The sequence below is a fragment of the Schistocerca americana genome, chromosome 1, assembly GCF_021461395.2.
Source record: "Schistocerca americana isolate TAMUIC-IGC-003095 chromosome 1, iqSchAmer2.1, whole genome shotgun sequence".
Lineage (NCBI taxonomy): Eukaryota > Metazoa > Arthropoda > Insecta > Orthoptera > Acrididae > Schistocerca > Schistocerca americana.
Genome location: NC_060119.1, coordinates 863,622,960 through 863,762,231, shown reverse-complemented (window position 1 = coordinate 863,762,231; position 139,272 = coordinate 863,622,960). Strand labels below are relative to the sequence as shown.

The 139,272-nt window shown below is 42.6% G+C and overlaps 1 long non-coding RNA gene across 1 annotated transcript; it reads right to left on the bottom strand.

Moving 5' to 3' along the window:
- Positions 1 to 17,850: 17,850 nt before the first annotated feature.
- LOC124613866 lies at positions 17,851 to 137,674 on the bottom strand. Its single transcript, XR_006979643.1, has 3 exons — positions 137,629 to 137,674; positions 22,171 to 22,301; positions 17,851 to 17,921 (listed from the first exon to the last, which is right to left on the bottom strand). It is a non-coding gene; the product is annotated as an uncharacterized LOC124613866 (long non-coding RNA).
- Between the last annotated feature and the right edge of the window lie 1,598 nt (positions 137,675 to 139,272).

Below are 139,272 nucleotides of genomic sequence, written 5' to 3'. Positions count from 1 at the left end.
AATACATGGCATTTTGTCTTCGTCTCCGTGTTGTTTGTGGCCGTATTGTTATGCACCCGTTTTGTTATGCGCTCTAGTATTAATAAATCTGCAATTGCATGCACAGTGCATATCTGTAGTGCCGGTGGTAATGTGGTGTTTCTTAAGCCACTTGCCGTTGCGTTAGTGCTAAACGTATGTAAAGTAAAGGGACAGTACGCCCAGAAATTTCGTGCAGAATCGCTACGCGATAGTAAAGACTGGCTAGAAAGAATTGAAAGCGATGACACAAGAGCATATTGTTAAATTTCACCGTAATATTTTGTTAGCACGTTCTGCTGCAATAATAATCTGTAGTGGCGTAAATAAAAAGAACACAAGACAGCGGCAGCACCATTGTCAACAAACAAAAATACTTTTCAAAACCGTGAAAGAGTTTTCAGATGTGAATCAAGCTGAGGGTTCCCTTGGCATTATTTGTTTCCACCCGTTGTCCGATCATGTCATCTCATCACTTAACTGATTTGTCCAAGAGTAAATTCACTGACAATAGACTGCCAGGAAACTTAAAATAACTAGAACAAAATGTAGTGCAGCTATAGAACATGTAATAAGGAGGTATTTTGTGAAAAATTTGCGGTAAGATATTGGTGACAGCATGTATATCATTATAATTAATGAATCAACAGACATTAGTGTAACTAAATTTTTTGGAATATCGTACCGTAACGATAATATATTACAGTGCTGCAACCAATGCGATCGTTACAACATTTTTAAAATTAGCTGATATTGAACATTAGAATGCACAGTCTAGTGTAACAGAAAATAAAGACACGCCTCAAGAATTGAAATTAGATCTAAACAAACTGCAGGGTATAGGCACAGACACTACGAATATAATTGTAAGTGTTCACAATGGCGTCAATCAAATTTTGGAAAGTATAATTCTGGATTTGATTGTTATAAAATGTGTATGTCATTCAGTTCAACTTGCTACTTCTGCTGCAAGTGAGACGCTCCAGGAAATCTGGACTTCTTAGTTAGGGAAACATATAATTGGTTTTTGCATTCTTCAACTAGCAAACTCTTGAATAGTGATATTTATCAGACTGTCAAAGGAGCAGAAGCCCCTTAAAATTCCATGCGCGTGTGATATGTTATAGTTGCTCGTAGAGCTACAAGAACTACAGACCAGCGGTTAGAGCTTAGAACGTACATTGAAATAACGCGAATCAAAGACAACTGTTGCACTAAAGAGATGCTTTATTCAGTGTTTCCTAATGAGTCCAATTATGCGTATTTAAATATTTTTCAAAACAATTCTTTCAAATTTGCATCTGGTTAATAACATTGAACCCCAACACAGAGGATCCGTGTAAGTTGTTAAATAACCACGTTGTGCTAATAGAATCATTAATAAAAAAGTTTTTGTCCCTGCATATCATGCAAAGAAAATTAAAATCTGACTTTGAAAACCGCTTAGATCCCAAAACATATCTAGGATATTAGTTGTAAAATAAGATTAATGTATTGAGAAAATCTGAATTACACCCAGAACAAGAATATGTCCTATGTCGGAGATGCATCCACTTTGTGTACCAATTAATAATTCAGTTGTTGCAAACTTTCAGACAACATTGACATTTTTAGGAGAATTTCACTTCTTTCAGTGTCTGAAGCTCTTCGTGTCGTTAAGAGGCATTGATTCCTCTCCTTGAATTGTGTAATATTGATCCTGGCACAATAACAAAATCTGATTTTCAATGACAAAATTCAGCTCTTGTCAAATGGTCCGAAACAGACGCTGTTAATTTCTGGAGTGAACTGCTTCAACATACAGATGCAAATGACGTCAACCCATTTCACCAATTTGCAACTTTTGCACTGTCACGACTAATGTTACCATGGTCGAATGCAGAAGTGGAAAGAATTTTTAGCCAGATGAAGCCACCCACCCCAGATGTGTTGCGTGGTGTCTGACAAAGGTCATCGGAGTGTCAGAGTTGACACTTATCATTTATCACGATCCCATGAGAGGCTGGTTTAACAAGGACTATAATTGCGTCGCCCGCGAGTGTCGGAGGCCGCACGCACCAAGCGAATGGCAGGCGGTGCAGCGAGCAGCTGTGTTGTGTGTCTCACCCTCTTTCGGCAGTCGCCTGACACAAGACGCCGAGCGCGTACTCCGCGCCGCCTTCGAGGTGGGCGGACGTGCTTTGCGTCAAATGTGCCACCGAAAACGGCGATTGCGTGTGTTGGGAGAAGAGGCGAATGCTTATGCTGTTGGTCATTGTGGTCTTGCTCGTTTAGTGAAAATATTATGACATCTTGTAGATAGGTATAACAGAAAGGCAAACTGAACACTATGCTGCCAATAAATCTTTGACTTGTCTGTGTCAGGTCTTTTAGTCCATATGGCAGCCAAGACGTGAGAAAAATCATGCAAGTTTGGAACGGGGTAGCTGTCAATGACCATAAGTATGGGCATTGAGGTAGCAGTAGTCACCACATAGATGCAAAGTACGAGGTGCATTCAAGTTCTAAGGCCTCCGATTTTTTTTCTCCGGACTGGAAAGAGATAGAAACATGTTCATTGTTTTAAAATGAGGCCGCGTTCATTGGCAATACGTCCCAGAGATGGCAGCACCGTTCGGCAGATGGAATTTTACCGCCAGCGGCGAGAATGACAACTGTTTTAAACACTTAAAATGGCGACGTTTTCCTTACTTGAACAGCGTGCAATCATTCGTTTTCTGAATTTGCGTGCTGTGAAACCAATTGAAATTCATTGACAGTTGAAGGAGACATGTGGTGATGGAGTTATGGATGTGTCGAAAGTGCGTTCGTGGGTGCGACAGCTTAATGAAGGCAGAACATCGTGTGACAACAAACCGAAACAACCTCGGGCTCGCACAAGCCGGTCTGACGACATGATCGAGAAAGTGGAGAGGATTGTTTTGGGGGATCGCCGAATGACTGTTGAACAGATCGCCTCCAAAGTTGGCATTTCTGTGGGTTCTGTGCACACAATCCTGCATGACGACCTGAAAATGCGAAAAGTGTCATCCAGGTGGGTGCCATGAATGTTGACGGACGGCCACATGGCTGCCCGTGTGGCATGTTGCGAAGCAATGTTGACGCGCAACGACAGCATGAATGGGACTTTCTTTTCGTCGGTTGTGACAATGGATGAGGCGTGGATGCCATTTTTCAATCCAGAAACAAAGCGCCAGTCAGCTCAATGGAAGCACACAGATTCACCGCCTCCAAAAAAATTTCAGGTAACCGCCAGTGCTGAAAAAATGATGGTGTCTATGTTCTGGGACAACGAGGGCGTAATCCTTACCCATTGCGTTCCAAAGGGCACTACGGTAACAGGTGCATCCTACGAAAATGTTTTGAAAAACGAATTCCTTCCTGCACTGCAACAAAAACGTCCGGGAAGGGCTGCACGTGTGCTGTTTCACCAAGACAACGCACCCGCACATCGAGCTAACGTTACGCAACAGTTTCTTCATGATAACAACTTTGAAGTGATTCCTCATGCTCCCTACTCACCTGACCTGGCTCCTAGTGACTTTTGGCTTTTTCCAACAATGAAAGACACTCTCCGTGGCCGCACATTCACCAGCCGTGCTGCTATTGCCTCAGCGATTTTCCAGTGGTCAAAACAGACTCCTAAAGAAGCCTTTGCCGCTGCCATGGAATCATGGCGTCAGCGTTGTGAAAAATGTGTACGTCTGCAGGGCGATTACGTCGAGAAGTAACGCCAGTTTCATCAGTTTTGGGTGAGTAGCTAATTAGAAAAAATATCGGAGGCCTTAGAACTTGAATGCATCTCGTACCATTCTCTTTAGGATCTAGTTTAATTGGAGAGACCTGAGCACTGTCCGATGGCCTGACTATGCCAGCTCATAGGAGTTCATACACCACAGCCTTAGCTGCTTTAAGTTTGTAGGGAGCTAGATGATGGAGGGTGGCAATGAACAGGGGGACCTGGTGTGGTTGTAATATGGTGGGCTCTACTGTTCTGCATGACACAGATTGTATGTGGTCTAATGGGGGAGCGTCGAGTGAGTCCTTGCGGCGGGCCATGACACGATTTGTGATTCACTGCTGCTGTTAACATCACATGGCATTGTCTCAGAACAATTCACTGACACAAGAGGTGTCCCTAGTAGCAGTGCCACGGTAGTGTTCGGTGTCTGGATGATGATGGTCATCGAGGGGCTGTTGAGCTGCTTGTAGTCATGTGGTGGTGTCTTCAGTTCATTTCTGTAGTTGTCGCTGGTGAGATGTGTGACCTCATTGTAAAGATGTAAAGATGTGTACTCGTCTAAAGTGTTGCTGGTTGGAAAGTGCTTCACTTTGGAACTTCAGGTCAACTGGTGTGTCAAGTGGCAGCAGTGTGACAGAGGGCGTTATAGTGCCAGCAGGTAGTGTATTGATAACCTCACCACAGATGGGCTGCTCGCCATCCCATCGTAATACAAGGTTGCAATTTAAATCCAGCAGTAGTTGGTAGTGCCAGCTCCCACAACTGGTCAACTGTCTCTGCCACTGGGAATGTCCAGCATATTTGCGTATCTGAGGCCGAGCATGAGATGTGTAGTTCCAGCAACTGTGATTACAGTGTCATTGGCCGCATGCGACAGCATAGTAGGTGGAAAGCAGGCAGTAGTTGCTCACATTAGACCCAGTATCAACGAGGTAGTACGTGTGCACGTGCCTGTCACGGATGAATAGTCATGAACCATCTGCCCGTTTGGACACAGCATTGGTGCTGTTTTGTTGTGGTATGTAGAGGTGTTGTGATAATGCAGAGTGGCCTGGTGCACCTGTGTCAGGTCGCCATTCTAGTTTGGGTAGGAGCAAGGTCGTCTGCAGCACTGTGCGTCCTGCCCAACGCCCAAAACTAGTGTGAAACCGTAAGTAGCATTGCTTTACGATGAGTGTGGAAGCCGGCGCTGCACTGAGTCAGTGCGGCATATATTTATGGACCGAGTTGGGGCAGTGACCAGCTGGGTGGGCAATAACTTTCGCTGATAATGTATGCAGGTGTTGTCCACCACAGCCATGAAAGGTGCGTAGCGTGGTAGACGCGGGTGGCACAGCGCAGTTCGGGGCAGACCTGTCATTATCAGGTGGTCCCGGCAGCACAGAATATATGAGCACCTTGGCTGGGATTGTGCGAAATTGTTCTCGACGCACACATAGTGGGCATCGACTAAAGCATAATGGCAGTTTTAGGAGCGCATGATCAGGCAGGAGCACTGTGTCAATTAGAACTCTCAGGCAGCGCCAGGTCGAAGACGGCTTGCTATTGCCCTGAGTAGTCTCACTGACAACAGGTTGTAACTGCAGGTCAGGCATGCATGTTAGTCATTGTAGCAGAAGTGTCTTGGCAGTTTTGAATTTGTGAGAAGCCGTAACGTCAAAAAGCAAGTCACTAACAAGGTCCACACTGCCTCCAAGGTGGTTAAGGAGAGTGGTGAACATCTCGTTGCCCCCAATGATGTCACTGGTTGATATAAAACACGTGCTGAGGGCAAGCCACATCATGGGAGAGTCTGCACAAAACAACAGTACTTTCAGATGGTGATGGATGGTATGATGGCCGTCAGTGGTATTATTGTAGGGTATCATCATGAGGTGGGTGTGGCATGGCACAGGAGACATGGGAGACATAGGTGCACCAGAGCATGAGACAAGAACGAAATGTGGCTCAATGTACGTAGGTCTGTGATGAGGCAAGTAATGTTGCAGAATGGTTGCTGTTGGCATCCCACATCGATGTGCATAGAACTCAGGTCACTGTGTGAAGAATGGCTGCACGTGTGAGTGGAGCTCTGGGCCTTACGTGCTAGGTACAACTCTTCCAATGTCAGATGTCTGAGACAACGAAAAATGTATGCAAGAACGTGCATGAGGCCCTGGCACCATACAGAAGGAAGGCATGGTCTATTTATTGTCCAGCAGCACAGTCTGTCTCATGGAGTTCATGCGGATGTGCAGTCATTTGAAACACAGCTGACATGGGTGTGATGTCACTCAAACTGGGAGACAGCGGTATCTGACCTTGCTAAGGTGAGGTCGTGAAAAATGCATTCTTGGAGACCGTAGTTGGTTTTGGTTCTGGGTGCAGTTGATGCATATAGGAAGCACTGTTCTGGATGTGAAGCGAGTCAGTTGTGATGCCCAGTGCAGCTGGTATGACTGGGATATGAGTGATGTCATAGTCTGTCTCGTAGAACACACGTTTAGTCACAATGGTCAGAACTGGATTTTGAAAATCAGAATCCATAGTTACTGAAAGATGATGTAAACCTTGATCTTGTGGTCCACTGGCAGATGGATGATGAAACAGAATGGTAGAATGGTATGGCCATTGTTGTTCAAATGTAACAGTACTTTGGGAGGAACCTGTATGGTTCAGGTCATCAGTGTGAATGCCATAACACTCATAATCACTAGCACTGTCTTGTGTCTAGTTTGAAGGCACTTAGATTAACATTTTTTTTACGCATAGGCAGCGATTGTTTATTTTGATTCTCTGCAGCACTTTTGTCTGAAGTACCAGGAATAGATACACTTGGTGTCAAATGTGGAATATTTATCACAAAGTAAATTCATCACTCATTGTGGCACATTTTGGTGCTTGACATCAGCATCAACATGAGGTTGGTCCAAAGATATGGCAAACAATGAAAACATTGTCATTAGGCATTGTGGTATTGTCCAAGCCCTGGTGGATATTTAGCAATTTTGCACATGGTATGTTCATAGGATTCACAAGCAAGTGCTGAGAGATGTCGTCGACATTGCTGAAAAAACAGTGAGGTTGTACCATTTGTAATGGTAGCATTCTTGATGGTGTAACTGACATGGTAGATTTTGGACTTAACAGCAAAATAGTAGTGCAGCATGGAAATTCAGAGTCACCAATGTGGGAAGCGGGGTACTGGAGGTGTGACAGCAGAATAGTGACACACCATAGAGATACAATTTCCACACTACTTATTACTAAGCACAGCATACATAACTTGTGGAATTGTTATAAGCGTCCAGAGCATGCTAAACTCCCCTTGCTTCCTGGGGCAGCAATCTTCCTTTTGTCCAGTCAGAGATGTTACACCGCCACACGTGCAATAGTAAATGTACTAGCAAATAAATGTAAAGAGTGGAAGATTCTTAATAAAACCATAAAACCTTTACAATATTTTAGTTTATCAGTACAACATAATATTCTTAAAGCTTATTTCAGCAGACTTAATATTTATTTTAAAATGTGAAAGTTAAACACTCTCTCTCTCTCTCTCTCTCTCTCTCTCTCTCTCTCTCCCCCCCCCCCCCCCCCCTCTCTCTCTCTCTCTCTCTCTCTCTCTCTCTCTCTCTCTCTCTCTCTCTCTCACACACACACACACACACACACACACACACACACACACACACACACACACACACACAAACTCATACAGAAATCCAAATTCAACCTTCCATGGCCGAAGCTTTTGAAATTAGTGTGCAATGACGCCATTGTGTCACCATTTATGCTATAGATGCTGTCACCAAACATTAGGGTTCGTTTGATACACCATTTTGATTTGTTTTGTTATTTAATTGTATTCCACTTTGTTTTCTATATATTCCCATTGTTTCATTTTTATTCATAGTACATCATTTTGATTTTTGATGATGTACTGGGGAATGTTAAAACACTTATAGTGTTGGAGATTTAGCTATTAATGACTGTCTATCTTCTGAATTATGTGAAGCTTCCTCTTTCTGCCACAATAAATTTAATCCTATGTCCATTGTCCCGATTTCTGTTTATGATCTGTTTGAGTGAAAATGGGATTCAAAATCTTATTAAACTCTCTAGCTGCTTACATTATTTACGACTATTTCAGTGACCTATAAAATACAATGGTTACTAGCTTGTTTGTTTCCAGATCCACTGTTGTGGCGTGGTTTTCAAAAATCTACCCAATGCAATACTGAGGACTTAAGATAGCCATAAATGTACAAATGCATAATTTTACTGTGAGAAAAGATGGAAGTAATGTGGTTAAAAGGGGGTTTATGAGAGTTGTTATGGTGAAGTAACAGAGTAAAGTGAATTAGTTTCAAGCTTTCAAATCATAGTCAGTGTGTAAAAGACATTGATAGGCCCAAGGCTGGAAACTGCAAAGTACAATTAAACCAATAATCAAGTGAAGTGAGAAAAGATAACACTGAAAAGTGACAAAAGTTGAAGGAAGTAAGACACAAAAAGAGGGCTTCGGTTGCAAACATGCCACCAAATTTTGCAAAAGCAAGTACCTTCACTGATAAAAGTAGATGTGACATTTCACATTATATAACTGTAACAAAGACTACTCAGATGATTGTGAGTTTAACAGACAGTTATGGCAGAAAACATTCTAGGTTGACTGAGAGATAAATAAAAATGCTGAAGTGACTACTGTAGCAAAACCTGGAGTGGTCACTAAAACTCTACACAATTAAAAAGAATTAGGGGAACACGTGAATCAGCAACCAGTATGATAATTTATTTTGATACAAGCCAGTACCTTTGATCTTATTGCATGGCTCGAGATCTTCACTTTCAATGTATGCAACAATATCATTCACCATCTAATCACTGTGTTGTACATTACAGTGGAAGGTGACCCATCAGATGGAAGTGAGTACTGGCGTTCATTATTTTCTAGTGAGGTACACAGATGGCAGTTGTCATTTGTGGACATTGTATTCAACCAAGCAAATGCAATGCAACATCTTAATGCAATCCAGTTTGCAAGGGTGATCTGTTTGATCCAATAAGCATGAACTTTCCATCGTATTGCTGCAGATGCCAGTGTCTCTCCATCTGTTATCTGCACGTTGTGGACATGCTACAGGGAGACACATCAGTACACAAGTTGAGTCAAAAATGTCCCCAATGAATTACAACCCCACATGAAGACCAATTTCTGATCATCTTGGCCTTGTGGTGTCACAAAGATATGACCAGAACACTGCAAGACGATCTCAGAAGGGGCACTGGAGCTGCAGTGTACAATAAGACTGTAATGAACTGGCTACAACAAAGGACTGTATGACCCAGACATACTATCTGAGTAACCCATTGACATGACAAAATCTTGCAGCTCACATTCAGTTCTGCTGTTTCTATGTCAACTGGCAACGTCATCACTGGTGAAACGTGTTATTCACAGAAGAATCCAGATATTCTCTATGCAAGGGATGGCTGTGTTCTGTGTGGAGAGTGGTACCTCCCAAATGTTGTCCAGGGAATCGACAGATTTCCAAGGATTTGTGATAATGTGGGGAGGCTTCAGTCTTGACAGCCATGTAGATCTTGTTGAAGTCCATGGTCATCTTACTATCAGACAGTACATCAAACAGATCCTGTTGGACACTGTGGTGGATGGTGCACATGGCAAAATTCCTGAATTCCTTCTAATGCCAGGGACCATGCGATGGGCATCAATATGGACATCTTACAAAGCCTAGACATTTAAATAATGGAATGGCCAGTGGTGAGTCCCAACCGAAACCTCTTTGTGCATATGTGGGATATATTTGACAAATATACCTGCCCCACCACAGACTCTCCAAGAACTCATGGGCTTTCAAGAACAATGGTAACTGTAGACTTATACTGTTATGGAGTGATAAATCTCGCGGAATGCATACACACTATTTTAGTTCTCAGAATCATGATGAGCACCCAGGATGTTGGGATAAGAGATGTTAACACTTCTGTTTTCGCCACCCATTGGACATTTCATTTCTTTTTATGTAAACAATCAAGGATGTAATGATGTTTTGTGTTGTACTTAATTTGTAAAACATTTGTTAATATACTTAGTCCTCGTTTATTGGTCAATGGAGTATGGCAGACACCCAGAGTCTTATTCCCTCTTTTGAGCAGTGTAGATGTTGGCCTTGAAAAATAATATCTTAGAAAAATGACTATCATTTCTATAAAGAGTTTGAATGATGTTGCAAAAAATGAAACAGATATTTGCTTCAAATTTCTGCAGAATTTTTCAGAACAGAAACAAATAAAAAATCCAATAGTTGATAATGCAATTCACAGGTATAATTTTCAATAGAAAAGCAAACATTAAAATTAAGATACTGTGTTCTGGGTACAATAGATTCACTGACTGGATATAAGTGAGCTGCCCACAATCTGCACACCAAACAAGTAACACACTTAATCTAAGATGTTAGGAAGTTTCTGTACAACTTTTTCAGTGAAACATTTAAAGGAAGGCTCAAGAAGACTAAAACTATCTATGGAAACAATGGCTTGAATAATAAAAAGAATGTACATCCTTTTTTCAGGTAAAAGTCAGAGACTCAATAGGTAATAAATCTTCAGCCTGTAGACATGGTGCTAAAAGCAACATTCAAAAGAGATTAAGTTTACAGTCAATAAACAGTAAAAATAAATCTGTTACTGTAATGCAAATGAACATTCATTCCATTGTGAACAAAATATCAGAATTCTAACATTTTTGCAATGCTTGATGTTGTATGTGTGAGAACACTGGCTGTCAGAAGATCAGACAGACTTTTTTGGACTTCATGGTTATTCTATTGGAGACATTATGTGCAGGAGTAAAAGAAAGGATGGAGGTGCTGGAATATTTGTTACTGATATTGTAATATTTTCTACTAATATGAGCAGGATGGATTTCTACTCTTCTCACAGAGGTGGTGTTGAGTGGCAGACAGGCACATTGGGAAAAAGGCTGCGCACACACACACACACACACACACACACACACACGAGTTACTTATGGATGCTGCAACGGGGTCGAAAATAAGTGTGCTTGAAGAGTTCACACGAATTTGCATATACAAATGTTCGTTAAAAAATGTTAGTGAAAATTTTGGCTCTCATGTAAGTCTTGGGGGAGATTTCCACAATTGGTGCATTAGTACACTGTTCCACATCCATGCATTAGTTATAGTTTTTGAATTAATCGTCACTCAGACGTGAGTACAGTGTATGCTAGGGAACAAAATTAGGCAATTATTATAGCAAAATCATTTTTCACTACACAATTCAATTAAGTTCATATCTTCACTATTTATTGGTGTCATCCTTTTCTTTCACACAATGAAATTAGCACTGCTGAGGCAGTTTACAGTTTTACTTCAATAATAATTTGACTCTGAAACCCCAATAGCAGTAATGTAGGCTGCTGTAATCAAAAGTTACTCAATCAACTCGAACAGAACCACAAGTCCCACTGTCCTCTTTGTTCTAGCAGTTTTGGCGCGAAATCACAGATTGCCACATGTTCACTTACGCCGATGTATACCACATAATTTGTACTCACACAAATAATCGTTGCATTTCCAGTTCACCAAATATATGCATGCACATTTGCACTATTAAACAATACTCTTTGTTGAGATAAATTGGCGTGACAAATTTTTTTATTCAAACGACCACATGGGCCACCCACAAGTGGGGCTCGCTCACTGCTCACTGGCCAATTCCCTCATCCACACGCTCACTGACTGCCGAACGACTGACTCCCGGCCAAGATGGCCGCTCGCTTATATAGGCTCGTATGTGTACCCCCGCTGGCTATGCAAGTACCAATCTCACCAGTTAAGGTTACAAATTTTGACACATACATCCCTCAACAAAAATGAGTACACAATCAGAACCATGCTAAAAAGTACATCTTATTTACTATGTTACATTAATTTCTAGGATTGTTCTATTGCCCGTAAATCATGTTTTAGTTTTTTGCAAAATTTCCCCACATAGCACAAATTTGTTTGTTTACATCTGTGCTGCAAAGTTTTGACATAGAACTGCATATAGCACTCTTTTTAGATGTAATCTATATCAATCTACACACTGCACTGCTCAAAATCTTCACATCTATAATAATTAATTATGGGTGATAAATGTTAATAATAATTTGCAAACAATGAAAACTATTGAAAGTTAAGTGTATAGTTTAAAATACCTGTGATGCCACTCAAAATATTATATAGTGCCGTTCTTTACGCCATGAATTTTCTACTGAATTTCATAAACAATTTCCCATCAAACTTTGTTTATTGCTTTTTATGAGCTTAATTATTTATGAATCTTAACATATGACTATGGCACTCGATCCATTATGATGCGACATTTTTAATTTTTCAGTATTCATGATATTAAACAATTTCCAAGTTACTATAACTATTGCATCTCATGACTTAAAATAAAGATCGATCTTTCAGAAGGTGGATATTGCTGACCACAATCCACTGCCACATCTTTCCTCACCATAAGTTACATGGTTTTCACGAAATGCACAAAAAACCAAACAATGCCCCAAGCTGCGGGCCACGTGGCCCCCCGGTGGTGGAGGCATTCCACTGACTAGTTGCAAATCTCGCACGGGTGCGCCACGTGCTTCCGTGAGTGGCATGTCATGTCACGCGCTCACTCTCCACAAAGCAATCCTTGCATACTAGACCTATTCATGTAGGGGGTTTGTATCGTCATAATGCTAAGACGCCACTGCAAATCAATCTGAAGGGAGCAGTCTTCACTGGAATGTCGCAGTCTTCACTGGAATGTCAGAGGGGCTACATACAGTAGAGACTTGAGGCAGGGAGGGGCAGGGATAGTAGATAAGGGTATGAGGGAAGATCCTAATACTGACAGTGGCTGCTAGATGCAGCATCAGGAGACAGGTTACTGGGGAGACAAGCTACTGGAGATCTGTTTATGGACAAGGCGTGAAGATTATTTCATTCTGTGTACGCCACAGTGAGATCATTGGAATGTTTGGAAAGGCACTGCTTGTCACTACAGAGGCAGTTACACAATGAAAAAGGGTAGTTAAGCTGTATAGAAGGAACACTTTGGTTTGGAATTGGTGGCAGCCGTTGGAGATACTATTTGTGTTAAGTAGATTTGCTGTGGACAGAAGTACTTATGTAGCCATCCTCAAGCTGCAGTTTAACATCAAGGAATGTGGCTTGTTGGGCTGAAGATGACCAGGTGAAGTGAATGGAGGATAAGGTGTTGAGATTGTGGAGAAATATAGATAGAGTGTCCTCATCCTCACTTCAGATCATGAAGATGTCATCAAAGAATCTGAACCAGGTTGTGACGAAGCAAGCTGGGATACTTTTACTTCCCCTCTTGTTTTGCCATGTGCCTCCTTAAAATTCATTTTTTCATTTTTGAATTAATTATCTTTCACAAATGTGAGTATAATCTGCATTTTCATAAAAGAGAAAGATTGGCCCTCAGTTTTAAGCAATACAACACCAGATCTAATTTTGTGCTTAGTTTTATGTATGTAATTTATTTTCTAATTTATTTTGATTATGCCTAGTTGTATCTTTTGTTATAGGGTGAATCAGTGATTGTTTCATAACTTAAATTCTATTGTTGATGTATAAACAAATACACTACTAGCCATTAAAATTGCTACACCAAGAAGAAATGCCGATGATAAACGGGTATTCATTGGACAAATATATTATACTAGAACTGACATGTGAATACATTTTCACGCAATTTGGGTGCATAGATTCTGAGAAATCAGTACTCAGAACAACCATCTCTGGCCGTAATAACGGCATTGATACGCCTGGGCATTGAGTCAAACAGAGCTTGGATGGCGTGTACAGATACAGCTGCCCATGCAGCTTCAACACAATACCACAGTTCATCAAGAGTAGTGACTGGCGTATTGTGACGAGCCAGTTGCTCGGCCACCATTGACCAGGCGTTTTCAATTGGTGAGAGATCTGGAGAATGTGCTGACTGGGGCAGCAGTCGAAGATTTTCTGTATTCAGAAAGGCCTGTACAGGACCTGCAACATGCGGCCGTGCATTATCCTGCTGAAATGTAGGGTTTCGCAGGGATCAAATGAAGGGTAGAGCCACAAGTCATACCACATCTGAAATGTAATGTCCACTGTTCAAAGTGCCGTCAGTGCGAACAAGAGGTGACTGAGACGTGTAACCAATGGCACCCCATACCATCACGACGGGTGATACACCAGTATGGCGATGATGAATACACGCTTCCAATGTGCATTTACCGCGATGTCGCCAAACACAGATGTGACCATCATGATGCTGTAAACAGAACCTGGACACATCTGAAAAAATGTCGTTTTGCCATTCATGCACCCAGGTTCGTCATTGAGTACACCATCGCAGGCGCTCCTGTCTGTGATGCAGCATCAAGGGTAACCGCAGCCATGGCCTCCGAGCTGATAGTCCATGCTGCTGCAAACATCATTGAACTGTTCGTGCAGATGGTTGTTGTCTTGCAAACGTCCCCATCTGTTGACCCAGTGATTGAGATGTGGCTGCACAATCCGTTACAGCCATGTGGATAAGATGCCTGTCATTTTGACTGCTAGTGATACGAGGCCATTGGGATCCAGCACAATGTTCCGTATTACGCTCCTGAACTCACTGATTCCATATTCTGCTAACAGTCATTGGATCTCGACCAACGTGAGCAGCAATGTTGCGATACGATAAACCGCAATCACGATAGGCTACAATCCGACCTTTATCAAAGTCGGAAACGTGATGGTACGCATTTCTCCTCCTTACACGAGGCATCACAACAACGTTTCACCAGGCAACACCGGTCAACTGCTGTTTGTGTATGAGAAATCGGTTAGAAACTTTCCTCATGTCAGCAGGTTGTAGGTGTCACCATCGGTGCCAACCCTGTGTGAATGCTCTGAAAAGCCAATCATTTGCATATCACAGCATCTTCTTCCTGTCAGTTAAATTTTGCATCTGTAGCATGTCATCTTCGTGGTGTAGCAATTTTAATGGTCAGTAGTGTATAAATTTTACCTGCTATATATCTCCCAAAATCCATTAACCTGACAATTCTGGTTGCCCCATTGTAGCTAGTTACTGTGCTCCCACTGACAGAATCTCCACTTTTGTCGATCACTATCATCAACCAACTGCCCTTAGCCTAGCCTCTCATTTTAAAGATATGAATCATTTCCTTCATAGACATTTGATGATCCCTACCCCCTTTATTACCTGTATCCTTATTCATTACCATTGCTGTCAACTCCCTACATACCAATATCCTTTCAGCTCTAAGCCCACACCTCATTCCTAATAGAACTTACCAGCTATATTCTCACAAACAACTATTCCCCTCGGAGGGAAAGATACGCTATCCAGTCGCACTAGTTCAACTATCAAAAGCCTAAATATGGTCCCCAGTGATAGATATATACTTGTGTTGATCCACTGTGCCTTCCAAAATGACCAGATGACCCAGGGAAAGCCACAAAAATCTTCCTCAGACCCCTCTAGCCAGGACCCTTCTAATGATTATTGCAGGGTGTTTGCCTCCAGATGTTCCATGCTGTGCACACCAATGGGCATCTGTTTGATGGAGTACAAAATGTGATTCACCTGAAAAGGCCACCTGTCACCACTCAGTGGATGTTCAGTTGCTGTATTAGCATGCAAATTCCAGCCTTTGTCACCAATGAACAGCAGTCAGCATAGGTGCATGAACCAGGTGTCTGCTGTGGAGGCCACTAAGCAGGAACATTTAATTGAACGGTCATTGAGGAGACACTGTTCATAGCTCCTTGGTTCATCTGGTTGGTCAGTTGCTCAACAATTCTATATCTATTCTCCCACACACATCTCAATACCCATCATTCATCCCTGTCATCTATGGCCCATGGTGCATCACAGTTAGCTCAGTGCTAGTTTTCGAGCAGCACCATTTTGTCATCTACTGTATACTTTAACCACAGCAGCACACAAACAGTTTATGAACTTAGCCATTTTGGAAATGCTTCCACCCTTAGCCCAAAATCCAATCATCAAACCGTTTTGGATGTCAGATAAATGTTTTGGATGTCAGATAAATTGCTCTGTTTCCATGACAATCACTGCACTGTTTTCCAGCACCCATGACACACTTTTCATATCCTCTTCTGCTAGTGCTGCACCTACCATCTGTGAGTGGTTATCACATATTGACATCAAACACACACGTATGCGGTGGTCACATTAATGGTTGGTTGGTTGTTTTGGGGAAGGAGACCAGACAGCGAAGTCATCGGTCTCATCGGATTATGGAAGGACGGGGAAGGAAGTCGGCCGTGCCCTTTGAAAGGAACCATCCCGGCATTTTCCTGGAGTGATTTAGGGAAATCACGGAAAACCTAAATCAGGATGGCCGGACGCGGGATTGAACCGTCGTCCTCCCGAATGCGAGTCCAGTGTCTAACCACTGCGCCACCTCGCTCGGTGGTCACATTAATGTTACTGGACTGTGTATATAAACAAACCAGCAGCACCCACATGGTACTATCCTATGCTAACCTGTTTATGGGCCATTTAGACTGAAGAAACCATTCATAAGCTCACAAACCTCATACCTCATGTCTGGTTCAGGTTTATGGATCATATCTTCATGATCTGGACCAAAACACTGTATACTCACTCCTCCACAACCTCAACAGCTTCTCTGCCATCCACTTCATCTGGTCCTCCTCAGCTCAATGTGCCACCTTCCTCAACATTGACCTCCCCGTCTCTCATGGATCCATCCACATCTCTGCCGATATCATGCCCAAAAATCCCCAACAGTACACCTGCATTTTGACAGCTGTCACCACTTCTACACCAAAAATTCACTCCCATTTAGCGTGGCCACCTATGGATGGTGTATCTGCAGTGACAAGAATTCTCTTGTCCAAAGAGGGCATTCTACTGCTCACCCAACCTGCACAACATCTGGAACCATCTATATGTAGCTCCCACTCCCATCTCCTTGATGAAAGGGTCACATTCCTGTTGCCACTCAGTGGCACAACAGAGAAATCCTTTGCACCTGTGATCCTCCTACCCTCAGTCTGTGTAACCTCACTGCACTCACACCCTCTACCAATAGTCTCTTTTTCCTCTGTCTTGTCACCTCTCACAGTCCACACTTCCACATCATCACCATTGTGTGCGTTCCACATCATCATTATCACATGCTGCAGGAGCTAATATAGTAATTTGTATTAGCTATATTCACAGTATGTGTGATCATGAATACACGTGATTTAAAAATTAACAGTCTCATTTATGGCAGATCATACTGTTCATTAAGAGCTGTAATATATATCATGGGGAAATCTGACTGTCAGAGATAAAATTTGACACTATTATGAAAAGGATAGATTGATACTCACTATACAGCACAGATGCTAAGTAACAGTTAGGACAATAAAGAAAATGTCAAACATGTTCCTTTTTGGCATCTGAAACACTTGCTACTTTTTGACCATTGTTCTACAATATTCATAACCATCCTTTGCAGTAATTAATAATTTTATTTTTTGAAAAAAAGCAGGATTATAATACAGAGATGGAAACACTCTGTATGAAGACTTTTAGGTTTTAATGTTAGTACAGAAAGATATGAGCTACGTGTGCACATTCTAGTTTGATAGTTATCATAGCTTATTAATTGTCTCTTGCATAATAAAGTGGGGTTTAAGAACATATTAAGATTATCTTCACTAGTACTCTTACAATTAATGCATTAAATTGTAATATAATTATTATTCATACTGCTATAATGTTTCATAAATTTAAGTCATGTAATTGTACTTAAGTTACATTAAGCATGCATCTTTGAGTTCTTTCTACCTCTTGAGACTCGGGGGACTCCATGAAATATGATTCATGTAATGTAATAGAATGTAACTCGAGACAGCAGATACTATAAAATGGACATTCACATATTCATCATACTGTTTGTAACTATTTTACATGAGCAGAAAATCCAACATTCAGAATTAAAAACATGAACTTTTCACATACCTTTCCAGTGCACAGTCTAGTTGCTGCACAGATGAGCTCTTTTGTTAAATTGGAAGGTTCTCAGTGTTTGCTGAAATTTGAGGAAATGAAATTCTGGTTAAACTTCCTTGTGTGCCTTTGATGTTAAAATGTGATTTCAGGGAGTTGATGACAACAGAAAATCAGTATGATATATCTACACAGATATCTCTGTGCCACTTACTAGAACAGCTATTACTTAAGTACATTGAGAACTGTGAACAAATAAACTGTGAATAGTGACACAAATTTCTTGAGTTAACATTCATTTTTCTGTGTATACGATTTCCGCTTAATATCGTTCCCATTATTGTTTCTTCAGTTCAGACACAGGGATCCACCAAGGTGTCATGATGGTTAGGGCACTCGACTTACATCCTTGTGGGATTTCATTATATGTAGATATTAATAAAATAATTTTGGTATGAGTAGGTAATTGTTTGGGTTTTTATGCTGGTATATTTTCATCAGAAGCTCAAAGTATACCTGTCATCAGCAGCCAGCATTGTTTCTTATCATTAGCTTCCATTAACAGGCAGACTGATGCTGTTCTTGCAGACAAGGGTGTATTGATATGGATGTTACTTCCAGATAGAAATTTTCACTTTCATGAAGAATATATATTGTACTGAAAGTTACTGACAAACCCTTGCCTTCTGTATGTAATGCTATTCCAACTAAGGTACCCATGAAAACATCACAGCTCCACTCAGTCAGAAGTCCTGCTCTTCTTTCCAGTCTCTCCAGAGACTTTCCAACATTCCTTACCAGAATAACACCTATGGAAAGAGCGACGTAGTGGAGGGCAGCTTATATGGAACCTGGAGTTTATTCTCAGAAGACTGTCATCTAAATTAATCAGATTCATGAAAATTCTAGAGAATTCATTCATTGTGTTTTGTAGATACCATTAGGAAGGAAAACCTCAAACGATATGCAGTGGCGACGGACGGAGGGTCCTGGTGTGGTTGTAATATGATGGACTCTAATGTCCCACTCGGCACAGTTTGTATGTGGTCTAATGGGGAAGAGTGGAGTGAGTCCAGGAGGTGGGCATGAAGTGACTCACTGTCGCTGTTAACGTCACACATCATTATCTCAGGAGCCCACTCAAGTGGGAATTGTGATGCTTCACTTATGTGAGAAGTGTCTCTAGTATCGGTGCCACGCCAGTGATCAGTGTTGAGATGACAAAGGTCATTGAGGTGATATTGAGCTGTTTGTAATTATTTGGTGGCATCCTCGATTCATCTCCATCAACTGGCTGATACTAGTGTGTACTTTAGTGGACCTGTCACACCAGACACTCCCCGCCCCATCACCTCCTACGCACTTGTTAGTTAATTTCCAAGTGCACGTGAGTCTCCATGATTTTCTGCCTGATGACATATCCATCATATTATGTGATACCAAGCTCGTGATTACCGCTGCCTACATGGGACAGGCAGCTGGATGCAAGCACCGTCACACAGTTTCATGCATGCCACCCCTTTCTCAACAGCAAATGCATTGCAGTACTCAACTCACATTTTTCATCGGTCAGTACACTCACTATCACCTCCCTGACTTACACCATCACAGCCCCCAGAACACCTCTTTTGAATGCAACAATGCAAGTCAACACCAACATCCCTCCCTCTTCAAATACCACTGCGAGTCACAAACAATTAAAGTTGCTTCCAAGACTATGCCCTGCTGGCAACCCATTAATCGCACCACAAACATTGCGCTTGTGGCATAGCCTCCACCTCCAGCACAACTTGCTGACTACGATGTATCTGCCATCGCATCCATCATCAGATATCCATCTACATCACTTCTGACAGGCAACGCCCCACCACAGCCTCTCCTCACTTGCTCCACACTATGGGAAGGGGCTGTGTGGTGGCGTAACATCTCTGACTGGAGAAAAGGAACATCGCTACCCAGAAGGCAAGGAGAGTTTAGTTTGCTGTGGATGCTTCTAACGATTAAATGAGTTATGTATATCGTGCTTAGCAATAAATATTGAGGAAACTGTATTTTTTATGCTGTCACACCTCCGGTACCCCACCTCCCACTGTGGTGAAGCTGAACTTCCATGTCGTGCCGCCATCTTGCTGCTAAGTTGAAAATCTGCCCTCTATTTTCAGAATAAATTGCTTTAACTTTCGTAAAACTTCTGAATTAAGTCAGTCATTTAAGGAAAGAGGCCCCAGTTTCTTTTAACGTTGTCACCATTGCTTTTCATTTTAATATAAAAATAATTTTGAAAAATACGTAAAAATCTGCCAACCATATGCATAGATTTTCTATATACCTTGACCAGGTTTCGTCACCTCTAAGGGTGACTTCATCAGAATGTAAGGTAATTACCTAAAATGAATATGTCAGATTAAATATCTTATCTAATAAAAGCTTACATTAATGTAAACGAGTGTAAACTAAAAAGTACTTACATGAAGAACGTATCGTCAAAGATGTACAGTGATTTAAGAGCTGATTTGCTCAAGTCATACATTAAAATATAAGACATAATGTTCTTCAAAAAGTCAAACATTAAAACATAAGTAACACCAGTGTGGTGTGAGGAGACTGACTTTGTGGCAACTAGTCACGCTGCCAAGTAAACGTAATGTAGGGCGCGCCACAAGCGGGCCACTGGTAATGTGAGCAAAACAATTTTGTATATTACACATTTTCTGAAGTAAATCATACGTATAGACAATATAGCTTTTAACAAAAATTAATTTTATAAATTATTGAGTAACATTTATAAATGAGCTTCAGATGGGATGAAATAGTACGAAGTTCGCTATGTTTTATGTAGCACAGGTAGAACCAGAGTTAAATATGACTGGAATTACATACGTAATGAAGAACATCAGTTCATTATATGACGCAAAATTTTAAAAGAAAGCTTGCATAACTAGGGCACAGAGGTCATCTGGTGTGTTAGTAATGAGCGTAACTTAACAGAGGTAAAATAACGTTTCTGAAAAGGAGGAGAGAACCTGGATTATAAGTATCATAAAACTGAGAGCACTGGTTTAAAAGCATTAAAGAAATTTCTATTTTTCAACTGTACTTGTTCATTCAACGTGTCATCTTTATTTGGTGTGTGCCTGAAAATTTCAAGTTCTTCCAAGACATCAAGTTTTCTCCCTTTCTTTTCTCTATGCAGAATTGTCATTTCACTAAAAATAATTCAAAACCCGAAACTGCCTTTTATATTGATTGCATGTAAAACAATTAAATCCCAATTAATGGGTGGTGATGCTGAAATATGTTGAAGATGAACCTTGCTCACAGAGACCTTCAAATCCAAAAACCAATAAAAACATTGAATGTGTGCATGTTCTTGTGAGATCAGAACAGTGTTTAACAATAAGCAATGACTGACCTGTTAAACTTAAAAATTTTCGCCATAAATCAAATTTTGACCAATTTTTGCACATGCAAAAGTTTGTTACAAAACTGTGCTGAATAACCTCATAACTGAGCAGAAGGGGAATCGACGAAACATGGGCACTGATCTTGAGAGGACTGCCAATGACGACAAACGATTCAGTCATTTGATCACAGGTGATGAATCCTGGATATTTGGCTAAGATCCTGAGACAAAGTAGCAAAGTGAGGAGTGGCACACTGGGACATATCCTTGATTGAAATAATCTCAAATGAGCAAATTGAACACTAAAACAATGTTGATTTGCTTTTTCAATATTAGGTGTACTATGCGTAAAGAGTTTATCCCTCCTGTCCAAACTGTCAATCAAGTGTTTTATGAAGATGTCCTCGAAAGGCTCAAGAAAGGGGTGAACTAAGTGAGAATGGACATTGGAGACGAAGTGGATTCTGCATCATGACAATGCCCCATGTCACACAGCCACTTCTATCACGGAATTTTTTATCTCAAAAGACATCCCTGTTGTTCCACAGCCCCCATATTCACATGATCTGACTCAATGTGACTTCTTTCTTTTCCTGAAACTGAAAAATGTTTTAAAAGGACATAATTTTGGAACTCTAGAGAACATTCAAAAGAATGTGATCGACATTTTAAAGGCCCTACCAGTTGAGGCATTTCAGTGCTGCTACCAAGACTTGGAACAATGAATCTGCCAGTGTATTGCTGTTGAACAGAACTACTTTGAAGTAATGTGTAATGTCATCAAAAATTGTGTGATTGAATTTGTGATGCAAACTGTCCATGTGCCCTTACTGTAATTGCATGATAACTTTTATTAATATCTTTCTCCAAAATGCCTTCATCACAGGTGAATCACTGAAATTTAAATTGAAATGTTTACGTCACTTACCAATTGAAATATCCATCTAGTCACAGAACAGTGTCACTTCTTTCTGTCACAAGTCCTCTGCAAGACAGTCAATGTCCTGAAGTACCAGATGAAGGGCTGTTCTGGGACCTTCAGTATGTGACACTGATCACCTATATAATGAAATAAACTGTTGGAATTATATCAATCGATAATATTATTTACACTGTTATAAAAACATTTAAAGTTTCATCATTCATTATTACATTGACAATATTGTTTTAAAAGTGTATGTTGGTTCCAAGGAGCAGAAAACTCTGAAAATAAATTTTTGATACATAATAACTGTAAAAAACAGTTTCACTCACATTTTTTTCAATTAACTGCTTCTTAACTTCTAGAGTAATAGCACCATGTTATGACAAATACTATGAATTGTTCACATAAATTTATATCATTTGACGAAACTATTGTAAATGTTGTAACAGCTATGTTGAAATTAAAATCGAAAACAAAACATGAAAATACGTGAAAGGAATGTGATATTGCCACCTATATCTTAGTTACATCAACACTCATCTTTTGATGTTCTCTGAGACACAGTGTTAAGCAGCACAATGACACCATTGCATAGAGATAATATCGACAGCTGTCCCATATAAAAACTTACTGAAAATGGTATTTTAATACTGTCAGAGAGTTATGTTCTTTCTGTTGATCCCATGTTTTTTGTTGAACTTATGTCTGGAAGGATGTCACACACTAAGGACAAGAATGCAACAACTATTTACAGGACAAACCGCCAGCCATTAAAGAAAATAATTTAGTAGCACAACAAGATTTTGGGTATCAATGTTAGATTGTGGAGAGGAAGTTGTTCATGGTGACATTCTTGCAAGAAATATCCTGACTTCGTTAGTGTAAATACAGAGTTAGAGGTCCACTTTTGATGACCTCTTACATCATCACTGGCAGAAAATATTGTTTTAATAGGAATCTGTACAAGCAGTTTTGGAAGAACAGTGATTATATCCTAAATTAGTATGTGGCATGTAATACTGAGAGGTTTCAGAGGAAAACAGCAAACTGCTCATATCTATATCATCATTGGTAGCACAGGTGTATATCCTCCTCACCTCCTCTGTGTCATCATGTTGGTATTCATTGGCCAATTCTAAGCTGATTATTGGGTATCAGATGAACCTCTAGTAGCAACAACATTCAGTTGCTCCTGACAGTGACAGTGGGGGAAGTTGGCAGTAGCTCAAGTTTTTACAAAAATGTTGTACCTGAGAAATACCAAGAATAACTACTTTACCAGCCCACTTGCAGCTGGTTTGAAGCTAGCTTCAGTTTCCTAAATGTGACAATGAATCTGGTAAATGCAAAAGGAAGGAGTGCCAACCATAAGAAATCAAATCCAACAATAAGTATGCCTTGTTTCCACAGTGAAGTACACTGAGCTCTATAGTTAATAAAAGACACAATATGATTGACACTTAATTAAGAAACACAATTTGGAACCCAAAACTACTCTTGAATTCCTTATATGAAATTTCTGAAAGATATCTAGATCCAGGCATTGCAATTAGCGCATTATGTACTGCTATTTAATATAAGGTCCATCTATTATGCAAAACACTCTCCAGTGTTTTCCACAACAGGCAAACCTTATATTCACACATTCATTTATACTTGTTCCATAGATAATGAATATGACATTTCATGATGATATGGAACATGTCACTTTAATGTAAGTTTTCTTTACACAAAATAATTAATTTTTTTAAAATTTTTTTTACTGCTGCTACTTCATATATAAAAATTCATCTGTTGAGTAGAAGGAGTTGTCATTCAGAAATTCTTTTAATTTACTTTTGAATGTTGATTGGTTATCTGTCAGAGTGTTATTTGGCAAATGACTAAAGATTTTTGTGGCAGCATAATTCACCCCTTTCTGTACCAAAGTGAGATTTAATCCAGAATAATGAAGATCATCATTCCTTCTAGTGTTGTAGCTATGCATTTGCTGTTATTTTTTAGTTGCAGTGGGTTATTAATAACAAATTTCAAAGTGGGTTGATGTATTGTGAAGGTACTGTGAATATAAAAATAAATATCTGCAATGTGATCTTGGGTGGGCTTGAGCAGAACAATAATTCTGATTACACACTTTTGTGCAATGAATACTTTCTCTCTTAAAGGTGAATTGCCCCAAAATATGATGCCAAATGAAATCAGTGAATGAAAATACGCACAGTAGGCTGATTTACTGATCTGTTTATAATAAAAATTTCCAATAACCCTAATAGCGTAAGTAGCAGAACCTAACTGTTTCAGCAGATCGTCGATGTAATAATTTTAACTGCACACATGACAACTGCAAGAACTGCACATCCAAATGATGAATATTACATACTATGAAGGAAGGCTGTAACAAAATTAATATTCGCTGTCACAATATCACACCTGTTCCATCCATACTACTGTCCTCCTTCAGTTTTGTGTGAAAAAATATGCCAGATTAGCAAGCAGTTTTCACATTAAATTTGAGAGCAGAGAGCAGACAAATGGAAAGAGTACACTGAAGGCCTCCACAAAAGGAAGGAACCATCTCATAACATGATAGGAGAAGAAAGGGGAGTCAATATGGAAGACATAGGGAATTCAGTGTTAGAGTTGGAGTTTAACAGAGCCCTGGAAGACTCATAATTAAATAAGGCAGAATGAACAGATGACATTCCTTTGGAATTTTAAAAATCATTGGGGAAAGTGGACGCCAACAAATGACAGTTCAGGTTGGTGTTTAGAATTTATGAGACTGGAGTTATACCATTAGACTATAAGAAAAATATCATCCATTGACTGCTGAAGATAGTTAAGTGTGAGAACTATTGCAGAAGTAGCATAACAGCTCATGCACCCATGTTGTTGACAACAATAATATACATAAGAATGGAAAATTGAAGTTTAGTTAGATGGCAGCCTGTTCAATATGCAGCAGGATTTTAGAACATATAGAGTTCGAACATTATGAATTTCCTCGAAGAAAATGGTCTTTTGATGCACAGCCAACATGCATTTAGAAAACATCATTCCTGTAAAACACAACAAGCTCTTTACTCGCATGAAGCATTGAGTTCTACTGACAAGGGATTTAAGATTGATTCCATATTTCGGGATTTCAGCGGCTTTTGACACTGTACCACAGAAGCGGCTTATGGAATATCATCTCAGTTATGTGACTCTACTCATGAGTTCTTGTCAGAGAGGGCACAGTTTGTAGTAATTGACGGAAAGTCATCAAGTAAAACAGAGGTGATTTCTGGCGTTCCCCAAGTTAGTGTTATAGGCCCTCTGCTGTTCCTTATCTATATAAATTATTTGGAGACAATCGGAGCAGCCAGAATGAGATTTTCACTCTGCAGCGGAGTGTGTGCTGATATGAACCTTCCTGGCAGATTAAAACTGTGTGCCCGACCGAGACTCGAACTTGGGACCTTTGCCTTTCACGGGCAAGTGCTCTACCAACTGAGCTACCGAAGCACGACTCACGCCCGGTCTCACAGCTTTACTTCTGCCAGGATCTCGTCTCCTACCTTCCAAACTTTACAGAAGCTCTCCTGCGAACCTTGCAGAACTAGCACTCCTGAAAGAAAGGATATTGCGGAGACATGGCTTAGCCACAGCCAGGGGGAAACATTTATGATTATGAACAACTTAAATTGGAAGGAACACATAGAAAATGTTGTGGGAAAGGCTAACTAAAGACTGTATTTTATTGACAGGACACTTAGAACTTGTAACAGATCTAGTAAAGAACTGCCTACACTACTGTTGTCCACCCTCTTTTAGAATGCTGCCGCATGGTGTGGGATCCTTACCAGATAGGATTGGATCAAAGAAGTGCAGCATGTTTCGTATTATTTCAAAATAGGGGAGAGAGCGTCACTGAAATGATATAGGATTTGGGCTGGACCTCTACAGAAAAAACAGAAATTCCACATGCAACAAATGGGAAGAAATCTTCATCAACCAATCCAAATAAAAGGTTGTTGGGCAGAAGAAATGCTGATCTTCCTCCACATCTCAACGATTTTTTATGTGTGGGCCTGAAGAAGAAGAAGTGATAACAGTAGGTAGTGTCAAGTGCCTCCTCCCTCCTGCCTCAAGACAGACCCCAGTGGATTCTCAGTCAGGTAACAGCAGCACTAATAGAATGAAAAGGCAAGAGGAAGGCATCTCTTTGGGAAATTCAGAAAGGCTGGTGTTGGTGGGAAGGATCCATATGGCACAGGCTGTGGAGCAGTCATTGAGTTGAGGGATATCATGTTTGGCAGCGTGTTCAGCAACAGGGTGGTCCACTTGTTTTTTGGCCACAGTTTGTCGGTGGCCATTCGTATGGACAGACAGCTTGTTGGTTGTCATGCCTACATAGAATGCAGCATAGTGGTTGCAGCTTAGCTTGTAAATCACTTGACTGGTTGCACAGGTAGCCTTGCCTTTGATGGTATAGGTGATGTTAGTGACCTGCCTTGCCATCTATAGTAAGTCATAGTTTAGTAACATACTACTGTAGGGACTGTAAAGACAAAGGTGGAGTAGCAATTTATGTTAAGGATAGTATAGCATACAAAGCTATAGATATTAAGAAACACTGTGTGGAATAACAATTTGAGGTACGTGCAACAGAAATAATAACTCAATTCTACACAATAATAGTGTTGGCTGTCTACAGGGCACCTTCAGGTGACATAAAAACTTTTCTACATATAATGGAACTCCTGCTGTCGGGGTTACTAGCAAAAGCAAAGGATATTGTAGTTTTAGGTGATTTCAGTATAAAATTTATGACAGAAAATAAGAATAAAATTGACTCTGAGATTGTGATAACCTTATGTAAACTTCCCAACAAGAAGTACATCTAAGTCCCAAACTATGATAGATAACATTTTTTTAGATGTAAGTAGACATAATTATACTGTTAGGCAGGTTATAAGTGGGCTATCAGATCATGATGGACAAATTCTCACTCTTTATGATGTTAATCTGTTCAAAAAACAGTTTCCTCAATGGAAATTCATGAGTAATGAACGAAGAGGCAAAAAAAACTTTCAACAATAGATTGCAGCAAATGGATTGGTCTTTAGTATGTAGCCTTGATAATGTTTATACATAATTTAACTGTTTTATAAATGAATTCTGTGCTCATTTTGAAGAAATATTTCCAAAGAAATGGGTCAGCAACAGTGCTTCCAATTCTGTAAGTAAGCCTTGGATTACAAAAGCTATAAAACAGTCATGTAAAACCAAAAGGGAAACTTATGCTGCAATAAGCTTATCTAAAGATGTAGAAAAATGGGAACACTATAGCTTATACTGTAATATTTTAAAGGAACTAATATAGAAATCAAAAGCCCTTCATTATGAGAAGAAAATAGATAATTCTAACAATAAAATAAAAACAATTTGGAGCATTGTGAAAAAAGAAACAAGAAGATTTACAACAAGCAAAGAAGATGTAAATAAAATCAGATATGAAGGTAACTTAGTAGATAACCCCAAAAGTGTGGTTGAGATTTTTAATAAACACTTCTTATCAGTAACTCAACAGATTGGTTGCAAGTCCAATGTTGATGAAGCTGGAACTCTTTGTCAGGCTGTATATTCAAACACAATTTCAGAAATGTAGCTTAATCCTGTCACTGTAGATGAAATTCAAAAAATCATCATGTCTCTAAAGAGTAAGAACTCTGCAGGGGTTGATAATATTTCTAGTAATTTATTGAAATATTCTTGTGTGTGAATAAGGGACATTCTGTCATATTTTCAATGCTTCCCTTCAGAAAGGTGTTGTTCCTGTTCCCAGTAGACTTAAGTATGCCATTGTGAAGCCCCTGTACAAAAAGTGTGATAAAACTGAACTAACTTTGACCTATCTCTTTGGTGACCGCTTTCTCTAAAATTCTAGAGAAGCTAATACATGTAAGAATTACTGATCATCTCATGAAGAATGGAGTTCTCAGCAAGAGCCAATTTGGCTTTCAAAAGGGCCGTTCAACAGAAGACGCAATCTGCGCACTTGCAAATGAAGTCCTAGAAACCCTTAATGAAAAAATGCTAGCATTTGGTGTCTTCTGTGATTTGTTTAAAGCGTTTAACTGTGTTGATCACCAGATTCTCTTGCAAAAAGCAAAATTAGTAGGAATAAGTGATATTGCAGGCAATTGGCTTCAGTCATATCTCCAAGGCAGAAAACAAAAAGTTGTCTTGAATGGCTCAGATGTAGTATGTGATGTGTCCTCACATCCTGAATGGAGTTCCATTACATGTGGAGTGCCTCAGGTCTCGATTACTGGGTCACTATTATTCCTGATTTTTATAAATGATCTACCATCATGTACAAGCCTGCTGTGTAAATTTACATTATTTGCTGATGATACTACAATTTTTTTGAGCAGTAGAACAGATAGTAATCTTGAGGAATCCATTAATCACATACTCTCAGATGTGGTTAACTGCTTCAAGGTGAATGGTCTCTCATCAAATTCCAGTAAGACCTGCTTTATTCAGTTCTGTACAAAAACAGAAAAAGAGAGAGATAAGTGTGACATGTGATAATCAGCCAATAGAAAGAATGGAAACAACAAAATTTCTTGGAGTGCACATTGACAAGAAAATGAACTGGTCTTCACATATTATAGATCTCTGTAAGAGGCTTAGCTCTGCTATGTATGCTTTATGGGTTGTCACTACATGTGTTGAACCTAACACTGGAAAAGTGGCATACTATTGCTATTTTCACTCACTCATTGAATATGGCATTATTTTTTGGGGCAACCAGTCATTAGCAAGGAAAGTGTTCATTGCTCAGACATATGTCTGCTGGTGTGGATGGATATGTGTGTGTGTGTGTGTGTGTGTGTGTGCTGGTGTCTGTATATGTGTGGATGGAGATGTGTGTGTGTGTGCGAGTGTATACCCGTCCTTTTTTCCCCCTAAGGTAAGTCTTTCCGCTCCCGGGATTGGAATGACTCCTTACCCTCTCCCTTAAAACCCACTTCCTTTCGTCTTTCCCTCTCCTTCCCTCTTTCCTGATGAGGCAACAGTTTGTTGCGAAAGCTTGAATTTTGTGTGTATGTATGTGTCTGTTTGTGTTTCTATCGACCTGCCAGTGCTTTCGTATGGTAAGGCACATCATCTTTGTTTTTAAATATATTTTTCCTGTGTGGAATGTTTCCCTCTATTATATTTTTATATAATTATGTACTCAAATGTCTGTATGTGCTATAAGATTATCACATTGTATTTGTAAAAAACTGACTCATTTCACGTCCTTGTGAACCCAGCACAGTTGGACCTATGGAACACGAAATAAAATAAAATCAAATCATAAAGTAAACTTGTTATATACTTTTGCACCAGACTATAAAACTCCATTCTGAACCCTAGAGAGGGTTGCATAGTCTATATGGAAATTAGTTTTACTTCTAACATTCCACTGGTCAGTTGTCAAGTTCATCCCAAATCCACTCCTGTTGTTAACCACAAATACCATTAGGTAATATATGTGTTGATATGTAAGTATAAGAACCCCTAGCTTTTGGAAGAGGTTACTGTAAGCCATGGAATTATCATATTTACACAATATTCTAATTGCACACTTCTGAAGAATAAATACTCTTTCACCTTAGCTGAAATGCCCCAGATGATTGTAGCACAGGCCAGAATTGAGTGAAAGTAAGCAAAGTGTGTTAGCAGTTGCATCTACAGGTCAAAATAGCAAGAGAGTTTTATGAGTGCAAAGCAGGCAGAACTTAAATTTTTGGTTATTTTATCCACGTGACTGTGTCACTTCACTTTATTATTCATGTGGATACCCACGAAATTTGTGCATGGTGCCTCATCCAGTGTATGCCGATTGGTCTCTACTTCTGATATGGTACATGTGAATATTATTTTGTTTTTGTTTTGAACTGCATAAAATGAGTCTTTGTAAGATTAAGGGTTAAGCTTTTGGCTGTGAACTACTTGCAAGCCTCTTCCATTATTCTCTAGCTAATGTCTGGTATGGATTTGTTTGTGCCCTTTATCAATAAACAAGGGTTGGACAAATATATGGGAACATTGTGAGAAATGTATGCTTGAATATAAATGTGTTAGCCAAACTTGCAGGTTGCACTGTTGTATTTGACCATAAATGGCCCCTGTACAATATCCTTAATACGTTTCAAGTGTCAGTCATGGTCAGAACAGTGTTTTGTGTATGTGTGTCTGCATTGTGTCATGGTGAAGTGCATGGAAACATATGAAAATTTTTGTGGGTGCTTCCATAACCAAGGGTTCTGAAGTACTTGGTGTTTCAAGTATCGAAGATTTATACCACATACAGGCAAAGCAGAAAAACATCATCCACTAAGCCACAACATGGATGAAAGTGTGTATTGAATGATCATGGTGGATGGAAATGAACAAGATTGTGATGAAAAATACGGGATCGGCAGCTTTCATTTTGGAACTCAGTGTCACACTTGCAAACCTGTCAGTATTAGAACAACACAAAGGAACTTCCACAAGTAGGGAACTTCAAAGTGAACTAGAATGTCAAAACCACTCATGTTCATAACATGAAAATGTGGTACCGAAGCCATAAAACCTGGACTGTGGAGTAACAGAAGAAGGTCATTTTGTCATATGAGTCTTGTTTCATACTATTAATAATGTCTGACCAAGTTTACAGCCAAAGAGTGAAACATGACAGGGGTTTGATGATGATATGGGCCATCATAACACAATATTCCAGGGGCCTGCCAAGATTACATGACCATTTTGGCTGATCAGGTCCATCACAGGGTACAATGTTCATTGTGATGCTGTGTTCCAAGATAACAGGGCCCCATTTGCATAATCTAGGATTGGTTTTATGAGCATGAGGATAAATTATCATCCTCCCATGGCCACCACAGTCACCAGATCTCAATATTGTTGAGCATTTGTGGTCTACTTTGGAGAGAAGGATGCATGATCCCCATGCGTCTCCATTATTGTTACCTGAACTCGTCACTGTTTTGCACGAATAATGATGTAAAGTTCCCTTGAAAACCATACACGACCTGTATTTATCCATTCCAAGATGACTGGAAGTTGTTTAGAGTGCCAAAGGATTTCCTACACCATATTAGGCATGGTAATGTGTTGTGTTTCCATATTCTTATCCACATCCTGTACTTGTGCCATTGGGAAACTTTACAGTTTTTGAAAGAATACTCCACTAACCCTAGTAAATTATATACACAGAGCAAAAACTGTACCAGGCCAAGCACCAAACCTTGTATCACACTATATTTAACACTTCTCCACACCAAATTTAATCTTATTCCTGTCATATCATTTGTTAATGTGACCCTCTATGTCCCAATTTTTAAGATGTCTCCATCCCTGCATTGGAAAGACTTTAATGCCACTCCAGCAACATTTTATGACCTAAACAGCCAAAGGCTCACTGAAAAGCCAACGGCGTAAATTTTGTTGTTTGGTTCTTCTAGAACTCTGTATGTGAGATCATATACTGCATTCTTCATTGAGAAGCCTTTATGGAAGCCAAACTGAGTTGTTAAAAAGTTATTCTCAGAAAAATGGTTCAATACTCTGTTGTAAGTTACTTTTTCAACAAATTTTGTGTAGGTGGAAAGGGGGAAATAGTCTATAATTAGAGGTCAGTTGCTTATCTCCAGTTTGGTATACTGATCCATTAACTGATTTCTAAGTTGACTCAAGCGTGTGCTACCAAAATATCATAGAATTTCAACACATTGGCTGTGATATCAGCACAGCCAGAAGATTGACCCAATGATGTTCGCAATCACTCTGAGAGATGACTTGGCAAAACATGTGTCTAGTGGTGAAGTGTGCATTTCCAGTGTAAATAAGTTTATTGGATATGCTTTCAACAGACTATTATTTTTATGAGTTACTTTCACAAAAAAATCATTGAATTTAGTAGCCCATGATCTTAATTTCATATTATCTGTCATCATTTGCCTTCCAACATTATTCATTTTATGCCTAATAATGCTTCAAATTGTTCTTGTCTTGTTTTTAGAATTTTGAATTTTTTGCATAATGCATTATTTTTTCTTTTAAATCACACATTGAAGAGTTTTGCAGTGCTGTGTTTAGTGCCTTTTTAACTCTTGATTAGAGCTAGTCCTTTGGAAGGCACATGATATTTTGATCCCAGATGTTTGTCACCCTCTTTCTTGGCTTACACAGTAAATGTCCCTGAGCCATTGTAGAGAAAAATGACATTCATAGTCTTGTAAGAATATTTTCAGGAAAGAATGACATTTCTGGTCTACTGTCTATTCTTTGCAAACTTCTTTCAATTTTCCACACTGTAAACTTTCTCTATTTGGAGTAACTGAGTCAGTATTTACAATGCCATGAAATATTTCTTTTCCATTCCCAGTTAAACCTGACTGATGGAGGTACTTTACTGCTCTCCTAACAAAGATATTTTTTCCCCTTAATTTAAACCTAAATCTAGTCACACACATCCTGTTTACGCAGTATATGTCAAAATCTATACAAGGACCCTACTTCACTTACATTCAATAGTCAGTTGATACTGTATTTTATGGGCTATGAGACACACTTTTTTCTTTAAAAAATTGCCTCCAAAATTCAGGTGCATCGTACTCAAAATTAATATAAAAATGTCCAGAGTTTGATTTAAAATTCTTGCCATTTTAAAAAATGGCCATATATTCAATGCCACAGTAAACCAGTCTGTACCTGGCAACATTGGTTTTACCTGGTAGCAGCAGTACATCACTGTGACGAACATGATTTGCAGGTATTCACAAGGTTGCTGACACTGTCTCCCTCCCAGCCCACGATCACAAATCCAGAACACTGTCTAGCCTATGATGCATCATTGGATTCTATGATGCCAGTGAACTTGAATTGGAAGCATTTCATGTTGTCGGTAATAGTACAATATTTTTAAGCACTGTATCAAATTTCGTAATGGAAAAATATAAAAGGTATTCATATGATGCGGGCCATAAATTGAAAGTAATAGCATATGGAGAATAACATGGAAATAGATCAGCTGAGTGGCATTTTGGCACTCCACCAACAGGAAAAACCAATTTCAATTGGTAGGCTACTAAAAAGGGACTGGAAAAAATGAGGAAGACTAAATCTGTAAGTAGAGGACTGAATGCTAAATGGTCAAAACTAGAAGATGACATATTGAAATGGATACAGGGACACTGTCAAAACGCCATTGGAATCAATACAAAAATGATTCAAATACACATTTATTAGCTAGCACTATCGTGGAACTTAACAGAATTTAAGGACATAGTTGGTTGGTTCTACAGGTTTATGAAGGTTCATGGACTTATCATGTGAACCAAAACCAAAATATCTTAGAAAATTCCACTAGAGTATGAATGGAAAATACTATTTAACATCAAAAGAGAACCAGTGTGTAACTAAGCCAAATAGTGAATATGGATGAAACTCCTCTGACATTTTATGTGCTGAGTAATAGAACTGTTGCCATGGAAGGTGTTAAAACTGTAACTATAAAAGTAAGTGGACATGAAAAAAATTGCACTACACTGTTGTCCTTTTTTGTTGTGCTGATGGTACTAAACTTAATCCAATGAACACTTTCAATAATAAAAAATGCCAAAACATTCTGAAATACCACCAGGTGTTGTTTTTCATGTACGTGACAAGGGCTGGATGGATAGGGTTGGTATGAAATTATAGATTAACAGAGTGTGGAAGAGAAGGATTGGTGCTTTATTGAAGAAGGGTTCTCTTCTTGTGCTACATCAGTTTAGTAGCCATTTGAAAAATTCTGTAAAAGATAAACTGAAACAGGAAAATATAGAGCTTGTGTTATTCTGGGAGGACTTGCAGCTGAGAAGGAAAAGCAGTCCTGTAACATAGGAATACAGCGTTAGTAGTGTGCTGCTTGACACAGTCACATCAATTAAATATCTGGGTATAATGCTGCAGGCTGGATGCACTCTGGCCTTGTGAGACAAACTGAGGAGCTACTTGACTGAGAAGTAGCGGCTCTGGTCTTGTAAACTGACATACAGCCGGGAGAGTGGTGTGCTGACCACATGCCCCTCCACATCTGCATCCATTGATGCCTGTGGGTACCGTTGGGCCTTCATGGCCTGTCAGGGTGTAGTTTAGTTTAGTAATGCTGCAAAGCAATATGAAATGAGCATGTAAGGATGATAGTGGTGAACGTGGATACTAGACTTCATTTTATTTGGAGAATTTTGGGAAAACGTAGCTCATCCATAAAGGGGATGGCATACAGAATGGTAGTGCATCCCATTCTTGAGCACTTTTCTGGTGTTTGGGATCCCCACCAGGTTGGATTAAAGGAGGACATTGAGGCAACTCAGAGGTGTGCTGCTAGGTTTGTTACCATCGGGTTCGATCAGCAGTCAAGTATTATGGACATGCTTCACGAACACAAATGGGAATCCTTGAAGGGAAGATGCCGTTTTTTTCGTGGGGCACTATCATAGAAATTTTGAGAACTGGTATCTGAGCCTGACAGCAGAACGGTTCCACTAACGTCAACATACATTTCGCTTAAGGACCACAAAGATAAGATGCGAGGAATTAGGGCTCGTACAGAGGCCTTTAGACTGTCGTTCTTCCCTCGCTCCATTTGCGAGTGGAACAGGAGAGGAAGTCACTAAAGGTGGTACGTGGTATCCTCTGCCATGAACCATTTGAAAGCTTTTTTGAAAGACAATCCCACATTCTTCCCCCACCTCAGGAATTAGTCATCTTGCTTGGGCTTTTACTCATTTTACCAGCAGAACTGGTTCCATTCGCCACACAAGCGACTTACATGGCGTCCTCCTCCTGCCCCCCCCCCCCCCCTTGCCCCCCTCCCGCACTCTTTTCCCTCATACATTCCAACTGCGTCAGTTTTAACTACCATTTGTGATTTATGCTCTATACAAATCTTGTGCTTGGGCGACACTGGCATCCTTCTCAGCTTGGTACCCCAAGCAGCCACTGTAAACTGTGACACGTCCTGTACGGAAATGTTACAGACATGGAGTTTCTGATGTTTCTGACATCCCGTCCAGTTTGCCGCCCCAAATGTCAGGCTGTTTCATTTGGGCCTTAAACCGGCTCTCTTTACCAATGTCGTAAATATACGTATTCCACTCTGTAGCTGATCTTTGTTTACCAATGTTGCAAATGTAATTATTACACCATGTAGCAGACAAAACGTAACATTCACACTTTTCCGGCACTGGGACGGGGTTCAATTACAGAAAGCAGCACCAATTTTAAACTTAAATGCTCACCGGTGGTAGAGCCAGATGAAAATATTTGCACTAAAATGTGAGCCACATGAGATTAATTTTTCTATTAAGATTATAATAAAAGTTTTGTATATACATGTGTTGTTGTGTTCTTCAGTCCTGAGACTGGTTTGATGCAGCTCTCCATGCTACTCTATCCTGTGCAAGCCTCTTCATCTCCCAGTACCTACTGCAACCTACATCTTTCTGAATCTGCTTAGTGTATTCATCTCTTGGTCTCCCTCTACGATTTTTACCCTCCACGCTGCCCTCCAATACTAAATTGGTGATCCCTTGATGCCTCAGAACATGTCCTATCAACCGATCCCTTCTTCTGGTCAAGTTGTGCCACAAACTTCTCTTCTCCCCAATCCTATTCAATACTTCATCATTAGTTATGTGATCTACCCATCTAATCTTCAGCATTCTTCTGTAGCACCACATTTCGAAAGCTTCTATTCTCTTCTTGTCCAAACTATTTATCGTCCATTTTTCACTTCCATACATGGCTACACTCCATACAAATACTTTCAGAAGTGACTTCCTGACACTTAAATCTATACTCGATGTTAACAAATTTCTCTTCTTCAGAAACGCTTTCCTTGCCATTGCCAGTCTACATTTTATATCCTCTCTACTTCGACCATCATCAGTTATTTTGCTCCCCAAATAGCAAAACTCCTTTACTACTTTAAGTGTCTCATTTCCTAATCTAATTCCCTCAGCATCACCCGACTTAATTTGACTACATTCCATTATCCTCGTTTTGGTTTTGTTGATGTTCATCTTATATCCTCCTTTCAAGACACTGTCCATTCCTTTCAACTGATCTTCCAAGTCCTTTGCTGTCTCTGACAGAATTACAATGTCATTGGCGAACCTTAAGGTTTTTATTTCTTCTCCATGGATTTTAATACCTACTCTGAATTTTTCTTTTGTTGCCTTTACTGCTTGCTCAATATACAGATTGAATAACATCAGGGAGAGGCTACAACCCTGTCTTACTCCCTTCCCAACCACTGCTTCCCTTTCATGCCCCTCGACTCTTGTAACTGCCTTCTGGTTTCTGTACAAATTGTAAATAGCCTCTCGCTCCCTATATTTTACCCCTGCCACCTTTAGAATTTGAAAGAGAGTATTCCAGTCAACATTGTCAAAAGCTTTCTCTAAGTCTACAAATGCTAGAAACGTAGGTTTGCCTTTCCTTAATCTATTTTCTAAGATAAGTCATAAGGTCAGTATTGCTTCACGTGTTCCAACATTTCTACGGAATCCAAACTGATCTTCCCTGAGGTCGGAAACCAGTTTTTCCATTCGTCTGTAAGGAATTCGCGTTAGTATTTTGCAGCTGCGACTGATAGTTCGGTAATTTTCACATCTGTCAACACCTGCTTTCTTTGGGGTTTGAATTATTATATTCTTCTTGAAGTATGAGGGATGTAGCCTGTCTCATACATCTTGCTTACCAGATGGTAGAGTTTTGTCAGGGCTGGCTCTCCCAAGGCTGTCAGTAGTTCTAATGGAATGTTGTCTACTCCCGGGGCCTTGTTTCGACTTAGGTCTTTCAGTGCTCTGTCAAATACTTCACGCAGTATCATATCTCCCATTTCATCTTCATCTACATGCTCTTCCATTTCCATAATATTGTCCTCAAGAACATTGCCCCTGTATAGACCCTCTATATACTCCTTCCACCTTTCTGCTTTCCCTTCTTTGCTTAGAACTGGGTTTCCATCTGAGCTCTTGATATTCATACAAGTCATTCTCTTATCTCCAAAGGTCTCTTTAATTTTCCTGTAGGCAGTATCTATCTTACCTCTAGTGAGATAAGCCTCTACATCCTTACATTTGTCCTCTAGCCATCCCTGCTTAGCCATTTTGCACTTCCTGTCGATCTCATTTTTGAGACGTTTGTATTCCTTTTTGCCTGCTTCATTTACTGCATTTTTATATTTTCTCCTTTCATCAATTAAATTCAATATTTCTTCTGTTACCCAAGGATTTCTACTATCCCCCGCCTTTTTACCTACTTGATACTCTGCTGCCTTCACTACTTCGTCCCTCAGAGCTACCCATTCTTCTTCTACTGTATTTCTTTCCCCCATTACTGTCAATTGTTCCCTTATGCTCTCCCTGAAACTCTGTACAACCTCTGGTTCTTTCAGTTTATCCAGGTCCCATCTCCTTAAATTCCCACCTTTTTGCAGTTTCTTCAGTTTTAATCTACAGGTCATAACCAATAGATTGTGGTCAGAGTCCACATGTGCCCCTGGAAATGTCTTACAATTTAAAACCTGGTTCCTAAATCTCTGTCTTACCATTATATAATCTATCTGATACCTTTTAGTATCTCCAGGGTTCTTCCATGTATACAACCTTCTTTCATGATTCTTAAACCAAGTGTTAGCTATGATTATGTTGTGCTCTGTGCAAAATTCTACCAGGCGGCTTCCTCTTTCATTTCTTAGCCTCAATCCATATTCACCTACTACGTTTCCTTCTCTCCCTTTTCCTACACTCGAATTCCAGTCACCCATGACTATTAAATTTTCGTCTCCCTTCACTATCTGAATAATTTCTTTTATTTCATCATACATTTCTTCAATTTCTTCGTCATATGCAGAGCTAGTTGGCATATAAACTTGTACTACTGTAGTAGGTGTGGGCTTCGTATCTATCTTGGCCACAATAATGCGTTCACTATGCTGTTTGTAATAGCTTACCCGCATTCCTATTTTCCTATTCATTATTAAACCTACTCCTGCATTACCCCTATTTGATTTTGTGTTTATAGCCCCATAGTCACCTGACCAGAAGTCTTCTTCCTCTTGCCACCGAACTTCACTAATTCCCACTATATCTAACTTTAACCTATCCACTTCCCTTTTTAAATTTTCTAACCTACCTGTCCGATTAAGGGATCTGACATTCCACGCTCCAATCCATAGAACGCCAGTTTTCTTTCTCCTGATAACGACATCCTCTTGAGTAGTCCCCCCCCCCCCCCCCCCCGGAGATCCGAATGGGGGACTATTTTATCTCCGGAATATTTTACCCAAGAGGACGCCATCATCATATAACCATACAGTAAAGCTGCATGCCCTCGGGAAAAATTACGGCTGTAGTTTCCCCTTGCTTTCAGCCGTTCGCAGTACCAGCACAGCAAGGCCGTTTTGGTTATTGTTACAAGGCAAGATCAGTCAATCATCCAGACTGTTGCCCTTGCAACCACTGAAAAGGCTGCTGCCCCTCTTCAGGAACCACACGTTTGTCTGGCCTCTCAACAGATACCCCTCCGTTGTGGTTGCACCTACGGTACGGCTATCTGTATCGCTGAGGCACGCAAGCCTCCCCACCAACGGCAAGGTCCATGGTTCATGGGGGGGGGGGGGGGTGTATATACATGGGGTGGATCATAATTAAGAGAAAAATGACGCGCATGAAAGTACACGATAACAGATGCTAAAACGTTCCAGCTAACACGAGTCGACGAACGAGCAATTTGCATGATAACTCTGAGTGTGTGTTTATGAACTGCCACTGTCTTCAGAGTGAAATTTTCTGCTGAGTAGTATAAATGTTTATGAAATGTAAACCGAGCGAGGTGGCACAGTGGTTAGACACTGGACTCGCATTCGGGAGGACGATGGTTCAATCCCGCGTCCGGCCATCCTGATTTAGGTTTTCCGTGATTTCCCTAAATTGCTCCAGGCAAATGCCGGGATGGTTCCTTTCAAAGGGCACGGCCGACTTCCTTCCCCATCCTTCCCTAATCGGCTGAGACCGATGACCTCGCTGTCTGGTCTCCTTCCCCAAAACAACCAACCAACCATGAAATGTAAACTCGATTAAGTCCTCAGCTAATTGCGCTCCAATGCGATACCTTGCGCAACGTTGGAGGATGCGGTACAAGCGTGATGGGGCACTGGAACATACTGTTACTGATGTTATGACATCTGACTTGCCAGTATGGTGTAAAGTGGACAGGTCGAGTAGGGCCTGTACTTTGGCCTCCAAGGCACCAGACCTCAGTCCTCTGGAGTTTACTATCTGGGATCATTTCAAAAGTTGTGGCAAACATATTTAACACCGTGCATAATGGTTTTATGGACGCTCTGTTTTAATATTTATCGCAATCTGCATAAAGCAAGAAGACTGTAGGTTTAGTTTTTAGCAGCAATAAATAGTAAGTAGTCCATATTCCAGGGGAAGAAGCCCGGCTGTCCCCTCCTCTCGCTGTACCTCGGGCAGGCGGTAACAGGTGTGTGCTGGCCTCGCTTCGAAGCCAGCAGCAGCGCCCGCAAAAACAAACACGAGAGTCCGTAATTGACGCTGAGGACTCTGACTCTCCCTGCTTTTTTCAGCACGCCATCCAGCTGGCAAACACTGCTAACTTACCTCTCCCCCTTCACGCTACAGACCCTTAGACAAACATGCTTAGAAGGGGAAACACACGAAAGTACTTTTTCTTTTTTTCTCTTTCAGAATTTCGCCCATTTTGAATGTTTGGCGTGGCTTATGGCCGAACAATAAGTCCTGTCGGGCGCTGTTCGTCTAGGGCCTGTTCCAAGCATCAGTTCACACAGTGAACACCAAACGTGGTGCAAATGTATAGGGGCCACCGGAAAGTTTCCATTTGAGGGCACTGCTACAGAGTAATTGCAATACAGCGCGACTCCAACGCGGGTGTATAAGCACCGACATGTAGGCAAAAGTAGTAGTGTGGTATTTGTGTCTTTCCGAGGTGCATGCGATAAATGCCGAAACGTGAACTTGTAATGAACACAGCCCCATCGGATCCTCTGCCCAATGCCATCTAAACCATAGTCCTAAGCAAATCTGCTTACGTAAATTACATACTTCTTATATGTGGATGTTCATAGAGATTTACGACTGCTAAACTCACTTTTTCCGTAAATTTATTTTTCTATTTGTATTTCGGTATGCTATCAGCTATCGATATGAAACTATTAAAATTATTATTCACAATTTTACAATAAAAGTGTGTTATCTGAAAAGAAGTCTGCATTAAGTAAGATAGTTTTTATTCTTCAGTGTTATGTTGAAACAAAATATCTCTCTCCATTTATAATTTGATTAATTTTATCATCGATAGTGAAATCGATTTTATAAAATAATGGATGTTTCTATTTTTCATATTTCCAAAATTTGCAAAACTTTGTTATCAATAACTAGACCCATAAGTCTTATTTTCAGAAAACAATACATATATTAAAAATGGTTAACAATTTCAATAACAATAGTTACCTTAATGCTCACTTGATTTACTAGCTGTTCTAGAAAGTACTGGAAGTTGGATTCGTAGTGTATGAAGTATTTTTTGGCGCCGAGCCCGTCAGGATTATATTAGACTTCATCAAGTGGAACTAGCATTTTTAGAGCTGGGTTCGGACATTTTGTTTTGGCGAAAGTCTTGGACAGTAGGAACAAGGTACATTTGAGAATGAGATTTTCAATCTGCAGCGGAGTGTGCGCTGATATGAAACTTCCTGGCAGATTAAAACTGTGTGTCGGACCGAGACTCGAACTCGGGACCTTTGCCTTTCGCGGGCAAGTGCTCTACCATATGAGCTACCCAAGCACGACTCACGCCCCGTGCTCACAACTTCACTTCTGTCACTTCTCGTCCTTGAAACTTCCTGGCATATTAAAACTGTGTGCCGGACCGAGACTCGAACTCGGGACCTTTGCCTTTCGCGGGCAACTGCTCTACCATATGAGCTACCCAAGCACGACTCACGCCCCGTCCTCACAACTTCACTTCTGTCACTTCTCGTCCTTGAAACTTCCTGGCATATTAAAACTGTGTGCCGGACCGAGACTCGAACTCGGGACCTTTGCCTTTCGCGGGCAAGTGCTCTACCATATGAGCTACCCAAGCACGACTCACGCCCCGTCCTCACAACTTCACTTCTGTCACTTCTCGTCCTTGAAACTTCCTGGCATATTAAAACTGTGTGCCGGACCGAGACTCGAACTCGGGACCTTTGCTTTTCGCGGGCAAGTGCTCTACCATATGAGCTACCCAAGCACGACTCACGCCCCGTCCTCACAACTTCACTTCTGTCACTTCTCGTCTAGGAGACGAGATACTGGCAGAAGTGAAGCCGTGAGGACGGGGCCTGAGTCGTGCTTGGGCAGCTCATATGGTAGAGCACTTGCCCGCGAAAGGCAAAGGTCCCGAGTTCGAGTTTCGGTCCGGCACACAGTTTTAATATGCCAGGAAGTTTCAAGGTACATTTGGTATGTTTTGCTTTGTTCAAGTAAGGAGATTAAAATAAACTGTTGTTGGGAAATGAAGATGCTAATTCTTCAAATATAGTTAATATATACACTCCTGGAAATTGAAATAAGAACACCGTGAATTCATTGTCCCAGGAAGGGAAAACTTTATTGACACATTCCTGGGGTCAGATACATCACATGATCACACTGACAGAACCACAGGCACATAGACACAGGCAACAGAGCATGCACAATGTCGGCACTAGTACAGTGTATATTCACCTTTCGCAGCAATGCAGGCTGCTATTCTCCCATGGAGACGATCGTAGAGATGCTGGATGTAGTCCTGTGGAACGGCTTGCCATGCCATTTCCACCTGGCGCCTCAGTTGGACCAGCGTTCGTGCTGGACGTGCAGACCGCGTGAGACGACGCTTCATCCAGTCCCAAACATGCTCAATGGGGGACAGATCCGGAGATCTTGCTGGCCAGGGTAGTTGACTTACACCTTCTAGAGCACGTTGGGTGGCACGGGATACATGCGGACGTGCATTGTCCTGTTGGAACAGCAAGTTCCCTTGCCGGTCTAGGAATGGTAGAACGATGGGTTCGATGACGGTTTGGATGTACCGTGCACTATTCAGTGTCCCCTCGACGATCACCAGTGGTGTACGGCCAGTGTAGGAGATCGCTCCCCACACCATGATGCCGGGTGTTGGCCCTGTGTGCCTCGGTCGTATGCAGTCCTGATTGTGGCGCTCACCTGCACGGCGCCAAACACGCATACAACCATCATTGGCACCAAGGCAGAAGCGACTCTCATCGCTGAAGACGACACGTCTCCATTCGTCCCTCCATTCACGCCTGTCGCGACACCACTGGAGGCGGGCTGCACGATGTTGGGGCGTGAGCGGAAGACGGCCTAACGGTGTGCGGGACCGTAGCCCAGCTTCATGGAGACGGTTGCGAATGGTCCTCGCCGATACCCCAGGAGCAACAGTGTCCCTAATTTGCTGGGAAGTGGCGGTGCGGTCCCCTACGGCACTGCGTAGGATCCTACGGTCTTGGCGTGCATCCGTGCGTCGCTGCGGTCCGGTCCCAGGTCGACGGGCACGTGCACCTTCCGCCAACCACTGGCGACAACATCGATGTACTGTGGAGACCTCACGCCCCACGTGTTGAGCAATTCGGCGGTACGTCCACCCGGCCTCCCGCATGCCCACTATACGCCCTCGCTCAAAGTCCGTCAACTGCACATACGGTTCACGTCAACGCTGTCGCGGCATGCTACCAGTGTTAAAGACTGCGATGGAGCTCCGTATGCCACGGCAAACTGGCTGACACTGACGGCGGCGGTGCACAAATGCTGCGCAGCTAGCGCCATTCGACGGCCAACACCGTGGTTCCTGGTGTGTCCGCTGTGCCGTGCGTGTGATCATTGCTTGTACAGCCCTCTCGCAGTGTCCGGAGCAAGTATGGTGGGTCTGACACACCGGTGTCAATGTGTTCTTTTTTCCATTTCCAGGAGTGTAGGTACATACGCAGTACCTTCTTTTATAGAAAATTATGCAGCGGGAGAAGAGACCCAGACATTGAAGCCATCTTGAAAAGATAAATACCAGTTCTTATTGCAATAATTAAACCTATCTTTACTAACCAAGGATAGAATCGCCACCAGGTGAGAAACGTTATGTACCGATGTTGTAATGAAGAATAATTGTGGAAAATTAAAGGGTGGGTTCGTTACAAACTATGGCGACGTTATTACCAAATGTGTCCAAACGGGGCCAAGATGTTGCTATTCTTTTCTTGGCTGCTGAAGGACCGGTAGACCGGTAGACATCCATCAGAGAATGTCTATAAGGCTGCATGACTGTCGAAAACCACCCTCGTGCAATGGTGCAGAAAGTTTCATGCTGGTCGTGATTCGACACAAGATGCCAGTCGATCTGGGAGGCCAGCCTCATTCATTCGAGCACCCACCCTATAGTCCTGATCTCTCCTCATACGATAACCGCACTTTCAGTCCCTTAAAAAAGGCCTGAAGAGCCGACGAATCCTGTCGAACGATAATTTGCAGCAGTCACTTAATGGATTTCTTCACACAGTAGGACACAGTGTTTTACCAGTGGGTATCTTCAACCGGGTGCGTCAGTGGAATGATTGACTCAGTGCTCATGACAGTTTTACGTGACTGGAATACCGATTCCGGACTGTACAGACTTCGAATAGAAACTTTTTGATAGTCCCTTACAGGATTTGTAACGGTTGCCATGGCTTAAACACATTTTCAAATGAAGAAATGGTTGACATCCACTTAAGATATAGGTGTACAAACGGCAATGCATGTATCACGAAGCTTATTCTCAGAGACGACAGCCAGACAGCAGAGTGTTCACCAGGTCCCATCAGCGCCTATGTGAGAGCGGTCCATTTAGACCCAACATGCATCATGCAGGCAGGCCAATAGCAGTGTCTACACCACGTATGGAGGAGTGGCTATTGCAACAAGCAGACGTAGTGTCGCACACAAGTTCTGGAAGGAGTGCTGCAGCAGAATGCTTTTCGCTCTCCACCATATAATGGATATTACACGAGGGACAGTTGTATCGTGTACAAAATGTGCAAGACCTGGCCACACTTGACTTTCTAGCCCGAGTTGCCTTCAGCCGGTGGATCCTTACATAATGTGGGAATGATTCACAGTTCCTCAGGCATGTGTCATTTCCAGACGAAACATGCATTACCTCATATGGTTTTATGAACATTCACAATACAAACGTTTGGGCTTATGAGAATCCACCTTACCACTGAGATGGCACATCAGCGGAGATTTTCCATTTACATCTGGGCACATGTAATTCACGATCAATTGACGGGGCCACATTTCCTACCTGATCAACTTACTGGTCGTGTGTTCTTTATTTCCTGCCACACAGGCTAACCTTTATTTGGATTATGCTCCTTTGGTGCAAGGAACCATATGTGGTACATGCATGATAGCACACCAGCACTCTTTCATCTGGCTGTTCGGGAATATGTAACACAAATCCTTGACAACAAGTGTATGGGGCGTAGCTCGCCAACACCAACTTGAACCCATTGGAGTTTTTTGTGCGGGAATATTTAAAAGATTTGGTGTATTCCAGTCCTGTTGATAGTATCAATGAACTCTGAGACCCCATTGTGGGTGGTTGTCAGTTCATTCGAAGCATGCCTGGATTTTTGAACATGTACAGATATTGAAGACAAGAAATGGTGCCGCCTGCCCTCACATGAACAGTGGCCATGTGGGACCGTTGTAATGTGTTTGTCCACAAGTGCACATCTCTAGTTTGGATCCTTGGTTTCTGGACCTATGTTCATTAGGAGTATTTGCTTGTTTCATTGTTCTCTAACGGCTCATTTCGTTTGTATCCATAACAGCCAACCTCCTTGTATTCAGAACTCAGAGTAGAGACTCTACTCCTACTTACTATTTGCAGTTGCTCTGAAATACTGATCATTTACGTATCCAGGGATGTAGCACTTCATGACAAATGGAAGTCTGTTGCAAACCGCCTTCATCATGTTACAGTTTTAACTGCCAACAGCGCACATCAACACATACAGGGTGATACATCTCAAATATATCCTGAACCATTTAAAATATCGTAATTCTGTTTTCAGGCAAGTTAATTGTGAGAAAGTCCTCAGTAAATAACGCATAGGCTCGTTTGATACCTATATTAATTATGGAGATATAGGATCAACTTCAGTATTTCAAATAGACCTATTGTAGTTTCTGTTGCTAATATCATAGCTCTAAAAGGGACGAATTCTAAGGCGGTTCACTCATCAAAATTCGATTAGTGGTTTCAGAGAAATTACAGTACTTCGAACATAAGATTTATCTGTTTTTGAACATGTCTTATGGGGAATTTCATGGTGTTGTAAGGAAGTGTCTCGTCAGGCTGATGGGGCTCTCCAACCTGACACAGCTAAGTCTACTTACAAAAGCGGAAAAAAAGTGATTACAGTGTTGGACTGCCATGTACACTAAACGTGTTTAAAACACCCTCGTGCTAACTATTTTTCATTTTTATTTTTTCCCGACGTTATGAACATTGAACACTGAAATTTTCACAACTGGCCGTCTGGTCATTGAAATGTTTGCTCTCTTCTGTAGTCTTGGCAGTTGTCATACAATACACCGGTTGTAAAATGTGAGACATGTAGTACGAACATATTACCGTCGCAAGTAAATGTGATGAATAGTGAGTGAGAGCAAGTGAGATACCACATAGACGTCTCACAGAAATGAAAACAACAAATAAGTGGGTATGAACTATATTACGACAACGGAATACAAGAGTCAAAACTTCCAAAACAGAACGCAACTTCAATAACTTTAAAAACACGTGCTTTGACAGAGCACAGAGAAACTGAGTGATTGTGAAACAGCTGCGTTCATTTGTTGCAGCTTATGTGACAAACTATTATTTTTCATCGCTTCCCTGGGAATGACCACATTCGCATTAATACGAACACCTAAATCGAGCAAGGAGTCATATCTCACTCACCAGGCGTACAAATTAGGTGCGTCAATAAGAGATTCCACCATATGACAGACGTACCGTGACTAATGCCATGTACGACACATCAGACGTGTTTTCCGTTGGAGGATTCGGTTGACTTGTCGTCTTGTCATCAAACTTTTGGGATTCCTACTCAAAACCCACTTCCTTTCGGTTGCTAATAGAGTATTTGTATAGCTTCAACTCTCATTATAGGTCCCTTCCTTACACCTCGCTGTTGCAGACGGATGTTACCCCATTACACTTGCACAAATTTGAATGCAGCGGAAAAAAAGCTTGAAAATTTGGAATGAGTCTGCCTTAAATACGGCTCGCCCGCTTACCAGTCCATCACCGTTCCCGCTTAACCACGATGCGACTACACTGCCAGCGTGCACTTCTTGTACTTACAACGTTCACTATTTCTATTTTGCTTTATGTTTTTCACAGTTCAGTACACCTTCTTCCTGTTTTCGTGCTTGATATGTCTTTGATATGCTTGATATTTTTTTGACGGGCTGTCCACTAGGCTCTCTTTACCACAAAATCTAAGGGAGGTGCGATGGGAAGTTTCCATTTTGAGCAACAATAAATAAGTTCTGGGGGTAGTCGGCACATAAAAGGAAACAGTTAGTTCGTGCGCGGCTCTTATTGGACGGCGTTTTTTCATTTTCTATCTTATTAACGCGTGCGCACTGGAATATTGCTACGCACCTCCGAACATTCTGCTCCATTCTACGCTTTCCTGCGGTGCTCGGCGAGTAGCGTTTGTGTGCAATGCAGCGTGGCGTGGCGCGGCGCTTCGATGTGGACGCGGCTTTTGGTTTCATCCCTAAAAAAGGGTCCAGTTGCGCCAAGTCAGGTGAACGCAAAGGCAAAACGATAAGTCCTTCACGCTCTATCCAGCGACCAGGAGAGAACTGGGCGAACGTTTTCTTAGCAATAGGCTAGTTGTGAGCCAGGAACCCATCGCCCTGGTGCCACATACATCTTAATATTTCAAGTGGTACTTCTTCTAGGTGTGCTGGTAGCACTTCGGTAAGAAATCGTACGTATCTTTTACCCGTTAAGGGTTCATCTGTGGAATACGAGCCAATCAGGTGTCATCAGTAACCTGCACCGAAAGCTCACACCACACCCTGTCTGATGTCCAAACTGCCTCAGCCACAGCGTATTCTTATGTTTAGTCTTCCATGATTTGGAAAGGTAGTATCATCGTTAATGAGAACTAATTGAAGACAGAACCTTGCCCTGATTTTTCATCGGAACCGAGCGACAGAATTCCATGCGCCTTCTACACCTACAACTACATCATTACTCTGTAATTCACAATTCAGTGCCTGGCAGAGGTCTCATGAACCACCTTCAAGGTATCACTGAAGCGTTCCACTCTCGAACAGCGAACGAGAGAAACAAACACTTAGATCTTTCCGTGTGAAGTCTGATTTCTCTTATTTTATTATGATGATGTAAGTGGGTGCCAACAAAATATTTTCGCCTTCGGAGGAGAAAGTTGGTGACTGAAATTTCATGAGGAGATCCTGCCGCAACTGACACCATCTTTGTTTTCATGACTGCCACCCCAACTCGCGTATCATACCATCTCTCCCCTATTTTGCGATAATAAAAAACGAGTCGCCCTTCTTCGAACTTCTTCCACGTCCTCTGTCGATCATGTCTGATGCGTATCTTACATATCGCAACAGTACTCCAGAATATGGGCAAACGTAGTGTAGGTAGTCTCCTTAACAGACGTGTTGCAATTTCTAAGCGTTCTGCCAATAAAATGCAGTGTTTGGTTCACCTTCCTCTACAAGACATTATCGGTATTCTTTCCAGTTTAAGTTATTGTGGTCACTAAGAACTTAGTTGAATTCACATCCTTTGGTCTTGTGTGATTTATCATGTAACCGAAGCTTGGGGGATTCCTTTTAACACTCATGTGAATGATTTCACATTTTTCATTATTTGGAGTTAATTGCCACTTTTAGCACCGTACAGAAATTTTGTGTAAACGATTTTACAATCGGTTTCGATTGTATGGTGACTTTATAAGACGGTAAATAACAGTATCATCTGCAAACAATCTAAGACGTCCGCTCAGATTGTCTCCAAAATATTTATATAGATCAGGAACAGCAGACGACCTATAACATTTGCTTACGGAGCCTCAGATATTACTTCTGTTTTACTTGATTACTGTGACCGCTTTTATAGAAACTAACGAATCCAGTCGCTCAATTGAGAGGATATTCCGTAGGCACACTATTTGATTAGATTGTGAGAAACAGTGTCATAAACCTTCTGGAAAACTACAAATATGGAACCAATTTGACATCCCCTGTCCACAGCACTCATTACTTCGTGAGAATAAGAACAATATTTTGCGAATCCGTGTTGGCTACTTATTAACAAATTGTTTTCTTGGAGGTAATTCATAATGTTCTAACACAGAATATGTTCCAAAATCCTACTGCAAATCGACGTTTGTGATATGGGTCTGTAATTCAGCGGATTACTCCTATTTCCTTTCTTCAGTACTGGTGTGACGTGTGAAACTTTCGACTAGCGAGCAGTTGTATCTGACTGCTAAACTGGAGCTGTTGTATCAGTATACTCTAAAAGTAACCTAATTGTTATGCAATCTGGAGTTGTTCTTGATTCGAATTCTGGAATATTTACCCAGTAACATTACCATTGATACCGTTCATGAAGGTACTGATTGCGTCTTGCCGCTATTGTACTTTAAATACGACATGAATCTCTTTCGGTTTTCTGCCAGATATCGAGTCATAATTTCGTTGTGAAAACTGCTAAAAGCACCTCGCATTGAAGGTCGCGCTAAATTTCCAGCTTCTGTTAAACTTCGGCTATCTGGGAGATTTTGTGTTCTTTTAAATTTTGTATGCATTTCGTTGCTCTTGCAACAATGTTCTGACCAACCAAGCAATTCCGTTGGTTTCTCTGCTGGTGTAGTGAGACATTCTACCGATGGAAGCTGTTAGCAAGCAAAACACGAACAACGCTTGGTTGACTTAATAGGATTCACTAGCAGTTTCTCTGGAAATAAAATGTGGGCTATGAACGACAAGTGCCATATCGCCTATTTGTTTCGCTCTGCTTGTTTCTGGCTTATCCCTTAACAACACGTTTAGTACTCCAATGCAGTTACAATAACAATTTTTTGCACATTCGCGGAATTGTCATTCTTCTTGGACACAGTCTGTAAAGACACCCTTTGTGTGTACATAGACATGTTCCTTTCGCTTTCTTTTTACATGCTAAGTCAAGAAGTAACATATCAGTTTCCCCAGGTTTATGAAAGACATTAATTTTTCAAATTAACCAGCACGGCACCTGCACACATGTAAATGACATAGACCGAATGAAATCTACGTATCGTGGCGGTGCAACACACTGTTTCTTCTTAGCCGACGTTATGTATTTTCTTATTTGAAAATCAAGTACAACCATATAAGACAACACTAGGTGTCGTGTTCAAAAGTGGCGAATCGTAAGTTATAAATATTGTAATTACTCCGAATTAAGTTACCGGATTTTGAAGAGTGAACGCCTTTGAATTTATCTCTTTTTTAGAATTACAATACTAGCAGAAGAAATTACTATTGTTTCATCTGAACGATCGAAGTTGATACCGATATCTTTGTAATTAATATACGGACGAAAAGAGATTAACGTTGCTCAGTGAGCATTCCCTCACAATTAACCTGGTTGAATTACGATATCTTAAACAGCTCAGTAAATGTTTGATGTGAACAGCTTGCAGAACCCCGTCTGCAAGGTACATTTACAGGAGAAACTCTACCACGAGTGTCGAACTACCGAGCAAGAATTGGGTTAGACTGAACACAATTTGAACTGACGGAAAATTCACGGATTCTATTAATAAATGGGACTATATTCAGGCACCTTAAGATAACTTCGGCGCTCCCATAGAACTGTCAACCATATTGTGAGCGGGTATGCACTTCGAGAATATCAAGAAGAATGAAATGACGTATCAGAAGATATACCAGTAGTTTTGAACTGGACTCTCTAACTTGACATCAGTTAATGAATAATTTAGAAGGTTATTTTACTTTGTGGTGTTTACGATCCGGTTTGCAGCCTCGTACACTTTTATGTTTCTTTTTGTACATCTGACACACTTACATATTTGTGACGCCAGTTTGCCTTGGTTGCCATACGATACATAAAAAACATAACAAATAATTACCAAGAGATAAAGCACCGATAGTTCAGCCGAACAATGGTGGAAAAAGAATTGGTCTCCTTGAATAAATACTACTAGCTTTCGCTTGACAGGAATTGCAGAAACTACGGAAAAACATAATCAAGACCTTTGGCAGTGATTTGGTTCCTTTTCCTTCTATCTAACAGTCAAGTTGCAAAACGACTGCAGCACCTATATTCAGCTGGGGCAGCGTTTTTTACCTTCGTGATGATTTCTCGGAATGCATCTAGGGTTGTTTTAACCCAAGTATCCTCTTTGTCCACAGTTCCAGCTTTGTAGGTTCCTGTCATAAGGAGCTCAAAGTTCTTTCATTGTTTCGTTCAAAGGTAGTGGAAGAAGAATTTTTTTCTCTGTTGTTAACAGCTACTAAATTCGAATTGTTAAATCCAAGTTGACATATAGTGCCTACATACAGCATGCCAAATTTTCTCCTTAGGATCTCTGTACTGAGACGAGCACAATTCCATTATACAATCTGTTTTCTCTTGTTTCACCATCAACGTCCTGTAAAGAGAGCATCAAGCACCCTTCACACCAAAGCGAACACGAGCGAACGTAAGCAAAAGCGCATTCCCAAGCAATGCGCCGGAGGTTCGTCTGCGCGCGCCATCATTGACTTGCACCTGCGAATCAGCGTTTACACTCGGGCGGACCAAAGAGAAAGGGTACGGTCATGAAAGCAGAACGGCGTAGACACAGATAAATATGTATGACTATTTGTGCATGCGTGAAAGAAGTGTTAGTTTGGCTCTGATTAGTGATTTGCAGCTGCAACCATCGCCTGCTTTATTCCAAAACAATACCAGCTGGTCGATGGATGATTTTCATTATCTAGCTGCAACTGAAAAGAAGATTTCAAAGTAATACACTAATCATCGAAGAACCATATCAGCAGAACAGAGGCTTGCACTAACGCTTCTATTCTTTGCAACAAGTGACAGTTACGTTAGCCTTAAATACCTATTTCATATATCAACCGCATTTGTTCCGCAAATAATTTCTTAAGTATGTAACGCCATATGTGAAACACTCGTGAATGTTATAAAGGCAAATGCGAAGGAGATATGGTCATTAAAAAATAAAAACGACATTGCAGTGGCTGTCTTGCTCAGAAGCACGATGCAGTGTTCCCTCGGACAGGCCTGAATGTCGTCATTCCACTATGTTGCTAGTGGTTCTCCATATTCGAAACTGCGAATACATGTCCGAAGGAACACTGTATCGTCTTGCTGAACAACGCAGGCACTGCAATATTGTACTCTTTTTTTTTTTTGTCTTAGTTCTGATGTGGCACTTGTAGTCAGTTGCTGGTCGTTGTGATGCGTTCACTTTATAGTGCTGGAAATCTGTTGGTGAGACATCAAAAATAACATTGGTAATTATTGCACAAACAGCTTTGTCCATGACCATGCAACATGAGATAGACTCAACTTACATTTACCATGAAAAAATAAATATAAAACTCAAAATAGAATTTTCTACCAAGGAATAAAACTGTACAATAAATTACCAAAAGAGATTAAAGAAATTGCAAAAATATACTTATTTAAAAAGGCAGCTAAAAAGTACCTGTTATGCAATACATTTTATACATTGAAGGATTACTTAGCTAAAACAGAGTAGGGGTTGATAAAAAATGTTATACAAATAAATAATAATAATAATGATTATAAAATATCCAACATTCCACATAACACCTTCACTTTATGTTTTTTTCCTTCTTTTTTTCCTTTCTAGAAATACTTACCCCCAAGCTATGTATGGCACAATACTAACACCTCGTCCTCTTTCGGAGCTCAACATCTCACTCATGGAGGGATGCTAACTCAGTTTTTCAGGATAGCAAATGGGAAGTTGCGGTACAGAAAATGGCCCAGAGATCACCAGTGTGTGTGTGTGTGTGTGTGTGTGTGTGTGTGTGTGTGTGTGTGTGTGTGTGTGTAGTGAGTGAAGTGTTATCAAACAATGTGTGTGCAGTGACTGATAGTGAGATATGAGTGTACAATGTGGCATTACATTATTTAATTAGTTATTTGCAAAAAAAAAAGTATTGTATACCAGTAGTAAATATAATGACTGTCTCTAACTAGAAGTCTGTAACTATATGTGTATACGAATTAGTTTCTTTTAAATTGATCTAAATTTGTAAATACTTTGAAATGTCCGATATCCTTGTGAAAAGAGATCCACAGATGAATAAAGCTGCTACTAATACTACTACTACTATTACTGCTACATACTTCTGGCTTAAGCTACGCATTGGCAGTACAATCGGCTGCATTCATCGATGCTGTTGTTACGTACTGTAAATCTTTCACATTCTCTTGGAATTCTGTCTGAAAAGCGAACTTATTTCTTTGTGGATGGGTTTGAGTGATGTGCCTACGAGGATTGGGGTATACATGCGTTCTATCAGCATCCAAGCTCATTCAGTACCAAATCAGTCAGACTTTTGACACCATTATTTACGTGTTCTGCGAAGCAACCTACTTTTTTGTACTTAGTTTGGATTTCAGTGTTGATCAACGGTACATCTGCTTACTCTGTAAAAGGAATGGTTTTTCTACTGGAGCAAGTTATTAGCAAACCTGGTGTATGGTAGTACTTCAAACTTCCTTTGTTTACCCCTCAACCATATGCTTATTTATGTAAGACCAGTGTGCAACGAGCCATACTATGATACCATGGCCTGTTTAACTGAACCGCCACTCAGAAATATTCTACACATTTCCCAATGTTACACATGTTATTATACAACTTTCTCTCGTCAAAATTGCGAGGCGCATTTTCTCTGGTGTTTCGGCAGACATTTGCAATTTCGTTTTCGCAACGTGTATCTGGAGTCAGCTCAAACAATGGCGCCGGTTTGCTTCCTAACACAAACAAAATGATTTTTAAAGTATAATTTTACGTGCCCATTGGATGGTGTGGTCCTACATTAGGCTACTGCAATATTCGTTTTGTCGGTGTGTTTTAAGAGGAACAGTAAAACACTAAGAATAACCAGAGCTCCAGTAGCGACCCTTGCCGACTGCTGCCGCCACGCAGCAGCGCTGCTCATTCGCTGCTGAAGTACTGGTTATTCTTCAAGCTTTAGTGCCCCAGTTAATACATATCGATTAAACGAATATCGCATTAGACTAATTTGGGACGTTTCTACTGAATGGGCGCATAAATTCCCGCTTTAAAAATCATTTTGTTTGTAGCAGCTGTTTGCGCTGACTCCAGCGGTTGACGGACCGTTACAATGGATGGTGGTGGTGTTAAGTCGAGGTCTAAATGTCGGCAAACCACTAGCCCACGGCGTGGGTGAGCGGTTCTGAGGTGAGTGCGTGTCTACTACATGCCCGATGAGTCTCCAGTGAAACAAATGGTTCAAATGGCTCTGAACACTATGGAACTTAACATCCGAGGTCATCAGTCCCCTAGAACTTAGAGCTACTTAAACCTAACTAACCTAAGGACATCACACACATCCATGCCCGAGGCAGGATTCGAACCTGCGACCGTAGCAGTCGCGCTGTTCCAGACTGAAGGGCATAGAACCGCTCGGCCACAGTGGCCGGCCCCAGTGAAACAGTCTTAACAAACCGCACACTGAGGAGACAAAAGTAACGGGACAGCTATATGCAAATGTACAGATGGTGGTAGGATTCCATACACAAGGTATAAAAGGGCAGTACTTTGGCAGACTTGCAATTTGAACTCAGATGATGAACATGAAACGGTTTCCGACGTGGTTATGGCCGCACGACGGAAATTAACAGACTTTGAACACGGAATGGCAGTTACATTTCAGAAATTGTTAGAGAATTCAATATTCAGAGGTCCATAGTGTCAAGAGTCTGCCGAGAATACCAAATTTCCGGTCTTGCCTCTCACCGCGGAAACGCAGTGTTCGATGGCCTTCACTTAACGGCCGACAGCAGCGGTGCCGGCATAGAGTTGTCAGATTTAACAGACAAGCAACACTGCGTGAAATAAACGCAAAAATCAATACGAGACGTACGACGAGCGTATCCGTTAGGGCAGTGCGGCGAAATGTGGCGTTAAGGGGCTATGGCTGCAGACAACGTACGCGGGTGCCCTTGCTAACAGCACGACATCGCCTGCAGCGACTCTCCTGGGATCGTGACTGCATCAGTTGGACCCTAGACCACTGGAAAGCCGTGGCCTAGTCAGATGAGCCCCGATTACAGTTGGTAAGAGCTGATGGTAGGGTTCGAGTGTGGCGCAGATCCCATGAAGCCACGGACCCATGCTGTCAACGAGGTATTGTGCAAGCTTGTGGTGCCTCTATTGTGGTGCACGCTGTGTTTACATGAAGTGGACCATGTCCTCTGGAAATGCTAATGTTCGTCTCTTGGAGACCATTTTTAGCAATCCGTGACTTTATGTTCCCAAACAACGGAGTCATGTCATCAGCCACATTTTTTGGTGACTGGTTTAAAGAATATTCCAGACAAATCGAGCGAATGATGTGGCCACACAGATCACCCGACGTGGATCCCATCGAACATTTATGGAACATAATCGAGAGATCAGTTAGTGAACAAAATACTGCACCAGCCATAGAAGCAAGATGGCACAGCATTTCTGCAGGAGACTTCCAGCGAATTGTTGAGTCCATGCCACATCGGGCTGCTGCACTATGCCGGGCAAAAGGAGGTCCAACACGATATCAGCTGTATACATATTGTCCAGTAAACATCAATAGTTACGACGTTGCTCCAGATAGCCAACGGTCACGGGGCACCAGTAGTAGATGCCTACTGAGATGGGTGCTGACCAGCACGTGCTCGCAGTAGCAGACGGGTTGTGGCAAGGGAAGCAGTGACGTCAGTGCCACCCACACTGCGAGGCCGCTATCCCACTGAGCCGATTCACAGGCTAGTGGCCAAAGCAGCCTCACGAGTACGCGTCCAGGGTGAGCATTGTCCCATGTAGACTGCGTGCAGAAGAAGGTCCCACCAGCAGCAGAGTATGCCCACACAATGGGAAGTGCACTCAAACGAGTAGGAGCGAACAACCAGCTTCACGACCCTAGTCATGAACAGCAGGTTGCTGAGTGCCAAATCTCCAAGACTGGAGTCTGCAAGAGCACAGCAATGCAACTAGCAACTGCTAAGTCCATAGGACAAGAAGTTTAGACCTACACAATTCGCAGGTCAGTTGACGCGAGGACTATGGACTGTCTCAGGTTCCTCCTCATAGTTCGACGCCAGCGAACTGGGATAACTCCAATTAAAAATAGGGATATTTATATCGGCTGGCCAGTGTTTGTTCTGCTGCAGCACTGGTTTCTTGCACTCAAGTCATAACAGACCTTCAGCCAGGGTTTGAGGTAATCAGGCCACCGGTGCCGTGGCCGCTGTGTCGGTACTATGGCGTTACTTGCTCAGCTGGCTTCATCCGCTTCTGCAACTCATTGCTTTAGTCAAGGAAGATATCTTAATTTTCCCAGCCGCGCCAAGTATGTCATTTCGTTTTGTATTCAAAGATAATTCTTCTTGTTCTGACGTATTACTCAGAGTTGTTATAGAGTATCAGTTTGCACAAACGTATGCAGGGCACGGAGGATTTCTTATAAGCAGATCTGTATTACACTGGGTTCAAATGGTTCAAATGGCTCTGAGCACTATGGGACTCAACTGCTGAGGTCATTAGTCCCCTAGAACTTAGAACTAGTTAAACCTAACTAACCTAAGGACATCACAAACATCCATGCCCGAGGCAGGATTCGAACCTGCGACCGTAGCGGTCATTACACTGGGGATTCATAGACTGTGCACTCCCTAATTCAGTTTCTTTTCTTTTGGATTAAATCATCATTATTACAATCATTCCATTCTGATACCCAACAGACTATTTCCCGTTGCACTTGGCAGTGGTCAACTGTTGCCAGCACATAAATAAGTCAGACGTGTATTTACATGGACTTGCTGGAAAAGAGGCTGCAAATAAGTTGCAAATATTATTAATTCACTTCGAGTTAATATATTTTGAAACTAACATTTGGCCTTCACAGTGCGTGCAGTGATGTCAAAGGAATCTGTCCAGTCTGTGCACGATTTCCCCTCTAGGGGCCCGAGAAGGTATTGAAGATAGTAATGATCAGAAACGGTGTTCAAACTGCTGTGTGGTGAATATTGTTTTAGAGATATTGCTGAAAATATAATCCGCTTACATTAATCCACAGCTAGCATCTGCATTCTAATAAGTAAGTGAAGTCGTATAGCATGAATGGCTGGAAGACGCCGAAGGGCAGTTTCAGCCGCCTAATTGGAAAGATTTTCCGTATCCTTCGCGAATGCAGTTACCTTTCCTTCGCGAAGTATGAGAGCTGTGTGTGTAACTGCATCTATCAAGTGTAGGCGACTGTAATGTGTGTATGTGTAGTGCCGTGTTCGTGTTGGAGATGAGAGAAGGGAGCGTGTGAAACCCAGCGCCGGCCCGGCACACAGCCCACTCCTCTCGAAGAGCATCAAGGGTGCTGTCGTGCTTAACGTCCTCATCAGACGAACGGATCGCCATCAACATTGTTGCACATCCATATTTCCTGAGAGACTGCAGAGAGGTTTGGAATTTAATACAGGACATTGGCACAAAGACCAGTGACCAGAGACTTTGTTCCATTGTTTCTCATTTCCCCTCTGCCGTAAAGACAAAGGGTAATTTGTCAACCGCACACAGCGTATCCAGACAGTTATCACAGTACTGGTCACGCCTGAAGGTGCTTAACCGGTGATCTGACTAGAGCTTCAGCCAAGCATGCTACTAGCTCATGGAGAATTTACTCCACCGAACGTATGAGTTAGGAGATACGGCCCAGTCAGATGATCGTGAACTATATCAACACACCCATTCATGGTAAATCTATTTTTATTGTGAAACGCAAGAGTTGTCTTAGGATTTTACCAAAATCTCTTTTTATTGTGAAACGCAAGAGCTGTCTTAGCATTTTACCAAATCTCTTTTTATTGTGAAACACAAGAGTTGTCTTAGGATTTTACTAGCTCCCAGGCACCACTATCGTGGCTGTTGAATATTCTTTCCCTTGTGAAGTCTGCCTCAGTAAACAAAACACTCAGCTGAAAGTCAGCGATATTTACTGTTTGGCAGAAATCCACGTGTTGGGAAAGCCGTCAGCTAATATGCGTTGTTCTTTCTGCTACTTGAAGGGTATTCCTTTTCTTTGGCTATGGATTGTATGTGAGTGCTGGAGTTATTTGTTAACCTCCTGCCTGTATTTTGTTCTGAATACCTTGCTGCTTGACTTTTGCATTGTGCCTCCCCATAAATAAGATACATGTCACTATCTCGGTTAGACTTTAATTGCCATCAAGAACCTGTAAACATCAGCAGAAACTTCCATGTAAACACAACATAACATGTTGTTGTTGTTGTGGTGGTGGTTTTCAGTCCTCAGGCTGGTTTGATGCAGCTCTCCATGCTACTCTATCCCGCGCAATCCTCTTCATCTCAGAATAACTTCTGCAACGTACATCCTTCTGAATCTGCTAAAGTATTCATCTCTTCGGCTTCCTCTGCGGTTTTTACTGCCCACACTTCTCTCCATTACGAAATTCGTGATCCCTTAACGTCTGAGAATGTGTCGTATCAACCGACCCCATCTTCTAGTCATGTTGTGCCACAGATTTATTTTCTCATCAGTTCCATTCAGTACCCCCTCATTAGTTACGTGAACCACCCAACTAATTTTCAGAATCTTCTGTAGCACCACATTTCAAAAGCTTCTATTCTCTTCTTGTCTAAACTGTTTATCGTCCACGTTTCACTTCCATACATGGCTACACCCCAGACAATTATCTTCAGAAAAGAGTTCCTAACACTTAAATCTATATTCGATGTTAAGAAATTTCTCTTCTTCAGAAACGCTTTTCTTGCCATTGACAGTCTACATTTTATATTCTTTCGACTTCGGCTATCATCAGTTATTTTGCTGTGCAAATGGCAAAACTCATCTGCTGCTTTAAGTGTCTTATTTCCTAATCCAAATCTCTTAGTATCAGCTGATTTAATTCAATTACATTCCATTATCCTTGTCTTGCTTTTGTTGATGATCATCTTATATCTGTTTAACTGCTCTTCCAAGTCCTTTGCTGTCTCTGACAGAATTAAAATGTCATCGGAAAACGTCATAGTTTTTGTTACTTGTGCCTGAAAATTTCCTTTGGCTCTCTTTACTGCTTTCTCAGTGTACAGATTGAATAAAATGGACGATAGGCTACAACCCCCTATCACTCCCTTCACAAAAACTGCTTCTCTTTCATGCCCCTCGACTCAAACGTGCGTTTGGCTTTGTTTAACCTATGCTCTAAAGTAGGTCGTATGGTCTGTATTGCTTCGTGTTCCTACATTTCTCCGAAATCCAAATTGATCTTCCTCGAAGTCGGATTGTACCAGTTTTTCCACTCTCCTGTAAGGGATTAGTGATAGTATTTTGCAACCATGACTAATTAAACTGAGAGTTCGGTAATTTTCACACCTATTAGCACCTGCTTTCTTTGGAACTGTAGTTTTACATTCTTTTTTAAGTCTGAGGGTATTCCGCCTGTCTCACATGTCTATCATACGGAATTATTTTGTCATGGCTGGCTCCCAGAAAGCTATCAATACTTCTGAAGGAATGTGGCCTACTCCGGGGCCTTGTGTCGACTGAGTTCTTTCAGTGTTCCGTCAAATTCTTCTCACACTATCATATCTTTCATCTCATTCTCACCTACGTCTTCTTTTTTTTCTATAACGTGCCTTTAAGATCATCTTCCTTATATAGACCCTCTATATATAATCCTTCCACCTTTGAGCTTTTCCTTCTTTGGTTAGGACTGGTTTTCCATCTATCTTCTTGATATTCGTTCAGCTGCTTCTCTTTTCTCCAAATGCCTCTTTAATTTTCCTATAGGCAGCATCTATCTTTCCCCTAGTGAAAAATGCTTCTAAATGATTACATGAAATATAGTAATGTAATTGTTCATGCAGGGACGTGGACACCTTTAGCAGTAATGAAAACTTATCCTTTCTAGAAATACACTCCTGGAAATGGAAAAAAGAACACATTGACACCGGTGTGTCAGACCCACAATACTTGCTCCGGACACTGCGAGAGGGCTGTACAAGCAATGATCACACGCACGGCACAGCGGACACACCAGGAACCGCGGTGTTGGCCGTCGAATGGCGCTAGCTGCGCAGCATTTGTGCACCGCCGCCGTCAGTGTCAGCCAGTTTGCCGTGGCATACGGAGCTCCATCGCAGTCTTTAACACTGGTAGCATGCCGCGACAGCGTGGACGTGAACCGTATGTGCAGTTGACGGACTTTGAGCGAGGGCGTACAGTGGGCATGCGGGAGGCCGGGTGGACGTACCACCGAATTGCTCAACACGTGGGGCGTGAGGTCTCCACAGTACATCGATGTTGTCGCCAGTGGTTGGCGGAAGGTGCACGTGCCCGTCGACCTGGGACCGGACCGCAGCGACGCACGGATGCACGCCAAGACCGTAGGATCCTACGCAGTGCCGTAGGGGACCGCACCGCCACCTCCCAGCAAATTAGGGACACTGTTGCTCCTGGGGTATCGGCGAGGACCATTCGCAACCGTCTCCATGAAGCTGGGCTACGGTCCCGCACACCGTTAGGCCGTCTTCCGCTCACGCCCCAACATCGTGCAGCCCGCCTCCAGTGGTGTCGCGACAGGCGTGAATGGAGGGACGAATGGAGACGTGTCGTCTTCAGCGATGAGAGTCGCTTCTGCCTTGGTGCCAATGATGGTCGTATGCGTGTTTGGCGCCGTGCAGGTGAGCGCCACAATCAGGACTGCATACGACCGAGGCACACAGGGCCAACACCCGGCATCATGGTGTGGGGAGCGATCTCCTACACTGGCCGTACACCACTGGTGATCGTCGAGGGGACACTGAATAGTGCACGGTACATCCAAACCGTCATCGAACCCATCGTTCTACCATTCCTAGACCGGCAAGGGAACTTGCTGTTCCAACAGGACAATGCACGTCCGCATGTATCCCGTGCCACCCAACGTGCTCTAGAAGGTATAAGTCAACTACCCTGGCCAGCAAGATCTCCGGATCTGTCCCCCATCGAGCATGTTTGGGACTGGATGAAGCGTTGCCTCACGCGGTCTGCACGTCCAGCACGAACGCTGGTCCAACTGAGGCGCCAGGTGGAAATGGCATGGCAAGCCGTTCCACAGGACTACATCCAGCATCTCTACGATCGTCTCCATGGGAGAATAGCAGCCTGCATTGCTGCGAAAGGTGGATATACACTGTACTAGTGCCGACATTGTGCATGCTCTGTTGCCTGTGTCTATGTGCCTGTGGTTCTGTCTGTGTGATCATGTGATGTATCTGACCCCAGGAATGTGTCAATAAAGATTCCCCTTCCTGGGACAATAAATTCATGGTGTTCTTATTTCAATTTCCAGGAGTGTAATTTGTTATATTGTAAACCAGTTTTTATTATCAACGTGTTGCATATGAAGCAGTCAAGACAAATGTGAACTTTGGTCTATGGGAAATCCAACGACAAAACCTTCAAGAGCTCTTAGTGAGAAAAGGTGACCCAGTGATATTTGTGCTACATAACAAAAATGTATATTTTTATCTCTTCTAAGTATCCACGAATTTGTATACGTAGTTCGTTTTAAACTCCATATACGTCCACCTGTACAGACGAACCACTTAAGTAGCAAGAAAGGAGACAGACCACGCACCCAACAGCGAGGTCCACTGGGGTGCAACACTTACGGCTTGGCTGGAAGTCCGCCAGATGCCACATCAAAGGCGGGAGACCCTTTCTACGTAGCTAATTCCCAGTTTTATGGGCGTCCGAAGAAATGGGCCGCGCATGCAGTAAACGTGAAGGAGCCGTCCCTCAAACGGCTGACACCACAACAACGCAACGCCAACTGCGGTGGCTGCGGCCTTGGTTCGCCCAATCCCGCAACAGTTTATAAGTGTTAGGACGGTGTTCCATTTAACTTACTATCCCCGCGTCATGAGCAGTTGCAGCAGCTTGCAGACATGTCAATTGTTGCCGACGTTACATTCTGAACTACCTATATTGACCCACCAACCATGCTAAAATTAGATGGTTGGTGTTAGTCGCTAAAACTTCGCTACCCGTGCTGTGTGTGCGTTGAAAGTCCTCTTGCTATACATCCAGGAAATAATTCGCTCCTAATACTCCCAGGCCAAAGCTGACGCTGCCGTCCCAACGCTATCTTCGACTAGATGATGATAAGCTAAGGAATAATACGCTTCATAAGTTCGGGAGAGAACTGAGCTCGTTCTCTTGATCTAAACATCCACTCTGCAGATCGCCAAAAACGTTAAAGAAAGCTGAAAAGTATGTTGAGAATAACAGCCTTTAAATACAACCAAAATTTTCTTCTGTAGAGTAGAGTAGAGATACTAGAAGGTTTCAGATAGATTATATTATGGTAAGACAGAGATTTAGGAACCAGATTTTGAATTGTAAGACATTTCCAGGGGCAGATTTGGACTCTGACCACAATCTATTGGTTATGAACTGTAGATTAAAACTGAAGAAACAGCAAAAAGGTGGGAATTTAAGGAGGTGGGACCTGGATAAACTGACTAAACCAGAGGTTGTACAGAGTTTCAGGGAGAGCATAAGGGAACAATTGACAGGAATGGGGAAAGAAATACAGTAGAAGAAGAATGGGTAGCTTTGAGGGATGAAATAGTAAAGGCAGCAGAGGATCAAGTAGGTAAAAAGACGGGAGCTAGTAGATATCCTTGGGTAACAGAAGAGATACTGAATTTAATTGATGAAAGTAGAAAATACAAAAATGCAGGAAGTGAAGCAGGCAAAAATGAATACAAACGTCTCAAAAATGAAATCGACAGGAAGTGCAAAATGGCTAAGCAGGGATGGCTAGAGGACAAATGTAAGGATGTAGAGGCTTATCTCACTAGGGGTAAGATAGATACTGCCTACAGGAAAATTAAAGAGACCTTTGGAGAAAAGAGAGCCACTTGTATGAATATCAAGAGCTCAGATGGAAACCCAGTTGTAAGCAAAGAAGGGAAAGCTGAAAGGTGGAAGGAGTATATAGAGGGTCTATACAAGGGCGATGTACTTGAGGACAGTATTATGGAAATGGAAGAGGATGTAGATGAAGATGAAATGGGAGATATGATACTGCGTGAAGTATTTGACAGAGCACTGAAAGACCTAAGTCGAAACAAGGCCCCGAGAGTAGACAACATTCCATTAGAACTACTGAGAGCCTTGGGAGAGCCAGCCCTGACAAAACTCTACCATCCGGTAAGCAAGATGTATGAGACCGGCTAAATTCCCTCAGACTTCAAGAAGAATATAATAATTCCAATACCAAAGAAAGCAGGTGTTGACAGATGTGAAAATTACCGAACTATCAGTTTAATAAGTCACAGCTGCAAAATACTAACGCGAATTCCTTTCAGACGAATGGAAAAACTGGTTTCCGACCTCGGGGAAGATCAGTTTCGATTCCGTAGAAATGTTGGAACACGTGAAGCAATACTGACCCTACGACTTATCTTAGAAGAAATATTAAGGAAAGGCAAACCTACGTTTCTAGCATTTGTAGATTTAGAGAAAGCTTTTGACAATGTTGACTGGAATACTCTCTTTCAAATTCTGAAGGCGGCAGGGGTAAAATACAGGGAGCGAAAGGCTATTTACAATTTGTACAGAAAGCAGATGGCAGTTATAAGAGTCGAGGGACATGGAAGGGAAGCAGTGGTTGGGAAGGGAGTGAGACAGGGTTGTACCTCTCCCCGATGCTATTCAATCTATATATTGAGCAAGCAGTAAAGGAAACAAAAGAAAAGTTCGGAGTAGGTATTAAAATCCATGGAGAAGAAATAAAAACTTTGAGGTTCGCCGATGACATTGTAATTATGCCAGAGACAGCAGAGGACTTGGAAGAGCAGTTGAACGGAATGGACAGTGTCTTGAGAGGAGGGTATTAGATGAACATCAACAAAAGCAAAACGAGGATAATGGAATGTAGTTGAATTAAGTCGGGTGATGCTGAGGGAATTAGATTAGGAAATGAGACACTTAAAGTAGTAAAGGAGTTTTGCTATTTGGGGAGCAAAATAACTGATGGTGGTCGAAGTAGAGAGGATTTGAAATGGTTAGTAGCTTCTGTAGAGAAACTTTTAAAGGGGGAGGAATATGCATTTATGCCAGACAAGGAATTGAATGTAAAGAAGTCAAGGTCAGTAAGATAAAAAACATTGAAAACGTATTTGAATATTGCGTTTGCAAACTTACAGACCTTAAAATAATTATTGTGTGTGTATACCGTTCCCCATCACACAACTTTATGGAATTTTTGGACAGTGTTGAAAGTCTTTTTAGTGAGTTAAGACATTCTACAGAAAGCATTATTGTACTTGGAGATTTCAATGTCAACTTTATAATTTACTGTTTAAACGGTCGCAGGTTCGAATCCTGCCTCGGGCATTGATGTGTGTGATGTCCTTAGGTTAGTTTAAGTTCTAGGGGACTGATGACATCAGCAGTGAAGTTCCATCGTGCTCAGAGCCATTTGAACCATATTGAAGCATACGAATAAGAAATTAGCTGAATTTAGAAGCGGATACAATACAGTCGACCATTTGTTAAGCGTTCACGAAACTAAAGAACAGAACAAGAGGTACGAATTACTGCTTCGTCTCGGTTTCATAGATTTAGAGAAAGTTTCATCAAAGTACCCCTGACAAACAAGCTATAGATTCAAATTATGTTAGTTTACTGAAGAACATATGGTCACAAAGGTATCAGTTACTGAAAGCAAATTGAAATTTTACGTCCCAACCGAATTACAAATCCTGAAATATTTTCCAAGTATTTAGACTAGCGACTAAATAAACATCCTACGTTCAACGATCACAGTCCAAGGTCCCTTGGCTCTCTGGCCGCCCAAACCTCACCGATCTTACCACAGTGACGGACACCGACGAAGAGAGGGTTTTTTTTGGGCGCACGACAGCAAGGTCTTCAGCGCCCATTCAGTAACATAGTGAGACGGATGTCAAGAAAAATCCCAGAACAGGAATATAAAACGGAACATAAAACACGGGGAACAATCGTTGAAAAATATGTGCTCACCCACACCGAAGCGTGGGATGAAGCAGGGTGTCAGCAGTAAAACATGGACAACACAGGAAGAAAGTGGTAGAGGGAGCTAAAACAATGTAGCAGATGGAAATGGCTGGCTGACCGCAAGGAAAAAAGGGGAGGAGACAGCCACTCTGCAATACACTAAAACCTCCAGCCTAAAAGTTTAGGCCAGAGTCCAGACACATCAAAAAACATAAAAACCCTAGACACACACGTCTCATCATTAGCTAAAACAGAAGGCAGATCCCCATCAACTTGTGCTTCTGCCCTTGCATTACGGTATAAAATGCAGTCTGTTAAAATATGCCGGACAGAGATATGCACACCACAAGCATCACAAAACGGAGGATCCTCCCGCCGTAATAAAAAGCTATGTGTGAGAGGACAGTGCCCGATCCGAAGACGTGTGAGGGCCACCTCTTCCCGCCTGAGCAACCGGCAGGAGGAACGCCACGGCCGAGTTGTTGACTTTACCAACCGCAGTTTATTGGCCGTCACCGCCAGCCATTCGTCCTCCCACAACTCCATGCACTTCCTGTGGAGTGCAGCGATGACTGACTGCAAAGGGATAGGACACTGGACCACATCCTGCTCTCTGCAGGCCTCCTTGGCAGCCCGATCGGCCTGTTCATTGCCCCATATTCCAACATGACCAGGCACCCAGCAAAAGGATACCTCTTTACCCCGCCGTTGGAGCAAGTACAGTTGGTCATATATCAGCTGGACCATCTCCTCAGTCGGGTATAGGTTCTGCAGTGATTGTAAGGCACTAAGAGAATCGGAGCAGAAAAGAAATCGATCGCCCCGAACACGATGCATCTGCTCCAGAGCCTTCAGGATCGCGTGGAGCTCCGCTGAAAAAACGGTATATTCAGCAGGGAGGGTAACATGATCAGTGAACATCACAGAACAGCCAAGGAAATTCTCCTGTTGGGAGCCATCAGTGTAAACGTCAGTGAAACCGTGATGCACATCTAAAATGTTAAAAAACAGAGATTGGAATGTAAAATATGTTGTGTATCTTTCTTAAAATTAGTCAAATCTAAAATAAGGTTGGGTCTCCGGAGGAGCCAAGGTGGACATGTGCTCCAACCGCGACGTAAAACACGAAGACCAGCCATAGACATCGCAGCGAGGCAATCCTGTGCCCGAATCTCATAGGGCTGCGTCGCACGTTGCCGGTTATGAAATAATCGTGCCAGAGGAGGCTGAGCAACGGTATGGTATGCAGGGGTGTATGGTGTGGACAAAGTTTTATATGCCTGGCGTACTGTAAGTAGCCGTCGCCGCATATGAAGTGGCGGTTCACCAGCCTCTGCACAGAGGCTTGGTATGGGGCTAGTTCGGAATGCCCCAGTGGCCAACCGAAGCCCTTCATGGTGCACAACGTCCAACATCTTTAAGTAAGAAGGCCTCGCAGACCCATACACCGTGCACCCATAGTCGAGCCGAGATCGCACAAACGCCCTGTAAAACTGGAGCAGACAAGTCCTGTCAGCTCCCCACGTACTGTGGCTAAGACATTTTAAAATACTTAAAGCCGTAAGTGACCGTCGTTTCAGGTCTTTTAAGATGAGGTAACCACGTAAGCTGCGAGTCAAAAATGAGCCCCAGAAATCTTACCGTGTCTTTAAAAGTAAGAATAGTGTCCCTCATCCTCAACTCAGGAAAGGTTAAAATCGAACGAGAACGGTGAAAAAGAACACAGACAGACTTCTCGGCGGAAAACCTAAAACCACTCTTCTGCGCTCAGTCATCCAAACGTCTAATAGTAAGTTGCAACTGACGCGTTGTCGTTGCAAGGCTTGAAGACGAGCAAAACAAAGAGAAATCACCCACAAACAAGGAACACTGGACAGGACTTTTCACTATGGACGTAATGCTATTAATAGCGATGGCAAAGAGAGTCACACTTAAAACGCTACCCTGAGGGACACCGTTTTCCTGCTCAAATCGATCAGACAGGACGTCACCAATTCGGTATCTAAAATATCATGGCGAGAGGAAAGACTGAATAAAAAGAGGAAGACAACCACGAAAACCCCATTCGTGAAGCTGCTCCAGGATGAGAAGCCTCCAAGTGGTATCGTAGGCCTTCTCGATGTCTAAAAATACACCTAGAAGATGATGACGGCGTAGGAAAGCTTGTTGTATAGCCGCCTCCAGGAGGGCAAGGTTATCGAAGGTGGAACGAAACCTCCTGAACCCACACTGAAAGCGACTAAGGAGTTGCCGTGATTCCAACATCCAGACAAGGCGGCGGTTGACCATCCGCTCCAAGGTCTTCCCCATGCAACTAGTGACGGCAACACCACGGTAGCTACTCGGGCTCGTGCGGTCTTTCCCAGGTTTTAAAAAAGGAATTAAAACGGCCTCACGCCACGCGTCAGGAAAGTGACCTGACGCCCAAATGGCATTAAAAAGTGCGAGGAGGATTTCGTTGTTGCGCATTGTGAGGTGCCATAGCATACTGTAATGGATCCTGTCGTGACCAGGGGATGTGTCACGAGCTCCAGACAATGCAGAATCCAGCTCCCACATAGAAAATTGGCAGTTTTAAACTTCATGAGAGGTGGACTGGAAGTCCAGACTACATCTCTGAGCAATAGCTCTATGGCGCTGGAAACCTGGATCCTGACTGGTTGTTGAAGTAACTGTCGCAAAATACGCTGCCATAGTCTGGGCAATGTCTCGCGGATCCGTGTGGAGAGTGCCGTTATTCATTACAGCAGCCATGGGGCACCTCCCCCCTCTGCCAGAAATTCTCCTGATGGTCTCCCAATGTAACTTTTGGTGGAACGATTAATGGTGTTCAGGAACTGTTGCCATGACCTCTTCTTGCTCTCACGAATAATGCGGCGACATCTTGCCCTCGCCACCCGACAGGCTGCAAGATTTTCAGCAGTTGGCCGACACTTGAACCGACGCAGAACTGCACGCCTGGTCCTGATTGCAGAGTGGCATTCGGCACTCCACCAAGGCACAGGTGGCCTCTTCCGGTGGCCTGTGGACTGTGGAATGGATGCTGCAGCTGCGTGGTGGACCGTTTTGGTAATATGATCCACCCACACCTCAACATTCGCACAGTGTTCGAATTGGGCCAACTGGCTATAAAGTGTCCAGTCAGCTCCACTGAGCACCCATCGTGATGGTCTCCTTTCGGGGCCCACGCCATCTGGCAGGTGAATCGAGATTGGGAAATGATCACTGCCGTGCAAGTCAGCAACCACTTCCCAGTGAGCATTGGCGGCAAGAGCTGGAGAGCAAACCGAGAGATCAATGGCAGAGAACGACCCAGTCGCTGTGCAGAAATGAGTACTCTGTCCGCCATTGAGCAAGTAGGCACAGGATGACAGGAGAAGCCTCTCAGTTGCCCTACCCCTGGGACAGGTAAGTGCAGAGCCCCAAAGCACATTGTGGGCATTAAAATCACCACAAATAATGAATGGCTGGGGGAGCTGCGTAAGAAGGTCGGTGAGGGCCACTTCATCAAGTGTGTCATGTGGGGGCAAGTAAAGTGAACAGACAGTCAATGGATGACGCACGTGCACGGACACAGCAACGGCCTGTAAAGTCGTTGTCAGCGAGAGAGGCGAGGAGTAGTAGTCCGTCCTGACGAAGATACCTACGCCTCCTCTAGCTCTCTCCCCACACAGGTCGTCCTTTTTGTGGAGTGTACAGCCTCATAGCTCAGGGGAGTATGAGGGATGGAAATAAGTCTCCTGGAGACAGAGACACAGTGGTCTACCCTGAGAGAGTAGACGAAGTTCCTCCACATGCGTCCTGAACCCTTGCAAGTTCCACTGAAGTATGGGAGCCATCTATTATGGGGGCAGCACCTTCATCCTGTCTCTCCGATGGGGTGGGGAGACCGCAGCAGGTGGAGGGGCAGGCGTGGGGCGAGATGATTTCCCCACACATCCATCGGATTCCATCAACTCTGGGGAAGAGTCAGATGAAGCCTCATGTAAAACAACATCCGCATGGTCAGACGGTTTACCAGGGGATTTGGCCCAGTGTTGCTGCTGTACGGGAGCTTTCTGTGGTTTGGTGGGCTTTGGGGGAGCCGATGTGGCAGTGGTAATGGCCGCACTGGGTCTCGGAACCGCCTCAGCTATTGGAGGCGCCAGGGGTTGGCCCAAGTTCGCCACTGTACCCTTGTCTGCCATTCGAGTAGGGGCTACCGGCTCTGAAACACTGGCTGCATTGCAAGTGCACTGACAGCTGCAGGTATTAGTACCAATACTCACCACCTCTGTCTGCGTTGAGGCATCAGCTTTTGGAGAAGGCTTTTGAACCAGGGATGCAAAAGATGTAGCAAATGTGGGAGATTGCATCGACTTATAGATCTTCTTGGCCTCACCATATGGAATACGCTGGGTTGTTTTTGTTTCCTGGACTTTGCGTTCCTCCAAAAATATTCGGCAGTCCCTACTCAAAACAGGGTAGTTTCCAGAGCAATTGATACATCTGGCTGGAGACGAGCAACCAACTCCTTCATGAGCAGCCTTACCACAGTTGTCACAAGTCGTTTCCCCTTTACACCCTAAGGTGGTATGCCCAAAACGCTGGCATTTAAAACAGCACACTGGGGATGGGAAATAAGGCCGCACACTAAGGCGAAGGAAGCCAGCTTTAATATGTTCTGGAAGTTTCGTGCTACTGAAGGTCAGAATAAAGGAGTCGGATTTCACAAGATTGCCATCAACCCTCTTCATGATATGTTGGACATCAACGATACCTTCCGGAGCCCACTCACGTTGCAGTTCGTCTTTGGGAATGTCGACTAGATACCGGCATGTCACAACACCTTTGCTATAATTCAACTATGGCATACTTCCCAAGGCATTTAGCAGCTTGGAGGTTAGTTGCTTGCTGGGAAGTGGAAGTTTCCACGAGCAAGGTCCCATTACGCAAACGCTTCACTGATTTTAAGGAGCCACAGATGCCCTCCAAACCCTTTTGTATATAGAAGGGCGAAACCTTCTCAAAACTAGCCTCCTTCCGTTTTACAAGGAGAAACACGTTCTGATTACCAGAATGCATTCTGTTACTAAAGACTTGACCGGTCAAAGATGTGCTGCAGTCAGGGGGACTGACTGCACGAGCCCTCTTCAGAGACTGGGTGTTAGAACCTTCCAGTGGCCCACCCTTTCGGCTGGGAGGAGGAAATGAGGATTTCGAAGGATACATCTCGGTCCCACGAGCAGCTAGGGAACTAGAAGTCCACCTAGACAGAGCTCCGCGTACCTGTTGTTGTTGTTGTGGTCTTCAGTCCTGAGACTGGTTTGATGCAGCTCTCCATGCTACTCTATCCTGTGCAAGCTTTTTCATCTCCCAGTACCTACTGCAACCTACATCCTTCTGAATCTGCTTAGTGTATTCATCCCTTGGTCTCCCTCTACGATTTTTACCCTCCACGCTGCACTCCAATACTAAGTTGGTGATCCCTACCTAGGTAAGCCTTATACAACTGGGGTGCGGCAGGTGCCCCAGAGGTTGCCCGCTTGCGACTGTTCCACCCCAACAGCCATGCATCTTATAGGCGCGCAGCACACCGTAAGATTGAGGGGTTTTTATAGAGGTTTACCTTCCTCGCAATCTAGGCGGTCAAGCCAAGATTGCCATTCCCCGCAGCACACAACATTCCACCGCCGCACCATACGGTGGTCGCTGAAGCATGTCTTGGGGTTATGGTGACAGGAGACTGGCGGCACTGACCAGTCCCCAGCTCAGGTACCCGGGGTCTCCAAGCCCATACTCAGCAAATGAATGCTGAGCCCCTGGGGGCGTACATCGACGAAAGGATCCACATCAATGGAAGGAAACTGGACGAAAGACCACGAGCTCCACTGTACACGTTGCTTTAAAGACTTGGGCGTGTGACAACTATTCAACTTGCCCACCCGGTGCCGGTCCCCGGCACGAATTCACCCGGAGGACTTGTGTCGAGGTCCGGTGAGCCAGCCAGTCTGTGGATGGTTTTTAGGCGGTTTTCCATCTGCCTCAGCGAATGGGGGTGTTTCCCCTTATTCTGCCTCAGCTACATGTCGGCGATTGCTGCGCAAACAAGCTCTGCACGTACGCGTACACCACCATTACTCTACCAGGCAAACATAGGGGTCACACTCGTCTGGTGTGAGACGTTCCCTGGGGGGTCCACCGCGGGCCGAACCGCACAATAACCCTGGGTTCGATGTGGGGTGGCGGAGGGGTGAAGTGGACTGCGGTAGTCGTCGTGGGGTTGCGGACCACTGCGGTTGCGGCGGGGACGGAACCTCTCCGTCGTTTCTAGGTCCCCGGTTACCATACAATACAATACAATTCAATACTATTCAACCTGGGATAAATACGAGTACTTAAAATGCCTACCATTCCAATTTTACAGATTAGTTACACACACACACACACACACATATATATATATATATATATATATATATATATATATATATACACACACACAGAGGGTTGGGACACAAAATAAGGAACCGCAATAAATGTTTGCTGGAACATAAATGCAGATACTAGCCAAAATCGCAGCTTGCGGAATTGTATTTGGCCATGAATGAAACCTGTGCGATGTACTCTGTATGTTGCAAGAGTTATCCTTGGTCAGAACAGTGTTCTATGTCGTAGTTGTGAGTGCCTTCTGTCAGAGATAAATGAATTCGAACGGCGACAAATTATTGGTGCTCGTATGGTGTGTGGTGTTTCAAGAGGAACCGTGTCAAACATTTATACCGCATGAGGGGAAGTGGAAAAATATCATCCGCTAAGTCACAACGCGGACGAAAGTGTTTTCAGTGGTCGTCGCTGAAGAAGTCTGCGACAAAAAATTATAGGACGACAGCTGCAATAGTCATTGCAGAACTGAATCTCGCATTCGCGAACCCCATCAGCAGAAAAAAAACAGCTCCATAAGCAGGGAATTACAGGCCAAATTGGAATGACAAAATCACTCATCAGTTGTTCAAATGCCCATAACAGGAAAACGTGGCGGCGAAGCCATAAAACCCTACTACGGACCAATGGAAGGGAGTCATTAGGTCTGATGGGTCCGAATTTATGTCCCAAGAGTGAAACACGACGGGGATTCAGTGATGATTTGGGCAGCCGTATCCTGGTATTCCTTGGGTCCCATGGCTTCTCTGCAAGATCTCATGGCTACCAACGATTGTGGGAGCATTTTGGCTGATCAAGTCAATCCCATGACACAATATGTTCCTCAATGTTGACGCTGCATTTCAAGACGAGTGGATCCCTATTCACACAGATCACACCGTCCAGGGCTGGTTTTATGAGCATCTGCGCTGGCCACCACAGTGCCATTTCTGAATGTTACTTTGTGGTCTACTTTGGAGAGGAAGGTGCGTGATTGGTATCCACCTCTATCAGCTTTGCCTGAAGTTGTCACTGTGTTTCAGGAGGAATGGTGTAATTCCACTGAAAACCATACAGGACCTGCATTTATCCATTCTGAGATGGACGGAAGCTGTTCTGAGTGCCAATGGGCCTATTAATAGCAATGTGTTGCGTTTCTGGTGTTTCCATATTTTTACCCAAACCTTGCACATATACATATAAAATACATCTTCATCGTCTTTTGCGATCTCAAAGTGTTGTTACTTTACTTTCAGTGTGTGCGAACGCGTTTAGGACTACTTCGCCACATCCGGTGCTTTAACCCGTTCCTAGTTAGTTACTATTATTTCAAATACATTATGAACGGCGAATAGCTTTAAGTACGAGGGTTGGAACTTAAATAGTGTATTTATTCATTGCACCTGTTACTGTCCTTCAAAGTAGTCACCAGCGTTGTGTAGAAGCCGTTGCCAGCGATGTGGAAGGCTTAGTACACCGTTAGCAGAGCCTGTTCTGTTAATGGTGCGAGTGGAGCGGTCTACTGCCTGTTGAATCTCTGGAACAGTTCGAAAATGGCTCTGAGTACTATGCGACTTAACTTCTGAGGTCATCAGTCGCCTAGAACTTAGAACTAATTAAACCTAACTAACCTAAGGACATCACACACATCCATGCCAGAGGCAGGATTCGAACCTGCGACCGGAGCGGTCACTCGGCTCCAGACTGTAGCGCCTAGAACCGCATGGCCACTCCGGCCAGCTTGGAACAGTTCTAATGTGAATGTCACGAAGTGGTTCCTTCATCTTCGGAATCAAATCAAAGTCACAAAGTATGGTGGATGGTACAGTACCGTCCAGTCCCATCGACCGAAGAGAGCAGCCACAGCTTGCGCTGTATGCTGCGCCCGCGCATTGTCGTGCAAAATGATGGGTGGGTTGTGCAGAAAGTGTCGCCGCTTCTTTCACAAAGCTGGTTGCTGGTGATGCTCCAAAAACGAACATTAATACTGTGCATTTGATTCTGAAGATGAAGGAACCACTTCGTGGCATTCGCTTCAGAAATGTTCCAGAGATTCGACAGGCAGTAGACCGCTCCACTCGCACCACAACAGAACAGGCTCTGCTAACGGTATACTACGCCTTCCACATCGCTGGCAACTGGTTCTACACAACGCTGGTGACTACTTTGAAGGACAGTAACAGGTGCAAACGTGTAACACATTTGTATCGGTTGTGAATAAATAGCTGCCGCTATTTTAGTTCCAACCTCCGTAAATATAAAAATTTATTGCATATGGACTGGGATATTCATGCTGATTTTATAAAGTAATTCATATGATTTAATTCATAGTTATGGTACTGTTTGCATAGAAGTATATGAAATTGTTTATAATTACAGTATTAAAACATTTGTTCAACAGTAAAAGTAACTTGTATTCACAGTTGATGGTATCATCAGTTTTAATCTGACGTAACACAAGTGCCATTTGTAAGTTTTTGTTCTTGTAATATCTATAAATTATAATAATTATAAATGTTAACAAACACTTCAAGAGAAGCACATGTTGAAGGAGTGCAGTGTCACAATGGTGTTGATCAGCAAGTGAACCGTGTTCAAAGATCCGCACCTGAGTGCGCCGATGCAACATTATGGCTTCCTACGATATGACGACCACCAAAACGGCCATGTTCGACACTGATGGACGTTCCGTCATATGGGATATGTGATGATACGTAATGCACATAGGAACAAGGTCGAACATTATCGTTATGACGGTTCAAGTGTTATGATGCAGAGAGTCATAATGTTGCATGGCCAGACCTCCAAATCTTTGAACAGTGTTCACTCAGCGGCCAACGTTATTGAGACACTGTACTCCTTCCCAACATGTGTCTTTTGAGGTGTGCTTTCGGCCCTGACTTCATTTTTATGGATGGCAATGTGCGACCGATTCATCAGGTGGGGGAGCTCTCGGGAGGAGAGGATATTGGCAGAATGGACTGGATTGCCCGTTCTCTCGACTTAAATCCCATGGAGCACCTGTGGGGCGCAGTGGGGAGACGTACAGTAGCACGTCCCCATGCGCCAACGACCATCCGCACTGGTAGAGGAATTGAACGCCCTACCACAACAACTCCGTATCAACGGAGGACTTTGCAGAGCACGCACTGCTGTCCGTGGTGATCACACATCCTATTAAAAACCATGTCCCGCTGCTTGTAATGAGCAGGGCACCATCATAAATCACTGTGACTTCCGTGCAGTTATTGTCCTTGAATGGAAGTGTCATTTCTGTTCGTCTAATTGGATATTTCTTACAGTTAACTTCTGTGGGTATTTCTTCCAGTTACTGTATCTTCTGTAATGAATTATAGCAGTTCTTTCTACATATGATCCAAGTTCCAGCGATGTTTATCGATTGGCAGTGATACATCAGGCAAACGTTACTTTCGTCCTTAAGTTTAGCACACCAGTGTACCATGTGTGATCAAAAAGTAATGGGATTTTTTTTTTTTATTTTGCGGGCTTTATACACCCGATTTAAAAAAAAAATTCTTGTTGGTACGCATGTTCCTGATGTACGTATGCATTTTAAGCTGTTTTGAATATTTAGTATACTGTTGACCGTTAAGGGCAACGGCCTTGCCGCAGTGGATACACTGGTGCCCGTGAGATCACTGAAGTTAAGCGCTGTCGGGCGTGGCCGGCACTTGGATGGGTGACCATCCAGGCCGCCATGTGCTGTTGCCATTTTTCGGGGTGCCCTCAGCCTCGTAATGCCAGTTGAGGAGCTACTCGACCGAATAGTAGCGGCTTCGGTCAAGAATACCATCGTAACGACCGAGAGAGCGGTGTGCGGACCCCACGCCCCTCCTATCCGCATCCTCCACTGAGGATGACACGGCAGTCGATGGTCCCGGTAGGCCACTCGTGGCCTCAAGACGGAGTGAGTGTTGAGCGTTAAAAGGTTCTACGACTTTTCGAGTGCTCGGCCAATTTTTACTTTCGAAAAAGATGGATCAAAGAATTTGCATTAAATTTTGCTTGAAAAATGGAATAAAGTGCAGCACGACATTCGAAATGTTGACTGTGGCTTTTGGAAAATCTGCTGTGAGTAAGAAAAGAGTTTACTAGTTGTATAAACGTTTCAAATAAGGTCTAAGGTCGAGAAGACTGAATACGACTACCCCGGACGCCCTAGCGCATCAGTTATTAACAATAATGTAGAAGGAGTAAAGAAAATAGTTTCGCAAAATCGCCGAATCACCTTCAGAGAGGTTGCTTATTAAGTCGGCAAATGCTTTGGCCCATGCCGAGCAATTTTTTCGGACGTTCTGGGCATGAAAAATGTAGCAGCAAAGTTTGTTCCGAAATTGTTGAATTTTGCCTAAAAACGTCTCGTAGACATCAAGCAGGAATTGTTGAATCAAGTCGACAACGATGCAGAGCTTCTAAAGAAGGTTACAACAGGTGACGAAACCTGGATATACGGGTATGACGTCGAAACCAAGACCCAAGCGTCCAAATGGTAATTACCTGAAGAGCCAACACCGAAAAAAGAGATCGACAAGTTCTATCACATGTGAATGTTTTTTTCGCTGTTTTTCCGATTATAATGCGGTAGAGCATCATGAGTTCTTGTCTTATGGTCGTTCAGTCAATAGGGAATACTACCTGTAAGTTAAGAGCCGTTTGCATGAAGTAGTCCGAAGAAAACGATCAGAACTATGGCAAAACCACTTGTTAAAATTACATCTCGATAATGTTCCCGCTCACACCTCAGTGCATGTTCATGATCTTTTGACAAAAAACAAAACCGTTATGTGACCTCAGCCACGGTATTCGCCGGATATTGCCCCCTGCGACTTCATTCTATTCCCGAGGCCGAAAACAACATTGAAAGGACGTCGTTTTGTCACAATTGATGAGATAAAAACAGAATCGCTGAACACCATAACCTCAAGTCAGTTCGAGAAGTGCTCTCAGACTGGAAAAGGTGTTGGTACAAGTATATTGTATATGAAGGGGATTACTTTGAAGCTGAAGTTGATGGTGATGAATAAAGATTTTTTAAGAAAAATTTCCCTTATTTTTTGATCACACCTGTCGTATTACTATCAGACCCTCACATGAGGATCGAACCGATGCCCTTTGATCCAGAGATCTGCACAATCACCAATCTGTATCCGCAGCCATATCCACATGGATACTCTGCAAATCACACTAAAGTGCCTGGAAGTGGGTTCATCGAACCACCTTCACAATAATTCTCTATTATTCCACTCTCGAACAACACACAAAAAAAGAACACTTTAAAATATTCATATGTGTTGGTGACTGAAATTTTGTGAGAAGTTCCCACAGCAACAAGAAACGCTTTTGTTTTAATTATGTACACCGCAAATCCTATATAATGTCCGTAACACTCTCTCTCCTATTCCTCGATAGCACAAAACGTGCCGCCAGTTTCTGAACTTTTTGCAAGTTCCCCAGTAATCCTATCTGGTAAAAATGCCACAATGCGCAGCAGTACTCCAAAAGAGGACGGAGAGGCGTAATGTAGGCAGTCTCTTTAGTAGATATGTTGTATCTTCTGAGTTGTTCTGCCAATGAAAACGCAGTCTTTGTTCGCCTTCCCCACACCATTTCCTAGGGTTTTTTTCCAATTTGTTGTTCGTGATTGTAATTTCTAGGTACTTAGTTGAATGTACGGCCTTTAGATTACGTTGATTTATCGTGTAACCGAGGTTAACAAATGTGAAAGGGTGCATTATCGTCCAAAATATGGCGTAATTGTTGAAGAACAACATTTGAATCACGGGGTGCACCTGATCACCTAAAATGTTCACATAATCGTTGGCAGTAACGCACCTTTGAGAGTAATGATGGGAGCAGTGGAATATCATGATATGGCTCCCCATACCATCACACTTCCACCTCCATGCTTAACCGTTGGAATCAAGCAATTAGGATTGTAGGCTTCTGTTGGCGTTGCCCAGACGTAAAACCGGCCTGATGTTGGAAATAACGAAAAAGTTGACTCCTCGGACCATATGACGTGTTTCCACTGATCAGCCGTCCAGGATTTATGCTCCTGGTACCACGTTGTACGCTTCTTTGCGTTGGTTGTTGTCACTAATGGATTCAGTATAGCAGTTCGTCCGTAAATATTCGCTTTATGGAGCTCTCGGCGGACTGTGTCGATAGATACGGGGTCTCGAAGATGGCTATTGAGCTCTGGAGTCACTATAGCCGCCGTAGTTTTGTGTTGTTTTGACACAATTCGTGTTGGCGTACGACGATCTCCGTCATTAGTTTTAATTTGCTCCCACTATTACGGTTACGCGATGCTGTCTTTCCATGTTTTGTGTAGGCTGTCATGACTGTTGAAACAGTTGCTCTTGAAACACTCAGTAAGCTGGCTGTCTTGGTTACTAAAGTTCCAGCTAATCAAATGGTTCAAATGGCTGTAACAAGCACTATGGGACTTAACATCTGAGGTCATCAGTCCCCTAGACTTAGAATTACTTAAAACTAACCAACCTAAGGACATCACACACAACCATGGCCGAGGCAGGATTGGAGCCTGAGACCGTAGTAGCAGCGCGGTTCCGCACTGAAGCGCCCAGAACCGCTCGGCCACTTCGGTTGGCCCGAAGTTTAACGGATTACTTTTAGAATGTATGTGGATGACCTCATACTTTTCATTATTTAGGGTCAATTGCCAATTTTCGCACCATACATATATCTTATCTAAATGGTTTTGCAATTGGTTTGGGTCTTCTGATGACTTTACTAGACGCTAAACGAGAGCGGCTATGCAAGCACCTAAGACAGCTGCTCAGATTGCCTCCTAAATCGTTTACATAGATAAAGAACAGCAGAGCCTCTATAACACTACCTTGGGGAAGTAACCAGTTCAACTACTTCGTTGAGATGGCGGTACGCTTCTCTCATGCTGCAGCAAGTTTCGCGACCATTTCTTCCTGTATAAGCGATAGAGTTCAGGATGATCACGGAAGAGCAGGAACCTTTGGATGCTGCACCAAGTTTCACGACCATTTCTTCCCATATAAGCGATTGAATTCAGGATGATCACAGTAGAGCAGGAACCTTTGGCTGCAATGAAGCGGTTAAGTGAGGCGGGTGCAGGCTGGGAGCTCGGGCTGATTTCCGCAGAGGCAGCGCAGTCCCAGCCGCGCAGCTGCGTGGGTTTAAACGCGGCCATCGGGCCATTCCGCTTATTGCTCCGGGGACTCGCGTGAGGGTGAGCACTCGGCTGCCCTGCAGACACACCCCACGCGCGGCCGCGTCGTGCGACACGTGTCTACACGCCTCTACGTAACACAGCACAGTCTGGCCTCCTATACTATCGCGTCTCTGGCTGCTTTTACCATAAAAAGTTGTGCTTTGAGTGGGTGATTTATTTAGATTCTACCAGGAGTAGTCATAAAATATTAATCAGCGGCTCGAAAAGATCAAGCTACGATCTTGAAACTTGATGACGGCGTTAGCCCTTCTCTGCCAGGCGATTCAAAAAGAAAAAGCGGTTTTTTTACTTACAAACAAACTATAAACGATAGAAAATCACTGCACACGTCACTGGGTAGAGGAAGGTTCGAAGTCTTGATACACCTGCGCTGTTGTTTTTTTTATAGTAACATGGTGACTTCAGCACTAAAGAAATCATATTTGTGTGTTGGAATTTGCGCGAAGTCAATCCATTGTTCAAGTGTAACGTGCGTTCTGCCATCGATTCAGCAGGAAGCCACTTCTGCGCCGGCACAATTATAACTGGCGTACAACTTTCTTGGAAGTTGGTTACGTATGCGAGGGACCACGTCTGATCAAAATGTGGAGCGTATCCGAGATGCTTCCACACGGAGCCCTTGGAAGTCTTCAAGATCGACAGGCCAGGAACTTCAGCTTCCACGGACAACTGTGTGGCGTGTTCTGAAGCTACGCCTGCGTATGATGCCTTACAGGTTACTGTTAGTGCACCAATCGCGTCCCGGCCATCATAACATAAGGTACGAATTTTGCCTTTCATTTCTCAAGGAAGTGGCAGAGGATACTTTTTCCGAATGACTCATCTTTTCGGACGAATCGACGTTTCATGTATCGGGTAAAGTAAACCGCCATAATGTAAGAATTTGGGGGTCACAAAATCCTGGCGTCGTCGTCGAACACGAAACAGACTCACCCAAACTGAATGTGTTTCCTGCCGTTTCTGTTCATAGAGTTTATTTATCTTTCTTTTTATAGGAATGAAAGTGTGACACAAATGTCATACCTGAACATGTTACACGATTGGTTGTTTCCTCAACTTCACGAAGATGCCAATGATTTCATTTCAATGCATGATGGCGCACTGCCTCACTTTCACCTTGAGGTGCGGCGTTATCTGAACACCACCATCCAACAACACTGGATTGGGAGAGGTAGACAATAAAATATTGTTGATTGCTTTTGGCCTCCCAGGTCATCAGAACTCACAGCTTGCGACTTTTTTCTGTGGGGGTACATAAAATACAGAGTCTTTGTCTGACCTATGACAGCTACTCTTCAAGTTCTCAGAAATCGAATTGTTGAAGTCGATCCAATAAACAAGGACCTGTTGATTCGTGTGTGGAATGAAATGGACTACCGCTTCGATGTTTCTCTAGCAATGCACGGTGCTCGTGTCGAGTGTGTGCTATAGCATCTGCACGAAACATGAAACTTTGAACCCTCTCCTATTCAGAGGCATGCGAAAATTGTTTTTATCTCTCATAGTCTGTCCATGATAAGCAACTGAAATCCGTTCTTTCTTTTTGAATCACTCTTTGCCTGCTCAATGCGATACATTTTCCTCAACCATGGATGACTTGGAGAAGTCATTGGTTGCAGAAATCAGCATTTTAGTTGTTCACCTCGGAAATCACCTCGTGGTCATTCTTGAAATGACTGTCACGCAATGATTTCTTCATCCAAAAAAAGCGAAATACGTCCGTTGGAGCCAGTTCAGGAGAATACAGCAAGCAGTGCAACATTTAATAGCTCACCAATTTTGACGCCTGTTGGTACTGGTCAGTATTGGTTCCGTTTGCAGTTCTACAGATATCGAAACGGTACTCCAGTTTCCGCTACATGTTCATAAGCATGACAAGTGTTAGGGCCACTACTGTCTTTGTTAAACCGCTTCGCATTGGAATCCAACTGAGTGAGATCGGGGGACCAAGTGGCCAGGCAATGGGTCCCCTTCCGATCCTACGCTCAGGAAACGTCTAATGGAGAAATGTGACAACATCCGCATGATAGTGGGGAGGGGCACCATCGTGTTGGAAAATGCTGAGTCATCTGTGGAACTGCATAGCTCGCCATCATATCGAGACAGGTGTGCCCTTTCATTGCAGACCCCACAAAAAATGGACCAATCGCACAGTATTTGTGTAATACCAACCAAACATTAAATTTCGATATGCCCCTTTCGCACTTACTTCTCCTGGAATCTCACTTCCTCAGATCATATTCGACAGTTACGTCGGTTAACTCTGCCACAAGTATGGAAGGTGGATTCATCACTCAACCGCACTGCATTAGCGTAGTCCTTTTTATCTATACGATGCAAAATTTCAACAGCAAAATCACATCGTCTGCGGTGATTCTCAGGCATAATGTGATGCAAAAGTTGGAGTTTGTAAGTAAGCAACCGGAGACGTTTGTGCACAATGTCGTGCTAGCTCCCTACTACCTTGTCTAAAGGATTCACGTGGGCTTCTAGCGAATGCTTCGCGCAGCCGTTCCACGGCCTCTTCATTCAAATGCATTTTAGGATGTTTTCTGGCATTTGAAATCAAACTTCCTATTTCTCGAAGACTTCTCTCTCCCTTATAAGCGCATTTACGGGTGGAAGGATCCACGTGTCATTTTCTTCTTACTCGCCGCCGAACACCTGTTGCAAATTTTAGCTGTGTTAACCACAGCACACACTGCACCTTTCGTTGTGGCGTCCACGTATCAGCTGTCAGTGAACATTTGTGCGTATGCTCCGTACGACTCAGTGCTGTTTATGAAATGCTGACGATCGTATCTTGGAGAGTGTCTCTATCGAATGAGTATTTACTCAGCACTATAAAACGTTGCGTTCTTTCGTTATAAGCATTTGTTTGTGTATACATCGAGCCCGGATACCCCGTGTAGTACTAAACCTTTATCCCCAAAACATTAGCAGTTGCAAGTCGCCTATCTAACGGCTTCCAAGGACAACAAAAACTAGATTTTCAATATTTCGCGTAATTTAAAAAATTAAAATGCTGTCATAATCTGCTCGTTAAGACATATAATCTTGCATTGAAAGATTAACACAATAAGACAACTATTACAGTTATAAACTGCATTTGAGGCAGCGCCCGGATACCTAGACTCTATTCGCCCAGTACTGGAGAATGAGAGCACAGAGCGAATTCCAACAAACTTTACACATAATTTCAAACCTTCGCGAGCCCTTTCTCGCCGACACTCCTCATAAAATGTTCTTGTAGTCAAACTTCAGCATCAGCCATGACGTTTTAATTTATTTCTTCTTTACTACCCCTCTCTTCGAACACGTTGCAGACGGTATCTATACATATCATTGAATGCACCAGAAAATTATATCATTGTACGACCCATAGTTCAGCAGAAATGGCGTAATAAACATTGAGATGCGTCAAAGACTAGTTTTTGCCTGAAATGCAGCGCAGATTATCCACAGATTATATTCATATTGTGTTTCATGATGTGAGCACTTAGCAACTTAAAAAAGAGAAGGAAAATTACAAACATTTCCTAAACTTTTCCTGGCTTACATGGTTAACATATTACTTCATTTCTAAAGTAATAGAGCGATTGAAGAAGTTGTGTACATGGCAGTTCGTTTCTTTATATAATAGGAGGGTTACTGTTGTACTCATCGAGTATAGATTTAAGTGTCAGGAAGTCGTTTCTGAAAGTATTTGTATGGAGTGTAGCCATGTATGGAAGTGAAACATGGTCGATAAATAGTTTGCACAAGAAGAGAATAGAAGCTTTCGAAATGTGGTGCTACAGAAGAATGCTGAAGATTAGATGGGTGGATCACATAACTAAGGAGGAGCTATTGAATAGAATTGGGGAGAAGAGGAGTTTGTGGCACAACTTGCCAAGAAGAAGGGACCGGTTGGTAGGATATATTCTGAGGCATCAAGGGATCACAAATTTAGCATGGGACGGCAGCGTGGAGGGTAAAACTCGTAAAAGGAGACCAAGAGATGAATAAACTAAGCAGATTCAAAAGGATGTAGGTTGCAGTAAGTACTGGGAGATGAAGAAGCTTGCACAGGATAGGGTAGCATGGAGAGCTGCATCAAACCAGTCTCAGGACTGAAGACCACAAGAACAACAACATACTGTTGTACTAGAAAAGAAAATAATTAGCGTCGACAATGAAACTTAGAAAGAAGTGGCAGCGCCGCAAATCACGAAGCTGATTTGAAAAGATCTGCATGAACGCATGGCACAGTACTTGCACCATTGACAGATCAAAGCCTCGGCCTACTACAGTAGCAACCATGAACGTGGCCGCGCGGTTAGAGGCGTCATGTTACGTACTGCGTGGCCACTCCCGCCGGAGGTTCGAGTCCTCCCTCGGGCATGGGTGTGTGTGTTGTTCTTACCGTAAGTTAGTTTAAGTAGCGTGTAAGTCTAGGGACCGATGACCTCAGGAGTTTGGTCCCTTAGGAATTCACACACACACACACACACACACACACACACACACACACACACACACACATGAACGGGAGCTTTTTGACAGCGACGCCATCTAATAGCTGCACTAGCGAATCAGCATCAACAGTGTCTTGGCTTTTCAATCTCTAGTGCGAGGAATCTTATCGTGTTACATAATAGATGGGTTCTCAAGGTGTATCATAAGAGATGGAATACTTTCAGAAAGTTGAATTTAAAAAGGGACTACATCTCTTACCACTTCAGAGTATACGGAAACGGAAAATGTGAATGATCTGAAAGTGTACAAGAGGTTTTAAAATTGAACAGGAGCTGAATTGGAGAATGAATTGGGACAAAAATGAAGCGAGTAAGCCGTCTGGGCGAGCTATAAAACAGCACTACTTCCAGTAAAGTCTTTGCGCCCTTTCACAGATGGTGATTTAATAAAAGAATAGTTGGTAGTTGCATCTGAGCATTTATGTTCACTTCCGGCAGAGCAATTTCAGGTGGTACCGTTGTCAAACATGACAGTCATGTGTCCCACACAGATTTTGACAGGCGACGTTCAGAGCCAACTTGCAAAACCTTTGTGAAGATTTTATTACAAACTTTTTAGCGCTCTATGACGTGTAGATATCACAGACACAAAGCTGAATTTGAGAATCTTACAAGTGTTAAAGAAAGTGAAGAAAATATAGGTTTGACAAGGAGTATATTAGTTTATGTGTCTACAGATGGAGCGCCAGTCATGTTGAGAAACAACTCAGAATTCATAGTGCAACTGAATGGGAAAATAAAATCATCGAGTGCCCAGTTCGCGTTGATATGCAGTTTGAAGTATCTGCAATACGATAGGCAACATAAAGTCATTTTAGCCCGCCCGACTGGCCGTGCGGTCTAACGCACGGCTTTCCGGGCGGGAAGGAGCGCCTGGTCCCCGGACGAATCCGCCGGCGGATTTGTGTTGAGGTCCGGTGAACCGGCCAGTCTGTGGATGGTTTTTGGGCGGTTTTCCAACTGCCTCGGCGAATGCGGGCTGGTTCTCCTTATTCCGCCTCAGTTACACTATGTCGGCGATTGCTGCGCATACAAGTTCTCCACGTACGCGTACACCACCATTACTCTACCACGCAAAAATAGGGGTTACACTAGTCTGGTGTGAGACGTTCCCTGGGGGGGGGGGGGGGGGGGGGGTCCACCGGTGGCCGAACAGCACAATAACCCTGGGTTCGATGTGGGGCGGCGGAGGGGTGAAGTGGACTGCGGTAGTCGTCGTGGGGTTGTGGACCGCTGCGACTGCGGCGGGGACGGAGCCTCTCCTTCGTTTTTAGGTCCCCGGTTACCATACAATACAATACAGTACAATACAAGCCATTGTAGATTTAGCCGGGGATTTGCTTCAGGATCGTCCCCTCCGTTTTGCAGCGTCGAATTACACTGAGGTGGCAAAAGTCATGGGATGCCTCCTAATATCGTGCCGACCATCCTTTTGCTCGGCGCAGTGCAGCAACGCGATGTAGCATGGACTGAACAAGTCGTTGGAAGTCCCTGCAAAAATATGAAGCCGTTCTACCTCTATGGCGTCCATAATTGCGAAAGTGCTGCCGGTGCACGATTTTGTGGACGAACTGACTTCTCAATTATGTCCCATGAATGTTCGATCAGATACATGTCGGGCGATCTGGTGGCCAAATTGTTCGCTCGAATTGTCCAGAATGTTATTCGAACCAATCGCGAACAGCTATAGCCTTGTTACAAAGCGCATCGTCATCCATAAATATTCCATTGTTTTTGGGAACATGTGGTCCACGAATGACTGCAAGTGGTCTCAAAGTAGTCGAACATAACCATTTCCTGTCAATGATCGGTTCAGTTGGACCAGAGGACACAGTGCATTTCACGTAATAACAGCTCACACCATAATGGGGCCACCACCAGATTGCACAGCGCCTTGTTGAGAACTGGGTCCATGGCTTCGTGGGGTCTGCGCCACACTCGAACCCTACCATCAGCTCTTACTAACTACTGAGGGGTTGGGGTATTGTTTCGGGGAAGAGACCAATCTGCGAGGTCATCGGTCTCATCGGATTAGGGAACGACGGAGAAGGAAGTCGGCCGTGCCCTTTCAAAGGAACCATCCCGACATTTTCCTGGAGCGATTTAGGGAAATCACGGAAAACTTAAATCAGGATGGCCGGACGCGGGATTGAACCGTCGTCCTCCCGAATGCAAGTCCAGTGTGCTAACCACTGCGCCACCTCGCTCGGTAAACTGAAATCCGGACTCTACTGACGAGGCCACGACTTTCCAGTCATCAAGGGTCCAACCGACACGGTCACAAGCCCAGGAGAGGAACTGCGAAGGCGTTCGACGTATGACCCACATTGATTTCTGCAGTTATTTCACGGAGTGTTGCTCGTCTGTCTGCACAGACAACTCTACGAAAGTGCCGCTGCTCTCAGTCGTTAATCTCGGTACACTCTTGACAATGTGGATCTCGGAATATTGAATTCCCTAATGATTTCCGAAATGGAATGTCCCATGCATCTAGCTCCAACTGCTGTTCCGCGTTCAAAATCTGTTAATTCCTGACATGCGCCGTAATCACGTCGGAAACCTTCCCACATGAATCACTTGAATATAAAAGACAGCTCTGGCAACGCACTGCCCTTCTATACATTGTGAATGCGACACTACCGCCGTCTGTATATGTGCATATTGCTATCCCATGACTTTTGTCACCTCAGTGTACCTCGTGCCTGTAGACAGGCAACCCAATGAAGATTTCCACGCCGGCTTTTGTCGCATCATACCGGACAGTTTGTGTCAGCGACTTCAGTGGAGCGAACGAACGTATTCACGTTTACAGCGTCGGAAATTGTGGCCACACTGAGCATCTGCCGCGTAAGCTAAAACTCGGAGAGGTGCAATATCCACTGAAGTGTGTGTCGTTTTTGTATGTCTACGGCCGTGCCGAGGGTAAATACACCAGTCCCGTTAGATCATCAGAACTATCCCTTTGACTTCAAAAACATTAATGTATAGATATTTTAATTAATGTCGTAGTCCGAAGTAACAATATAAAAACGAGTAATTATATAAAACAGCGTTTCAGGCTGTCTAGTTGTCCAAGTGCGGTTGGGGTGGGGCCAGCAAACAGTATCATTCATATGAACCTCTAGCGTTTCAGAATACGATTTTGCAAAAACTACAAGACCAACTGAAAACAGACAGACATCAGAGGACAGGGCATCTCTCCAAGTTTTCACGCTATTGGTGCTCAATACAGGCTTCGTTTGTGCACAACCTACAGGTGCGATTTGTAATTATAAGAATACTAATAACTATTGGTAGGCTTCCCTTTACCAGTGGGACACTGATAAATAGCAATAACAAGCAGAAGTTCTGTGATATCCTATTATAGAACACATACGTCCCTATAGTAGATAAAGGTTTAAGCAGCGTCGGGCGTGACCAGTACGTGGATGCGATACGATACTACAATGCCTGTTTTATTCCGAATTACGATACATGGATGTACGATTACAGGTTGTCGACATATGGAAGTTTGAGTGTAGACGAGGGTAGTGCTCGGATAGCCAAATGATGCCGGCACGGTAGATCAGTGTGCTCAGTCAGATGGTTAGCTACTCACTGTAATAAAAAACTGAATGAACGGATCAACGAAGAACCTGAACGGACGTCTGCCCCGAACAAATTCAACGAACAATATAGAGCAAAATGAGATCTACGAAAAAAAATAAAAAAATGAGGCGACCGCTGGCTATAGGCGATAAAACCGGGTTCTAGTCCCGATCCGGCACAAATTTTTACTGTCGTCATTCCATTACGCAGCTGATGGCAGGCCATATTCGCAATTGCAATTACAGTTGGATGGATGACCATCCGGGTATGCCGCGTGCCGTTGACAAATATCCATTTGCCTTTATGGGTCAAAGTGCAAGGAGGGGTTGTGGCGCGAAGTCCCTGGTCACCAGCCTTAGCGCTGATGTCCTGGATTAAATTCCAAACTTCTCCACAGTGTCTCATGAAGTGAGAACATGAGCCACTGTTGATGGTTATCTGTCCAACAAATGGGCACGTTAAGCTCGGCGTCCATCTTGGCCACGTGCCAGGAACTGGTTTCACCCTCTCCCTTCTCGCATCATCTTGAACACGACACTAAACTGCACACACACTATTGAAGTCGTCTACACTTCACAGATACACATACACTGAAGCACCAAAGAAACTGGTATAGGCATTCATACTCAAATACAGAGATATATTAACAGGCAGAATATGGCGCTGCGGTCGGCAACGCCTTTATAAGACAAGTGTCTGGCGCAATTCTTAGGTCGGTTACTGCTGTTACAATGGCACGTCATCAAGATTTAAGTAAGTTTGAACGTGGTGTTATGGACGGCACACGAGCGATGGGACACAGCATCTCCGAGGTAGCGATGAAGTAGCGAATTTCCCGCACGACCACTTCACGAGTGTACCATGAATATCGGGAATCTGATAAAACGTCGAATCTCCGACATCGCTGCGGCCGGAAGAATATCCTGCAGGAACGGAACCAACGACGACTGAAGACAATCGTTCAACGTCACAGAAATGCAACCCTTTCGCAGATTGTTGCAGATTTCAATCCTGGACCATCAACATGTGTCAGCGTGCGAACCATTCAACGAACACAAAGCTTTACGCCTCGCCTGGGCCCGCCAACACCGACATTGGACTGTTGGTGACTGGATACATGTTGCCTGGTCGGACGAGTCTCGTTTCAAGTTGCATCGAACGTATGGGCGTGTACGTGTATGGAGACAGCCTCATGAATCCATGGACCCCATTTCTCAGCAGGGGGCTGTTCAAGCGGGTCGAGGCTCTGTAATGGTGTGAGGCGTGTGTAGCTGGAGTGATATGGGATCCCTGATACGTCTAGATAAGACTCTGACAGGTGACACGTACGTAAGCATCATGTCTGATCACCTGCATTCATTTATGTCTTTGTGCATTCCGACGGACTTGGGCGATTTCAGCAGGACAGTGCGACACCCTACACGTTCAGAATTGCTACAGAGTGGCTCCACGAACGCTCTCCTGAATTTAAACACATCCGCTGGCTACCAGACTGCCCAGACATGAACGTTATTGAGCTTAGGGATGCCTTGCGACGTGCTGTTCAGAGGAGACTTCCACCCCCTCGTACTCTTATGGATTTATGGAGAGCCCTGCAGGATTCATGGTGTCAGTTCCCAAAAAAATGGTTCAAATGGCTCTGAGCACTATGGGACTTAACAGCTATGGTCATCAGTCCCCTAGAACTTAGAACTACTTAAACCTAACTAACCTAAGGACATCACACAACACTCAGTCATCACGAGGCAGAGAAAATCCCTGACCCCGCCGGGAATCGAACCCGGGAACCCGGGCGGGGGAAGCGAGAACGCTACCGCACGACCATGAGCTGCGGACGTCAGCTCCCACCAGCACTATTTCGGACATAGTCAAGTCCATGCCACGTCGTGTTGCGGGGGCCCTACCCAATATTAGGCAGGTGTACCAGTTTTTTTTCATTTTTTTTGGCTCATTAGCGTAACTCTCATACTTCGCAAGGAATGGTGCCCATGGGAGCGAAGGATATGGAAACCTTTCCATTTAGGCGGCTGAACCTGCCCTTAGAGATCTCCTCGCCATTCGTGCCTTACGATTTTACTTTACCTTTTTCTTTTCCTTATGTCTTGTAGTTTTCGTGCAGTTGTCTTCTTAAACGTTGGAGGAGATACTCATGAGTAACTCTGTATCTGATGGAGAGCGGGCCGCGGGGAGGGAGTAGACAGTAACAAACTCTGACCTCCGTGAGTGGAACCTAGGATCTGTGCGTGAGTGACACGCTCAATGCCAGGCGCAGAAATGGTACCACAGCGTCTTTTATCGGTAATGGTGGTGGTGGTAAGTTCCTATTGGACCAAACTGTTGAGATCATCGGTCTCTAGGCTTAAACACTACTTAATCTAACTTAAACTAACTTACGCTAAGGACAACACACACACCCATCCCCGAGGGGGACTCGAACCTCCGACGGAGGGATTTATCGGTAAGCTGTAAATGGAAATCATTAATTTTTGTTTGACAAATGACAGTTTATTCCAGTTATTTCATGCGAATAATTCCAGAATAAATTATTATCTCCAGTAAACGAGCTGAAGGTGAAAACATTGTACATCCTATAACCGCGAAAGTGACAACTTGGGGGGGGGGGGAGTAGTGCTAGTTGGATCATTGTCTTAGGGTCGTTGATCCATCATGTCACCCAACGCATGTGACCAATAAAATGATAAAGCTTCCAGTTTAGGAAAATGAAGTGAACAACCGGTCTAGAGAAGGTAACGAGTGTGTAATAGTGTTGGGGGTGCAGGCACTATATCATACAGGGAGTAAACGGTATAAGCTACCAAAATTATACAGACGGTACGTCTCGATATCCTTGACAAAAAAGTCTCATGAAATAGCGTTGTATCGTGTTCTTTGTTTTTTATTCGTAAAAAGATATTGTAACCTCCCAACAGTTTATAATTCCGTAACCTCGCAATAATAACGTGAGTAACCTTCCAATAAAAAATGTGACTCATATGTAACCTTTCAATAATTAACTGACTGGGAATCTAAACCGGTAAATTAGGACGTCAGCAGTGCTGCGTCATGGCCCTGAAAGATCATTCTGAATAAATTGAAAATTCTTACCTCAATGAAGTCACCGGATAACGCGTATATATCTGCTCCTATAAGAAATTTTTCTGGCACAGCCCAGTGCAATGCTGGCCGCTAGATTTGTCGTGTATAGAAAGAAACAACTGATTTTTCTTTACGATAATCGGGATGACCATGGATTGCAGAAATTAGTAAATTCTTTAAATTCAGATAAATGATTGTCAAAAAGTTAATTTTATAAAAAAGATTATTATTAAAAGATTTTTTTTAAAATTTACATGGGACTTGATATAACAATAGTAAAAATTTAGTTGTAATATACTACATATGCACGCGGCTGCTTTTACCCTATACTACATCGCTCAGGCACCGCCATCGATCCCCACGACCGGTCACTCCAACTCCATACACCGGACTACTAGCTACTACTTCTTCCTACTGCTCTTACTGCAGCCAACACAGCTGTCTAGTCTGATATTCTCTTATAGCTTAAATATCGCAGGCAGCGCGTGAGCAATCCATCGAAAATACATCTGCTCGAGTGCACTAGCAATAAATTCCTTAGTCATGGACCTCTTACAATATTTGTAGGATTGATAGTAGACGAATTTCTGTTTACAATGTCAACTGACGGCACACGACCTAGCTTGTGTATTACCGACATCGACTAGGTAGTCAGAGGAAGGTATCGGCGAGGAATCATAGCAATGTAAGTACTGGACGTCTACAACGACTCGGCGCGGCGGGCATGCTACCCAAACAAGCAATGTCAGCCAATACCAATACTAACCCCCAGTTGTCTTTCACTTTCGCGGTTATAGAATGTGCAATGTTCTTATCTTCAGCTCGTTTACTGGAGATAATAATTTATTCTGGAATTATTCGCATGAAATAACTGGAATAAACTGCCATTTGTCAAACAAATATTAACGGTTTCCTTTTACAGTTTACCGATAAATCCCCCCGTCGGGGGTTCGAGTCAAGAACGTGTAATTCGTTTTACGTAAACAATGAATTAAATAGAACCAGATGCTTTCTCTATACAAAACAAAAAAACAAAAAAAAATGGAAATGAGCATATGGTATTGTTGGCCGGGAGGCCCCATGCGGGGAAATTCGGTCGCCTGGTGCGAGTCTTATTTCAGTCGATGCCGCATTGGGAGACTTGTGTGCCGGTGATGAGGATGAAATGATGACGACGGCAACACAACACCCAGTCCACGAGCGGAGAAAATTTCCAACAGCCGGAAATCGAACCCGAGCACGCTGCATGGGAGGCAAGCACGGAACCACCCAGCTAAGCACGCGGAGTTCTCTTTACAACATTACCATAACGAAGGTCGTGGTAGTAAAGGAAAGTTAGCACCAAATAAAATATGTTTCCCTTAGTACAAAATCAACCAACTGCCACGTAATTCGTTGTGCTTTAATTACAATCAACTCTTTCCTCTTTTTTCACAACAATATCAAAACGAAAATGAAATTATGATCATTTCTCTTTTGTTCAACAGTACCGTAACGAAAGCTAAACCTACATTAGTGTTCAAAATGCCCGCGATTCGATTCGACCCTAGCTTCATTACTGCGAACCCAACTTCGTCGCACTCGTTCATACACACATGCAAATTTATCTTTATGGTACTGGCAGCATCGAAAATCCCCTGTGTAAGTTCGTCCAGGTTATTTACTAGGTGAGCATCAACAAGTTCCTTCACACTGCGGGTGGGGTCGGTCCTCAGTGTTGTTAACGCCATCGTTCAGTCCACCTACCTCGATAGGATTCTTGCCGATGTCCCTTCGCCCTGCAGTAGAAGATACGTGCTAGGCAGTGGAAAGCAGCGTTGATGAATCCACTACCTAACACCAACCACAGAGAGGCCGCGTAACTCTAGTTGAAGTCAGTTCATGAAAGTTCATGATTAAAAAATCGGGCTTTCGAGATATTCAGTCTACTTGCAGAAAATCGTTTAAAATCAGATTAACTCTGTTTTTTATTTATACTGAAACACATGAAATGGCTATCAAGTCCGCATTTAATATGGTGAAAGTTCACTGTCTGTATAACAAATATTCACTCGAAAAGCAACCAGAATTTTAGCAAGTCCGACCCGACTAATTTTCACGTTCTACCAGTCACAGACCCGCAACTACTCGAGAGTTAAACATTCGGTCGTTTCAGTGGTCTTCTTCGTAAGAAGTGCTAGTCAAAATACTCCGTACAGAGTACGAAACACACGCCACGCAAAGTTGTTACCACGACCAGAAAGTTTACACGCTCATATCTCTCAAACTATTTATCTTAGAAACACCAAACTTCCATCAAAATGTTGTAACTCCAGTCGATTCAGTCACGATATGTTCGAACCGAAATTAGCTCATTATTTCCTCATCTTACAGAGTATTTTTAAGGAGCGGTGTAGCATAGTGTTATCCATAGGCCGAATAGCAAGCGACTCTCTCGAGGTACTCTTCTCTCTGCTAACTCCTCTACTCGCACGGGAGCAGCTTAATTGTGATTGGCTGTTGATCTAAACCAGGGGTCTCCAAACTTTTAGTCCGCGGGCCACATTGACTCCTCCACGAAGTCATAAGGGCCAAGATCTAACTAGTGGGATTAAAGCACCATAGCACTCCATGATCACCGTAATGTAAGGCTAAAGGAAAGATGAAATTGCAAAAAATCTAAGGTTGTGGGAATAGCTAGCACTGAAACGAACTACGATTTTTATTTAATTACATAATTTTGATTGGTGGACGTACCTGACCGAAATTCTGGCGTATTTTATTCTGGCGAATTTCACCGACGAAAAAGTATGTCACTGCACATTCTTCACGAAAGCGTCCTGAAAAGTTAACGAAATCTCAAAATCATTGTTAGCAACACTATTACTGCAAGACGTAACAGAGGTAGAGTATGTCAACGCATTGTTATTTCAAGCGGTGCAACAATAAATTTAATTATGTAGTCTTGTAGCGAGTAGCAGAGCCAATGTCGCCGTGTATTGGTCGCGGTAGGCCTCGAAAATCAATTGTTGGCAGTATAGGTACCACCTCAAATATTTGGCGGGCCGGATACGGGGGATGTCCGTTTGCCGGCCCTCGCGGGTCGGTTTCGGCCCGCGGGCCGTAGTTTGGAGACCCCTGATCTAAACGACCAGTCTAAATGTTCCTTCCTGATCATTCTCGCGACAAATCTTGCCTTATCCAATCACTAATTTGATAGTAATTAATGTCAGCAAAATTTCAGTTTCTTGTATTATGTTTAATGAAAATTAACAAGATGCGAAATATTCTTCAAATTGATAAATAAACTTATTCCGCCTCTAACTTCCATTCTGGCTGCTTTTATACAAAAGCATGCTCACACACACGTACATCACCTGAATCGTGGTTACAACATAACTTTCCCGCAGTTCGCTTATACAAGGTTTTAAGTAAAATGAAATATTAAATTGTAATGTATGATCCACATGCACTCTCTCAATCATTCTCATGCAGTCACACAACAAAATATAATCTAATAATAATTTTGACCGATTTTTTTACGTATGCAGAGTGACTAAAGTCTTAAAAAGAAAATTCTAATTAATTGATTTTTATGCACTGACAACTTTGTAATGGCTTCAAATGATAATTAAAGTCAATTTCTTATTGTTCCTAACTTGGTTTTTAAAAAACAAGCGTAGGTTTTAGTACTTTTAGGTAATTCTCTTTATATCTGGAACTATAATAAACAAAAATTTGACATTTTGACAGCATCATACCATTAATAACAAAAGGCTGTATACCAAATTTGAACAAAATCGAATAATAACTATTATGGATTATTTAGATTCGTAGAGGGTATGAATCTACGTATTGACTGAATGTTACGCTATGAAATTCTCACGGCAGGCATCGTCAGCTGTGAGCAGAGCTAAAACAAAAAACATAGTCATCTTGCAGCAACCATATTCGTAATAACTTGCTGCGTTAGAACATGGCCCCGTGGGTTTGAATCAGGACTGCGGTGCTGGCCATCGACGTGGACCAAAACGTCCTATCCATCATCCTGGAAATCGTTTATTCAAAAATTTTCGTACTCTGTCACCAATGTGGAGTGGAGCACCATCGTGGAGGGACCACATGCTATGACGCACTGCTAACGGAATATCTTCTAATAAAGTTGGTAGCTACGTTTCTTGTAGACAGATTCAGTAATTTTTATAAGTCAACTGTTCAAGTAAAACATGAGACGCAGTAAAGTAATCATCGATTATACCCACCCGTAGGCTTACGGAAAAGTGAAGTTGCAAATGTGTTACTACTACTTGGCGCGGGTTGCGTTCACTCCAAATATGCATGTTATGGAAATTAGTTATCCCGTCATGAATGAACCACACTTCATGTGTGACGAGTATTTTGTTAACAAAATTATGCTGCGCACTTTGTAACAAAAACCACTCTGAGAATTCTCGTCGCGGAGGAAAACCTCTTCCGACGCTTACAAGCGGTGAATGCGTTAAGGCTGCACACGCTCCGCTCTGAAAGTCTGATGAACGACAGTGTGTGGTACACCCACTCGGCGGGCGATGCTGCTAGTACTCTGAGTAGGATCTTCGTGGATGCTGTTCAGAATTTGTTCCTCAGCTTCCAAAGTACGTTCTTCGCGTTGTGGGCCTCTGCCTTCGTCGCGGGGCACTAAAGAGCCAGTATTTCTCGACCTATGCAAACCAAATATCTACTAGTAAGTTGCATTCTGTCGTGATTTATTTAATAATGAAATGAAAGCATATGAGAACAGACAACAGTTTCGCATACAGAATTAAATGCAAAAAGCTAAAGATAAATGTGTGTGAAATGTTATGGGACTTAACTGCTGAGGTCATCAGTCCCTAAGCTTACACACTACTTAACCTAAACTATCCTAAGGGCAAATACACACACCCATGCCCGAGGGAGGACTCGAACATCCGCCGGGATCAGCCGCACAGTCCATGACTGCAGCGCCTAAGACCGTTCGGCTAATCCCGCGCGGCAGCTAAAGATAACTACTGTGTTTCGTTACAAATGAGTTGCAGAACAATCGAGTAAAAGTAGAGAATTGTGATGATACAAACCTTTGGTGAACAGCAACAAATGTCGATCGTGCAGTAAGTCTTCGTTGTAGCAAGCATTCTCGATAAATTCGTACAACCGCCCTCGCAACACCTTCTGCCTCGCCATAAATTAAATGAATATCGCGTAGTTCAACGATGGTAAATCTTCCTTCCATCCTAACGTTTAACAGAGTTTCAATAACGTCTTCACAGGTAACTTGACGACTGTCTACGTTCGGCGTATTACAATGACTCAACCACGCAGGCTGTATATGCCTATGTGTTTGCGACTCACGTTCGCGTTGTCGATACGCGCAGCTGTAAATAACGCGAACCGATTAATTCTATAAGTGCACCTGTGTTGGGGGAGGGAGTGGAGCACGCACACCGTAGTGTTTTCATCCTGTTTAATGAATTCTCGTGGTCTACTGTGCATAATGTTTACACAAGCCACGTCTAATCCGAGTGTACTGTCCAGTATTTCGTTCTCCAAAAACGTTCTCCCAATACGAACTGTTATCTTTTTCTGGAACAACCCTAGGAAATGCATAAACTTGCCGCTAGACTTTTTAAATCAATTGTTTGTGTTCTACGAACAGGAACTTTTATGGCAACTTACACCGTTTACACCCCGTATACCAGGATAACCGTCTGAGAATGGCGCCCAGGACATTGGGTGCGAACAACTATTTCCTCAGCGGTACTAGTATCAGAAATGTTTCATTAGAAAATACATTCTCTATTCAATAAGATGGTCGTACAGCGGCTGTTGGCGGCGACTCGAAGGCGTGCGTAGCCCCCAGGCAGCCGTGGCTACCTCAGCACACCGTAAGGCTGCGCGTTGAGTGCAGACGGGTGCTGGCGCAACGAGTGAATTGGTCACACAGACGTAAGACTTTGCGAAGTAGTCGGGTTTCTTTTTTACTGTATTTTACGTTTTCGAAGGCCCATGGGCCTATTGACACAGGTCATTTTTACATGTAATTTAAACACACTGCGGGGACAGCCCAAGAAAAATTATCTGTAACTTTATAAAGTGCCATATAAGAGCCACCTACAGCACAAGTAATTAATACAAGTAACGCCATAAATTTTGATCCTTGCAATGCACGTTATTAGCTGCACTGTTCACCGAATAAATGTTCTTATACGTGGATGCTCCCGGGTGTCGTCATCGAGAACCGCCGATATTTCAACAGGTGCACACCCTGTCATTTCCAAGGTAAAGCTGCAGCACGCAAGCGCAGTGCAAGAGTGCAATTCCGGAAAGGTAACACATGCACACACACACACTGTAGAAACTAGCGCCACCACATGACCAAAGGTAATCACATCATCTCAGACCCTGAGAGTGTCTCAGCTGAGTTACCCATCCTGAGGTCACCTTTCGGCAGAATGGCTATAGTGGAAGACAGTTTCGACGAGCATTGCGTAGAGACCAATCGTGCACCGGGTGAGTGGTGATAATACCGGGGTGGCACCAAAGTCTACGGCCTTTTTGCCTTACGCTGGGAGCATTTCCAACAGCATTCGTCGTATTTTGCGGAAGTAGGATGTGAACACTATTTTCCGACCACCATCTTACGTCCCGTGGAGGATCATCTTGGCTTGCGTTAAGGCAGGCGTCTGTCGTATTCTTTGCAGTTGTGGCGTATCATATGCTGGTCAGAGTTTTAGGACTTTGAAGGAGCGGTGTTCTGAGCATAAGCGTCACATACGCTTCCAACAGCCTTGGAAATCTGCTCTTGCAGAACATTGTCTTGGCACCGGTCAACCTATGGATTATAACAACATGGAGAATCTCGCAAGCACTTCCAGTTAAAATGGTTCAAATGGCTCTGAGCACTACGGAACTTAACTACTATGGTCATCAGTCCCCTAGAACTCTGAACTACTTAAACCTAACTAACCTAAGGACAGCACAAAACACCCAGTCATCACGAGGCAGAGAAAATCCCTGACCCCGCCGGGAATCGAACCCGGGAACCCGGGCGTGGGAAGCGAGAAAGCTACCGCACGACCACGAGCTGCGGACACACTTCCAGTTACTGTCATAGTGTTATTAAGGAAGCAGTCGAAATTAAATTAGGAAATGACCTTATGAATAGAGATGGAGGTTTTTGCTTAAATTCTGCATGGAATTCGGGCCTCTTTCTTGTCAAAGAAACAGGAGGACAGAGTTAATGCTACCTAACCCTTTGGTTATTAATTTTCACAATGCATAACTTCTGATATCGGTCATCTTTTGCTGTGTGGTGGCGCTTGTATTTACAGTGTATGTGTGTGTGTGTGTGTGTGTGTGTGTGTGTGTGTGTGTGTGTGTTTTATCTTTCCGAAATTGCTCTGCAAACCAAGGTTTTAAATTCCCTTCCACAGCATTTACCTGCTGCTCTTTTGCCTTGAAAATGACAAGGTGTCCACCTGCCGAAATATCGGAGGTTTCGACGACGTCGTAAGTTATTTGAACATCATATTCGCCGGAAGAAATTCAGGTCTCACGGTGCGAACAAATTATTCCTGCACATTACAGCCAGATTGATAAACCCTACTCCCACTCGCTGCGGAAACACTTGGATTCACTATAATTCGTTCTATTGCAATAACAGCAACACTTTCATATGAAACTTCCTGGCAGATTAAAACCGTCTGCCGGACGGAGACACGAACTCGGCATCTTTGCCTTTCGCGGGCAAATGCTCTACCGATTGGACACACAGTTTTAATCTGTCAGGAAGTTCCGTTTCAGCGCACACTGCGCTGCGGAGTGAAAATTTATTCTGGAAGCATCATCCAGCCTGTGGCTAAGCCATGTCTCCGTAGTATTCTCTCTTCCAGGAGTGCTAGTTCTGCAAGGTTCGCAGAAGAGCTTCTGTGAAGTTTGGAAGGCAGGAGACGAGATACTGGCAGAATGGAAGCTGTGAGGACGAGTGGGGAGTCGTGCTTGGATAGCTCAGTCGATACAGTACTTGCCTGCGAAAGGCAAAGGTTCCAAGTTCAGGTCCCAGTCTGGCACACAGTTTTAATTTGCCAGGAAGTTTCATATCACCGCACACTCCCCTGCAGAGTGAAAATTTCATTCTGAATGTGTGTGAGGATATTGAAAGGGTAATGCAGTATGTAAAGGGGGACGAAAATCTAATATTCATGGGCGACTGGAATGCAGTCGTAGGGGAAGGAGTAGAAGAAAAGGTTACAGGAGAATATGGACTTGGGACTAGGAATGAAAGATGAGAAAGACTAATTGAGTTCTGTAACAAGTTTCAGCTAGTAATAGCGAATACCCTGTTCAAGAATCACAAGAGGAGGAGGTATACTTGGTAAAGGCCGGGAGATACGGGAAGATTTCAATTAGATTACATCATGGTCAGACAGAGATCCCGAAATCAGATACTGGATTGTAAGGCGTATCCAGGAGCAGATATAGACTCAGATCACAATATAGTAGTGATGAAGAGGCTGAAGTTCAAGACATTAGTCAGGAAGAATCAATACGCAAAGAAGTGGGATACGGAAGTACTAAGGAATGACGAGATAAGTTCGAAGTTCTCTAACGCTATAGATACAGCAATAAGGAATAGCGCAGTAGGCAGTACAGTTGAAGAGGAATGGACATCTCTAAAAAGGGCCATCACAGAAGTTGGGAAGGAAAACATAGGTACAAAGAAGGTAGCTGCGAAGAAACCATGGGTAACAGAAGAAATACTTCAGTTGATTGATGAAAGGAGGAAGTACAAACATGTTCCGGGAAAATCGGGAATACAGAAATACAAGTCGCTGAGGAATGAAATAAATAGGAAGTGCAGGGAAGCTACGACGAAATGGCTGCAGGAAAAATGTGAAGACATCGAAAAAGATATGATTGTCGGAAGGACAGACTCAGCATACAGGAAAGTCAAAACAACCTTTGCTGACATTAAAAGCAACGGTGGTAACATTAAGAGTGCAACGGGAATTCCACTGTTAAATGCTGAGGAGAGAGCAGCTAGGTGGAAAGAATACAATGAAAGCCTCTGTGAGGGTGAAGATTTGTCCGATGTGATAGAAGAAGAAACAGGAGTCGATTTAGAAGAGATAGGGGATCCAGTATTAGAATCGGAATTTAAAAGAGCTTTGGAGGACTTCATAGAATTTCTAAAATCATTGGGGGAAGTGGCAACAAAACGGCTATTCACGTTGGTGTGTAGAATATATGAGTCTGGCGATATACCATCTGACTTTCGGAAAAGCATCATCCACACAATTCCGAAGACGGCAAGAGCTGACAAGTGCGAGAATTATCGCACAATCAGCTTAACAGCTCATGCATCTAAGCTGCTTACAAGAATAATATACAGAACAATGGAAAAGAAAATTGAGAATGTGCTAGGTGACGATCAGTTTGGTTTTAGGAAAAGTAAAGGGACGAGAGAGGCAATTCTGACGTTACGGCTAGTAATGGAAGCAAGGCTAAAGAAAAATCAAGACACTTTCATAGGATTTGTCGACCTGGAAAAAGCGTTCGACAATATAAAATGGTGCAAGCTGTTCGAGATTCTGAAAAAAGTAGGGGTAAGCTATAGGGAGAGACGGGTCATATACAATATGTACAACAACCAAGAGGAAATAATAAGAGTGGGCGATCAAGAACGAAGTGCTCGTATTAAGGAGGGTGTAAGACAAGGCTGTAGCCTTTCGCCCCTACTCTTCAATCTGTACATCGAGGAAGCAATGATGGAAGTAAAAGAAAGGTTCAGGAGTGGAATTAAAATACAAGGCGAAAGGATATCAATGATACGATTTGCTGATGACATTGCTATCCTGAGTGAAAGTGAAGAAGAATTAAATGATCTGCTGAACGGAATGAACAGTCTAATGAGTACACAGTATGGTTTGAGAGTAAATCAGAGAAAGACGAAGGTAATGAGAAATAGTAGAAATGAGAACAGCGAGAAACTTAACATCAGGACTGATGGTCACGAAGTCAATGAAGTTAAGTAATTCTGCTACCTAGGAAGTAAAATAACCAATGACGGACGGAGCAAGGAGGACATCAAAAGCAGACTCGCTATGGCAAAAAAGGCATTTCTGGCCAAGAGAAGTCTACTAATATCAAATACCGGCCTTAATTTGAGGAAGAAATTTCTGAGGATGTACGTCTGGAGTACAGCATTGTATGGTAGTGAAACATGGACTGTGGGAAAACCGGAACAGAAGAGAATCGAAGCATTTGAGATGTGGTGCTATAGACGAATGTTGAAAATTAGGTGGACTGATAAGGTAAGGAATGAGGAGGTTCTACGCAGAATCGGAGAGGAAAGGAATATGTGGAAAACACTGATAAGGAGAAGGGACAGGATGATAGGACATCTGCTAAGACATGAGGGAATGACTTCCACGGTACTGTAACGTCTACGCTCGGGCGTACGTTAACTCTTTAAAGCCTGTACTATGGTAAGTTGAAGGGCTTCACCTTATAAGAAAGGATTTTAGTAAATATGTTGACCGCGTGTACCTGAATGGAGGCAAAATCAGACTTACACCCACTCAGTAACAACAGTGATACGTCAAGCAAGTCTAAAGTGCAACTGCACGTTAGGACGGGCAAGAAAAATACACAGCAGATGCTACCAATTGTTAATAATACGGTCGCCAGCCTAATTAGGCATTAAGTGAGTTTTTTCCTTGTACAAGTGGATGTACATACAAGCATAACAACACGTAGTAATACTGCATTATATGGTAAATTTTAGAACCAGAAAAATCTACTGAACTAATATTTTCCCTTTCTGTACTAATTTGGACAAGCTATAAATACACAACATTACACTACAATGATTACTACGAACTGCGTTTTGTCTATTGATCCGACTGAAATCGGGCATAGATCACCCTAGAAATAGCACTTTTGACACACACACATACAATGTCAATTTTAATAATGGTAAAACACTGATAAATTTAGGTTTTATATTGACTTTAACTTTGCTGGTCAAATCAGTTCAGTCACTTCAGAATTTAAATGAATAGAAGAGAAAAGAGTGAAAGAGGGGGGGGGGGGGGGGGGACCCTGAAACTGTTATGATCACGGTGTTGAAACCATTAACTATTGGAAACATTAAGTACTCAAGATTTACAAAATATGAGTTATTACTCTTATTGTCCAATTACTTCCTCATTTAACTACCATTATTTTTGTCTCAAATTAATTAAGCTTCCTTACTAAGCCAATTCCAAAATTATCTTACAACTTTGTCAGACCTTTGCTCTTTACTTATATTTTCATTAACCATAAAGCTCCTTAAAATTCATTCTAGCATAAATAGGTCTGCAGGTAATTCTTATTAACATAAACTTTAAATTTTCATTTCGGGACACTCGGATTGCACAACATGTGGAAAGGACCCTGTCTAGGTTAGTGATGAGGATAATTCATTGATAGGACAAATCTGGTAAAAGTTAAGTTATTATTGAACAGTCAGGAACAAAATTAACACTGGTCCACCCGAATACAATTCTAAAGATTCAACCTGTGCGAGTCGATGCGGCGGTTGGCGGGCGGCGAGATGGCGAGGCGCACAGCACACATACAATCACAGCTATGGCTTTTGCTGTATTGGCACTTTGCTTCTTCTTAGCGTCGCAATCCTTTTCAGTTCAGTGCCTATAGAATATAGCCATGCTGTATAGTCGTCGGAAACGGCACATCCGAGGCTCAATGAAACCACTTTTTCCAGGATAGCCTCCTCGATCCGGAACGTGTTCCTCAGACCGATGCCCAACTCCGACTATATCTGCTGAGCCCGTTATGCCGTGCCGCGCCCGTGTGCATTTTCCCGCGCTCGCCTGCCATCCACCTTTTACCGCTCCCCTACAGATAGGGTATTCACCAAATGTTTTACATTCCACATTTCCTAATACATTGCCTACGCATGGACCAGGCGCACAATTACAATTTCAAACATGTTACAATAGATTCAACAAGGGTTACACTTCAATTTTGTTATAGCATTGCTTGAAATCTGACATAAATATTAATATTCACATCTAAAGTTGCTTATATTTTCTTTAACATAATGACACGAAAAGAAAAAGAAATGAAATCAAAACATTGCTTACACTAATTTATCAAAAATCCGAAGAAAAAATTATTATATGTACAGTAGTTGTTGTTACAGTTCTAGAGGGAGCTGTAGAGGGCCAAAACTGTAGAGGAAGACAGAGCTTGGAATACGTCAAGCAAATAATTGAGGACGTAGGTTGCAAGTGTTACTCTGAGGTGAAGAGGTTAGACTGATGACCCAAAAAAAAAAAAAAATACTTTCATAGATTTCAATATGATGGTGAGCAAATTATTTATTCTTCGCATAATCGTTTCCCAACGTGCTTACTTTTCAGACTCCCCCCCACTGCCCTCCACCCTCCCCCCCCCCCCTCCCCGGTAAAAAATTCTTAGCAATTGCTCGTTAATCGCGTTTCTCCACATTACACCAACACAACGTAAAAGCTTACATAACTTCGTAGTAACTTCGCAAGAGTATGAAAAGTCTTTTACAACGCTAGCTAGAGCGCTCGCGAAACGCACATACACACCTCCAGAGCTTGAATAATTAATTTATTTCAAACGCATACAACTAACAACCACTTAACCACATTTTTGCAAGAGTTTAAAACGATCGAGTGGTCGTCACACATGCGTAATTTTACGAGAAAATCTGTTACTACACGATGTAACAAAAATTCGACGTTTTGTTGAAACCCCAGAACCAATTTACAAGCAAAACGACGGACGTGTATTAATATTCCGCTCTTTTTTAAACGCTGTTAGCATGTAAAAGATGCCACGAATGAGTGACGCTTCCTTTCAAGATATTCAGAATTTCCTCCGTCTGACATCCGGAGGGCCTGACAGTTACTGCATCGAAATTCAAGAGCGACGAGAGATTTGTGCTTCGCCAAGAGCACTAACAACGTGTGGAGTGTTTCCAAACGACAGATGTTTACGAGCCTGTGCAGAACTAATAAACACGATGACACAACTCCACGCTCGTGCCACCGCTGCTTCACATACAATTTGTTAACCACAAGAATTTGGCAATAACATGGCTTTTAGTGCTTTTTTTGCCTATGTGTAACATAACGAACCATGACCGCCCTGCTGTCTAACGTATGATGTTAGCAGTGAAGATTACTAAGCACTCTATACACACGTGACGGAATAACTTCGAAAATCGACAATTTGGTACCGAACTGCATCCAAAGAATTGGTGTGTCAGAGATAATGCACTCATTCTAAACTATAGTAATTGAAAATGGGTGCTCACTACTTTTACTTTTTGAGAGTGACGTTTCGTCATCACCATATAATCATCAATCATATCCTCATGACATCATACTAGTCATGTATTTTACTAAATAATTCACTGGATATATCGGCTCAAGCAGACAAAAATGGAGAAATCGGCCACGTCCTATTCAGAAGAAACATCTCGTCACCATCTTAGAGCAATAATAAATGTAAAACATTTAACTAATGAACTGAGATTTACTCTCTCGTCTTCCAAAAGGCGAGTCCACCATTTTCATAAGTTTCTGCAACCCTTTATTGTATTCTTGAGGCGCAAGGTATAGCAAGGAATTTTCGTAACTAGGAAAGATGCTATGTAGGGCACATGAACATTGGTGACCGGCCATATGCAGGAAACTATGGCGAGTAGTTATGGTGCCGGCACGACAAACCTCTGCCTTCATTCCTCTTGTAATATTCCGTAACATTTTGTATCGGCCTTATCGGGGTAACATAATCACATCAGAATGCAACTTGTCACCACAGTGGATGAATTACACAAGCGAAACTTTGAAACTAAACAAGCTGTAACTGAAGAACAATGTGGTTCGAAGGAAATGCGTGTAAAGTTAACTCATCATCTACAGCACAATTTCTCAGACGATGATACGCGTACCGCTGGTCGTACGCAACGACATTTAAGCAAACAAAAGACGTGCTGATATAAGTTCAATTATTATTTTACGTTACTTTATATAATAAAGTAAAACTATAGTGAGAAAACTGATTGACAAAAGTAGCATCTGTATAATGTTAAAGAAAATGAATTTACCGTAGAATGTTTGTTTCTGACTGTACTCAGGGTACAAGAAGGTTGGATTGTTACCACCCCTCCCTTAATCAGTCGTCGCTGCCTTGGCTGGGAATGATTCATCTTGTTTCGACGTTGGCGATATTTTGATCGGGTCTTATCGGTGGTCATTCGAAAGTTTTTGTGCCGACGTTTTCATGTTTCTCACTGATAAAAACAATGACTTGAAGAATTTTTTCGCCGATGATCTGTGACTATCGAGATTGGCCTATTGACAGGCTTCACAACAGCTTTCCTACCAGGTAACAGAATATAGCCTTTCAAAAGAAAGTTGGATCTTTTTCGTTCACAAGTACTGAACAACAACATTTTCGCATTCTCTAGTCTTAGATTATTTTTTGGAAAGACGATATTTACTTCGAGATATTGTTACACATTTATAGATCTTTTAAGAAAGTTTCGAAAAGTACTTTCCCAAAGATTGCACAAAATATGACTGGATAAGAAATCCATTTTCAGGAAAAGTACCGGAAGAAGTAATCACGAAAGAACTCATCTACATAACTAGCGACAATTCAGTGGAGAATGCTTTCAAAACGTAAACGCTGCTTCATTTTCGGATGATAGCAAAGGCAGAATACCCTTCTCTTTTCAAACAAGCAGTCCAATTTTTGGTGTCATTTGTTATCACTTACACTGTGAAAGTGCGTTTTCTGAGTTGCTGTGCATTAAAGATAAATACAAAAGAATATTCGGGAGTAAATTGAGCTCAATCGAGCCAGACATTGAAACTCTAGTTAAAAATAAACAGCAAGATGGTTTCAACCGAAACAATGTTCTTTCATCGGAATCTAAACTTGAAAACTGACTAGCTACTGATTGATTAATTATTGATTTTAAGTTCGATTTACCGTCAAAGATTGATTTGATTTTTTTTATGTTTTGGACTCTTATATACTACACTCCTTGTTCACTTTATTACTCTCTTGCACAACTGTTTTATATTATTTGTGATGTAAAAGTTCAATAAATATATTAGATGTCATTCCTCTCTTACTCATTGAATATTTGCATCAAAATCGGCTTAATTTAATTTAATATTATTCGCTAAAAATAAGTAACACGTGTGAATATGACGATCGCAGTTTCGAGTGTGAATATGACGGTCGCAGGTTCGAATCCTGCCTCGGGCATGGATGTGTGTGATATCCTTAGGTTAGTTAGGTTTAATTACTTCTAAGTTCTAGGCGACTGATGACCTCAGACGTTAAGTCGCATAGTGCTCAGAGCCATTTGAACCATTTGTGAATATGAACAACTCTAAATAAAGTGCATCCACGAAACCTTATTACTTGTGCGTGTCACATTTCCATTGTACATAGTAGTTGATCGGCATGACGCAAAAACCCTATGTGTGTGGTCAGCACTCAGCACGTTGGAGAAAATTATTTCCCCCACACTGTGGCAGTTATCGCTCACTCCTCCGGAACTCACTCCCCCCTTTCCTCTCCCCCACCACAGGGTTCGTCAAATAGTGAGCAAGCTATTTTGTACGTTGAAATTTCTAAAAATGTCAAGTAGCCCACATTGCGTATAAAAAATGGTGATAATTGCAGAGCAAAGACAAATTAAGACGCTGTACTACAGACGGAAACCGTCCTCTAGCCCTCAAGGTACATATTTTCAGATGGTACCGAGCGTACAGTTACAAGTTTGTCGAACACAGTACACCAGACATCATTGTTCCGTCTAAAAAGGACCAACAGAAAACTTTCCTCCGCACACGCTGTTTCACTTAAGAGAAGCGTGCAAAGCACGTATTGTGAGCAAAAAAGGAAAATCACAAAATTATTAAACTGGATATTCCAAATAAAGAATGAGTAGAAGCTAGTTATTGTCAGAGGTATGATAATCATTATATCAAATAGGTTGTATCTATAGTACAACCCACTATTAGGAATACATTTTTTCTTTTTTTTCTTATTCATGTGCTTTTCTGTTGTATCTGCCGGTACCGCGATTGTAGAGCTGGTGTGAATATAAGTGGTGTCACTTATACGAAAATAGTCGAACTTTTTGTTAGTATCATATTTAGTATCAAATTCGATTTCAAATGATGTATTTAAATTGTAAATAATAGTTTACAATTTATAGCACTTGAGACACGTTCATTCTTAAAAGATTCCATTAAGTATGAAATGTTGTATTCATGAGCCAAAGACAGTAAATAATGTGTTCTGCGTTAGGCCCAATTCACACTTTTACTTTTCGCCTAAAAAATTAAAAATTGCTGTTTTCGAATTCGCGCGTGTTCTCCGCTATGCTCTTTTCGTCATTCGATTTTTAGGAAACTATTCTGCAAAGTAAATTAATTTTTTGCCAACTTACAGTCTGATATCACTGCTTGATAGTGTTCAGGTTTAGTTTCGTTATTGCCTATTGGTACTGTATACTTTTCAAATAAGTAAACCATCGTGCATAGTTTTGAAAGTTTGGAGTGAAGAATGTAGTCGCGTGTCAGTTTAAATTTGGTTGGTTTTAGGACATAGATTGCTGCACGCGAAATACAGCTAACATATTGAAACTTTTCAGCTGCGGAAGGAGAGCGATACCTCTTTCCAGTTCCGAGAAAATAAGTGATATGTTTTGACGTTTGGCCGCGACGAGCTACGGCGCACAACTCTCCATCTTACCGTTGCGCACGGTGTGCTATTTGTGGCTCGTATTTCCCTTTCGTGTCTGGTTTATGAAGTCACTTACAATCTTTTTTTTTTTTTTAATTGCATTAAGAGTTATTTTCTTTTTAAAACTAGACGTAGACAATTGCACATCCAGCGGCGGAGTTTGTTAAGTACAGTATATATAGTTTTTTCTTGTCTACACAAACAGTTTCGTTCACGAAACATTCAGAAACTATTTTCGTTCACATTACGTCGAACAAATGGTGCGCGCACTAGCGAACGATGAATGAGAAATGGGGTTTTTGCTGTTGATATAACTGAAGTATCCTGTGTTCTGGACGTTTCGTGTTTACCTGTTTTATGCTTACATAGTTGGCAGATAATTTCTTAATAAACCTTTTACTTTTCGCGTAAAATATTAAAAACCACTCTTTTAGGATTTGCACACACCTTTGGTGTTGGCAATGGTAGGAATCCAGTTTTTTGGGCGAAAGGATACTTTGTTCCTCTCCATAAGGCCAAAATTTTTCTCACGTAGTAGGAAACTATGCCCTATAACGAGGAATTTCTGGTCGGCAGTGAAGTGTTTACGGATGATCAGATTTTGGAACAGCGTCGTAGTACTTAGGACAACTCGCACGAAATCAGCAATGTTTAGGCTTACGTTCAAATGAAAATTTTATGAAAATTAGGATTCATGATCAAAACGTTCCAGTTTCGTTGTTTTTCTGAATGCTGTTTTTCACTCTGTCTCACACAATATATAAACGCTTTTGAGACATTCTCTAAAAATGCTGAAAACGTGCGGGATACATGTTCAGATCTTTCATTACATCCAATCTGACATTTTTATGACCTTTTATCAACCAAAATGGATGTACCTAATGTCTTCTTCTTTGCTCGACATCTACGAGTGACAGAAGATCCAGTGCAACAGTATCTTCGTCTGATGAAGACAACATATTCAGGTCCATTTGTAGAGCGACCGACCCCCGCCTCTCTGACAACTATTCACGTCCTGTCCGCGCCACGCTATTTCAGTGAGAACTGGGCCTCAGGCTTAGGATCACAGCATTACCAGTCTATACGACGAGCACTGGGTCACTACAAAAGCTCAGCAGAAAGCGCCAGCTGCGGTGTCAGTCGGCTGACGGCTTTGGCAGAAGACGCCCGCATGGAGTTGCGATGTAAACGAGATACCCCAAGGTCGTCCGTAGCGTTCATCCTTTGATTATCTATTCGGCCGTTACGAAAATAGGCATCTCAAGGTCATCTCACCGTCTTACATTATTGCCAGTTAGTGATAATTTCGAGTGTTAGTAAAAATTCCGAAATAAATATTAGGCATCTCTATTTTTAGACTAGAATGTGATGCAATACTTTCTAAAAGAACATTCTTGCCAGCTGCTACGAAAAAATAAAAGCTAATGTTACAATAAATTCTGAAGAAAAATAATTTTCTTCTTCAACCCGTTGATAAAACAGAACCAGTGACGTATTTGGACCGAAAAAATATCAATATTCTGAAAGGTTATAGACGAATGTGATACACATTTTATTGTGAAAACATAAACATATACCGAGATAAAAAACAAAATACCATGAGAGGTGTGAACTGCTTCGCCTGGGTAACGAAAAATGTCGTCGTTGATGAAGTCGCGTTTTGTTGGACCTTGTAGAAACATCCAGCGATAAAATTGCTAAGAACACTGCAAAATTAATTTCGGTAACATCTGAGACATCATTATTGCAACGTGTCACCCATTTTACTTGCGAGAGGCTCCGTGCGCGGTAAGACGCAATTACTTGTATGCTGCCGCCTGATTTTTCTTCCGCCGGCCCACCTTAACACAACCAAAATTAGTACATCCAACCGAGAAGTGAAATACCAATTTTCATAGATTCAGCATTAAATTTTTTTTAATATTACGAAATATATTCTTAACAATTTACATCCTCTATTTCACCTCCTTAGGGGTTGAATTTCCAAAAACGGTGAAACAAGTAATTTTTCTTATTTCTAACAGAGAAGCCAGCTACAAATTTTCAGAGATTTAGCTTTGAAAATGCTCTCATAACGAAATAATTTCATAAAAGTTTTCATCCCCTATTTCACTCCCTTAGGCGGTTGAATTTCCTGAAGCACTGAAACACGTATTTTTTACATACCTTTAAAAATGTTTTAGTTGTCCTTTAATAATGATTTATTTTCAAAAATCCTTTCATTCACTATTATATCTCCTTAGTGGTTGAATTTCCAAAAATCCTGAAACACGTATTTTCTTGTTTCTGACTGGGAAACTAAATACGAATAGTTATAGTTTCAAAGTTGCCTTAACAGCCACGTATTTCCAAGGAGCCTTCATCTCATATTTCACCCCCTTATGAGTGGAATTTCGAACAATCCCTTCTTAAACGATGCCTACAGTATAAAATCCGTATCCTCTCCAAATTTCAAGTTTCTATCCTTGGCAGTTTGGTATGAGCGATTATGAGACAGTGAATCATCCTGGCCCTATTTCGTCCCCTTAGGGGTTGAATTCCCAAAAATAGTGATACATGCATTTTTTTCATTTAACCGAGAAGCCAATACCAGTTTGCTAAGATTCAGCTTTAAAAATGCTTTCATAATGAAGTATTTTCATGAAACATTTTATCCCATATTTCACTCCCTGAGGAGAATGAATTTCCCAGATCATTGAAACTTTTTTTAAATTTCTAACCAATAAGTCAAATACCACTTTTCATAGGTGTAACTTTTAAAATACTTTAGTAGTTCTTTAACAATCATTTATGTTAAGTAAACTATCAGCCACTATTTCAGCCCCATAGGGGTTAAATTTCCAAAAATGATGAAACACATTTTCGTTCACTTCTGAACGAGAAACCAAATAACAATTTTCGTAGGTCTAGTATCAAAATTGCCGTAATAGTGACGTGTTTTCAAAAGCCTTTCGTACCCTATTGCGTCCCATTATGGGTGGAATTTTGAAAAATCCCATCCTCAAACCACGGCTACAGTATAAGATCAACATCGTTTCCAACTTGATAGTTCAGTAAGTCAGGACACTGCCTTTTATATAGGGTGATTTTTTCCACCGAGTACAAACTCTAGGGATTGATCAACCAGAGAATGCGGAACAAAAAAGTTCTAATGAACTTATGTCCGGAAATGCATGGTTTCCATAACACAGACCATTTGTTCGATCATACATTGTTACAGAGACTGCGGTCTAATACGCGCTGTACCATGCAGCCACAGTTTTGAAAATAGTATCCATGTGCCTCAACGCACGCGTGTACGCGCTGCAGCATGTTCTGTCTCACACGTTCACATTGGCTGCATCCGAACAGTGTCAAAGGCAGCATAAATACGCCACATCTGGAATGGGCTCTGCATACACGATTCTTTTGAGATGGCCCCATGACCAGAAATTGCACGGGTTGAGATCCAGTGAACGAGCAGGCCAAGCAACTAGACCCCCCCCCCCCCCCCCCCTCGACCAGGGAAGACATAATTGAAGTGGGTCTGGACGTTAACGGCGAAGTGGAAATGGTTCAAATGGCTCTGAGCACTATGGGACTCAACTGCTGTGGTCATAAGTCCCCTAGAACTTAGAACTACTTAAACCTAACTAACCTAAGGACATCACACACATCCATGCCCGAGGCAGGATTCGAACCTGCGACCGTAGCGGTCGTGCGGTTCCAGACTGTAGCGCCTTTAACCGCTCGGCCACTCCGGCCGGCGGCGAAGTGGACCGGAGCATCATTATGTAGCATCCACATTATCAATGGAACTTCTTCCAGCAGGGGAGGTAAATTCACCCGCAAGAAATGCCGATAGTTCCGACCTGTTAGGCGACGTGGAAGGAAGACTGGTCCCAAAATACGGTCACCAGTTATCCCGGCCCACACATACCGGCTGCACCGATGCTGATGATTCGCTGTCACCCTACCATGGGGGCTTGCATACTATCCCACAGATGACTGTTATGAAAGCTGAAGATACCATTTCGCATAAAGATGACCTGATCTCTGAATAGGGTGGATGACACAAATCCGGGAATCGTGGTTGCCTGGTGAAGAAACAAGTGACAAAACTTCTCCCGATGTGGTAAGTCTGTCGCTTCTATGTAATAAGGGTAGTAACAGTTATGGAGAATGTTCCACACGGTCGTCTGGCTTACCCTGTACTGGCGGGCCAACTGCCTGGTACTGACACGGCGGTCGCCTTCCACAGTGTTAATCACATTTTCCTCCAAGTCTGGTGTCCGAACATTCCGGGTACGTCCTTCGCAGTTTCCTGCTTCCTGAAACGAACCTATTTCAGTCAAACGGCGAAAGACTGTTGCAAACATTGAATGCCGTGTTTGCTGTCGGCGGGGATTGGTATCCTGATACAACCTTACTGCCCGCCGCACGTTGCCATTTGCCTTTCCGTAAGTAAACACCATCTCGGCAAGCTCTCGATTCGTTCACGGAACCATTGTGTACAACACTGTATCACATCCACTACAAAGTGAGTCAGCAAGAGAAATGAATCTGACACAACATTACCAATTACTACGTCAGGAGAGAGCGCTAGGGCATGACGTATGAGGAACAACAGCACCACCCTCTAGGAGGAAACGACGGCCGGCCGCGGTGGTCTAGCGGTTCTAGGCGCTCAGTCCGGAGCCGCGCGACTGCTACGGTCGCAGGTTCGAATCCTGCCTCGAGCATGGATGTGTGTGATGTCCTTAGGTTAGTTAGGTTTAAGTAGTTCTAAGTTCTAGGGGACTGATGACCATAGATGTTGAGTCCCATAAAAAAAAAAAAAATAGAAAGAAGAAAGGAAACGACGCATACTGTAACTGTGGTGCACGGTTTAGCGCCATCACAACAAGGAATATCGGTATGTCGTATGACGAGATTATTAATTACACGTGTCTCCGCACCTTTTAAGAGACGTGTCTCTGTAACAAAGTATGATTGAATAAATGGTCTCTAGCATGGAAGCCTTGCATTTAGGGACATAAGTTCATTAGACCTTTTTTGTTCCGTATCCTCTCATTAATCAGTCCATGGAGTTTGTATACTGTGGAAAAAATCACCCTATATATATAGATTTGCTGTCAACACAATGGTGACCAGAACAGCATTCCAATGCGGTACAAATAATCTCGCACGAATAGCCATCATAACAAGGAATCTCAGTATGTCCTAGGACGAGATTATTGATTACACATGTCTCCGCACCTTTTACGAGACATGTGTATAGCTGGCTAATTTTTTAAGGCATGTACCCATTCTATACCAGTTCGCGATTGTAATTTCACGCGATCTGGGTGTCAAGTCAGTTGTTTAGCATCAAGTTAGGATTCACCCACAAATGGCTTCCAGGAGACGTCTCTGTCTTCCAGAAAACCTCACAGCGTTCATCAAGAAGTGCGTGAATTTCAGAGCCTCCCAGATTGCCCACATTTTTTTACTTTGAACTTGCACAACATTTACTAATGATGCATTGCGGGGGACCCGGGATCATCGATACCCGGTACTGCCAGGGATTTTTCCTCGGTGGGATGAATGGTACGGGATGCACTCAGCCTCGTGATGCCCTCTGAGGAGATGCTTGATTGGAAAGTAGCGACTCCAAGGTCAAGAAAGACGACAAAGACCGAAAGAGAGGTGTTTTGACTACACATTCCTCCATATCACATCCGAATGATACCAATGGCAGAGGATTACACGACGGTCGGTCTGCCCGACTCGGTCAGAACACAAAACTTCGCTTTACCAGTTTTGTTATTAATGTCTTTGTTTTGCCAACAATATCTTCGTCCGTAGCTGTCAAAATGCTTCTTTGTATGTTTCCCATATTTTTTTTCTTTTGCGCTTTTTGTAAATCTTGCAACTGTATACGTATGATTCCTTGAGTGTGTTTGCTCCTGGTTTCAGATTATAGCCACTGCATCCACCTTGTCTTCTGTGATCCTAAATCGATGAAAGACAATGCCGTGATGGTTCCCGCAGGCGAAGTTCACAGAGGACAACGTTTTCGGCGCGATTTGAACTTACAACCTTCTATACAGCACGTTCGTATGCTAATCGCTGCACTATGCCACTACATTGAGTTACGTTGTTATATTTCTGACTGTGGTGACCCTGTCGCAATGATGAATTGCAGCCTTCAAAATTTCGGCTTCACACTGTATGTTGCGAAGCTTATCTATTGTACACTAATCTCTGTGATTATAATAAATATGTATGTGACGCTGAATCGCGTCTTGTGTCGAAGGATCCAGTAGTGTTTGGTTACTGCTGTATATGAAAGGTGTGTATTTTGTTAGCATCGTCGAGTGTGAATAAAAGTGCCAGACCGAGGATTCGGGATCCAAGAAAGAAAGCCGGACAAGGAGTTGGAAGTGAAGTGACCAGTTGTTGTGGCAGTTTCGCAACGGCGAATGGTTCAGTCGTGACGCTGAGCGCTCTGACTGGAGGAAAGTAGCTACAATGCATGAAGTGTCAACGATCAAGTAATTTTAATCGGACAATAGAAGTTATTCGTCTTTGCGCCATATTTGTCACGGTATCCCATGCTACCTATCAACGCTCCAGGACAACACTGCACACTCTCACAGCTTTCCCACACCCCCTATCAATGTAGTGTGACCACCTGTTACTAATGGAAAGGGTAACCTCTCGTCCCTACCAAATCTCACTGCTACAGTAGCGGAAGCAGTTAGATACGTTATAATAAATCACGGCCCGCAGCTTGGCATAAACGCCACCCATGGTTCACTAAAATAATTTATAATCAAGACTCTGTTAGCAGAAGCTCAGTTGTGTTTGGCTACTTCTTTCTTTTCAATACACACTCCAAACGCAAATAAGGTAGGTAGTGAACTTTGCAACGACCTCCGATGCAGTTTCTTCAGTCTCTGTGCATCCAGGTCATTAGTTTTCTGAACAGCAGAAGCTAGGGAACATTGGGACGTCTGCGAACCCCAGCTGATCCGTGATCAGCTGCTGTCTTCGGTTTGTGTATTCTGGCCAGTTACTGCGCACTAAACCTGAACCCAAAATGCTAACCAGTTACCAAAAAGCATTTGGCGTCATTTTGCATCCAGTCAACGAGTGTTACACTGCTCTATATTTTGAAACGGAAACTCTAGTCACGCCATCATTATCTAAACCACTGCTTCCCATTTATCACTTGAAGCATTCTCACATAAAAAAAAAAGGTTCAAATGGCTCTGAGCACTATGGGACTCAACATCTGAGGTCATCAGTCCCCTAGAACTACTTAAACCTAACTAACCTAAGGACATCACACACATCCATGCCCGAGGCAGGATTCGGACCTGCGACCGTAGCGGTCGCGCGGCTCCAGACTGAAGCGCCTAGAACCGCTCGCCACTCCGTCCGGCTTCTCACATCACCCTCTGTTTGTTTATCGGCGCTTCTTCATTTATGCTCTCAGCAATGAAACGTCGCAAGTGTTACGACCATTACTTTTATCTCAGAATAATTGTTATTACACACTCTATTCCATTCTTTTCTAAGACATCATCACCACTGCAGTGGATCTTTTCGAAATCATAGCTTAAAGGCAAAAAGCTTGTGAAAGGGTTGGAGACTGATTGCTTAACTCATCACCAAGCGGCTATAACTTGGCGGACACCTATTAGATCTCCTTAGTGACCAACACAGTTCAATTACTCCCCCTAATTAAAGTAGCAGCCAGGTTTTATTTCTCTCGTCATTAGGTAATAAACTTGCTATAACTCTTCCACATCCACTTTCCATAGACTTCTTCCTCTCTCTCCCTTTATTCGGTCTTTTCGTCACATTCACCATTTTGTCCACATGATATAGCAGCCTGTGCCATTGCTCACTTGAACATTTTTGACTTATACATTCGCATGGTTTTGATATTTGAATATACAGTAATATAAGATTTAATTTGTTCAGAGTACATTATGCTTGTGTTTTGTATCGATGTAGTCATAAAATGTCACATATCTTTGTACAGCAAATCTTTATAGAGCTTTGAATTCTCGCTGAAGTGTAAGTTATTTGACGATGGCCTAAGAAGACTAAAGCCGTTACACAACGAGCTATTAAATAAACGTTATTGTGGAACACTAATGTTTTTATTCATGTAACTAATTCTCCTTCTGTTTCAATAATACAACGTATTGAGAAGCCACTGTGGACTTTTAGACAAAAATCCTTTGCCACAACTATCTCTAGCAATTTTGAATACAAGCAGCAACGAATGTATCAAAATATACGTTGTACTGTGTACCAAAACAGTTAATCCGGGCGTCAGAAAGAATTTATGGAGAGCAACATGTGATGGATTAACAGCCTTGGCCGAGAAAAGCAGCGACGGTTTTACATATCTCTAACATCCGCCGGTTGTGCGTGAAGGAACACACGGAATTAACAACGGCTTCAGGAGCCGGGGGTCGAGAGGCCTATTTATAAAAGCAGCCGACGCAGTCTTCTCTATTTGACGTCAAAAGGCTGTCAGAGGACTAATAACCTGCCTCAGCAGTAGTGGAGCTCAGGGAATGCCGGCTGGATTACACCCGGAGCTCGGAAGAACAACACGAGGCGGCGGACATCACATGCGCAGTTCTCTCACATCGCAGCACATGTATACTGCACCCCGGCAGGAACAGTTACAACTCAAAAATGAAGAATTCAATAGCATAAGCTCCCTTTAAATTTCAAATATTTTTGGCAGTAAATTCTATTATATGCTCCACAGCAGTAAGATGGACATGTAGTTCCGTTCTCATCGAGTGTGAGATGTTTTCAGGTAATTATTAATTAGTTCTTTCAGTTGTGTCACTTTTCTTGCTTTATTAAAAACCTTTCTTGTTTTTGTTATGACCCTTCATGTGATACGTTTGCTTCTTTTTCACCCCAGATAATGTACAGATATATTTTTTTATTTACTGTAATGCTATACGTCATTCGAACCTCCTTCAGATAAAATCAGTACTTAAGTTAGAGTAACAAATGAAAAACAAGCTGAAATTGTTTTATTACAAAAATGCAAAATGTAAAATTATAAGTTATGCCATTTAATATGGAACATAAACTATGTACAATTTAAGGAACCCAATTTACGAAAACACAGAATCATAAATGGGCTTATACAATGGAGAAACACATTTTCTGAGAAAAGGGATTCGATGTCAGCTTTCTTTATAGCAGAAATTACCATTTTTTCTTCTACACTGTAACGCACTGCATTGCAGAGATGTTCCGTTGTTGCCTGGGTCACTTCTGCGCTTTGATTACTTTTATGTCACGTTGTATATATCGATTGCGCTCGCACTTGAGATTCCCGCACAGGCAGAGCCAAACATTTTTTTATTGTCGTCGTTTTAGCTCGTCAAAGCATCTATATCGTCGACTATTACAGTGTTCATTTGGATACAGTGTCTATACCTTAGTTACGTGGCAATATCCTTCAAAATGGTTCAAATGGCTCTGAGCACTATGGGACTCAACTGCTGAGGTCATCAGTCCCCTAGAACTTAGAACTAGTTAAACCTAACTAACCTAAGGACATCACAAACATCCATGCCCGAGGCAGGATTCGAACCTGCGACCGTAGCGGTCTTGCGGTTCCAGACTGCAGCGCCTTTAACCGCACGGCCACTTCGGCCGGCTCAATATCCTTCAGATATACATGCAAGTCCTAATGATTTTGTCATGTAGGGCGCTTAATATATGTCCTTCGGACTTCGATGCATGTCTCAAAGACATTGTAATGTAAGGTGCACAGCTTGTATGAACATAGACATCGTAATAATCAGTGAGATTAAAAATTACATTCAACTTACTTTGTTCTTGAAAAGTATGACAACTCAGAATGTGTCGCTGTTCTTGAATGACACATGAACACCCGCCAGTAGCAACGCTGAAGGGACTCTGTTCCTGCAGTGGCAAATCATGAAGTGACCTACGACACACCGACACAACTGTCCTCAAATGGACATGTTGCAAGATAGAGATGTTGCGTTTTTCCTGTACACTGGGGCACTTCACGCGTATTTATCAGTGACATAATCTAAAAATTGCCTTTTTTGAATTGTTTCACTTTTCTTGCCGTGGCGGCGATTTGAGAAAGGCCAAACAGCAGTACATCCAGTACAACAAGAATTAAGAAAAAATATTTTGTTGGATTAGAAGACGAAATAACATCCGCATTCAAAACTCTCCTTGATAAACTGAACTAACCAATAGCAAGACTGATCTAATGTGTAACTCAGATTAGCGTCTTATCGGTAACGGCCTGTATTCTAAACGGAGTAAAACTAAAACAGCGCCGGCTTGGGTGGCCGAACGGTTCTAGGCGCTACAGTCTGGAACCGCGCGACCGCTACGGTCGCATGTTCGATCCTGCCTCGGGCATGGATGCGTGTGATGTCCTTAGGTTAGTTAGGTTTAAGTAGTTCTAAGTTCTAGGGGACTGATGACTTCAGAAGTTAAGTCCCATAGTGCTCAGAGCCATTTTGAACTAAAACAGCAAGTTGTTACGTACAAGTAATTCACAATTTGACTCGCCTGTTAACACAACAAAAAATGATTTATTACAGACATTTTGTGCCATTGGTGACAGACATATTATTTCACAAATTCAGTGATTCTTCCTGACTATTTTGCTGTACGAGACCTGAGATTTCCGGTAGCTCGCTACAGTGCAATAAGGTAATTATTATTTATTTTGTTTATGACTTCATTTTTCTTCAAAACAGCGAAAAAGCCTGTAATATTCAATCACCAAAAGTACAGCACATAACAGCGTAATGCAGCAACCCTGACACAGACGCTACGGTACTGTGATGTGCGTTCCGCTAGTGCAGACACAGCTCAGCATAGCGTCGTTTTGCTGGTCTTCGATTGCATTCAGTAAACCCATACACGACGTGCACATCGGCCAAGTCTTCGCCAGTAAACCTATGCACACTGCTGTTAACGTAGAACTAGCAGTGCTGGAAAAACAAACGCGAGACACAACAGTACTGAATTCAAGCTTGACGGGGGAGACTAAAGTGGGCATCACTGTTGTCAACAGAAGGTAGGCCTAACGTGAATGTATGGAAAGTTTGTTTCAAAATAAGACATAAGGGCACACATTTGCACTGTTGTACAGGTATTTTTAGTAAAATACAGATACCAAGATAAATAGGGGTACGAAGAGAGACTATCTGTAATGAGCCGCTGGAGAGCATGAGTGGTCCTTCATACCACATAAAATATCTCAGGACAATTCCCAAATATTGTCAGTGGAATTCGTGCTCACCCTGTATAAGCACAGACCCTGATCGGCTACAGGAAGGAAGGACAGACGGAAGGAAGCTGAATAGTAAATTGGCCGTGTCCGTTTTAGAGAAAGCATCCCGACATTTTTTGTCTTCAGAAACTGAGGAGCCGGCCGAAGTGGCCGAGCGGTTAAAGGCTCTGCAGTCTGGAATCGCAAGACCACTACGGTCGCAGGTTCGAATCCTGCCTCGGGCATGGATGTTTGTGATGTCCTTAGGTTAGTTAGGTTTAACTAGTTCTAAGTTCTAGGGGACTAATGACCTCAGCAGTTGAGTCCCATAGTGCTCAGAGCCATTTGGACACCACGGAAAATTTAAGCCTCGATGGCCGGATGAGAGCGTTAAAGGCGTGCTCCACAAGTGTGAGGAGTAGCTGCTCAGGTGAAACGCCAACTGCTCCTCGGGTATTACACCAGCTTCGATACGTTGCAGTAGTATGAGTAGGTAAAATCTCTCGAAGATTTTCCACAGATTTAGGAAGAGGCGGATGGGCCAATAACTGCTAACCAGACGAAGGTCCTTGCTCACCTTAGGAACAGCCAGACTCTCACAAGGGGACAGTGCCTGCTCGTCAGCACCGATTTCATCCAAATCTGTGGTATGTGCAGGGTTTGGCCAGAGGTAAAAGTGGCAGAAGTAGGACCTCCAGATGGCAAGGGCAGAAAGAAACAGTACTTTTGGCGCGGGTCGTGCGAGGGATGAGCTATTTACGTTAGCGTAGTTCCAGACACCAGCTGGCGCAGCGGAAAGACTACACAACAGTACTCCGAGGATTCGTGCGGTGTAGTCCCTAGACCGGAACTGTTTTTATTTTCAATGTTTACGTTACTTATACTGCAAAATAAACCGAAACAATGGTGAATATATTGTACAGTATTTCTTAATATTTTCATAAATTTGCAGGGTAGGATCGTAACCGATATATGAGAATTTCATGTATAAAATGAGATGCTTTTGCTATTTTGCAGTTCTTGATTTATACGTGCTTGTGACATATTCGCCGTAAAGCCAGGGGAAGCAGGTTTCCACTGAATGGCAAACTTGGCATACCTTCCTAAAAGGCTCTCTCTGATCGCACAGTTTGGCAGCAAACGATGCGTAACGTCCAATATTGGCGAGAATAGCTGATGATGTACAGTGGAAGGTATTTTGATGCAGTCTTCTCAGGATATGATCTCTTTTTGTCTTTCGATGAGAAAAGCCAGTTTTGAAGCTTTTTCATGAAACTCTTTACCTGATGATGAAAACACACTTCGCAGGCTTGCTTGCACTGCCGGAGTGGACTTGGGAGTAATCACTTTATTATTGTATGATGGCAACCCTTCTTCATCCTGAAAAATCTCGTCGTATAAATGCGGATTTGTTAGTCCTACCCACGAGTCAATCAACCCAAGAAATTTGTTCCCCTGCTTCATCACATCAGTCAAAACGTTTTTCTATAAAGCTGTTGTAAGTTCCACAGATTTTGATAAAGCAATGACAATATTCCTATATTTTGCCTTTCCTTTTCGTGCCTTTTAGGAAAATTTTAATAAATACCATACATTGAGCATTATTTCAGTTTATTTGCAATGGAAGTAGCGCAAGAATTTAAAACAGAAAAATACATTCCACACATGTACTCGAAACCGCGACCCTCTGGTTACCATTCTCTACTCCTTGCGCTGCGCCAAACGCTGCCTGTAAACAAAAATAACATAAATAGTTCATGCTTCGGCCGACACGCACCAAAAGAGCTATTTTTTTCCCGAACGCTTGGCCATCTGAACTCCCACTTCTCTCACTTTTGTTTCTGGCCAATCCTTCCATATACCATACATTTCGACAAAATCTGTGATGACGCGTAGGCGCGGTCGCTCTGTCAGTGTGTTTCCAGGTAGAAGGATCGTGAGTAGTCAAAAAATGGTTAAAGATAGCTGCCTGGTTGGAGCCTGCCCTTCGCAGGGAAGGCCCTGACGTGTGTTTGCCTCATTCTGCCTTTCGTCAATGCCTCCCCTTCGGTGCAATACTGTTTGCCAACGTCGCGGTCGGAGCTGATGGTTCCGGGATTTGCTTACTATTTACCTATCGGATCGTCTAGCTCTCTGACGTACAACTATATATTTGAGGACGTTGTTGTTTTCGAAGAAAAGGCCAATATCAACAAAGCCGCCTCGCGTGGCGGTCCCTCTGCACGTCCGCAGACACGTCAGTATAAATAGAAAACTTGGTCAATTGCCTGAAGAATGGAAACCTCGGAAGCTGTATTATTCGCGAGTGTCAGACGCTGCGGATTTCCAAAGAATTTTGGAAGAAACAGTTTACATGTATTTTGACGAGCTGTTAGTAACTTTGTTACGCACATGTACGGGAGCTATGGAACGTACTCCATCGATTGTTTGAAACGTTGTTGTCTCGCAAGCAGCATAGAATGTGAGACAGTAAAGAGGATGTTTTAAAATATCGTCTTAGCGCTGTGACACCCGAGTTTTGTATACTAAGTTATAGTGAGTCATCTGTAAGGCACGATTAGCTGGAGGACAGATGTACTAAATTCCGTCCGCCTCAGCGTACTGCATTCTGCTCACTTACAAGGACACATCTTGTCTCCTCTGCTGCAGAGTGAAAATCTCATTCTGGAAACATCCCCAAGGCTGTGGCTAAGCCATGTCTCCGCAGTATCCTTTCTTTCAGGAGTGCTAGTTCTGCAAGGTTCGCAGGAGAGCTTCTGTAAAGTTTGGAAGGTAGGAGACGAGATACTGGCAGAAGTAAAGCTGTGAGTACCGGACGTGAGTCGTGCTTCGGTAGCTCAGATGGTACAGCACTTGCCCGCGAAAGGCAAAGGTCCCGAGTTCGAGTCTCGGTCGGCCACACAGTTTTAATCTGCCAGAAAGTTTCATTTCAGCGCACACTCCGCTGCAGAGTGAAAATCTCATTCTGGAAACATCCCCCAGGCTGTGGCTAAGCCATGTCTCCGCAGTATCCTTTCTTTCAGGAGTGCTAGTTCTGCAAGGTTCGCAGGAGAGCTTCTGTAAAGTTTGGAAGGTAGGAGACGAGATACTGGCAGAAGTAAAGCTGTGAGTACCGGGCGTGAGTCGTGCTTCGGTAGCTCAGATGGTACAGCACTTGCCCGCGAAAGGCAAAGGTCCCGAGTTCGAGTCTCGGTCGGACAACAACGAACTTGAAAGGGTGTCTTACGACATCCGCCCGAGCAGATGCGACGAACAAAAGCGAAGAAAATGAGATTTAAAAAAAAAAAAAAAATGGTAGAGCACTTGCCCGCGAAAGGCAAAGGTCCCGAGTTCGAGCCTCGGTCGGGCACACAGTTTTAATCCGCCAGGAAGTTTCACTCGATATATTGTATATATCGAAATGGTGCACAATCGATATCCAGATTGTATTACCATAACTGCAATCGAATTTCCGAAGTTAAGTTCAAATGACGAGATTTTGCAAAGTTTCGTCAATTATTTCGCGATTTGGCTTAAAAGTAAATAGTTTCGCGTTTTCAGCAAAACGTGGAAAATTTCGTGAAAATTTCGCGATTTCGCGCTTTGTGAAAAACTGGTGCCTCTAGTTATGGTCTGCCAAACATTTCCGTTCGTGGAAATCGTTCTACGGTTAGCTGACACACAAGAAGTAAAAACGTCGAATTCTAACTCACTAGGGCAGCTGCTGTAGACAGCTATCTCCAAATAGTCGACGGGTGCGCCTGGCGGAACACGATGTTTCGGATTAGAGTGCCAGGGACTGGAAGTACCAAAACAACGAATAACCCACAAGACAGTGGATGATTCATGCTAAGAATCGCTCAAAATCTTTGGCATTTATTTTTTGAGGAACTAAAGCAAGGAGAGTTGTTTCAGAGTCCAAAATTCAGAGCTAATGCAATTTTACCAAATGGCACAATGTGAATAAGGACTCAAGAAAGGATGGAAAAAAGTTAGTATTTAACGCCTTTTTAATATCAGTGTCATCACAGATAGGGCAGCAAATCAAGAAAACGATCAGGCTTGGCGTTCGCCGAAGTGTCCTTGTACTTCTCCGAATACAGCACCATAGTCACTGCGTTTCATCGCTTGATTAAAGAAGGGACAATGGTCTCCAGTAAGCAATGTTCACATAAAATTTTGCAGATCCTTACATGGATCAGATGGACTATCATCAGACGAGCAATTTTCTGGCAGGCCGACTGCTGTGTTTTCGTGAGCGGAAAGGGAGCTAGTTATAGTAAGTACCAAATGTGCAGCGTGTCCCTAAAAAAGCACCGACAAGCTTAAGGGACAGGTTTCTTACACAAAAACAAGGAAAAAATGTCTAGTAAACATGGGCTTTAAAATGTGTATCTTAAGAGGTATGAGCACTTGTCCACCTTCGATACTATGAAACAGATTTCTTCTACTGCAAGGACTTTGTTTTCTATATTTTGGAAGGATGTAGTATGGAGAAAATCAAGAAAAAAATGTGCCGTAATCATAAGAGCCTAAAACGCATACTTTAAGAGCTATGAGCACTTGTTCATCTTTGCTAGTGTGGAATACATCTCTTCTACTGAACGAGTGCTCATACCACTTAAGGCATGTATTTTAGAGCACTTGTTTACTAGACATCTTTTTCTTGTTTTGGTGTAAGGAACCTGTCCCTAAGGCTTATCGGTGCTTTTTTGGCACACCCTGTATATTTTCCTGTCTGAATAAGTGAAAACTTCATTTTATGATTTCCGTTTGGTAAAACATCGTATATAATTCTATTATCTATTTATAAATCGTGTTCTGCACTTCAAAGATGGATATATTTCCATATAACTGCGTTTTAACTGTCACTTAAGACAATTTCAGGCTTAATGTGTCAGCATGTAACGTAGTATCCGTTTGTTGTAGATGATAAATAAAATTTTAAGTTTATTATTTGGCCTAAGTTCTTGTATTGTTTGTTAACAACCATAATCTTGAAGTCTGGTACATTAATGACAGCTATAGCCGTCGGAACGTTGAATGCAAGCATGCAAACGTGCAAGTATTGTGTTGTTCAGGTGCCAGATGGCGGTTTGTGGGCTGCAAGTTTTACGAAGATGTTGTTATAGGTAGGAATGCAGTAGAGCGAGTCTTCCGTGGTATCGAAGGATACATCGACGGAACGCTGAGCTAGTTGAGCAGAAGGGAAAATTAGAGTAATTAAGAATGAGCTGGATTGTACTCGGTGGACGGTAAAAATGTTAAGGAAGTGAGGGAGAGGGATGGCGTCAGCAAAGAAAAACGGGAAGTGGTAGAGAGAAATAGGGCCCACAGAAAGACAACTATATTTCACAGTTTTCCATGTGGAACAATAAATATTTTTCCCGCCTACATCTGTTATACACTGACGGGAAAAAATCGCAACAGCAAAAAATAATTTATGTTGAGTAATTAAATTTTGGGAATAAATTTACCTGGATAACATATTTAAGTGATTGACATTGCAAGATCACAGGTTAATGTAAGCACGATATAAGCTGTTGCAAGTACGTAAGTTTGGTACATTAATGACAGGTATAGCCGTCAGAACGTTGAATGTAGGCATGCGAACGTGCAAGCATTGTGTTGTTCAGGTGCCGGATGACGGTTTGTGGGATGGGATTCCATGCCTGGGGCACTTTGTCGGTCAATTTAGGGACAGATAATATTGCCTATGGATGACGCTGGTGCTGTCGTCCGACAATGTCCTATACGTTCTCGACTGGAGACAGATCTGGTCATCGAATAGCCCGAGGCAACATGTCGATACTCTGCAGATCGAGCGTTGTCCTGTTGGAAAAAGCCCCCTGGAACATTGTTCATTAATGGCAGTACAACAGGTCGAATCACCGGACTGACAAATATTTGCAGTCAGGATGAGTGGGATAACCACGAGAGCGCTCCTATTGTCTTATGAAATCGCACCCTAGACCATGACACCAGAAGTAGGTCCAGTGTGTCTAGCATGCAAATAGGTTGGTTGCAGTCCCTCAACTAGCCTCCTTCTGACCATCACCTGGCCATCACTGGCAGCGAAGGAGAACTAGCTCTCATTAGAAAACACAACAGACTGCCAACCTGCCCGCCAGTGAGCTCTCGCATGACACCACTGAAGTCACAAATGGCGGTGGTTTGGGGTCAGTGGAATGCACGCACAGGGCGTCTGGCTCGCTGTCCTTGAAGTAACCGATATGTAACAGTTCGATGTGCCACTGTGGTGCCAACTGCTGCTCAAACTGCTACTGCACTCGTTGAACAGTGCCTCCAAACATGTGTCCGACGTTTGTCTGGTTGAAGGCATATGCGACACTCATCGGTGAAGAGAACGTGATGCCAATACTGAGTGGTCCATTCGGCATGTTGTTGGGCCCATCTGTACCGCACTGCATGGTGTCGGGCAGATGGACCTCGCCATGGATATCGGGAGTAAAGATGCGCACAGTCTGAGTCGTAACACGACGTCCTGTGACTGCACGAAAAGCATTATTCAACATGGTGGCGTTGCTGTCAGGGTTCCTCCAAGCCATAATCCGTAGGTAGCAGTCATTCATTGCAGTAGTAGCCCTTGGGTTGCCTGACCGAGGCATGTCATCGACAGTTCCTGTCTCTCTGTATCTCCTCCCCATGCCCTAAAAACATCGCTTTGGTTCACTCCGAGACGCCTGGACACTTCCCTTGTTGAGAGCCCTTCCAAGCACAAAGTAACAATACGAACGCGATCGAACTGCGGTATTGACCGTCTAGGCATGGTTGAAGTACACACAACACGATCCGTGTACCTCCTTCCTGGTGGAATGACAGGAACTGATCGGCTGTCGGACCCCTCCGTCTAATAGGCGCTGCTGTTGCGTATCTCTGAACAGTCAAAGGGACTGTGTCTATGGTACAATATCCACAGTCAACGTCTGTCTTCGGTAGTTCTGGGAACCGGGATGATGCAAAATTTTTGTTGTTGTGTGTATATGGAAGAGTCTCAAGCAGATGTCGACGTAGCTAAGGCTCAGATGGCTCTGGGTTGGGTTGGGTTGTGTGGGGAAGGAGACCAGACAGCGAGGTCATCGGTCTCATCGGATTAGGGAAGGAAGTCGGCCGTGCCCTTTCAGAGGAACCATCCCGGCATTTGCCTGGGGTGATTTAGGGAAATCACGGAAAACCTAAATCAGGATGGTCGGACGCGGGATTGAACCGTCGTCCTCCCGAATGCGAGTCCAGTGTCTAACCACTGAGCCACCTCGCTCGGTGATAGCTCTGGGAAACTAACTGTTTCAGACAAAGCAGGAGATGTGAGGAAAATCTAGCTGCTTGGCAACAGTAACGAAAGAGATGTGAATCAGCTGATACGTTAATAATTAAGTAATAATTACTAAGTTACAACCTTTTCAATCCAAGTGCCTGTCTTAACTAGGTGCAGAGTACCTAAGACCCTTGTGAAACTATCTTTCAGCTGAGAATCACATTGTGACGGAGTGGGTGTGGCATGGAGAGGTGTCAGATTTACATAACTGAGACTGTCCTTCTAAAATAGCTATGTAAATGTTGGATTTGTTCCCTTTTGACTCATCATGATCAACCTTAGATGAATAGCTCTGTGAAATGGGTTAATATAGATTTAGACTGGCTGTTTCTGTTTGTTAACCGTTATCTAGAGGATTGATTCCTGTCGATGAGATTTACGGATGGAGTCTTACCTGCAGATGGTACAGTGATGAGAGAAATTTAACGGAGCAGCACCTTTAATCGATCATTCGGAGTTCAGTTTACAACTGTTAAGAGACGTTACAAGAACTCAAAGTTTTAATCCTGAAACCTTACTAAGATGAAAAGGAGGTTAAAGGAAATCTATTGCAACAAAATATTGGAGGGCCAAAAATAAAGGTAATCAACTTTGAATTACTTACATCAACTGTAAACTTAACCAAAAAAAGTAATGCAGACCTAACTATGTCATTCTGAAAACCATTGAAATTCTGAAGTAGACATGCTGAATGTGAGTAGATAGAGCTACGTATCCCTTTACTGCAAATCAGTTCAGAATGAAGGTGGAGGAACCTCTCACAATGGGCAAGGATACAGATATAAACCTGTCACATTCTTATGCGTCCCAGTGATTACCATTTTGACGTTAAAGCTGCATAAGTTGAAATGAATGGAAAGCTAATTGTAATAATCATGATATATAGTGCATGAACTGACAATTCTGAGCTATTCATGAATCAGCTTGACGCTTTTTTAGGGTTTTTTAACTTCTAATACAATGAAGTGAAGATTTAATTTTCTAGAGTGTATATATTATGGTTGCATGCTAGTGTCCCGACTCATTTATACAACGTAACTTCCTTTACACAGTTTGCAACGAGAGATATAGTGACTAGCAAGGCTGTCGTTGATAACATTTTATACACACAGCCACGCTACAGACTAATAATTTCAATCTACTTGCTAGTCATTTTACATGTCAAGCTACAGGTCTTTAGTATCACAATACTGACATAAAGAGCTACGAGAAACAAAACCAGTACGGTAACCTATCCCCATGAACCATGGACCTTGCCGTTGGTGGGGAGGCTTGCGTGCCTCAGCGATACAGATGGCCGTACCGTAGCTGCAACCACAACGGAGGGGTATCTGTTGAGAGGCCAGACAAACGTGTGGTTCCCGAAGAGGGGCAGCAGCCTTTTCGGTAGTTGCAGGGGCAACAGTCTGGATGATTGACTGACCTGGCCTTGCAACATTAACCAAAATGGCCTTGCTGTGCTGGTACTGCGAACAGCTGAAAGCAAGGGGAGACTACGGCCGTAATTTTTCCCGAGGGCATGCAGCTTTACTGTATGATTAAATGATGATGGCGTCCTCTTGGGTAAAATATTCCGGAGGTAAAATAGTCCCCCATTCGGATCTCCGGACGGAGACTACTCAAGAGGACGTCGTTATCAGGAGAAAGAAAACTGGCGTTCTACGGATCGGAGCGTGGAATGTCAGATCCCTAAATCGAGCAGGTAGGTTAGAAAATTTAAAAAGGGAAATGGATAGGTTAGATATAGTCGGAATTAGTGAAGTTCGGTGGCAGGAGGAACAAGACTTCTGGTCAGGTGACTACAGGGTTATAAACACAAAATGAAATAGGGGTAATGCAGGAGTAGGTTTAATAATGAATAGGAAAATAGGAGTGCGGCTAAGCTACTACAAACAGCATAGTGAACGAATTATTGTGGCCAAGATAGACACGAAGCCCACGCCTACTACAGTAGTACAAGTTTATATGCCAACTAGCTCTGCAGATGATGAAGAAATTGAAGAAATGTATGATGAGATAAAAGAAATTATTCAGGTAGTGAAGGGAGACGAAAATTTAATAGTCATGGGTGACTGGAATTCGAGAGTAGGAAAAGGGAGAGAAGGAAACATAGTAGGTGAATATGGATTGGGGCTAAGAAATGAAAGAGGAAGCCGCCTGGTAGAGTTCTGCACAGAGCATAACTTAATCATAGCTAACACTTGGTTCAAGAATCATGAAAGAAGGTTGTATACATGGAAGAATGCTGGAGATACTGACAGGTTTCAGATAGATTATATAATGGTAAGACAAAGATTTAGGATCCAGGTTTCAAATTGTAAGACATTTCCAGGGGCAGATGCAGACTCTGACCACAATCTATTGGTTATGAACTGTGGATTAAAACTGAAGAAACTGCAAAAAGGTGGGAATTGGGACCTGGATAAACTGACTAAACCAGAGATTGTACAGAGTTTCAGGGAGAGAATAAGGGAACAATTGACAGGAATGGGGGAAAGAAGTACAGTAGAAGAAGAATGGGTAGCTCTGAGGGATGAAGTCGTGAAGGCAGCAGAGTATCAAGTAGGTAAAAAGACGAGGGCTAGTAGAACTCCTTGGGCAACAGAAGAAATATTGAACTTAATTGACGAAAGGAGAAAATATAAAAATGCAGTAAATTAAGCAGGCAAAAAGGAATACAAACGTCTCAAAAATAAGATCGACAGGAAGTGCAAAATGGCTAAGCAGGGATAGCTAGAGGACAAATGTAAAGATGTAGAGGCTTATCTCACTAGGGGTAAGATAGATATTGCCTACAGGAAAATTAAAGAGACCTTTGGATAAAAGAGAACCACTTGTATGAATATCAAAGCTCAGATGGAAACCCAGTTCTAAGCAAAGAAGAGAAAGCAGAAAGGTTGAAGGAGTTTATAGAGGGTCTATACAAGGGCGATGTACTTGAGGATAATATTATGGAAATGGAAGAGGATGTAGATGAAGATGAAATGGGAGATACGATACAGCGTGAAGAGTTTGACAGAGCACTGAAAGACCTGAGTCGAAACAAGGCCCCGGGAGTAGACAACATTCCATTAGAACTACTGACGGCCTTGGGAGAGCCAGTCCTGACAAAACTCTACCATCTGGTGAGCAAGATGTATGAGACAGGCGAAATACCCTCATACTTCAAGAAGAATATAGTAATTCCAATCACAAAGAAAGCAGGTGTTGACAGATGTGAAAATTACCGAACCATCAGTTTAATAAGTCACAGCTGCAAAATACTAACGCGAATTCTTTACAGACGAATGGAAAAGCCAGTAGAAACCGACCTCGGGGAAGATCAGTTTGGATTCCGTAGAAATATTGGAACACGCGAGGCATTACTGACCTTACGGCTTATCTTAGAAGAAAAATTAAGGAAAGGCAAACCTACGTTTCTAGCATTTGTAGACTTAGAGAAAGCTTTTGACAATGTTGACTGGAATGCTCTCTTTCTAATTCTAAAGGTGGCAGGGGTAAAATACAGGTAGCGAAAGGCTATTTACAATTTGTACAGAAACCAGATGGCACTTATAAGAGTCGAGGGGCATGAAAGGGAAGCAGTGGTTGGGAGGGGAGTGAGACAGGGTTGTAGCCTGTCCCCGATGTTATTCAATCTGTATATTGAGCAAGCAGTAAAGGAAACAAAAGAAAAATTCGGAGTAGGTATTAAAATCCATGGAGAAGAAATAAAAACTTTGAGGTTCGCCGATGGCATTGTAATTCTATCAGAGACAGCAAAGGACTTGGAAGAGCAGCAGAACGGAATGGACAGTGTCTTGAAAGGAGGATATAAGATGAACATCAACAAGAGCAAAACTAGGATAATGGAATGTAGTCGAATTAAGTCTGGTGATACTGCGGGAATTAGATTAGGAAATGAGGCACTTAAAGTAGTAAAGGAGTTTTGCTATTTGGGGAGCAAAATAACTGATGGTGGTCGAAGTAGAGAAGATATAAAATGTAGACTGGCAATGGCAAGGAAAGCTTTTCTGAAGAAGAGGAATTTGTTAACATCGTGTATATATTTAAGTGTCAGGAAGTCGTTTCTGAAAGTATTAATATGGAGTGTAGTTATGTATGGAAGTGAAACATGGACGATAAATAGTTTGGACAAGAAGAGAATAGAAGCTTTCGAAATGTGGTGCTACAGAAGAATGCTGAAGATAAGGTGGGTAGATCACATAACTAATGAGGAGGTATTGAATAGAATTGGGGAGAAGAGGAGTTTGGCACAACTTGACAAAAAGAAGGGACCGGTTAGTAGGACATGTTCTGAGGCATCAAGGGATCACCAATTTAGTATTGGAGGGCAGCGTGGAGGGTAAAAATCGTAGAGGGAGACCAAGAGATGAATACACTAATCATATTCAGAAGGATGTGGGTTGCTGTAAGTACTGGGAGATGAAGAAGCTTGCACAGGATAGGGTATCATGGAGAGCTGCATCAAACCAGTCTCAGGACTGAAGACCACAACAACAGCCGGCCGAAGTGGCCGTGCGGTTAAAGGCGCTGCAGTCTGGAACCGCAAGACCGCTACGGTCGCAGGTTCGAATCCTGCCTCGGGCATGGATGTTTGTGGTGTCCTTAGGTTAGTTAGGTTTAACTAGGTCTAAGTTCTAGGGAACTAATGACCTCAGCAGTTGAGTCCCATAGTGCTCAGAGCCATTTAAACCACAACAACAACAACAGATGAAAAAAGGAACTGATGAATTTAAGAATTATTTGCGCTGGCATACGTAGTAAAACATGCGTAAATGGTAAATGTGGTACAGACTGCACTGTAGACGGTATCTATTTTTCAAACTAGTGTTGTAAAAATACCCAGTTCATTACACTACAAGGACTTAAATTCTTTGTTATTTATGTCATTTAAATATCAATGGAATCAAGGAGAAGACTTTTGTGCATACTAAGAAAAATCGACGAATACAGGATGAAATCGCATCATATATTATACTGCAAAATTGTCGATGAGGTCATGGAAACATTAAAATCTATGTACGTTGGCAAATAAGTCGTCTGGAAAGATGATATGGATTACCTGTTACACACTATAAATAATTGAAAAGGCAAAACAAAATTAAAGAAATGAGAAAAATACTTTAAATACAAAAAATGAGCTGAACAGAGGGCCTCAAGTTTTTGACTCTTTTAAAATCTTGACCTGTAAATTGTAGAAGGTATGGTCTGAACAGCTTCATATGTCGTTTACTTGTGTTTGTAATATTTTAAGTTGCTTATACAATGGTATCTTTTCATTGAGATGGTTTTCCACACAGACTTAACTATGCTGTTGTCTGGTCATTTTGTACCGTACGAGGATATCGATCTAGGCGAAAGTTCGGAGCTGAAGGGAGAATCATAGCTGTTGCGAGCTACACAGGGGTGCGTGCTCGCTGTCAAATAGTCAGACAGGCCACGCCACTAACCAGGTCGCGTCACAAAAACTGGTGTCGACGATCCCGACCGTTGTTTTTATGTACGACAAGCCCGAAAATAATTATATTGGATAACCCATGTTTATCGTAATTCAACGGTCAACGGGAGTTATGGAGAGCTATATGTCTGGGTGTTCCCTTCATGCCTCACGAGATGTTTCTGTTTAGCTTACAAGGGAACCTCCCCATCGCACCTCCCTCAGATTTAGTCATAAGTTGGCGCAGTGGATAGGCCTTGAAAAACTGAACACAGATCAATCGAGAAAACAGGAAGAAGTTGTGTGGAACTATGAAAAAAATAAGCAAAATATACAAACTGAGCAGTCCATGCCTAAGATAAGCAACATCAAGGATAATGAGCTCAGGAGCGCCGTGGTCCCGTGGCTAGCGTGAGCTGCTGCCGAACGAGAGGTCCTTGGTTCAAGTCTTCCCTCGAGTAAAAACTTTTCTTTATTTTCGCAAAGTTATGATCTGTCCGTTCGTTCATTGACGTCTCTGTTCACTGTAATAAGTTTAGTGTCTGTGTTTTGCGACCGCACCGCAAAACCGTGCGATAGTAGACGAAAGTACGTGCCTCTCCAATGGGAACCGAAATCATTTGATCGCAAGGTCATAGGTCAACCGATTCCTCTATACGACACTGGTGACGGCATATGCGTCACATGACAGGAATATGTTGTCGACCCACCAAACTTGTACACTTGGCGAATGGGTAAAAAGATTCTTCTACCTTGCCCGATTTAGGTTTTCTTGTGGATGTGATAATGACTCCCAAAAAAGCGATGAAAACATAAGAGTTTGTCACACAAACTGCAATAAATGAATGAAACAGTTTCACAGTCGCACAGTTTTCCCTGTGCTCTGTCAAAACATATGTTTTTAACGTTTTCAATTTTTTCCGTTTAGGTGTAGCGTTCCCATACTACGGTGCATTTACCTCGCATCGGACGGACAGACGGACAGACAGATAATAATTGTCTGAAAATAAAAAATTAAACTTTTCACTCTAGGGAAGACTTGAACCAAGGACCTCTCCTTCCGCAGCTGCTCACGCTAACCACGGGACCACGGCGCTCCTGAGCTCATGCTGTCATTGATGTTGCCTATCTTGCGCATGGACTACTCAGTTTATATATTTTGTTTATTTTTTTTTTCATAGTTCCACACAACTTCTTCCTGTTTTCTCTATTGGTCTGTGTTTAGTTTTTAAAGGCCTATCCACTGTGCCAACTTATAATTAAATCTGAGGGGGGTGCGATGGGGAGGTTCCCTTGTTAGAGACGGTTTGTCCATGTAGCGCATGCAGCACACGCTATAGACCTCGCGGTCTCAGGGACCCCGCAGCCACGCTGGACAATATTTTGGGCGAAAATTTACCGTTAGCAGTTTTGTAATGAAAATGGTAGTACTGTACAGCAGTACAAGTGGTTGTGCAACACTGGAAATAATGGCTAGGTGACATAAAACTGTGCGTATTTTCAAAGGTTTGAAAAATGCACTGGGTCAAATTCTACCGTATCTACGCACCGGGTGATTAAAAAAGAAAGAAAAAACAGATTTCAGTAGTTTATTACAGTCTCCCTATAAGAGATAGAAACACATTGCCCATGTCAATGGGTAGAGAAAGGCACAAAGTTTTAACGCAGATGAGCTGTTGTTTGTCTGTAACAACGCGGCGACTACTCAAAAAGAGAAATCATTTTATGCTTTGGAATTTGCGTGAAGTCAATTCACTGTTCGAGTGCATCGTCGATTCACCAAGAAGCCGCTTATGCACCAGCTGCTTTATGATTGTCATAAAAAATTCTTGAAAGTTGCTTGCAAATGCAAAGGGAGGAGCACTGTGCAGCCACGCACATTTGATGTAAATGTAGAGCATATTTGAGATGAGTTCGCACTAAGCCATCGAAAGTCCACAACACAGACACGCCAGGAGCTTCAATCGTGTTCTTTTGGAGCAAGAGTTACATTTCTCACGCGGAAGAGGTCAATAAAAGCGAAGCGATAGTTTCTTTTCCAGTCATGCCGCTGAATCAATCTCACAAGATCTACCAACAGCCAGCGTCATACTATTTTGTTTTTGAGGTATTGATTTGTTATAATGAAATTTAGAGATTAGGCGATCTGTGCAAGACAAAATATGTGATCTTTACTCTCAATTTTCGGTACTGGTATTGTATGATTTTTGTACTCCAGTACTGAAACTCAAATACTTAGGTTTTATGTAGTAGGTAAAAATACTCTCTCCATAAGCCCCATCGTTTTTTTATCGCATACTGAAACTGTCAAAACCGTGTCATACCCTTTCTTCTCGTTAGTGCACTGACGGTAAAAAAAAAAAAAAAAAAAAAATCGTAACACCAAGAAGGAGTTGTGCAAAATAAAGTTGGTAGTCATGTTTCCACGCGTAAAAGGTGATGTCTATTCAGATTTCGCGTCAGTCATCTAGGGCTGGCACTAGTAGCCCCATTATGAGCTGATTTAGGTTTTCCGTGATTTCCCTAAATCACTCCAGGCAAATGCCGGGATGGTTCCTCTGAAAGGGCACGGCCGACTTCCTTCCCCATCTTTCCCTAATCCGATGAGACCGATGACCACGCTGTCTGGTCTCCTTCCCCAAACCAACCAACCAGCCAACCCCATTATGAAGATACAAATCAGGTTTGCTTTAAATACACGCTGCAACGGTCGTGAGCGTTAGTTACCTTTGAGATTGAACATAGGGGGTTGTGTTAGTCGAGAATTCCTTTAAGGCGACGTAGTCGCTATTATTAAGATCTCACTGAGTTTGAACGAAGTCGTGTAAAAGGGCTACAAGAAGCTGGACGTTCTTTCTGCGACACTGCAGAAAGACTTGGCAGGAATGTCGCCACTGTACATGACTGCTGGCAGCGATAGCCACCGGCATCTACGGTCGCAACATGACCGGGCTGTGGATAGCCACGTGGCACTCCACAGAGGGATGATCATCGTGTTCAGCGTATGGCTCTGGTGCATCAGACTGCATCTGCAGCAGCAACGTGAGCTGCAGTCGCCACCTCAGTGACACAAGAACTGCTGCAAATCGGTTACTTCAAAAAAGATCCGAACCAAACGTCCTGGAGCGTGCGTTCCACTGACACAGAAGAACCCCAACCACCGCCATTTGCGACTTCAGTGGTATCAAGCGAGAGCTCATTGCAGGGAAGGGTGGATGTCTGTTCTGTTTTCTGATGAAAGCTGGTTCTGCCTCGGTGCCAGTAATGGCCGTGTGTTGGTCACAAGAAGGCCAGTTGACGGACTGCAACCAATCTGTCTGCGTGCTAAACACACTGGACCTACACCTTCTAACAACCCTACCACAACAAAGGTCAAAAATTAATTATGATTGTAGTATTGCTCACGCTGCTAAATATTGCATTTTCGGGCAACAACAAAGTTATATTATGTGGCAGGTGTCATTAGAGCACAGTTAATAAAGTCATTTCTTGAAATAATATGGATAAACTAGGCACTCATCTTTTCGTGTTTCCCACGCTGGTCTCGTTGTGAACTCGTGGCTCAATCGTCGAAAATCTAGGTAATGATGATTCCAAGCTCGGCTGCAAAGAGGCCTAGGTGTTATTCTGCGATATTCAAAAGTTTTATAGATGTGTTTCACAAACCACTCTTGAAGATTAAACTTTTGCAAGTTAGGACAATGGAGATGTAAATATGTAATCAGCACTCCGAATTTAAGTTACACTTCCTTTTTATTACTTTTGTTGCAATATCACGAAACTTGTTCCAAAACACCACTTCACAATATAAAACATACTTGAAAATATCTTCCTCGCTGTTAAAGTTCACATTTCATAAACTGACTACAATTTGCGTCTTTTTAACATGACGACCAAAGCTTGACTCTCTAATAACCGCTTACGCGCCCAAAAATCAGAGTTACAAGTACGTCAATGACCATAGTGACAAAAGAAAGAATACACACAAGAATAATATCATTGCAATGTATACATATCAATATATCGAAGTACCTCTACATGAATGAAATCAAATCTGAATGTTGTCACAGAAATATGTTAACTATTTTACAGAAACACAGTAGAATACTGCTGGTATCGAGAGATTGAGGTGAGGTGCCCTAATGGTTACGTAATTCAAGTACCATTACAACCTGCAGTTATGGTCTGGGGTGCGAGTTCGTGTGACAGCAAGAGCACTCTCCTGGTTATCCCACGCACCCTGATTGCAAAACTGTACGTCAGTCTGGTGATTCGACCTGTTGTGCTGCCATTCATGAACAACATTCCAGTACATTCCAAGTGCAGTCGGTATGGAACTCATGCCACAAACTGACATCCGGCACCTCTACGACAATGCACGCACGTTTTCATCCTTGCATTCAACGTTCTGCTGGCTACATTGGGTATTAATGTACCAGGATTTCACATTTGCCATGGCTTATCTCGTACTTACATTAACATGTGGTCTTGCAATGTTAATCACTTAAATATATTACTTAGACAAATGTATCCACGAAATTTCATTACTGTACGTTAATTATTGTTTAGTGTTGCGATTTTTTTCCATCAGTTTATTAACTGAAGCATGACAGATAAATGAAATTAGCACACGACATCGTATGTACGTGTATAATTATGATTACAAGATGTAAATTTTGTTGCCTTTGTCCGAAGATTGGTCTCATACCGTTCTCCACGATATTCTGTCATGCTCGAGTCTCTTCCTGTCTCCACCATGCATCAGTCATTTGAACCCGCCTACTACAGCGAAACGGTCGTCGTCTACATTCGCCCCCTCCTCTCCTCCCATCATTACAAAAATAACAATTCCTTGATGCCTCAGGATGTTTCCTGCCAAAATATCCCTCCTTTTTCTAAATTGTGCTATGAATTTATTCCCCTCCCTCTTCCCCTAACCGAATCTATTCAGTGCCTATTTATTTTTTATTCGGTCTAGCCATCTAATCTTAAGCAGACTTCTTTAGGGAGACGTAGGCTTATAAATACACTGACATGTTCGAGGAGGACAAACAGAACCTCAGGGAGATGTACATATATAAATATACTGAAAAGTTCGGAGAGAACAATAGAGAGCAACTTCAAGCAAGGCAGTTACGTCACGTACAACAGTCCAACCAGATAGTTCAGTGCTGTGTACGAGAGCAGTGCTGCATGAGTTGTAAAGTTCACGGCGGTGTCTACAGGAAAGCACCTAACTGGCGTAGACGATAAGAGCTGATACTATGTGCCAAAATTAAGCGTACGGTCTGTCCTTCGGCTGTGGAGTATCGTCTCAGTTGTGCGGCTGGATTCGTGATTTCCTGTCAGAAAGATCACAGTTCGGTAACTGACAAAAAGTCGTCGAGTAAAACAGAAGTAATACCTATCGTTCCCTATGGCAGTGATATATATAACCGATTTAGCAGACAGTCCGAGTTGCCCCCTAAGATTGTTTGCGGATTATGCTGTCATTTACCGTCTTATGACGTCATCACATAATCAAAACAAATTGCAAAACGATTTTAGACAAGATATCTGTATGGTGCGAAATTGACCTTAAGTAATGAAAAGTATTAAGTAATCCACATGAGTACTAAAAGGAATCCGCTAAATTTCAGTTACACGATACAGCACGCAAATCTAAATGCTGTAAATTCAACGAAATACTTAGGGAGTACAATTACAAATAACGATCGAATAGATAATACTAATGAGCGTATGGCATTGGTGGCCGGGAGACCCCTTGCGGGGCGGTTCAGCCGCCGCTCCACAAGTTCTTTAACGCCACTACGGCGACTTGCGAGTGAATGAGGATGAAACGATGATGAAAGACACCACCCAGTCATCTCAAGGCAGAGAAAATCCCTAACCCCGCCGGGAATCGAACCCGTGACCCCGTGCGCGGGAAGCGAGAACGCTACCGCAAGACCACGGGCCGCGGACAGCGAAGAGATAAATTTGTGGGTTAATCAAACTAGAGACTGCGGTTTAAAGACAGAACTCTCAGAAAATACGACAGGTCTATTGCAGTGTCTGCCTACACTACGCCTGTACGTCCTTTTCTCAAGTACTGCTGTGCGGTATAGGATCTGCATTAGATAAGATTGACGGAGGACATTACAAAAATTCAGAGAAGGGCAGCTCGTTATGTATTGTCGGGAAATTGGGAGAGAGCGTCTCGGATTTTATACGTCAATTGGGGTGGCAATCGTTAAAACAAATGCGTTTTCGTTCCGACAGGATCTTCTCACGAAATTTCAACCACCAACATTTTCCTCAGAGTGCGAAAATATTTCCTTGACGCTCACCTACATAGGAAGGAATGATCATCATAAAACAAATAATAGAAATCAGAGATTGCACGGGAAGATTTAAGTGTTGGTTTTCCTCGCGCGCTTTTCAAGTGTGGAACAGCACGGAAAGTTTGAAGATGTAAAACTTTGAACATAGCTGCTAAGGTTCAGTGACCGTGTCAGAATTATATTGGAACAAATAAGTCCTCGGTCACAAATATTAAGTCAAAATTGACCTGGTTTCGACGCTACTATGAGCTTCGTCTTCAGAATTAGACAACCGTACTAAAACATATTAGGTATATAGTACATTAATAAAATTAAAGTTTGTACTGACTCGAAAAGTTGCAGTACTTACAAGTCACATATTAAAAAAGATCTAAGCCGGAAAGGCGAGGTCATAAACAGTTGTGAAATGGCGAGCCGCTAAGGGCTGCTCGTACTGTGAACAAGGGTTGCAACAAGACTCTAATTCTGAAGACGACGCTCATAGTAGCGTCGAAACCAGGTCAATTTTGACTTGATATTTGTGACCGAGGGCTTATTTGTTCCAATATAGTTTGAAGATGGTTAGATGAACCCCCTGCCAGGCACTTAATTGAGAACTGCAGAGTAGTCATGTAGATGTTAAAGCAACAACTGATAGCTGTGATCTGATACAAAGTAGGAAGCCTTTTGTCGAAGTAAGGACATGCCGCAGTTCTAGAAACGGTCATAGCCACGATATTGTTCGTCATGAGAGCAGTCACACTTAAGACAAAATATCACGAATAACTCGCACAGGATCTGCACGTGTGGGAAGGCTGTAATGTCAGCTGAAATGTGACGCGAGCGGTGACAGTACCTGCATTACAGCAGGCAGCGCGGTGCAGGCGTTGCGGCCCCAGCTAGCGACCCACCTGTGTTCGGCCGCGGCGTGCAGTCTGCAGCGTCCAGCCGTTCCTCAGCCACTGCCTCGGCGGCGCGCGCCCACGTCGTATTTATAGCGCCACCAGCCACCAGCAGCACACAGGACACGCCGCTGCCATTGTCTGGTCGCTGCAGCAGGTGGCGTCCGCCCATGAGCAATGCCAGTCGGCAGCTGTTCTCTGCAGGGACGCGTGTCCCACTGCACACACCGTGGCCAAAACAACCCTGAAGTACGTCATTAAGCCAAAATCGGGACATACAAACAAAATACTTATATGTCATCTAAAGAATGCTTCATAGACTACAGCACACCTTTGGATACATTTATAAAGCTGCTGGGAATTCTCTCTCAAAGAAATAATTTCTCCGGACAAAACATTACGAGGCCTCCGAATGCCCCCGAATTTTTTATGTGGCATGTCTGAAGGTGGGAATTTGAGGAGATGGAACCTGGAAAAACTGAAAGAACCAGAGGTTGTAGAGGGCTTCAGGGAGAGCATTACGGAACGATTGACAAGAATGAGGGAAAGAAATACAGTAGAGGAAGAATGGATAGCTTTGAGAGATGAAATAGTGAAGGTAGCAGAGAATCATGTAGGTAAAAAGACGGGGGCTAGTAGAAATCCTTGGATAACAGAAGAGATATTGAATTTAATTGATGAAAGGAGAAAATATAGAAATGCAGTAAATGAAGCAGGCAAAAACAAATACAAACGTCTCAAAAATGAGATCAACTGGAAGTGCAAAATGGCTAAGCAGGGACACCTAGAGGACAAATGTAAGGATGTAGAGGTGTCTATCACTAGGGGTAAGATTGACACTGCCTACAGGAAAATTAAAGAGGCCTTTGGAGAAAAGAGAACCAGTTGCATGAATATCAAGAACTCACATGGAAACCCAGTTCTAAGCAAAGAAGGGAAAACAGAAAGGTGGAAGGAGTATATAGAGGGTCTATACAAGGGCAATGTTCTTGAGGATAGTATTATGGAAATGGAATGGGTAGATGAAGATGAAATGAGAGATATGATACTGTGTGAAGAGTTTGAGAGAGCAATGAAAGACCTAAGTCGAAATAAGTCTCCGGGAGTAGGCAACATTCCACTAGAACTACTGATAGCCTTGGGAGAGCCAGTCCTGACAAAACTCTGCCATCTGGTGAGGGAGATGCATGAGACAGGCGAAATACCCTCAGACTTCAAGAAGAATATAATAATTCCAATTCCAAAGAAAGCAGGTGTTGACAGATGTGAAAATTACCGAACTATCAGTATAATAAGTCACGGCTGCACAATACTAACACGAATTCTTTACAGATGAATGGAAAAACTGGTAGAAGCCAACCTCGGCGAAGATCAGTTTGGATTGTTGGAACACGTGAGACAATACTGATCCAACGACTTATCTTAGAAAATAGATTAAGGTAAGGCAAACCTACGTTTCTAGCATTTGTAGACTTAGAGAAAGCTTTTGACAATGTTGACTGGAATACTCTCTTTCAAATTCTGAAGCTGGCAAGGGTAAAATATAGGGAGCGAAAGGCTATATACGTTTTGTACAGAAACCAGGTGGCAGTTATAAGAGTCGAGGGGCATGAAAGGGAAGCAGTGGTTGGGAAAGGAGTGAGATAGGGCTGT